Source organism: Battus philenor, unplaced genomic scaffold (genome assembly GCF_028537555.1).
Source record: "Battus philenor isolate CCGP_79_NKW_IND1 unplaced genomic scaffold, ilBatPhil1.0.hap1 SCAF_11, whole genome shotgun sequence".
In the NCBI taxonomy this organism is placed as follows: Eukaryota; Metazoa; Arthropoda; class Insecta; order Lepidoptera; family Papilionidae; genus Battus; species Battus philenor.
In genome coordinates, this window is record NW_027181673.1 from 15,060,179 (window position 1) to 15,204,357 (window position 144,179).

Consider the following 144,179-nt stretch of genomic DNA (forward strand, 5'->3'; position numbering starts at 1 on the left):
AGACCAGTCGTCGCTGCTCCTATTGGCTGACATCATGTTGATGATGAATTATAATGTATCCATTTATTTAATGGAATCAGGCGTTATTTTGCAGAAGTCAATCCTAAGTTAGAAAAGGACCAATATTTAGCCACTTTCGCACATGCAGTGGTAGTCGTGCAACAAAGCGTAGACTCTGTGTTTGGTACTAATCGGTGTAACATAACTCCTGAAAAAGCCCCGTGGAGGGGTGAAACACGTGTTCAGTGATTTAACGGTGGTAGTTGTGTAATTCGCATTGTTGACTCTGTATTTGGTACGAATCGGTCTAACATAACTCCTAAAGATGCCCCGTGAAGGGTGAAACACGTGTTGAGTGATTTGGCGGTGGCAGTTGTGTGATTCGCATTGTTTGCCGCATGCGCATTTATTAGCGTGCTGGCGGGCGGTGCACTTTGTTTCAAGACTACCGCTGCATGTGCGAAAGTGGCTAAATATTGGTCATTTTCTATACTTATCATGTATCCGTCGCTATTTTTTTAAAACAAGAATATAAATGTTGTAGTGTAAATAATATGTTATTAAAAATATAATCTAATCTATTAACTGTGACGTCACTATGATTAAAAATATTTTTCAAATCTACATATTTAGGTCGGGCCAGTTGATTAGGCCCAGTGTTAACACTAATGATTTAAGAACCTAGAATTTAAGTAAGTAATTAGTTTAAGAGATTTAGTAAGTCAGTGATGACATGCAGAAACGCGAGCAAAAAAAGATTAAATGTAATTGTTAAAACAAAAGAAGGAACTAATGTCTGTAGAGTATAGAATACAATATATATACATAATTAATTAAAACATATATAGGTCACTGGATTTCTGTAAGAAACATTGAGCTTCAACCACCGTCTGTTTGTTTTTGCAAGACTTTAAAAGTTCTTGTGGTAATTAAGTAACAACATTCGTTAGTGGCGGAGGCCAAAATGCTAATTTAGGTTCAGTAACATTAGCATTATCTGTGTCTTGAAACTATTTTAATAATTTTAAAAGTGATAACTTAAAAATATAACATACTTAGCGTGTAGAAGAATTGCCATGAGATGCTCTAAATCGCCGTCAGCTCTTAAAAAGACGGTAAAGAGCACATCCTTGATCTCTAAAACGTGATGTAGCTTTTGTTATTTATTCGTATTTATAAAAAAGTAATATTTACATTTAATCTATTTTTCATTTCGAGGATTTTCCATATTTCTGATATTGATTTCCTGTAAATTTCTAACTGTAGTGAAGTTAAGTGTTAAAAACTTAAAGTAAAAACACATGTTAATTTATACATCTATTAATTGAATTTAAATTAAAACTTCTCAAAATAAAATTATGTATCTGTTATGTAAAATATATGTAACATTAAATAAACATGAAATAAACTATAAATTATTATTTATTATTTTCTTAGCATTTCCTTTTCAAGATTCAGGAGACGAATAAACGTATTTGTCCCACATTCGTATTTATAGAGTGACGAATTGAACAAGTCAGTGCAAGGTGGCGAAGCTCTGAGACTGCGACTCTCAGGTTTTTACAAGTTTAAAATGTGTTGCGACCACAAAGTGAACCAACATCCTACAACTTACACAATATATAATAATTTTTTTACTTCATAGGTACTTTTATAAATAATGTAAATGTTTTGATATTATAAGATAGTATATTATGATTTAAGTAAATAGGTACTACCAGTGTATGTGTTGAGATCCATTATCGTGGACCCCCATTTGCATTTCATGGACCCCTAAATTATTTTTCGCTGACGTAGACCCCTTTCAGGTTGTCATAGACCCCTAGGGGTCGATATAGACCACTTTGGGAATCACTGATCTAGGCAATAACTTTGTCCAGCTGTGAACGTCCTGGATAATGTTAAAATAAAAAAGTAATTTTTACAATTAATCTACCATTCATTTCGAGGATTTGCTATGTTCCTCTAGAGGCTTTTATTTGTTAATAAAGATGTTTGAACTAAGAATGCATTGGCATATCCTGCTCATAGCTCACTGGTAGATCTCCTCCAAAGATATCTATGGGTGGTATATATCAAAGATATCTGTACACAATCTGCCATGCCTGGCAAGGGGATTGACGATAGCGATGTCGTGTAACAGCACGCAGAGGACGCTGGTGCCTATCCTCTGTAAATTTATTTGTGAGCAGTGGCAACCCTATATAATTAATAAACAAAGTAGGAATTATATATTACTATCCCGGGAATCGAACGTGCGACCTAAGATCGCAAGTCTCATCTCTCTACTGCTGTGATACCGCTGTTCGGTTTCTTATACACCTATCCCCCGATTTACACGGTAGATACGTTCCTGAGAAAAACGTGTAAATCGAAAATTAAAAATTTCAAGTCAAAACGGTGTAAATCGAAAAACTTGCAGAAAATGCATGATTTTGCTATTTAACATTTTTTTGATTTTTTTCAATATTTTTAGGTGTACACAGAAATAAAAAAATGCATTCACAAGTTAAAATATTTAATATATTACGGAAACACTGTTTTTTTATATAATTACAACACATAAAACAGAAGAACAAAAAAGAAATTACTCTCATTCTTTTTTCGGAATCGAAGGTCCGAATTCACTTTCATCACTCGAAGTTATTTGTGCTGTCGATTCGATGTTTGAAGCAGAAATATTTACATTATGAGAGGTGATAATAAAATCGGTTATTAAAACAAAAAAAAACTTATTTGGAAAACCGTGTAAAAGAGAAAACGTTTAAAACAAGTACCGTGTAAATCGGGGGATAGGTGTATATAATAAACTGGTTATGTTGTATATTGTAGTACGAAGTTTTTCATACTTGATAGTGAAGGCGTTCAGATTGCTGTGAATTCGATAGATGGCACTGTTAGACGATTACGTCGATCTTAGATTAGGTTCGATTGAGTAGGTAATTAATATAGAGGGAAGGGAACTACCTGGAGCCTTTATCAGAGTGATCACTTCATTTAGAGTGATCACTTTATTGGAAATAGGTGTAAAAGCCTTAAAATTGTTTGCTTACAAATGTGATATTCATTACCTCCTTTATAGTTCTTTCATCTATAACCAATCATCTTGTATATTTAAATAAAGTATGACCAAGTTAAGAGTAGGCTTATGATATATTTATATATATATATGTTCGTTGTCTATTTTCTTTGTGTATCAAAAATAAATTATTTTTAAGTTGACAACTCTGAACAAATGTCACGTGACTCTTTCGGATCATCTTTGAAATGAAATAACCATTTAAAATGTATACTTTATTACATATTTACAAATAGCGCGGCAGATTCGTTGTACAGAAATTTTATATATCAATCAAACTGACACATCTTTTTCAAACAGCCTCATTAAAACGGTACTAGATTACTTAAGAACACATGTAAGTAAAAGGTTAGATGGATTGTTGTTTAGTGATGTCCGTAATATCCGAGCCCACCGTATCCGCCGTATCCACCGAGACCGCTATATCCGTGACCTCCGTATCCGTATCCGCTGTAGACGGGGGCGCTGTAGTATCCAGAGTGACCGCCATAGCCTTAAAACAATTATTACATTTTTAATAAAACATATCAACAAGTTACATACCCTATTATTACTCGACAGAGTACTTTTAACCTACAGTTCTAATGGACATAAAACAGCTTGAATATTGTTAAAATTTATTAAGAATAGATTTCATTAAACACAATAATAAAAGGCAGTCCGAACCATGCAAAAAGAGCATAGCTAGAAATATGTATTATTATCTTTAAACAGATGAACGTTTGGAAGCACATCGTGTTCTCCACTTTGGGATATTTAATAAAGCTTACCACTTCAGGATAGAACCCTGATATGATATCCCAAAATGACGCCGAGGATATTTCAACATGAAACCTTCTGATGTTAGGTTATAAATGATGCTACCAAGTTAAAAAGTATCATAACTTTCATACACTCACCGAGACCAGAGTATCCACCAAGACCGGAGTATCCACCGAGACCGGAATATCCGTATCCGCCATAGCCTCCATAGCCTCCATAGCCGCCGTGGGTGGATGTGTACGCTACCTTACTCACAGCAACCGGAGCAACTGTCGACAATATTCAACATTACAAATTATTTATAAAGTGTGTTACATATATTACAATGCTCATATTTTTCTAAAAACTTTTCTTGAACTGGTCAATGTAGACACAACTTTCTAATTCAAACGACGTGTAACTTCATAGACAAACTCACAGTTATTAAACAAGACATGAAAAAAACTATTATGGATATTTATCTAAGAGATTGATTTAGAAATGAGATCCGTATAAACAAAAGCAACTAACTTGACCACGCGGATTTGCATGTTGATGCGGCAATGATCATAGTACGCAGAACGGAGCAGATTTAAAAGATAAATAAGCTATTTTATTTAAGACATAGGTAGTTTTAATTATAATAATGAAAATAATGAAAACAAAAACTAACTGCTTGCAATATAAATTATATAACCATTTACATTTTTAAGATAAACGAACGGAACCAAGGCTGAAACGAAACAAATCTGAAATGAAACTAAATTTTTAATTTAGGTTTCAGAGATAATTATAAAAATTACATTAATTAGTACTCTTTTAAACAATTTGCAATGGCCTAAATGGACTTAAACCCAAGGTGAGTAGCAATTTTACTGTAGTATTTTAAAAAGACATTAATTATTAGCATCAACATAGGATCTTTTAAAGTGATATCTTATGTATGATACATATTGTCAATAGAACACAGTTTGATGCTATCCTTCAACAAGCTAAGAGAGTTCCAAAAGCGCCCGTATGAAATGAGTCGGACAAAGTCAAAAGGCATTTTTCATGTTTTGTTTTTTAGTTCAAATTGAATTCGTACACAAATTTATAGATATTTATATATATTTTACACTGTAGTTTGGATATTTTTGCTTAGTAAACTTTTATAAATGTTTTGATTTTAATCGATTATATTTATAAAAAAAAAAATAAATGTAATAATTCAGAATAGCCGGGATTGTATAATAAAAGCTTACACAATTATTAACAAAAGAGTTATTAAATTTTTGAAGCCTAGAGAAAGGCATAACAAGTCTACACTACAAGGTCTTTTCCAAAGATATCTATGGAGGGATACCCCACAATCGCCATCCTTGACAGGCAAGTTGGCGATTTTAGTGAGATATGATACACAGAAGACGCTGCTGTCTCTTAAAGCTTGTTTATGAGCAGTGACAATCCTATATAACGCACAATGTGAATTAGATTGTATCCCGGGAATCGAATCCGTGACTCTACTGCTAGAGTACCACTACACTAATAGACAAGATTTAAGTATGTATGTATATATGTATGTAGTTGTCAAGTCTACTTTATTACCGTCGATTCTAGCTATATTCGATTGGTACAGGATGCTGTTAGCCATTCTGACTAATATAGACTCTACCGCGCGGTGTCCTATACGCTTACGAACAACTAGCGCCATCTGTCGACACCGGTCGAAACTACGGAGTTCCAACATGTATATCTACTAATATTTTTCTTGACGAAACTTTTCTCGTAGAGTCTCTAAGTATATAATTAGAGACATTGACAAAGCGAGATAGTACGCGCAAAATTTATCTAAAGACGTGTCCTAAATGTAACAAGATAAATTGAAAGGGAAATGAAAAAGGAAAATGGTGAAAGTGTTGTGTAACAACAAATATAGTGTGTGTTCAAAGTATACAATTTTGATTATATGCACTATGTATCATTTTACTCTAGACTTATATAAATAGAGATTAAGCTTAAAGATAGTTGGATTCAAGCTTGGCTCAAGATAATAAAGAAGTTTAAAAATAATATAACAGCTTTTTAATACACCCAACTCTTTCTTTACACGGTAGATATGTTCTTTAAAAAATCGTACGACATACAGTAAATTTGAAAACATGTTCGGCCACTAAAAAAAATCGTGTAATATAAAAAAAAACTATATATTTTTATTTTCTCAAAAGACGTGCCAAAGAGTATATAAAGAAATTATTTGTTTTAGAAAAAAATTCAGGCCACAAATAAAAAATATAAATATTCAAATTCAAATTAGGAATAAAACTAAATTTTACAACTATTCATTGCTACTTGATAAATGGCTACGCATTTATACTGACTGTACCAAAAGATACTTCAGACATGTCCGGCACAACTATAGTTGATTCAAATTAAGAATTTCGTTCGTTATTAACAGCCTATGTGGGTTTTTTTTTTCGTCACTAACATCTTTGGACATTTACTCATTTTGTTGCTGATATGTTTTTTGTAACACATTGGCAAAATTAGAAGTTAAAAAAAATTCACCGCTCGTGCTAATAGAAAAAAATTCATGTAAAAAAAGTATAATCATTTTCATTGGTGAACCGCGTCATTTCAAAATCATATAAAAACAGAGTTAAGTGTATTACAGTATGTAATACAAATTATAAATTATAGAACTTGATTGAATAAGGCTTAATTACATGAAAGTACTTACGTAACCTGAATTTTATAAACTGGGCTGTAAAATCAAGTTGGACGTGTATTTATGTTCAAAATAACATGACTCAACTCTTGTTGTTGTTAAAACAAGTCCATTATATTTTTCCATTACTTTTTTATTGAACGCATTACTCGGTTTTTGCGTTGAAGCTAGTCGTCTGTGACTACATATTTTAACTGAATGAGCCAAAAGGATAGCCTTCCACCGATCGTATCGGCCGTGCACGAGGCGTGACTAATCGGGGATCCAATAGTCAATGTGAAGGTTGATGTTGTAATTTGGTCGACAATAATAATAAATAAACGTGGCTAAGTGTAATGCAATTGGCAGGAACATAATTTATATAAATTACTAGCTGATCCCAAACGTTGTTTTGCATAAAAAATTAAAGTTTTTAATTAACAAATAAAAAATAAGGGTTGATCGTAGAGGGGTTATCACTTAGGGATATGGAAAATAGATAGTGGCCGATTCTCAGACCTACTGAATATGCGAATGAAATTTGGTAAAAATCGGTCAAGCCATTTCAGAGGAGTTCAAGTTCGAACACCGTGACACTAGAATTTTATATATTAGATAAAATATAATCATTGCTTGGCAATGAAAACTTCAGAGGAATGGCAGGCCACATAGCTCGCTGTACTGCTGGCTGTTGGTTCAAGAGACATCTTGATAAGTTTGAAGACGATGGATACAGGCATCTTTCAAGCAGTCTTATGGAAACCTACGGGAGAGATCTATGTACCTTTGTATCAATAACAATGTAATGTGTATTGATAAAGGAGACCAGCTATCATAGACCGCAGCGCTCTATGAGATAGAATACGTAAGGGTATAGTATATTTGAAGACGAACTCAAATAGCAAATAATACGATAAGTAAATTGACCAGAATATGGCAGAGTAGAAGTTTTACCAACACCACGAATATGAGACTGGTAGAACTCTGATAAGCTCAATTTTCTCATAGGTAATTGTAATCTGAACAATCTGCACGGTAGATAGAAGAAAGATCGATGCTTTTAAAATAATGTGCCGGAGATGGATGCTATGCGTACCTTGGATTGTCTGGAGAAACAACGGATTTATTATCAATTAAATCCATGGCTCTTTACCATCTACTTTATGCGAATTTTTTGCTACTTCGGTTACGTAGTTCGAAGGCAACCAAGGAGACAACATAAGCTAAGAAAGGTAGGGGGAAAGAGAACAAGAAAGCGATCATCAACCTGATGGGCGGACTCTATGTCCGATGGGCCTCATAGTGATGCACTCAGAAAGGCAGGTCAAAGATAGCTGTCGACCCTCCTTGAAACCTTGAAGGAATCAGCAATGAAGAAGAAAGACAAAGAAGAAGAGATTTCGGTTGAAATGATGATGATCATGCAGAAGATCGTAAAACGATGAACAACTCTTACCTTCTCCTTTAACTTAAACGACTTTAGAACGTTTATTTGTTTTTTTTTCTTTGCGCCACTGCGACTTTTTTAAAGGTTTTATAAATACATTTGAATTAAATTATTAAGTACAATTTGGGTAAAAAAACCACATGAGTTCGCAAATTTCTTATCAAACACCGAACTTTAAGATACTACACTTATTTAATTGATAATGACATATGTTAAAGTTATTGTGCTCTGATTAAATAAAATGTATCTTGTATCTATAAAATCGTTTTGACATACTTCTGTCTTATAAAGTTAAACCATGATACTTATTTATAACTTAAGTATAGTCTACATATTTACTTATTCTGCTAATTTTGACTTACATATTCAACAACTAGTAAAACATTATGTAATATATTAATAATAATAGATTATGCTGTTTGTTATTTGGTAATCTAGTCTTCGATGTCTCCAGACGTCACAGATAAAATTCATCTTTACTTATCTTTGCACTTTAAAATTGGCAAACAAAGTGAAAATTTAAATCACGTTGCAAAGTACACAAAGAAGTTAATTTTAATACGGCGTCTATAATTCTTCGCTTCGTTAATTTTTATGAAATCACGCGATTTCGAAAAAAAAATCTAGACAAAAAAATGAAGCACATGTAACGAGAACAAAGCGAGACGCGATTCGGTGGACAAGTACAAAAAAAAAACAAAATAAAATGGCGTCCGACACTGCACGTTATTGTGTAACCAATTTTTCAAATGTTACCAGGCTAGCATAAATTATTGAAGGTAAGCTCGCTCGGAATCCGCAGCGACGTCCGGTAGATAAGCAAAAATCGAGTTAAACCAACCAAGTATACAGCCTTCGGGAATATTGAAGTTGTTTTAACCAAAAACTTGGAAACAACAAATAAGTTAAGACGAAGTTTTTGAAATGTCCCGTAATTCGGTTGGAAATTTTTTAAAGAATTATTATAACATGATTTTTACTTTCACGGTACATCTTTCTAATTTAATCTTTCATATCAGCCGATGGTCGCCAATCGAGAATCTTTCTACCATCCGCTGCACGAGCGATGGGCCCCGTCCACACCCCATAAGGAACAGAATTATCTACTTCAAATTATTAATTAATATATATGTTAAATAATATATATTACTACATCTAATATTACATTTACAAAGCATGTAGTTGGTGATTAGTTGATATATTATTTACTGTCTGATGTCATTTGAGTATGTACCAACTATGTGCGTATTTCTGCAGAATAGTTCAGATATTACAATACTTCAGAGCAGTGATAGGTCAATAGCAGAGTGCTGAGATTGCGATCATAAGTCGCGGGTTCAATTCCCGTGTTACAATTTTACATAATTTACTCTTTATCCATTAATTATATAGGATTGCCACAGCTTACATACGAACTACCAGAGGATGGGCAGCAGCGTCCACTGCGTACCATAATACCACACATCGCCAACCTGGTGTGGTGATTAGTGTATATCCTCGCTGCAATAAGCCTTGTACTGGGCGTCTTAGAGTTAAAACGACAAATATCTGAGATCGTAAAATTACTAGAACATTGAAAAACATAAATTCTAATTGTTGATTAAATCAAAAAAATAAAAAAGGATACTCTGATAATAAATTAAAATTATAAACAGACAATAGTTCACAAATAAAAGGTTAACTGAGCCAAAACGAAGAGTTAAAATTTATAAAATGATATAAGACCTTTTTATATGAGATTAAAAATCTACAACGACAGCCTTCCTAAAACATATACATCTATGTATACGCTTATTAGTCTAAGACAACTAACCGAACTTAAACATATTCAAATATCAAATTTCAATGACAAAAAAAATTGTAATTACGTATGATTACTGTATTAGTGAACAACACACAATTTTAATCTTACCAAATGGCTACAAACATGTAATTATGTTTAAAAAAAGATTTTTAATTATTCACAAACCTCTCATGTTGAGGTAATTAATAAACGTGTCCGAAGTGGGGCGTGTGAGAACAATGCTGGTCATTGGGGAACGTGGGATTGTTTGATCCTTGGCATGCAAACTCACATAATTATCACTTAGTCACCGTTGTACGCAATTCCACTTACACAGGGTCTATTATAAACCAATAAGTAAAGTTTAATCTCGTCGGTAAATTGATATTGCAAACTAATGGATTGTAAGTCGATTTAGTTTTTGTCCGGTACTAATTGACAAATATTTTATTAATTGCAACCATATGATAAAGGACATTCAGACATAATCCCTTTCTAAGTCGTCAAAGCCCTAGAGATATCATTGGGAACCTCAAAGTCGCTCAACGAACTATGGACAGTGTTATGGATCGAATTAGAGGTTGAAATGTGCAAAGTGGCAGCTGACCACATAGCGCCTCAAAATAGATGGTCACTAGAACTTTTAATGTTTTGGAATTGTAACCACGAACTGGCAAGCGCAGTGAAAGACATCCAATCACAAGGTGGTAACGACCTTGTATAGGTCTCCGGAAGACATTACACGAAGCTTCCGACAGTTTCTATTATATATGCAGAAAGACTGTGTCCAGCTGTGGACGTGGGCAATTCTAAATATAATAATAAATTTATAACAACAATTAAACATAGAAGTTTTAAATAAACAACAAACATTAGTGAAGATAGTAAGACGAACCTATGGCATTTACCAAACTTAATTACATGAATATACGACTGGAGAACGAATGGAAAAATAATTTCACTTAATTACATAACCTTTGGGTAATGAAAGAAGGTATATTTTAAAAATTTCCTTTTAAAATTCTCAGCGAGGTAGGTGTTTTTCTTGAGCAATCTGCAAGGATATAATTTCCACTCAACGTTCACTTTTTAAAATTCATAACTCTATTACGAAAACTTTATGCGATCTAATTGAGAGTTTTTTTAAAAGATATTCCATGTTATGTTATTTACAAGATAAAAGTTATTTTCACTGAATGCTAAACTAGCAATTGACAAGTCGGTAACATTGGCTTGCAAATTGAAAGAGAATAAAACATAACATTACATGATATCCGCGAGGGACTTCGAGAGGATTCTTTAAATGTATCCAAGAGAATCGACAATGAGTCAAAGGAAGAAAACTTCGGTACGAATTTTATTTCGAACTATTACGCAAAAGGGAATCAACACTTTGAATACAAACCAGACAGGGTTAGTTCTGCCATGTAGAATTTGGACGCTTTTAGAAAATTTAGATTCTTGAATTTTTGATGACAGCATCTATAAAGTTTTTACTTCATAGAATAGAACTAAAATTATATATTTGATAATTTTCAATTCTAGAGAAGGAAGATCACGGATCCGCCCACAAAATAGGAAACGTTCATAGTGTATTTACAAGGCGCTATTAAAAACTGACTGTACCAAAGTTTCGACTGCCAAATATCTCTAATTCATTTACTATAAACGTAATAAATTCTTTTTAATAAAATGTTGCTAATCATTATTAAAAAACTATTTACAAAATTCAAAAGGCATATAAAAGAATGTTTAAATGAAAAGAATCAATGGCGATTATGTCGCTTGATCATTTTGTTATCATTTAGGTTATATTTACCAGTGAACATGCAATATATTTATTGTTAAACTATTTAAAAGATTTGTTTTAATGTGGGAATTTCAACCTGCTTCTTCATTAAAAGTATAACACCTTGCGAAGCAGAAGTAAAAAAAAAAGTTGACGATCACTAATAGTTCTATTAAATGTTCAAATTTGAATAAATGAATATCTTGTCTTATTACAAGAACAGATGTTTGATGCAGGCCGCTTCCAACCAGACCCTGTGTCCCACAGTGGACATCCTATGATCGATATAATGATGATGAATATTCTCTGAACTTAGATTATCATGTTATCCAAGGGAAACCATCATAATCATCTACTATTTAAAGGACTTTATTTATTCCTTACATCTATACAATGCCCCAATGACGTTAGAAAATACGTGATCGAGGCTACAGGGCGCAGAGAGCACTTAGTTTAAAACCTCTTTTAATAAAGCAAGGTTATTTACTGTTATTTTACTGAATTGAGGTCTAAACAGTGTAATTCCTTATTGTACAGTCAGCATCGCATGGTAAATAACAAATATAAGATAAAAGATAAACGTATGGTAAGGTTGTTAAATTTAAGAAAAATGTAAAAATTAAGATAAAGTACAAATATGAAGGAGATAAATAAAAATAAAAACTGTTATAGATTTAAGAATATCTTGTTGTAAAGTTTTAGGAGCGAAGGAAGTAAGCTAAGAGAAAGATACATTGTGATGAAAGACAGAAGACGAATGAATGATAATGTGACAAATGGAAGGAGAGAAATAAAATTAAAAATAAGAATATAAAAAATATAATAAGAAATAAAAAGACCCTGTCCCGCGCTAGATAGGGGGAACGAGAGATCCCGAATAAAGGGGGCCATAAAAAAATATACAAAGTATTTTTGCTCACCATATCCACCGTATCCGAGACCACCGTATCCCGCGCTGTATCCACCGTGACCGCCGTATCCGAGACCACCGTATCCGAGACCGCCATATCCGAGACCGGAGAGACCACGCTTCTCTACCTTAGCTTCATCGGCGCACGCGGCGGCGATAGCGATAGCAGCAACAATCTGTTGAATGTCGTTCATAAATTTAGCACAATAATTTCATATTAACATTTTTTAACTTTTTTATCTGTATATATATTAAAATTCCAGTTTTCCGAATAAAAGCGTCTATAATTTTTATTTACTTAACATACACAACGTTCGGTACACGAAATAAAATAACCGACATTGCCTAACAAATTTGCAAGTGGTAATGGCAGGGTCTAGACAAAACAGAGCGCAAGGTATGCCACTGGGGCATTAAATTCTCTTCGTCTTTTGGTTTATTTCACATCAAAGATATCCTACTTATTATGCCGTTTTTAAATAGTTTATTTAAGATCTTTATTGCAACTCTCTTATGCATATGCGTTAAATAGTGACACATCACTATTACTCAGCTCAGCTATGCTACATTAATCCGGGGAATCCCATGTTAGAGCGCTCTATATTTATATCGGACGAAAGAGAGCTCTCTACAATACTTCTAGCCATATGATTGTCTGAGTATAAAAAAATTCATAAATTTACAAAAACAAGTCACTATTTTCTTAACGCGAATGCTCTATAATCTGTATATCTCCTGCTATGATATCTAACTTATTAGCGACTAGCTAACTATATCTTGACCACCTGGTCTGCTATACGGCGCACAAATTGACCGTTGTCAATCGTTAATGAAAGGCCTGAGCAATTTGGATTTGTTTATAACTACTTAATGTCAGGTGTTATAAGAGGCTAGGTCAGGCGCTTAGGCAATGCATTTCCTACAGTTTCGCTTCGATGCAATTCAAAAACGCTGTCCGATTGTTTTGGTTGTATCGCAATTTCCTTGCATTTTTGAAGTTAATTGAAACAATGCTTGTATTTTTTTTTAAATTTCCAATTTCCTGGCATTGATTTTTTAATTGGAAATCTATCTATCTATATCTGCCTATCTATTAGCCGATTGTCTCTTTCCAAATCGATGTGCAATATCTATCGCCGGATACTGTAAGTATAATTTTAACCATATCAATAATTTTAAGTTTTATCATATGCAGTTCAAATAACAATATTATGTAAAATAAAGAAAGTTTCAATGACGATTTTAAATGTAAAACTTGATTTTAATTATAATATATTTCTAGTTAAAGAATTTAAAAAAATATATTTTTTTGATTATAGCAAAAGCTGATGTTAAAACTGACAAAGATAGTAAATATAATACAAAGAGAAACTTATTTTAAAACTAAATTTAAATGACTACAATACAATATAGTGAATACATGTATACAGTGATACCAACACAATAATACATCACCAATGTTAACTTATTGTCAAGGAAAGCAAATATTTTTTGGACACAAAGGGATAGAAAGACAAAAATACTATTTACGAAACCTTGATTCGTATGGTCTAATACGCTCCATATTCTTTCATACAATAGGACATGTTTATAGCAATATTTAAGAGCGTTTTGCAAATATTAATAATATTTTATAATTTATATCTTGATCTTTAAAAAATATCACGTGCATTATCGTAACGCGAAGAAATGTCTTGGGTAACTTAAATTCTTTACTTTACTTATTTAAGTTTTATATATACTTAATAAATTATATCAGGATTTAAAAATTATATTTACATTCCTTAATACCTTTTTTCAAATTTTTGCTTTAGTTGGGATTAATAGAGATTTCCTAAGCTTGGATAGCTTATCTTGAAGGCTCTCTCGGATACTTAGGCATTTTACATCACTTGCCGTTAGCTGTTAGATCGCTAAGGCGGGCGGTACATAGAATTTATGAGTGGACCTCAGCTTCTGTTGTTACGTGTTTATTATTTAACTCTAAGGCGCCAGAAAGAGCTCAACCTCGACTACGTCGTTTGCTAGTAACTGACTGACTCACTGCATATCGAGTGTTAATTATAATTCATGTTAAGTTAATAAAAATTAAGTAAACTGTTGCAAGTGCGATTTATTAGTAGGCAACATTGTATTATTAGAAAGCCATAGAAACAATCTATAATTAAAATACAAGAATAACCAATTATTAACACACGGTCTATTTCTTCGATAGGTTTCACTTCCTATAATTCTATCGTTGTGCGACTAAAATGTTGAGAATCGAAGTGAATCCAACCATGGTTTCAGAACGAACCCACAAGCGTAGCTATACAGGATGAGAGGCTTTAAAGTTTTTACTCCTATAACCAATCACCCTGTAGAGTTCAAGACTGTGCACTTTTAGGAATATATCTCAAATTATATATAGCTGTAATTCCATTTGAACGGTATATTAATGACAAAATATGACTATCCTAGTATATAATTAAAAACCTCCAAGGAACCTTCGCATATATGACAGTGTTAATACAAATATATGTATGTGTATATATATTAATACATATAGTCGTCTTTTCTAAGTTATGTTTACTTCTGTTCTCTGGTGATTTTATCCATTTTTAGATAAATTTATCTCCATTTTGAAACAATTTTACAAAGATTTAAATATATTTGTAATACTATAATAAAACATATTATTTTAAATGGTTTTTTTTTTACTTTTTATTAACAATCATTTTAAATTTATTTTATTATAATTCGAAGGCATGGAATTTTATTGTACAATCACACGGAGTTATCTACAGAAAGTTTCTATTGTTTAAATAAGTTAATCAAATAAATATTTATTCTTTTGAAAAGGCTTTACTATGCACCTTGTAAACGTCAATACATTATTATAATGTATATTTAAATATGTATTTACACATATTAATGGCTCCAAATTTCTCCAGACACTACTAATAGATTCGGAAAGTCTATTTTAACTATAAGAAACACTGTAGTTGTAAAAACTAAAAATGTAAATATTGAATAGTTAAATATATATGTTGCAAAAGTTTATGAACTAATGGATTGCGTATAAATGAATATCTTACCAGGAATTTCATGATGAATATGTGGTTATGTTTCAGCGGTCGGTGAGAGACTGATGGTCTGCAAGCAACGCTGTACGTTTATATACCGGTTCGTCGGTACGGGCGGTCGAGTAGTTTTTTCCGTCCTCCAAGGATATTTCGGAACTTTATGCGTGCGCGCATTTGTTTGATTTAAATTACGCCTTATATTCCGTGGCGATGGTGAACATTATTACCTGTGATGTAGAACTTAACAAAACGAAAAGAAAAATGTGTAATATTTTAATAGACAAAAGTACATAAATAAATAATATAAAGGTAAAACTGCAGAGGTGAAGGTGAAGTAAGAAAGGTGACGTAAGTAAGGAAATGAATGGAAGAGAATGTGACAGGTTAAAAAAGGTACGTGAAAGGAAATATGAAGCAATAAAGAAAGATGTGTGGAAGAAAATGTGTGAAGACGAGGATAAAAATAAAAGAGTCATAGAAAAATTTATTGAGAACATATTATCTCCGCGTGCCTAAGACAAGGGAACACACGAAAGGTTCCTTATAAAAAGAACCAAAAAAAAAACTCTATTACCTGGGTGGTCTATATCAGAAGATCATGAACCTGCATCGAATTATCACGGTCTTATTGGTTGTCTGTTATAATGCTATACATGGTGTTTAATCATAGTTGTAGAACATTTAAAATGGTGAATATATAGCTGATTCATCAGCAACTTTTACACCTATTTCCAAACATTCCGTATAAAGTAATAAATCTAAAATATGTTACCTCTATTAATATATAATATCATCATCATCGTCATCATCTAAGCCGAAAGACACCACCTGCAAGCCATAGGCCTTTTAAAGATCGCCACGATGATTAGTCTCCTGTCAACCTGCCTGTGTGGTTGGTATCTAGTGGGCATGACCACATCTACTAGCTCGTCGTCGCCACTCGTGAATCTTTCGGACCTAACGGCAATCGTCTGCGCGAGCGATGTTCCCTGCCTTCGGTAACCATAATTATTCAGCGGATCTCTTCATTTCTGGTTCGATATCGCATCAAACCGACCGCTTATTATGTCGACTTGTTACTACCACTTAGGGATATTTATATATATATACTAGCTGATCCTGCAAACGTTGTTTTGCAAAAAAAAATTAAAGCTTTTAATTAACAAATGTAAGATAAGGGTTGATCGTAGAGGGGTAAAAATTTAGGTTTGTATGTATTTTTGTATGCTGTATCATAATAAAATAAAAACCAAAAAAATGTCTAAAAAATTAAAAATAAAATTTAGGGGTGGACCACCCTTAACACTTAGGGGTATGGAAAATAGATAGTAGCCGATTCTCAGACATACTGAATACGTATGTAAAATTTCGTAAAAATCGGTCAAGCCGTTTCGGAGGAGTTCAAGTTCGAACACCGTGACACGAGAATTTTATAAATATATTAGATATGGGATGCTCAATAGAAAATCACTCGAATATACTTCTAAAACTTTAATTAATACAACTACTTAAAAGTCGTTCTCCTAACCTCACAAAAATCGTCGTCTGTCAATGTCAATCCTTCCATCTTTCTATCCTAATGTTGCCACACGGCTGTCCTGCTATCATTATATATACACACTTTATATATATATATATTAACGACGAACGTATATACAAAAACGAGGGCCAATAAAAATATTGATAAGCGTATATATCAGCTTCAAATATTTTGGGTAATAGGGCATAATGAGACTTCCTGAGAGATGGAATAAGGTTATATAACAAAACGATTCATATATAACATAATAAATGTAACTTAAATAAAAAAATTCGCACCAAAAAAGGGAATAAACATCTATATAAATATATATATATTTATATAGATGTTTATTACCTTATATATATATATATATATATCAAATACCTTTTTTGTGTTAACAAGGTTTGAAGCATTCAAAGCTTATACAGGTCAACGTATGTATACAGTAGATGGGGCAAAGAGCGACTCGCGAATCACTGCGACTCCATGAAGAACTGTTTCGCTCCGATTACTTGCCGAATTATTTCATAAACGGAGCAACGTACTCACTTCAATTATTTTACTCTACTTTAAAAATAGTGAAATAGATATTAACTAACCAGTAAAGATTTGCTGAGTACTGCTGACGACAATTATATATCAAATTCTAAAGAATTATCAAGAGAAATAAAGTAAATATAGATAAAATAAAATTGTAAACTAGAATTAGCATGTAGTGGCTGAGGATGGACGTAAGGATAACGGAATGGAAGTGAAATACTGGGAAAACTGTAAAAAGAATGAAGAAGAAAGAGAGATAATAAGAAATATGCTAGAAGAGAATGAAAATAAATAGAAGTGTGTGAATATATTAATAAAAAATTAAAATTCCCTGTCCCACACAAGATAGTGGAACGAAAGGTCCACAATATCGGGGGCCATTTTTAAAAAAAATATAAATAATTATACAGAATATGTGTTATTACACATATAGTTTTAGCCAATTTTTAGGCATAGGCCTTTTCCAAGAATATCTATAGGGGATATATTACAATCGCCACGCTTGGCAGGAGAGTTGGCGATCATAGTGTTGTATTATGGTACACAGAGGACGCTGCTGCCCATCCTCTGGAAACTTGTTTATATGCAGAGGTAGTCCTATAATTAATGCACAAATTGTAATAAAATATAAGATTTTATTTCTGGAATCGAACACGCACACGATCGCAACTACTGCTACATTATAATATTAATTTTAAATGCGTAGATATGATATTGTGATTTTAAATTTAGTTTTTTTATTAATGGCTCGGACTGTCAAGAAGTTTTGTGATCTATGGTATTTATATATTAATACGTAAATGCGAAGACCATATCTCTTAGAGTATGAACCTGAAACTTTAGACTGTGACAACGAAGTGTTAAACCATTGAGCCAATTCGTACATTTGTTCTCGTTTCATTGAATTTACAATGAAATGAAAACCATCGAACTGCTAACTACTTGAAGGCTGATAATATTGTAGTGAAATATTTACATTGAATTATTAAACAAATCTAAATAGCATTGTACAAATGAATCTTAACAAAATAAACCATTTTTCAGTACCAAACTTTAAAAATATTCTCTCTTAATATTATTTATTAAATAATACTCCTTGAAATACGTTACATAGCAAATGCTGTAAATATTAGTAAGCAAACTAACTGCTCCTATCATACTTAGGTTTTTGCAGACAGGTAGTGCAATAAGCAATAAATAAAAACAAGACTCAAATGTAGTAAAGTCGAGTAAGACCTTAGGCAAGTAAATTAAGTAAAGTAGTAAGTACTATAAGAGAGAAAAATAAAATGACGCTAAACTACTAAAACTGGATATAAATGTAAATTAATTAAATTAAAGTGAGTCAATACTGCGATATCAAAATTTACCTGCGATTTAAACTGTGATCAAAGAGCAAAGAGGAGATATAGAAGGCGATGAAAGGCAGGTACGCAAGCGATGGAAAGATAGATATTGTTAAGGTCGAAAAGAAAGCACTAAATAATTTGTAAATAGTAGAAAGAGAGTGAGAATTAAAATTTTTACTAAATAAACTATTTACCTGAATATATAACGTCCCTGCTCCACACGGGGCAAGAAAAACGAGTAGTTTCCAAAAACGAGGGCCATAAAAAATATTGATAAGCATATATATGTTAATAAATAAAGAAATTTTTTCTGGACCATTGATTACTCTAACAATGTTTCTTTATTCTTTCAGAGACAAGTGCGATCCGAATTAGTTTGATTTTTGTATTTATAATTATGTAACATACTGTATTTACTATAAGTATATATAAATACATGTATGTAGATATATGTAGAGTAGTAGATATATGTAGTGTATATATTTGGATATATGTACACGCTAACTACCCGCTACTAACCCACTTTAAGACCGCCCATTGTACTTTGTCTTTACTATTATGTAGTTGCATATATTTTCTAGCGTGTATAGTAAAAAGTTTTAAATTAAATTTTAATTAAATTCAAACCATGGGTTACAGTAGAAATAAACTATTCTTTGTAATAATAAATAAAATTTCTAGAAACAATATATTCCTTACGGATGATAATTTAGTTGACAACGTAAATATTAGCAGACTTGCAAATTAAAATACCTTGTATAATATGTTTATGATATAGAAAAATAATAAAATTAAACGGTAAAACTGCATTTATTTTTTTGTTCAGAATCGAACCTATTTCACCTGGTGAGAAGTCTACATCGCCAACAATGAACCAATGAAAATGAAATAACAACCAATAATGAAGCTAAGATTTTTTCCAGTCAAAATACTTAGTTAGATTTCACGTATACAGGATGATTGATGCAAATGCTTTAAAGGAGTGAACGCATAAAACATTTTTAGCAAAAAAAATTAAAGATTTTACATCTTATTCCAATTACTAAATCTGTTACATTATTTTATTTTTATTTAGGAACCTAATAGATCATTTTTAGCACAAAATCTACAGGGACATATAGTAAACAATAAATAATTTTATTATATATTAATCTGAATTTCAGAAATGCATTTTTACTATATTATCATTACATTATTTATTTCTGAAATCATTGGGAGTACCACACATTCACTTTTATATCCATGACTAATCACGCTTTATTACAAATTGTATCGATATAGTAGATTACGGTAGAGTACGGTTTCGACTTTTTCTTATATCTTGTTATTCCCACAGAGGGAAATTTGCAAGGACATCAACTAGTAAATTATAAAGCCAATTCCAAGATACGGTTAGACACCGAATAGTTCTTTGCGACATTTCCTGTTCACCTTTCAGTTTCTCGTGATTAAGTAATTAGTTTGTGAATAAGTTCAATTATCTAGACAAATGGTTGGTTATTATATACTGCTACTATCAGTAAGTTAAAGAACCTTCCACACTTCCTTCTGATGCAAATTCATCATCTCATCTATTAAGTAGTTCGTTCAATGATAGATCCGAAATTCGCTAAATTTTACGATACGCTCTTTCTATAGCATTACTCTCTGCGCAGATCAATCAAATCAAAGGATCAATCCTTGGACGTCATTTTTCTCTCTTCAAGGCATTTTGCACGCATAGAGACTCTTTCCTAAGGGTCTTTAACAGATCTGTCAATAGAACGTTTACTTTTACATCTACTTTGTTTTATATACAAACTTAATCTTTCTTTATGCAGTACAATTTACTTATTTCATTACTATTATTCATTTATTTATACTATTTGTGTCATATATTCTCAAAATGTGCAGTATTTGGCATACTATTATATTTATTTTTAGTGGTCCATATCTTCCTTATTCCTTTTTCAATTCTTTGTCGTTCCTTGACTTATTGAATCCTTTCGAATTCGGCGCGAATTTTTCTTTTATTAATCCTGTCTCCTGCATTTCAGCTTCAGGTAGGTACCACAGGTGCCAAATGTCTTTAACAACAATAATTAGAAAAGTTCATATCATAATAGCGATTGAGAAATATTTAAGGTCACAGGAAGTTGCTGGTTACGGACAGCATAGGGACGGTCCTCGTGGAAGCCTGTGCTTGGACTGGGCGTACATCGGCTGAAAAGAAGAAGCTATCAAAACTGCCTTGTCACTGAAAAAAAATCTATTACACTGTAATAGGTATTGCACTGTTTTGTATTATATCATTTATTAGTTTTTCTTTGATAAACTTTTTAAATTTATTACGTGTCAATTGTTGTATTGCAAGGTAGTTTATTGTAAAAACGTAAAAACTCGCATAGTTATTTATACTACTGTAGTTTAGATAATGGTTTTGAATAGATTTGTTATTACGATGTTTCATTCAAAAAAGTAAACTGGAATTCCTGGTGTGCGAATTTTTAAGCTTACGTGACCAACAATATTCACATGGCTTTAAGCACCTTGTGCCTGAAATGGATCACGAGCAACGCTCACGGCAGCCGCGCGGCCGATGAGTTTGAATACAAATGGAGCAAAAATTTAAATATCATTACGTGGATTCCATTAATGGGTCACGTTCCGCCTCAGTTTGCGCGTAAATATTGCCAACGTCGCAAATTGAATAACCGGATTAAAAAAGCTTTACTTACAATCAGCGTTATATACTTACAGCGGTGATTGTAGCAAAAGGTTTATTTTGTCAGTGGGAGTCACCCTTAAATCTAGAGTAGACGCAATAACATGAAGAGTACATAGTTTTTATTATAATTAGGATATATGTTCCACAGACATAAGCACCCGGATTCTTATTTTTTTTTCTTACGTTTTGCATGTTACAGTTTTTAAGTGATAGTGTCCAGTTTTTAACATTACGTTTCGTACGACGACTTCCTCATCCCTACTCCGAGTACACTAAAAGTTTCTTATACAGGTTGGTTAGATGTTTAAAGTTGTATAAGCTTTTTCAAAGTGATTATTCTGAAATATGTTACATATGTATATTTTTATATTAAAAAGCGATAGGCCAATAACTTCTGGCAGTACAAAATCTGCAAGAACAGACGGTAAAAAATTAGGTTTGGTAGATTTAATTTTGGAGGACCAGCTCTCATAGAAAACAATCTCTTATCTCAACAGCAACAATATTAAAAGTCGACTTAATTAATGTGTTGCAGTATCAGCGAAACCTCTGTACCGCGCCTTAGGTATGCGTGCGGTGAGACGGGGGAGTATTAGCTAAACCACTTAATCAGTCCGCCGTTAACGCTCGATGCGGCATTCTTCAGTCCCCAATTAACAGCACTTTTATAAGGCACGTTACAGCGATTTCTATAGCACTATAGCTCAATAATTTATCATTTTTTGAGTCATAGTTATCTGCCAATAAACGCCCATAGCAAGGCTTAAGTCTCGCTGTAGTTCGAGGCGACTTTCACGACCTTGACTATATCGTCGATCCGCCTAATAAGGGACCTGACCACGTCGTGTCTACTGGTTGGCCGCCGTAAGAAAGCCTTTCGGAACCAAGGATCATCGGCTGCACGAACGGTGCCAATACAGATGAGCAATTCTTCGAGCTAGTTCAAAGACTTTGTTTCTTTAAGTTTGAGCTTTCTCATAAAGCCCATCGTAAATAAATATTTTAGATATAGAAATAAATTTTTAAGTTATTATTTTGCTACAATTAAAAACATAAAAAATATTCAGTGAAAACACACCTTAATCCCACACGTATCATAACAATTGTAGAGATCGAGTTAAAATTTAATAATTAAGTTTTAATTTGAATATAATGCGCTTATAAATATTATGAAGGATTACATTTTAATAAACACGATCTTATCGGGGTCATCTCGTACGGGAGCACCGTAATTAATAACAGCCTTTACGTAACGTAACGTTTTCGGAACTACTGAACAAGGAGTTACGAATGTGTAGAGTTCTTCATATTTATTAAAACAGGGCGATGTAGTTTAGTGTGTGACATTTAATACAAGTACTACGTTGAATTTTAGTATGCAATATAAACATCTCTAGGTGTCCAACCGTATTCTCCGAGATCAAAGGTGAAAAGGAACGTACTTCAAGATATATTTTGTCCTTTTTTAACCTTTGTTAATGTATTTTCGTACCTTTTAAGGGTCACTATTTGACAGATCGATTTGGAACATTTAAAGTCACCACTTACGTGCATATGAAGAATGAAGAAAAGCCCAATTTGTTTATACAAATAATTAGAATTCAAGTGTCTTTTTGTAATATTAAAATAACAGCTTTTTACTACATGCTTACGAATATATATAAGGTACGTATACCAGAATTACATTGTTTTAAATTTGTATCTGTCTGTATGTCAGTTTGTTCTGTCTAATCTCTGAAATGGCCAGACCGTTTTGGATGTGATTTATACTGGAAGGTAACTAATTTAATAAGGAGTAACAAACGCTACTGCTATTTTAGAAAAAGTCCTAAACTAGGTAATAAAACTAAATAAACAATTTTTGTTTTGTTAAATTCCTTCCGGATATGGTAGCGGTGTAGCTTGTCTACACAAATAAATAAAATTAGAATGTGTTTGTAATATTAAAATAACCGCTTTTCACTACATCCATATGAAATTATATAAGGTACATATACCTTTTTTGTCTGTATGTCTGCTTGTTCCGAATAATCTCTAAAATAGCAAGTAGTTGATGCAATGAGATATAACTTGGATAACTACTTATACTTTAGAAAAAAATTTGAACAAAAAATTTTTTTTTCGTTAATACAAAATATAATTCAAATTTTATACATATCACTCCACATAGACGCAAAGTGTTAATAGCTCCGTGTTCTATTGTTAAGAAAATAGTTGTCAATTTTCGTCGCGTTTACGAAATCACATAGTATACAAATTTACGTTTTCCCACAAAAACAGTTTTAAAGAGAACGACCATTGGGGTCAGTCTAATTATGTTTTTTTATTAATACGTTGTTCTTACGTGATTTGAAACGTGAGGCGAATTGGAACCGGCCTCGCTGGCACAGGAAAATTTTTTAGGGTCTTCATTTTATTAAGCAAGATCAAAGGGCATTAGCCTTGTAATATACCCACGCTTGGGACAAAAGCCTCTCCCACGAAGGTATTGTTTAACTACTCAACTTATATATATATGTGAGTTTTGGTTATAAGATTTGCATTTTTTCGACTTCCTCATCATTTTTTGCCGAAGGACGTCAATTTAGAAACTTAGGAGTGTGTCTACCTTGTGGGTGGACCTCTTGGACTGGAATATTCTCTCAAAGGTTTTATCTGGTTACATGACGATCATCCAACATGTATATAATTAAGAATGAAAGCAGTGATCTTAGAAATTTGGTACTGTGGAAGAAAATTGTAGACCTAATGGTTCCTTTTTTTGGACCTCCGTTTTTATGAGTCACTCGTGCTTTCCTTGGATTGTTCTTGTCTTGGATACACGGGCTATCCCCTACAGCATCTACAGAAGAATTTTTTGATGAGTTGGCCCGGCACATTGTCCTAAATCTCGAGGCATTTAACGGTCTGTAGCGCTTGGGCAGCGACTTAACTAAAATAATGTAGCAACTAATATATAATTGAATATTCCAAATTGTATTGTTAATATGTATAAATTTTAGCTGTATTTACCCGTAAATGAAAATTGTGTAAAAAAAAATTGTTGAAAAAATTATAAAACGCTGTCGTGCCTCGAAGCTGGGAGAAGAAAGATCCGTATCAAATAGCGGCAACCCTCTCCCAACTGTCTGCGTTTATTTAAAGCGAAAGATAAATATTGAAAAATAAAACACTAGCGAAACAAATTAAAATAAATAAAAAAAAGACGGGTTTTCCCTTCACTAGTCATTTATTTTTTATAAATTCTTGCATTCATTACTTCACTTTCGACGCCTTTCTACCAGGATACTATAGGTTTATATTTCCACAGATTTAAGTATTTATCTTGACTAGTTTTATAAACTTTTTTTGCCTACTTGTTCCTTTTGATAGTCTCTCCTATGACCCTTCCGAAGTTAACTAGTAAGGTTCGGCGACTCTCCTCGTTGTCTATAAGTGATACGATGTTCTTTACCTCGGCCCGAAACTAGCTATCCGTTTTAAGAGCATCAAATACCAGACAGACCCAATGTAGTCAGTATTACACTGAAGTCGAATTTCCTAGAAGTTCATATTAAATCAACGCATCTTGGCATTCGTTCGTTTCGAGCTATGGCATACTTGGGACATTGTTTGCATAATAAATATGATGATGGAAAGAGACAAGTTGTCCAGCGTAAAATGAACGGCTCAAGATTCAGAGTGGCAGTATTGCAACAGACGGAAGTGAGGGTTCTCATGGTATCACTGAGTTTGCTAGAAGATAGAGATGGTACAGTGGGCTATAAGAAGGGCTGTGGAAACCTTGTCACCAGTCATCTCAAATCGGTCCACTGTTGGGCACATACACTTCCCACTAGTACATACGACACCTGCGGCCACGTGAAAGAGACGGTCTAGGTCAGCCCGCGTCGCTCCCGACCGCCGAGTAGTCCACACTTCACAAACCTACACTACACTAGTCACAGCATTATACACCTACACGGATATAGTCCCTCTTTGTGCAAACGTCTTCGTAGTAACTGGAGTAATCTAAAACTGTATAAAATAAGGTATTTAATAAACTCTGCACAAAATAAATTGTTAACTAATAATAGAAATAGAAAAAGAAATGTGCAATGAAGAATTAAGAAAGTAAAATAAATGTGTAAATAAAGATAAAATAAATGTAAGATAAAATTAAATAAAATGTACCTAGGCACCTTAGAGTAAGAAGATGATGGAAGAAAGGCGAGGAAAGAAAGAAGGTATAAAAGAGCAAAACAAAAGATATCGTGAAGGACAAAAGTAAAGAATGAAAGATATTGTAACGCGTGAAAGGGAGTGATAAATAAAGAAAAGACTGAAAAACTTATTGAACAATAAAGTCCCTGATCCCAAAAAGTTAGGGGTCAAAAAGCTCCCAATAGCGGGGGCCATACAGAAAAAAACTGGAGTAATCATACTCCAGTTACAACAAAGACGTTAATAAAAATTACGCAACGTATCTCTGTTTCCGGAAGGTCAAATTTGAAGATATACAAAGCCTTATTCGGCTGGCAGCTTAACTTTATTCACAAACAAAGGTGTCATCACATTTTGTCTAAAAGAAAGATAGAGTTAAAATAAAGATAATATTCATTTACTCAACATTGGGACATTTAACAGAACTCTTAATCATCAACTTACTTTTTTTGTCCATTTTAATTTCGATTCTACTCTGCTTCGTAAAGTGTTATAGTTGTAGAGAAGACATGAAGAAACTTTATAACAACACATATTTTAATAAAGTTTAACAACACAGATTTATATATATGCACTTTATCAGATATAGCCTAAATGAAATCAAAATAATCAGGCGACATCGCTGCCGAGGATTCTCACTATTTAAATATTTATTTATTTATTTATTAATTTATAAATGGTGGTCCGATAATATTTTACGACATTTCATTAAAATCCGATTCCGTTTATTACAAATGTATTAGAGACTTTTTGCAGTACTATAATATTAGTGCAGTCAGTTTTTCACGGTGCCTTGTAAATAAAAATACACTATGGACGTCCCCTATTTTTTTAATTTAAAATGATTATTGTAAACGTACAAAATAATACATTATTTTATTTGTGTAATAAGAATTATGATACTAACAAAAAGTATATAAACTTAACATTTATACAACCCACTAAATAATATTAAAAAAATACAGTACAATATGTAAAATATAAGGGTTACAAATACAGATACAGATACAAGGAAATTTAATTTTAATATACAACAAATATAAAACAAAATTATACTTAGTAAATAAACTACGTAAAATATGTCTTTAAATTTAAATTCGTTCTAGAATCTTTGATAATTTTAACATTATAATTAGTAAGCTACCACAGATAACGCAAATCTGCTGAGATGAGCCGGCATGAAACTCAAAAGTTATTGTTTTGTGTAAAAATTTACAATTTCTGATATATACACTATAATATTAAGTATGTAAATGATCACCCTTTCAAGTTTCAAATAATAACTATTGAATGCTATAATAATATTACTTAATAATATACTAAGTAAAGGAAGGTCTAAGATATCTTCTGCAACTTTATTTTATATGCGTACAGTCATAACCATAAAAACTTTTGAATGATATAAGATATGTTTATTTAAGGGTATATCAAATAAATTCATATCAAAGAGGTGATCAATGTAGGCTTTAATACTACGGCGTAAAGGAACACGTACTTCAACTTGTTTCAAACGTGTTCGTTAAATTTAAATGTAATTTTGTAAAAAAGATAACTAATAAGGTTTGAAAACCCCAAAGTAAATCTGGCGGCACTCAGACGGCTAATCAATTACAATTAAGTTTCAATTACTGTTGTATTTTTTTCAGCTCTGTTCGCAAAGGTTTTCCTCCTTTTTTATTCAAATTTTATGTCAGAGTAGGTTAGACTGGGAGTTGCCTTCGTCTGTACTAATTTGTTAATTAACGACCCTTCTAATTTGCTTTCTTAGATTGGCATACAATCTAAATTGTAAACGAAAGATAATCTTTTTTTTATATTCTTTGTAAATAAGTTTATTTAAATTGACTAGAATTAGTCGAGCAATTGTAGTCCAACGGTACAGGACTGCGACTTGCGATCATTGGTCACAGGTTCGATTATTGATACAATCTCATAATTCACGAGGATAGGCAGCGGCGTCCTTTGCGTATCACAATACCACACTGCGATCGCCAACTTTCATGCAATGTGGTGATTATGGTATATCACCCATAGATATCTTTGAAATGACGACTTTTTACGTACCGCTCTTTCTTAAAAAGAGCTTTCACGTGCATGCACCTCGATGCCCAGCGGTAAAGCACTGTGACTTGAAATCTAGGTTGCAGGTTCGATTCCTGGGATACAATTTTATTTACTTCACACTTTGTTTACATAGGGTTGTCACTGCTCATAAACAAGTTACCAGAGGAGAAGGAGCGGGATACTCTGCGTACCACATCATACTGAAATCGCTAACCCGCCGTGGCGATTTGGAATCTAAAGGTTTTCAAAAGACGACCACGAGCGTCTACCACGACGCGGCGTTGGTAGATCCCCCACTAGGTAGACCGACGCAGTTAAAGTCGTCGGAAGTCGCTGAACGCAAGACGTTTTTGAATTACAAAATTCAGTTTATTATTAATTTGTCACTTAATCCTTAATAGCCTAGAGTTTTAATTTTGATACCAATCTTTTAAACCGAATGTTCACTAACTATTAGTTTTTTTTTATAGGTTGGCTGTACGTATTTTACTGTTGTATAATATTCTTTTCAGCGAAATTAAAAAAAATATCTATTTCTCCCTTCATCTAGACCCTCAAGCAAACACAGTAATATTAAAAAAAATCACTATCGTAAATCAGGCTATTAAGAGTTAAATGAATATATTAATATTCACGTAAATTTATATTATACCAAAATTATCCTTCTTCGATGCTTTATCATAATTATATTAAATGTATTTTTTACGCAACAAATTTTAGCATACAATGATTGTCGGAGATATCTCGGTTCACTGATCCGGAGCGCACCGTCGGCCGCGGCCTGCAATGTATAGCGAACACTGTGGCAAGGTCGCGGGAACCTCCAGACAATTGGTGGTTTAATTCTTCATACGATGTTGAAATTCGGATTAGGTGTAATGATACCGTTCGCCAAGCCATTATTCTGTATTCGCGACATCTACTAGTTTATTTACAATCTGGTATTTTATTAGAAAGGTTAAAAGACTTGTATGAACATGATATCGAAAGAAATTAGCGAGTAACGAACCTGTCAATTTTTTTACAGGCTTAATTACGACTTCCCCATTTCTTTGTAGCACGAGGAGAAAGTCGGCCCACTACCACCTTTATACTGTGGAACACTTGAATGCGTAACAAGCGTTTCGATCCAACGCTTATGAGTTTTTTTATTTACAATCGCCATACCTCCCGTAAACGACAGAGATCTAATACTACATTATTCACTCTTTTTTTCTTTCTTATTTTCCTATTTACTATATCAAGTTACTTAAATCCATCTATCACCGCCGGTCGAATACTGGTGGCCCGCCGACAGCAAAAATAATAATCTCATACATTCGAAAAATAATGAATTCTATTCCAGAATAAAACTAAAAAAATTTAATTACCTATACTTCTGGCGGCCGGCCCGCCATCAGTTTATGATTTGCCCGAGTGGCCCCTAGTCTGTGTAACCATGGTCTAATAGATGGCATTTAGAATGATGGTATAGCTTGTTTGTTTTTACGTTAGCACACTTTTAGTATGGAACATTTTGCCGGATTTCTTATTCCTCGTGAATTATAACCCAAATATCTTATAGTCAAAGTGAATAAGTAACTACCGAGTCTGCGTGCATCATCTTCGACCACATTGTCACTTTCTTTCTTTTCAGCCCTTCAGCACAGGCCTCCCCCAAAGATCGCCACTATAACTGGATTTGCACTGCCGATATCCAGTAGTGGACCCCACGATCCCAACCATATCGTCGGTGTACCTAGTGAGGGTAGACCCCACACTAGGTAGACCCCACACTAGGTAGACCCCACACTAGGTAGACCCCACACTAGGTAGACCCCACACTAGGTAGACCCACACTTTGCTGGCGAATTTCTGGTTAATCGATGACAAGTAAGCGTTAAAAAAAATTTGCCCTGTAGACATTTGATCGAAAGACATATCACCGAAGTGACATTTTGACGCCTGCCAGCAAGTCAAATTTACGTTATGTAATGTAATATGTATGTAATAATGTAAGTAATATATATGTAATGTAATGTAATATGTAAAATGAAATATGTAATGTAATACCAAAAATGTTCACCGAACTTTAATAATTAATATTTTATTTAATGTTATATAGAAGTGTAAAAAATTATGTAACTAAAAGTAAATTATTGTTATCAAAACGTCGTCAAAATATTACGTCGGTTTGGTCTATGCTACTGCCAACTAATACGTAAGAAATGAGTAAAGTTCTTGTCATAACTCTTATTATTTTCAAAATAATTTTAAGCAACTATATTTTTGATAACGAAATTTAATTAGAACCATTCTTCATTTATATAATTAACCACTGTAATGCGACAGAGCAACGAACAGAGCTGTGATGTGTTTCGTAAATAGAATCAGAAATGTGAACATTCACAGAAGAACCTAAGTCACAGCTTGAAGAATCCAATCCGGATATGTTTGGGAAGCTCTTAAGTATATTCTTGTCAGAATCCAAAGTCTGCAGACAAAGGTCTTTGGCCAATTTATGTTGCCGGTGATGACATATAGATCCGAGACGTAGTCACTTACAATGGGCCACATAAGAAGGCTCGTGATCACAAAGAGAGCTATCGAAAGGGCTACACTCGAAGTTTCGTTGAGATCAAATTCCAAATGAAGAGATCCATAGAATAACTAAGTGGCAGCTGGTGCAGCATATATTGCAGTTGATGACCATTGGGTCCGAAAAGTTCTTAAGTGGCGACCACGAGATGATGAACGCAACGTGGGTCGTTTCCAACTAAGTGAAGATAGTGGTAAAGTATGAAAGTAGAAAGTGAAGTAAAAGAATAAAATGAAAAAATACCTTACCGAGTTTGTAACGTAACATCTCTCTCTGCTCCACAGATGGTAGAGGCAATGAGAGATCCACATAAAGGTGGAGCTAGAAAAACTAGGAGCACCGAAGGTATGGTTATGATCGTAGAAAATCGTTAGAAGGAAGAAACCCTTGAATTGCGACAAATGAAACTTTACTTCTGCAGTATTATAAATATACGGAGTGTTATTTCAAAACATGCTCATTGTAATTGATTTGTTAAGTTTATCTTGCTTGCATTACATGAAAGTAAATCGCGAGCAAACAAAAAGCAAACATTCTTGGTAAAGATTTCGTATTCATGAGGTAACTCATCATAAGGTAGCTGTCGCCAAGCGTCGTCCGAGTTCGACGAAGCGAATATTTCACCGCTCACTTCGTTTGAACTAAAAACCTTAATACGTTTCTTGTTCTGTCATTGAATATTTTTTTTTGGGTGTTAAATATTGAAATTGCCTCTGTAGGCTGTTTCTCTCACTGTGATCTGTCTTACTCCATCAACTGTCTGATAAAAATAACAGGTTTCGTAAATTATAACAATAAATGTCGTTGTTTCTGTCCATAGACGCCCACTGATAGGCAGAGGCCGCAGAGCTATTATGGTAAGCAGAGGACACTGTTGCCCATCATCTGGAATCTTTGTTTGTGATCAGTAGCAATACTATACAACACTGCACTTATATATAGAATGAAGATGTCATGTATATATTGACTACGTTTTAAAATTAAACAAGATCTATTAAAAGATGCTTTTCACAAATGTCTTTATATAGTATCATTCCCAGGCTTAATTAGCACTTAAAAAGCCTTCACACTCCATTAAGATTTTTCACAAGTTTTCGGTTAATGAAGTTCTATTACATCATAATTAAAAAAAAACCTTCGTATTTTCAGCCCATTGATGCCCAGTATGAAGCGTAGTCTCCCAAAGATATCTATGGGGGATATTTACCATAGTACATATACAAGCAACTGAAGTGTTTGAGGATGGATAAAAGGAATGGAATGATTGAGAAAGGAATATGGAATTTAGAAAGATAGAAGGAAGAAAAAAAGATATTGTGAACTATGGTAGACGAGGACGAAATTAAAAAATTCATGTGAAAAAATTGTTTAGAAATAAAAAACCCTGTCCCCGACCAAATAGGGGTGGAAGGAGAGGTCTCAATAGCGGAGGCCTCAAAAAAAAACCATAGTTGCCAACCTTGAGAGACGCGTTAGCCCTTGCATTCTGATATTATGTACGCAGAAGACGCTACTGGCAACTCGTTTGGGAACAGTGGCAATCCTATATAATTCATGCACAGAGATTTACATAAGATTGTATCTTTGAAATCGAACCGGCGACCTATGGTCTCAAATCTCAGTCCCGACCACTGCTCAATCTAAATTAAGAGACTCGCAAGTGTTTCTTAAAAGTATACAGATAGAGAGACCTATAAAATAGTTGTCTAATATTTTAAATATGTATTTATTTTATACATATGTGTATTATGTACCGAATAATGTTATCAATTGATTTGTGTATTAAAGTGCCTATTTCCTATCATCGTCATCATCAGTTCTGCAATAAGTCCACTGTTGGAAATAGGCCTTTCCCATAGATTTACAATTGGACGATTAGAAGCGGTCTGCATCTAGCAGCGCCTTCAGTCTTAAGAAGACCGTCGTAAAAACTCTTCGCTTCTATGGTCAGCCGATTCCGCTTCCTCCTCCGATATAGAACCTGCCACTCTTGATCGCTAAACGTTCCTCGCTTTCATCTCATATCACACACTGGTTTCACTTCTCTTACACTCACACGCATCTAGTCTACCTTCGTACGAATGTCTTCGTTTAACTGACCAAATGGGACAAATATCATTTTGGGGGTACGTGGACTCTTTAGTTCTGATGAATCTTCGAGCTAGGTGCATTATCATCAATAGATATAATATATATCGTCTGTCTCCTTATGGGTGGACATCCACGGCTACGCTTGCGGATCTATAGTCTTAACACATATATTGTATATCAACACATATACAACCTTTTCTTACGCCTAAAACAGAGTACCGTATAGTATATGTCTTAATAAGATTTCTCAAACATGTACCAATACGCTAAATACAGTTAAAAACAAACAATATCTCTCCGCGAATTTTGATTGCGTTAATTAAACCAAAGCATTGCATTTTAGCACGGTGTTAATAATTACATGCAATGTGCAACTCATATTACGATACGTCGAACAAACATTACGTAATTAAACTTATTTATTTTTGGTTCACTCAGGTTGTATTTTGAAAGCTTTACAGAGAAGTCGCTGTATAGGTGAAAGGAGTACTTACTCCAGATGGATCGAAACAAAATCAAAATATTTTTTATTCAAATAGGCTGTTAAGTAAAGTAAGAAATGAATCTCTGAAACTTTTGTTTGAAGTTATTAATTGATACTTTTTCTTTTTTACAAATTAAGGTTGTACAAATCTGTCGTTTAACTGAAGCCTTTGAAGGCTTTGAAATAAAAGAAGTATGTTTGAAATACATTTCCATTTTAAGAAATAATTAACGGTTTTCTTATATTATAAAACTAAATAAATTACAAAACACTTAAAAGACTATACAGTTGATTATTTTTATTTGTAAAAGCCTTAAAGAGGTAGTGATTACTCTAAAACTCTGATGAAATACGATAAGCCAATAACTCTCGGCAATTCAAAATCTGCAAGGACAGATATACAATAATTCAAAATATTCTTTATTCTAGTAGATAAATACTTTTGAACCAACACAAAATGTCGGCATTGTTGTCCCTACAGGAAGCTGCCGCCGGCTCGGAAGGTAGTTCTGCTAAAAAAAGCCGGCGAGAAACTCAACAGTTGCTCTTTTTAAATATAGTTTTACAATAATTCCATGACTATAATTAGCTTGTTAAGCAACAATATGAAATACGTTTACAATACCAGAGAATATGTCCACGTGTATAGCACTCGTATATACAGGTTGATTGGAAATAGATGTAAAAGCTTACTATGTACGCTACCAAAGAATCAATGGTTTCAGAAATAATAAATAAAGTAATGATAATGGAAAAGAAAAGGCGTTTTAAAATTTTGGAATATTATATATTAATATTAATCTTTGTTTACTATCTGTTCTTCCAGAATTGATAAAATTATCGGTTCGTCCAATACAAACATCAAAATCCATGGTGTAACACACACAAATACGTATGTGTGTCATAAATATCGCAGACATAATGGCTTCTTAGATCTACATGAATTTTACTTAAAGAAATTAAATATTTTTTTATGTATTATAATACTGTTTATTTTTAGTTTCCAGACATTTTGATTGCTTGACAGTGTTCATCACGTCGGGGCCATAAGGATCAGGAGTGGTTACCCCGAGCCCACAAGCCCCGCGTGGGACATCCAGCTACAAGGTAAAATGAAATATCTATGTGTAAAATCTAATATATAAAATTCTCGTGTCACGGTGAACTTGAACTCCTCCGAAACGGCTTGACCGATTTTTACCAAATTTTACATGCGTATTCAGTATATCTGAGAATCGGCTACTATCTATTTTCCATACACCTAAATGATAAGGGTGGTCCACCCCTAAATTTTATTTTTAATTTTTTAGACAATTTTTTTGTTTTTATTTTATTATGATACAGCATACAAAAATACATACATAACTAAATTTTCACCCCTCTACGATCAACCTTTATCTTACATTTGTTAATTAAAAACTTTAATTTTTTTTGCAAAACAACGTTTGCGGGATCAGCTAGTATAGTTATAAATCCAGCTGTGGACATCATACGGTTAAAATGATGGTGATAATTTTGTGTTAAAATCTAGGTTTCTCACTATGTACATACGTAAAACTTAATTACAATTCTTTAAAAAAAAAGTGTCTACTGAATTACTGAACACGGTAATCGAAATGTCGATTACATATTTCATTAGAAAGTAAACAATTCAACAAGACCATTCAAGTCGGAAATAATGTGTATCTCAAATAGTAACAGATAAGTTTTTGTTACATTAAAGTTACCTTGACTGTAGAGCTCAGCATTCTAAAAGCTTTCAAACACGTATTTCTTTTTATTATACGTTTATGTTAACAAAAAAATATTACTACAAAATAGTAGAGTTACTACACTACCGCATCACAATTTCGTATTATTCTGCTCTCCTTTCTTCTCCTGATGGACGCCCACTGCAAGGCATAGGCCTCTATAAAAGATCATCACGATGATCAATCCTGCGCTGTCTGCAATCAGCGACTTCCTGCAACCTTCACAATGTCGTCGGTACCCCTAAAGGGGGGCATATCCACGTCGCATCTTCCGCCTCGTGGTCGCAACTCGAGGACCTTTCGTCTTCTTTCGGCCACTGCCACTTGAGAAGAACAATTATTTGAGCTGAATCGTCGATCTTGGTTCATCTGCGTTCAATCATAGGACATAAATCAATATACATAGAAGTAAATTAATAAATAAATTAGAAGTAAAATAAATAAATAAATATATGGCACGCATACATAGTTATCACATTAAAATTAAATTCCAAACAAAATAATCATAAGAGCTGGAGTTGAATAATTTGATATAGTAAGAAATAAATAAAGAAAAAAACTGTAAATCAGGTTGTACAAGGTCTTTGCCGTTTTAGGGTAGAGATGTATGATGAAGATAAAACAATAAGAAAAAAAGAATCATTCTGTGTATGTGTTATTACACATGATATCTATATTCGACTGCCACTGGAATGATAGCCTTTCTAGTCGTTACGTGATATCTATGGGCTATCTAGACATGCTTTAGTTTATCTAGATGAATTATAAAAACTGTTTATAATTTAGTATATCAACGCTCATTATTAAACCTTATCGTAGTCAACTTAGCTTAGTTTTAAAACTTTGCTGCTTATAGCGCCATCTTTTGATAAAAATAATATTTTTTGGTAATAATTGTTATCAATATGCTTGTATGTTACGGTTTTGAACATGATAATTATTTTATATGTGCTTTTTGTTTTATCTATTTTAACTTTTGATGTATTTAACCTTTTTTGTTAATTTAGTTTCTAGTCTTATAATTTACGATATCATGGTTTGACTGGAATAGAATGTTCGGTGGGTAAAGTGGCTTTTTTATAGCATATAGATATTAATATATGTTTTTATGCCACGCCTAAAAACCTTTTCACAATTCGGAGGAGACGATTACATGCCTTTACATAATATTATTTAAATTTGAGCATAGCCTATCGTAATTTTAACATATTACTATTTTATGAATTTAGTTATAAATGTACATGCAGTATCAGTTAAAAATAGTGAATTGAGTGAAATAATCTTCTAGGAATCCATTCGTAATATACGACTGCAACGTGAGGTTACAGTTTCGACGGCATCGTTTTGCACCCGCGTGACCATGGTAAACATTAAACCATGTTAATTGACCGCTAACAAAGATACATTCATTATGTGTTTGTACTAACATCCACCGCTAGATGGCGTTAGAAGTACACCCAAATATTTTTATACGATTTAAATAACGCGCCTCACTGATATTTAATTTTGTTTTATTATTACTTCTTTGGTACGATTTATTGCTATAACAAAGCATAGTCATTCGTCTATAGGATGAAACATCGACGGCAAGACGCGACGTAGGTAGAACTCCCACAAGGTAGACGACATAGGTAAAGTCGCTAGAAGTGGACAGCGCGAGACAGGCAATCATGGTGATCTTGATGAAGGCTTATGCCCAATAGTGGGCGTCTGCCAGCTAATATGGTGTATAGAATCTACAATAATTCATATGTTAGTGATATTGATATATTCTCATGCTCTCTCGTATCTTTTAAAAAACAATTTCGTTCGAAATTATTGAGTACATACAATGCAATTTAAACCATAATATAAATATATAAACAAACATAATAAATAAACATATAAACCATAGTCTTTGATCCCTGTTTAGTAATGTTTTTATTTGTTTTTTCATTGTTTCACTATAAATCATTTTATGTTCTCAGTGAGATAGTTATAAAGTAACAACTGTAACTAATTTTATATTTCTAAGCTTCTAAGTTTGTACTTTCTTAATGCCTTTTGTTACTGTCTATCTCCAATAAAGTAAATAATAAATAAATTGTAAAACAATTATACATTTAATTTTTCTGTACACTTGTTTATTTTATAAATGAAACAAAATATAAATAAATAATTAAACGAAAGGGAAAGTATTGCGTTAATTTTGCCAACTGACCGACAGTAATCATTAAGATCTGCGTCGTTTCGTCACACCTTCACCCCATTATCCGCCACAAAGCCTAATAAGCTGTTATTTTGTAATATTTCCTTAAACACTCGCGCCGTTACGTTTGCACGCTATTTAAATATATATATTTCACGCGACTGTACGAGTACCGACGCGAAAGCTTTGAACTTGTGACAATGTTGCCATACAGTATGGACCAGAGTTCCCCAAACTTTTTGTGTCGCAGACCCCTTGCCATGTTTTTCCGTGTTGAGTAGACCCCCTACTTACCTGATATTGATTTCCTGTAAATTTTATAACTGTAGTGAAGTTTAGTGTTAAAAACTTAAAGTAAAAACATATGTTAATTTATACATTTATTAATTGGATTTAAATTAAAATTACTCAAAATAAAATTTTGTATCTCTTATGTAAAATATACGTAACATTAAATAAACATAAAATAAACTATAAATAAAATAACATAAGCAATAAGTCAATATTTTTAGTGAAAAGGATGAACCTGATGCTTTAATAATAAGTTATCAACATTTGGCGTCAATTTTGTAAGGGTTAATCTTAAATCTCCTCGGCTAATGATATCCAGTCTGTTTCTTTTTTTCGTTAGGAGATTGGTAACAGTGCTAAACCCCCTTTCCACTAGATATGACGATGGAAAGGAAATTAATTTTCCACTAGATATGACGATGGAAAGGAAATTAATGTATATGTTTTGATATTATAAGATAGTATGATGTAAGTAAATAGGTACTATCAGTGTACATGTTGAGATCCACTATCGTGGACCCCCATTTTCATTTTATGGCCTCCAAATATTTTTTCGCTTACGTAGACCCCTTGCAGGATGTCATAGACCCCCAAGGGGGGAAATATAGACCACTTTGGGAATCACTGGTATGGACCATAACACGAACCGTTGCACGGTTGAATAAGGCAGGTTTTATGTAACTTTGACTGAATCAGTTCCGCCTTTTTAATATATTACAAGAAGTTTATTTGAAGCAAAAGCTGATGTAATGTTAACCACATACTAACTGTCAAAAGTTTAAAGTTATTGACCGCGCGACAACCAACTGTGCCTATCGTTCTTAGGTTTTTGCAAAAAGGTAGTGCAGTATATAATAAATTAAAACAAGACTCCAGAGTAGTAGATTGGTCAGGCCAGACCCAAAGGCAAGTAAAATAAGTAAGGTAATAATATATATATATAGCAATAAACAAAAAAAAAATTGTGCAAGCCCTAAATTGTAAAAATAATAATTAAAAAAAAACTGTGATACCGAAATTTACCCGCTATTCAAACTGTGGTTTTTTAGTGAAGATTTGGGAATAAAGGTGATTAAAGGTAGATAATGTGTAAGTGATGGAAGGGTAGATATTGTCCAGAACGAAAGAAAAGAACGAAATAATTTATGAGGAATAGAAGTAAAATGAGAAACAATTTTAACTATATAAATTATTTACCCGAATATGTAACGTGGCGCATATGGCAGAGAGAGCGGGAGATCGTAAATATCTTGTGTCATAAAAAAATAATGATCCGTTGCAGTGATCAATGTGTTTATTAATTTATCAAATTGTAATACAAACACTTACACATTTACAAGATTATAACTTTGTATGTAAAAATTACACTTCAGTAGACAATAAGTATTGTTTTTTCTATCGTCTTCACATATTTTCGGATTATTCACTCATACAAGAATATGCTACTATAATATTTATATATTTAATCAAAAGTTTTAAATTACTACAAATATAAACTAAAAATACCACGTTTAACACTAATCATATCAACACTTAATAAATACCTATTTCTATCATAGCAGGCCAAACGACCCGACTTCATGTTTCCTTCTTGAATATATGAAATATGGTCGTAAGGAAGAAAATAAACATTAATCCTATTATAATTTAAAAAAAAAACAGTTTATTGGCAATTTCAATTACAAATGCAAAAAATATGAATTTTTAATCTAATGCTCACCGAATATTGTAAATTTTCAATGCAATAGTTCAAAATGTGTCATTTAACTCATCGTGGTATATTTATGGTAGTGTTAAACGATTTATATTTACAAATGTAATTAGCAATTCAGCCAATAGATGCCAATTGTAAGGCATATATCTCCAACAAAGTGCGCCACGGTGACTGTACCTGCGCTGCCTGGTTCCCACGACTTCCCGTAATCATAACTAAATTCTCAGTCCAACCCGAAGGGTGCTATCAAAGACCTCGTCAACCAGCGCGTGGTCGCCAATCGATGTGACCCGGCCACTGTCATTTCAGAGGAGCAATTCATCAAACTACTTCGGTGATCATGGTCATGGACCACCCTTGTAGAATTCCTTTAGAACCGTTTGAAAGCGGTTTCCACATTGCGTCTTTCAATGATATTAACAAGTTAGTTTTTCCACCTATAAAGGCAGTTTCCACTTCTGTTTTAAGGCTCATGACTTCAAGTGCCAATTCACTTGGCTATATCCGTTACTATCTCTAATTTGTTCGTAAAAGTTAATTAACTGATTAATTAAAAATATCATTAGTTCAACTGTCTTCTTTTTATTGTTAATCTGTGTGCATTCCCTAAATTAAAAAAATAATGTGTCACAAGTTCACAATACAGTGGTCGCATTTCATAATTTTTTCTCACGGAATCACTGCGACAGTGCCATGTGAAGTTTGCCCAATCCGTCACAAATATCCCTCGTGCAACCAAGGGCGCATGCTCTGCGCTGGTCAAAGAACTGTATATAAACAAGCCTTTATTGTTTAAACAGGCCCATTAACACAAGGTCGTTTTAATGTACATATACATTAATACATACACTTCAATATATATAGTAGTTATATTGTAATTTACAAGTTAAACACAGGGTGAATAGTTCCAGGTGGAAAAGCTTTAAAGAATTCATTGAATACTTCTGCTGTTAAGTATAGTGCAAGAGTTTGCTTCGTTATTAGTATGTTAATAAAGAAACACGTTTATATAACTTAATTAAGCTTACAAGTTAAGTGAATATCGATTTATAACGCGGCCCGCTTGTCGCCTGTCGCCTGTCGCCTTGATGGCCTGCATGCAAGATCGATTGTCTACCTAATGATGCGAAACTTGATTGATTGCACGTAAGATTTACGCACCTCTTTGTTTATATAATTTTATGTTAACATCACGTGTTTCAAATTTTATCTCGAATAGGCTTCACGGCGCCTTAACTTACTGGAGTATTTAAATAGACTTCGAAACGGCCACCACACACCGCCCATGAGGTCCACAGATGACCTCGTCAAGGTCATGTCAATGCAAGGCGGCTTTCTACTGGTATTTACAATCTATGATATAAGCCTATGTACAGCATTGGACGTCTTACAGCTGTAAGGAAACTGTTTCGAGTTAATGTAACACTAGTACAGAGAACAGACTGAATTTTAATTTATGATATTTATGAACAAGGCAATAGATGGCGCTGCGTGTAACATTATGAAAATAAAAATTTAACCCTTCCGTTACCAGCGCCCGAGTTAGCCGGCATCCACTGGACGCCTCGTGTGTACCAGCGCCGGGTTAAGAGTCATCAAAGCCAAATAAATTACTAAGAATTATACTAGCTTCTATTTTTAATTAATACATAGAGAAAATTCGAACACCAGCTTATCGCCATGCAATGTGCACACTTCGAAATGCACATGCCTAGTTCAGTAGCGTCACTTCAGCGGAAAGGACTACGGTAAGGAAAGGGTTAATACCACAGATTATAATAATTATAAATAATAGCGAAATTATAAGGAAATTCCAACCGTTCTTATGTTGTTCGTATAGCAACATGTTAAGCGATCATGTTTTTATCTATAGAGATACTAGCTGATCCCGCAAACGTTGTTTTGCAAAAAAAAACTGATATTTTAATTTACAAATAAAAAATAAGGGTTGATCGTAGAGAGGTGAAAATTTATGGTTGTATGTATTCTTGTATGCTGTTCATAAAAAAAAAAAAAACAAAAAATTTCGTTAAAAAAATAAAAAAAACTTTTTAAGTGTGAACAACCTTTGTCACTTAGGGGTATAGAAAATAGATAGTAGCCGATTCTCAGACCTACTGAATACGCATATTAAATTTGGTAAAAATCAGTCAAGCCGTTTCAGAGGAGTTCAAGTTCGAACACCTTAACACGAGAATTTTATATATTAGATCTAGTAAATTAAAATAACGCAAAAAAAACAAAGTTTATATATTAACTGACTCATTATGAACGTAATAATGACAAGATTATCAAACAGTGTGGCGGCCTTGTTGCAGTGGTTCAACTTAAGTAAACACTGTGACCTCCAAGTTACAGTTAAGTGAACGTAGCGCGTACTTAATTTGAAATTTAGGCTAGGAAGCCGAGAATAACTTAATGGGACAACACTTGCGTGCGATCTTGAACACCTGCCTAACATTATGTCAGTGTCTCTGTAAGTTCCACAAAAACCTATCAAAAGAATGAATAATAAGCTTGTAAGCAAAACTAACTTAAAAAAGAATAAGCTACTAATAATATAGCCTAACCTGTACTGTACTTTTGACTTTCAGTGAAGGACATATTGAGATACGTACACGAAACAAGTTATTGCCAATTTTGCTAAGTATATTGATCTTATTAAGTGTAAAAGGAACAGGAAAAGTAATTACATCAGATAGCTTAGTAAGTATAAAGGTTTTGGTGTGGCGACCACGGCACACGAAGCCACCCTGACCTAACTGACGGCATAATTAAGATGGCGAAAAATGCTAAATATGGTCATTGTCGTGATCTATAGCAGGGATGAGCAACCCGCGGCCCGCGAAGCATGTAAAAATTTAATTTATTTTTATTTAAAAAAAAAACGAGAAGCTTAGCTTAAAGGATAACAAAGTGTCTAATTAGTTTTGAATATCTTAAATACGAACATATACCACGCTAAAACATGTTTTGAACCTTGTACATATACTTTATTTTCTTCATGGCCGCTTGTTTTTGAAACTGCGGCCCTCCGAGCAAAAAAGGTTGCTCACCCCTGATCTATAGGAAGGCCTATGCCGTGTAATAGACGTATATCAGCTGGCATAATGATGAACCCACAGCAAGAAAATTGACGGTTTTTTTTAATCTCCCTTGAAGGTAAGGTTTCGCTATGTAGACCAACGTCATAATGAAGCCTGGGGGAGTATCCGGATGCGGGCAACGAAAGACTGCTTATTGTGGCGGTCTTCGGGAAAGGCGTATGCCCAGCGGTGGGCGTTTGTGATATGAAACGACAACGTCAAGATAAAGAATTATGAATGTTTATTTATATATTTATATGACTTATTTACTCTTTATGCGTAAAAAAAATGTAAAATGCGGACTTAACGCCAAAGGCTTTAATATTTAATGTAATCAGGCGTTACCTTGCTGAAGGAATTTAGCCACTACACTTATACTATAATTCGCATTGTTTGCCGCATACGCATTTATCAGCGGGCTGGCGGGCGGTGCACTTTGTTGCACGACTACTACTGCATGTGAAGTGGTTAAATATTGGTCCTTTTCTTACTTGCATTAGGCTTTCTCTACCAGTCTATCTTAGAGCAGAGCGGAAATAATCGAGGCAGGTGCTTAAACTATAATAAAATAGAACATACCTACTAATGATACAATAACACATGTAATATAATGCATATGCTTCGTGTAGATCAGAGTTCTCCGAACTTTTTAGTGCCGTAGACCCCTTGCCATGTTTTTCCGTGTTGGGTAGACTCCCTACTTACCTGATATTGATTTCCTGTAAATTTCTAACTGTAGTGAAATTTATGGTCTTAAAAACTTAAAGTAAAAACATATGTTAATTTATACATTTATTAATTGAATTTAAATTAATACTACTCAAAATAAAATTTTGTATTTGTTATGTAAAATATACGTAACATTAAATAAACATGTATTGCGACCACAAAGCGAATACCAACATCCTACAACTTACACAATTTTATAAACATATATAATAATTTTTTTACTTCACAGGTACTTTTATAAATAATGTAAATGTTTTGGTATTATAAGATAGTATGATGTAAGTAAATAGGTACTATCAGTGTATGTGTTGAGATCCACTATCGTGGACCCCCATTTTCATTTCATGGACCCCCAAATTATTTTTCGCTGACGTGACCCCTTGCAGGTTGTCATAGACCCCTAGGGATCGATATAGACCACTTTAGGAATCACTGGTGTAGATAAATATAAATAATAATAACTACGGTTGTGTAGATTCTGCTAAATATCTGACGAATATGTTCCTGAAGTTTCCATTTGAAACTGTAACGGCTTTTTGCTATCCTGACTTCCAAAGGCAGCGTATTCCATAGAAGAATAGATTTCACAAAAAAGAAGAGTGAAGAAAGTCATTACGGCGAGGAGAACAATGAAGAAGACGATTATTTGAAGAACGCAGGACGCGAGTATGTTGAGCACTTTCGAAATGAGTTATTAAATAAGAAGGCGAGGTAGCAGTAAAAAAATATGGAAAAGTTTATATCATTTGCAGATCTCGCGAGTTATTTTTTTAACCTACATTTAACCGCCGACGTTAAACACGGTGTCTTTGCTGATTACGTGACGCGGTGTTTACTTGTGTTGGTGCTAAATGACCCAAGTTCCTTATTAAACTGTTCCGTAACTAAATTCTTAAATTGTCTTTATACTAAATATTTTTTTCAGTACTGCCATTCATCACATAATCTATCATTCCGTTCTTTCTTTCCACAATTCATTCTCTCTATTTCTCTATTTTACAATTTTGTGTATATTATTTCACATTTTTATTTAGAGTTTTATGCTTACTCTATTAAGCTAAATAACTTGTTTATTTTAATCACATGTACAACTATTAATTTACAAAAATCTAGAATAGATTTCCTCCTGTTGCTATCTCCTAACAAAGAGGCGATGTTTCCCTCATTTATTTTTACGCCCAATCGGCAAATATTTTCATTAGTACTTTGTACCTTTTAACACTTACATCACATACACTGCGAAGTCTACTAAACCTAGATTGAATTAAAAGGATTAATGGTAATAATACAGGTAATAAGGCTTTAAAAGTTATTGAATAAAATAATCCTTCTAAGTACCGCGAAGTAAGCCAATAGATTGTAAAAACAACTGTCATAATATACAAATAAAGTAACAATCATTTTTCGGAAAAAAACCGGGACAAATGTTTAAACTTTTATTTACGATTTTAAACTTAAAAAGGAATACAGTTTTTAAAATAATTACATCTTGTAAATGAAATATAAAAAAAAGTTATTGTGCAAAAATAATATATTTGTGATATCATAGAATCATATTTTTTGTCATTATATTTGTAGCCTTCACGCTTCGTATTGATGGCCAGTACGGCCATAATATTTTTATGTAAAATCATTCATGCGCTCTCGAAATCAAATTCAAACGTCGATTTAAATTCGTACGCCATCAGTGATATGGTTGCCGTTCTGTTGTCTAAATTAGTTTTAGTGTATGTTTAAGTGATATTAAGAGAGTTTCTTTGCTTTACCGTCCTGCATTTCGTTTGAGTGCTAACGCCACGCGTCATGCTACAGTTAAATAAATATTACAGTGATAGCGCCTGTGTATAAGTGCAACAGCTTAGCTTACATCTGTCAATCGTGTAAATTTTGGAATCATAATTTAAACTTAGTACTGGGTGTTTAATGGAATCAGGCGTTACCTTGCGGAAGTCCGTCCTAAGTAAGAAAAGGACCAATATTTACCACGTAGAATAATTTGGCGGTGGCGGTTGTGTGATTCGCATTGTTTGCCGCATACGCATTTATCAGCGGGCTGGCGGGCGGTGCACTTTGTTGCACGACTACCACTGCATGTGCGGAAGTGGCTAAATATTGGTCCTTTTCTTACTTAGCACTGGGTGGATACCAAATAATTCAGGACTGTATCAGTAATAGATCGAGCGTGGGCACTATAGCATAGCTACGGCTGCATAACAAAAGCATGCAGCCGGCGCTGAACTTGACAATTGGTCCACAAGCCGCCGCCCGCGACGCTTTGTATCAAACGTGCTTATACAACATACGCTCAATGATGGTGCAACTGTTTTTATAACCATTTATTTCTAACGAAACGGTTTCGGTCGCAGTAACATATATTTTTTTTAGTATATAAGCAACATAAAATAACAGTCAAAGATACATAAGTAAGTTAAAAACAAAAACCAGAAAAGTTTTCATCTAAAAGTTATACAATTCATAAAGATAATGAAAATTTAATTACATAAACAAGTAAATTCGGTTTGTTTTCGTTTGACGAAGTAAAACAATTGAGAAAAAGTATTACATATGTGATTACGAGTAGATTAATTTAATATTATATAATTACGTTTTTTTATCTGGACTGAACTATTGCCTAAATGTAATTAGATCTGGCATAATTAGGTTGAATTTTTTTTTATTATTTTGTGGTTATATTTATAAGTGACGAAAAGGATTTACAAAATCATTTCCCATTCATTGTAATATTTTTTATCTATATTGACATTTTAAATTACACAAATATTACTCATTGAAATTCAATAATTTTTTAAGTACTACAAAACTTCAGAAATTTTAACTAATGAAAGTTTTAATTAAATGAGTTTATTTAAGTTCTTTTTAATATTACCAAGTAAAATAGAAATACATTAGCAATATCTTATATTTGTGTAATTTAAAAAATAATTAGATTAAAAATTTTAACTTCTGCAAGCCATTAGCCAATCCAGTCGTTATATTACTTCAGTCATCAATATATAATATTATATCAATGGTAATACTATAAATTTATCAGCACAAATAAAAAGACTTATAATTGAAAACGTATCTTTTTCTTTTATTTACAAATTGCTAAAAATAATTACTACAGTCTGGAAGAAATATATAAGATATGTTGTAGCAAGTAGCTTGAAATTTAGCGTAAATAATTCCTATTTTATATACCATGTTAATGACTGTAAAAACTATCAAAAGTCGTATAGGCGTTACCTATACTAATAAAAAATATCAACTTATCTCATTTTAATAATAAATAAACAAATAAAAAGCTTTTTATTTCTAGACAGAATGTAGACATAACATAGTACAAATAAATAATAGTAACTTAAATAATAAAATATGTAAAGATTAAAAATAAAAAATGACTACAATCTACGGTATGATTTTTTAATCTTCTGGTAGAAGCTCTCTGCGGGTGATGACCTCCTCCAAGGATGCCCAATTTTCCCTAGATTTCGCTTTTTGGAACCAATCTGCACCGACGACTTTAATGACGTCGTCTTCACATCTTGCACAGGATCTTCCTCTTTCTTTTGCCAAGTGGGCCTTTCCACTTTTTATATTAATAATAGTAACTTGAAAAATGTGATAAACAGAAATTGAGTGCAGATAAATGAATGAATTTATAAAGTTGCACCATAGTTGATCGCGTGCAGTGTAATGTCATATCACGTACAAATTGGAGCCAGCGTTACGCTATTGGCCCGAGTCTCGGCAGCGACGTGAGTCATCGTTACTCTTGCTGTCCGCCGCTAGACTTAGTTTTGATCTCTATTTATTTATTGATTGGCCAATATAATATATAAAATAATGGCCAAACCAACGACTTATTAGGCTAGCTTACTCCTGTATGATTTTACTAACGATAAGAAATTTTGGCAATACGAAAATAATACTCTAAATGATTTAATACACGGATGCACAGACCGCGGTCCGCTGGTCGAATGGTGGCCCGCCAACAGCAAAAATAATACTCTCGTACATTCGAAAATATTGAATTCTAATTATTATCATTTATTTATTGTCTTTAATTACCTATACTTCTGGCGGCCGGCCCGCCTTCAGTTCATGATTTGCCCGAGTGGCCCCTAGTGTTAATAAGTCTGTGCAACCATGATTTAATGTCTCAAGCGTTTAATATAATAAAATATGGAGATTGCACACGATGGTAGGCTGCTCTGCATGATCGAAGAAGACATAAACAAGTTTATATTACAAAACAAGTTTTGTTATGTAAACACGCCGTACAATGTGATTTTAAGAGAGTTTGTGCTCTTTTACGCTGGTATCACTATTGCTTCTATGAGGCTTTCTGACATGTGCGTTTGATACGTTTTTTGAAAAAATATGATGATATGAAATAGATGTATATATGTCCCATAAATCAACGTCAATTCGAAAAAGAGAGTATGGCACGTCTTTATAAAATGATTGCTTTTCAAAAAGGTAAATAAATTTTATGCACTAAAACATTATTTCTGGGCATTGGTAGCCTAGCAGCAGAGGACACTGACTTGCGATCTTAGGTCGCGAGTTCGTTTCCCGGGATATAATCCACAGTTTGAGCATTAATTATACAAGATTGCCACTCCTTACCAGTTTCCAGAGGATCGGCAGCAGCGTCCTGCGCATATCTTAATACCACACTCCAATCGTTATGCCCTCATGGATATCTTTGAGGGTGGGTTATATCTAGCAGTTGTTATCTATTGGTCGAAAACAGAAGAGAGAAAAGATGAATTCTATTACGAAGATTGTAAATTCTTACTATCGTGTTTCTTTGGTAAACAAAATAACATTTTTGTCAAAGAATGTGCACAAAATGATTGGAAAGTTAAATTACGTTTAACTTTTAAAAAAATAATAATAAGTAATACTGTTTTTTTGCTACTACATTTCTACAGGCGCTTTATAAAAAAACTACAATGAAATGTCAAGGTCACGTGTTTCAGTTACGTACAGGTTCGTTTTCGTATTGCGAATAATAAATGTACTAATAAATTACATGTAGTAATAAAGTTAATTGAATATTTTATTGTAATTTACTATACGTAATTATACGTGAAAATAATTGAGCTTGTATACTTTTCAACTGCTCCAATATAATTGAGGTTAACTTTCCGTATGTATTATTTATCGATATAAATTAAAACATTATTATTTAACATAATTAATGCTAAATATTATTAATTGTGGACGTTAAATAAATGTTATTGGTTATTTAATACATACAAACCTCAAATTTTAAATATTATTTTTTAATAACTGTTATTAAATTCAATAAAGACCTATAAAAGTTAATGAACAAATTTAATTAAAACTTTTTAATGTAAATCAAAAGTGAATATTAAATTACGAAAATGATATGTATTTTAAAAATGAATAACCTTAAATTAAATACTTGATTTATTGTTAAATTTATTCCCTTTTTAATTGTAAAAAAACCAATAAGAAAAAAAAGTTTGTTTTAAGATTTTTTTCGGTAGTCATTTCTGTAAGAGGCTATAGCAGTAGACATGTTTAAAAATAGCGATCGAATGATCAGGGAATTTATGTTACCTTAATGCAAAAAAGCAAATATTTATTTATTTTTCAAATTAAAACTGAATTTTATTGACTATTGTTTTGCAGTGTTGTATTATTTTATCGCAACTAATTAATTGTATGCAATAAAAAACTATTTTTAACAATGCCTAAGAAGTTTAACTTACATAAGTGCACGCGACCATTTTTTTTTTCTTGTTATAAACACTACTCGTGCCTTCATCCGGTTTCACGTCGACTTTGGTTTACGGAACAGCCTGTATTAATATTTTAGACACAAAATATGCCCAAAGGAATTGTTTTTGAAATTTGAATAAAAATGTATCTCTATCTATCTTTTTTTATGCAAAAGCCGTTCATACGTAAGTAAGAGCCGCTAAATACGTAATTTTTTATTAAATTTGATTTTTGTATAAAGTTTAGTTATTATATTTTAAATATATATTTAAAAAAATCTATAAAAATTGATGAATTATTTTGAAACCGAAAACTGAACATATTAAAACTTTTGTAATAAATAAAAATATGGAAAATTTCCCTTTTATTTACAAAGACGTCAAGACAGGGATTTAAAAAAAAATTAAATAATTTCCAACACGTTTGCTTTATTTCTTATTAATGTGTTAATAAATAAATATTACTTAATTTTTGATTGCATCGAAATATAGTTTTCGACATTTAAATGTTTCTCAAAAGAAATTTTGTTGCATTTTGAAAACATTAAAAGAATGTCGAAGTGATTGTGGCGCGCCCTACATATAAAGCAACACATTTGCCAATTTATTTTTAGATAGTAATATATGTTACGTTTGAATGCGAGCCCGGCCGGCCTTATTTAATAATCAAATAATTATTTCCACACCATAAACATACAATGGTGTCCCTTAACTACAGGCTTTTTTGTGTATTCATTACTTTTCGTATATATATATATATGTATGTATATATATATATATATATATATATATATATATATATATATATATATATATGTAAGTATTGTGTATGCAGGTAATGATATAATTTAATCATAGTTTATTATAAAGTGGCCAAAAACAGCGTCAGATCTTCGACGTCCGCCTCTGCGATAGTTGAGACGAACGCGAGCGGAGTGTAATCACAAAGATCATATCCCAGTTCATCACCCGCTGTACAGTCGAGTCAGTTAAGACCCTCCTGATGGCACCGATTGCACGGTCTCGAGCGCTCTAGTACCCTGCGCGCCAGACAAACCATAGCGTGATGTAACAGACCACTAGCGCCATCTAGTAACGTGCGACAAAATCTAAAATGAGATTATGTTTTTATTTTCTACTTATATCAATAGATGTCGGTAGTATACTCGGTATGTATACTCGGTCATAAAGGCATCCTGACATTATACCGAGAGATATCTGTATGTATGTATCATTAGAAGGTATATTCATTTTATATTTTATTACAGTTTATGCACCTGCCTTGATTATTTACCCTCTGCCTTAAGGTAGATTGGTAGAGAACGCCTATGGCGTTAAGTCCGCCATTTTACATATTTTTGTGTGCATAAAGAGTAAATAATTAAATAAAATAAAATAAATAATATATATAGACTGATAGAAAGTATTAAAATGACGACTCGATGTGAATAGTGTTTTAATTTTTACAGCCTTGATGTAAAATTATATTTTTAATAATTCTTTTAATATGATCAATTATTAAAATTAAAAGAAATATCATCTTAATTTGATTCATTTTATTGCATTCTTGTCAGAATATCCTCGCTGGTACCGCTATGCGTTGCCATGTAGCACGGCGTTTGGCGAAGTGACACCATTCATTTACTGGATTTTGAAAAGCGGTTTTAATGAAACCTGTCCATCTTGATACTGAGCGTCTACGAGATTGCTCGCCTTCATTCATCACCACACGTTCCTCATTACGGATGACAAGCCCAAAGAACTTGATTGGTATGTACGCAGATAACCCCTCTTTTATTTGAAAAACATTTTAAGCGTCTAATAGAGGAAGTTAAAGGCAGGATTTTATAAAAAAAATGTATGTTCACAATTCACTGAAGTTATTTCAAGTTGCTCAATTTGTTTTCATTTCGTACGGCCTCTGATGTTTGCAATAGACTACATAGGCGACTCCCTTCTAGCGTCTCCTAACGTCCTTAACTAAGTCGGTCTTATCGCGCTGCCCGGCCCGTTTACGCTCCCGAACCTTTGTTAACATGCGGCGCCTACACTTTACTAAACAGCAAATATTTAATCACGTGAACCAACAGTAACGGGTAGAGCAGTAGTGCAATCTTTGGGGAAAGCCATCGGTTCAAAAGAGGACGAAGAAGGCTAGACTAGAATAAATAATGAAAAACAATAAATGTTGAGGTGGACAGATTTGAAGGTCAAGGTACCTTCAAATATGTCCACGACTGTCATATCCAACGATGTGATAAAGACTGTTACAATAAATATAATCTATATTAAGCATCAGCAAACATTAATTTTGATAGCAGGTTGTGCAACTTTATACTAAACACAGAGAGACTCAAGTTTTACGACTTATGCGTACTTCTATACAGCGAATGACTCCAAGGGTACTCGATGTTTTATTGTTCGGTTTGATTTTATGTTTTATTTTTTGATTAGCAAATTGAAGTGGCAGAGGATACATGGCGTAGCAACAGATCGAGTGGAGATCACGGAGTGACAACCTCAGTGATATCGCCTGATTATTTTGATTTGCTTAAGATATACGTATGGTATAGGTAACAGAAAGGTAATATATGATAAAGTGTATATATATAAATTTGTATTAAACTTTACTAAAAGATGCGTTGTTGTGGAGTTTCTTTCTGCTTCTCCACAACTATAACACCTTGCGAAGCAGATTAGAGACGAAAATAAAATAGATAAAAAAAGTAATAATAAATTGATGATCAAAAAGAGTTCTGTTAAAAGTTCAAATGTTGAATAAATTAATTTTATCGTTATGTTTATCATATTGTAGATTGTTGGACTGTAGCGTACAAAGTTGTATCGATGTAGTCAACATTACCCCATATAAATATATCCAGTATGATTGAGGTTAAAATAATTTAAATAAACATATCGTCGTCTAATAAGCTATATCGATAAATATATTTTGCAGTATATAAATAAGTCTTCATTTTGGTATCGAAAGTAATGTCATAAGGGGGGTTTTCCGCCTCCCCTTTTTCTCTCTTATAGGCGGACAGGGTGTTTATTTGCAAAATATTTTTTTCACAAATTTTTTTTCTTTCGTTATTTCCTCTAATTTCCTTCATAGTATCTCTCGATTCTTTCCATACTTTCCGTATAAACTACAGCACCGGCTGGAAGCTGTCTGCATGCAATGTCTAACTGGGCGAAAGTCCTAACCTCTTCCTAACATTTCCGTTTAAAACACGATAATAAAACGTTTTTTTTTCTCACCTATCTGAATACACCGAGATAGAATTTCACTGTATCTATATAAAATGCACTGTTTATTTTATGTAATACTTGATAACTCTGTGAAGTGTACACTGAATTAAATCTTAGATAATTTAATTTTTAATTTTTCTGCGTACTTGTTTGTCTAACAAACAAAACGTATAAGAATAATTTTGATATTTAAAAAGTTAACAGTAGAAATAAAACCAATTATCTCGTTTTTAGATAACTTTTTACTTTTACAATAGCCCTATAATTTATAAATAATATAATGTACTCTACGAGATAGAATAAGAAACGAAGAAATATGTAAACTAACTGATGTAACTGATTGAAAAAACATTTTATACAATCAACCTCACCTTACTTTGCATTTTGTCTTACATTTATTTGAACATCTAATGACATTAAAATTGTAAAAATTACGTATTAATTCGAATATATATCGTAATCGAGCAGAAAATAAAATTTGTATTACTCAAATACAAACATCAATATATAAACGAATATTTAAATGACAAGAATTCCGGGTAGTGATGTCGCCTGATTATTTTGATTTCTTTCAGGCTATATCTGATATACTTTATTACAAGATATGTTGTTGTGGACTTTCTTCATGTTTCTTCTCGACAACTGTAACACCTTGCTGAGCAAAGTAGAGTCAAAAATAATAAAGTTTAAAAAACCAGTTGGCGATCAATAAGAAGAGCTCTGTTAAAATGTGTTCCAATGTTGAATAAACGAATTTTATCTTTTTTATCTATTACCAGAGTGTTCATGTGTATTAAATATAACATCACATTTACTTGAATTATGTGTTTGATACGTAAGCATGCAAATTACAAGTATCTGTACATTTATTAGTTGAGAGTAAGTTCTCAACATAAAGGATTTATTATCAGCCGAATAATTACATTACTTTTGCAATCTTTTTATTAAGTTAGAAACGGACCAATATTTAGCCACTTCCGCACATGCAGTGGTAGTCGTGCAATGAAATGCACTGAGTCTCTGTTTTTGGCACTAATCGGTGTAACATAGCTCCTGAAGATGCCCCGTGGAGGGGTGAAACACGTGTTGAGTAATTTGGTGGTGGCTGTTGTGTGATTCGCATTGTTTGCCGCATACGCATTTATCAACGGGCTGGCGGGCGGTGCACTTTATTGCACGACTACCACTGCATGTGCGGAAGTGGCTAAATATTGGTCCTTTTCTTACTTAGGGTGGACTTCCGCGAGGTAACGCCTGATTCCATTAAATATTTTATTAAGTTGGTAAATATTTACATTTTAATTGAATATCTTCTTCTAGTTTTCAGCCGATGGACACCAACTGTAAGGCATAGGCCTCACTCAAAGGCCGTTACAATGACCGATCCTGCACTGCCCGCATCAAGGAACTTCACGCGACCTTGACAATTCCGTTGGTGCACTTAGTTGCACGAGCATTATGCCCCGTCCACTGTCAATTTAGACGAGCAATCCTTCGGGCTACGTCGATGATCTTGGTTCTATTGCGGATCTCCTCATTTCTTAATGGAATCAGGCGTTACCTCGGGGAAGTCCATCCTAAGTAAGAAAAGGACCAATATTTAGCCACTTCCGCACATGCAGTGGTAGTCGTGCAATGAAATGCACCGCCCGCCAGCCCGCTGATAAATGCGATAAATGCAGAGTCTCTCTGTGTTTGGCACTAATCGGTTTAACATAACTCTTGAAGATGCCCCGTGGAGGGGTGAAACACGGGTTGAGTGATTTGGTGGTGGCGGTTGTGTGATTCGCATTGTTTGCCGCATACGCATTTGCGTTTGCATTTGCTACCACTGCATGTGCGGAAGTGGCTAAATATTGGTCCTTTTCTTACTCTTCATTTCTGAATCGACCTCGCAGCGACACTTACGCTTATCCCTCTCTCCAGGTGACCTCGAGCCTTCTGATAAGGTCCTTCGTAACTGTCCATGTCTCAGATCCGCGTGACATCAATTGACTTTATTATATAAAAATGTACCAACATGACGAAGACAGGAATCTGCTCGTAAATCTGTTCAAAATTTAATAATATACTTTACAACTCAGCGAAGGAAGTTCAGACACAAGGATAAGGACATTTTCTACCATCCCTTGCGGGAATCTAATGGTAGAGGCCTATATTTATCTGTAGTTACGGTACAGCTTAAACAATTATAATAAAAATATCTGTTGTCCTAATGTAAAGTTTAATCAACGTACCGTAAATGCCAATGACCAGACGGCATTTGGTAATCATAAAAAACTTACTCAAACTTATGAGTGACTCTAACCTTAAAAACTGAGATAGTACGGTCGGTTAATTTTAAATATAAATATAGATATAGATATATCGTAATACATAACGTCTGAATTTAATTTACCGTTAAGTCTATGCCGACAGGAAACAGCAATTAATAATAAGGTATGTAATGGAATCAGGCGTTACTTCGCGGAAGTCAATCCTAAGTAAGAAAAGGACCGATTAGTGCCAAATACAGAGACTCTGTGTTTGGCACTAATCGGTGTAACATAGCTGAGTGATTTGGTGGTGGCGGTTGTGTGATTCGCATTGTTTGCCGCATACGCATTTATCAGCGGGCTGGCGGGCGGTGCATTTCATTGCACGACTACCACTGAATGTGCGGAAGTGGCTAAATATTGGTCCTTTTCTTACTTAATAATAAGGTATTTAGGTACATAATTAAAATTAAATTACATTTCTTCTTTTTAAAATGTATTATAATATTTATTCTATTTTATAAAAGAAACCTACAAACATACACTCAACTTTGTTTTGTTAAGTTTGTAATTAATTATTTGAGTCACCATGGTGTTAGGCAAGAGACTGCTAGGAAGAGGTCTCCCCGATGATTGGTTGCCCTGACCTCGTCTCGGCTCCAACTGCCATCAGTTGCACGAGCATTGTGCTCCGTTTACTGCCACTTCAAACGTGAATTTTTTTAGGGTCTGCACACAGGTTGATTTGGTTGTAAATGTAAAAGCCTTAACCCTTAATAGCCTAGAGTTTCAATTTTGATACCAATCTTTTAAACCGAATGTTCACATTACTATTAGTTTTTTTATAGGTTGTCTGTACGAATTTTACTGTTGTATAATATTCTATCCAACAAAATTTAAAAAAAAATCTATTTTTCCCTTCATCTAGACCCCCAAGCAAACACATTAATATTTAAAAAAATCACTTTCGTAAATCAGGCTATTAAGGTTTAAAAGGGTTAGTGTATAACTCATATATCAACAAAAATCTATATAGCTTTTAAACCTATTACCAATCATTCTATATAAATTTATTACTCTGATATACAATACTGAATATTTGGAATACATATGATTGATAACTCCTTCGGAAGAGGAGGAGTTGAGATAAAGTTTATGCGTCTATGTATTTATCAAAGAAAATAAAATTAATTGTTTAATATACAATGTGATGTGGAAAAACATTTATTGAATAATTAACATAATTTGTGCCCGGAAAATGAATAATGCGCTTACGAGCGGTTGCGCATCGTTTCCAAATTCAAATCCGACTCCCCGAAAACTGCAACGGCCGCGGGCGCACGTGCAGCGCCTTGGCTGCCTGCCAAGGCGCAAGCAAGAGCGCGTATAGTGCACGCCGTGCGAGTGAGCGAGACGAGTGGGCGAGACGACAAACGGTTGAGCGTTGTGACGACGTCCGCGGGAACTTTCACATATGGCGGCGTTTTATGTAGCGATATTATTACAACAATTAAATAGCGAAAGGTTCACGAGTGTACCAGAGCCGGTGGATGCGGCGTGAGAGGCTAGGTGCAGCACAGGTCTGGTCAATGTGACGACCTTATGTGGAGGCCTATGTCTTGCAGCAGGCGTGAAAAGAAAAAGAAGTTAAGTAACGCGTTCTTCTATGCAGTCATAAACAACGTAGTCACTCCTGACTTTTTTTAATATGGTAATAAAAGCTTTCTATATATTATCCGTAATTATATTGTAAAAGTATGATCATAGAAAGATTTACTTACTCCATTATATAGTCTTGTTTTTGATTCTAGTGTTTACGTTGTATATACCATACTTCACTAATTCGGTAATGTTTTTTGTGAACATATAACGAATTTTGAAATAATTTAATTTCAACAGCGCAAATATAGAGGCGCACAAGATATGCTATCACAAAACACCGTAACACCGAATTATTATTTTATGCGTGTCTCACGTGGTATCATTAGATAAACAACTGGCTTATTATTTTTGTTTTTCTGAGAAAAAATTAAAGAAAGATATTAATTGCATCGGTCGATTCTAAATTTAAAAGTTTTTGTATAACTGACAGCAACATCATTCGTTGAGTTTTAAAAAAAGAATTAGACAAAAATAATAAATAAAAACTGTTGTAACTATAAAACATATTTATATAAAGTAACTTAAAATGATCATTACAAGGATATATATTTATTTTTATTTTTATTTAAATATCTGTATTAGAATACCAAATATAAAATGTCTATGAGTTTTTTCGAGTACCATATTGTATATACACTATAGGTCGTCGTTGCAGCATATGCCGACGATCCCACTTGTGGGGGCCTATCTACGCAACGTCAATGGGTGGTCGTCGTCACGTGGTCGCCAAACGAGAACCTTTCTGCTGTAAGAGCGATGTGCTCCATCCACTACCACTTTCGAGGATCAATATTTCAAGCCACGTCAGTGACCTAAGTTTTTCTGTAGATCTTATAAACTCTGGTCCGATGGCCCAGCGAAAGCCCATGCATAACCCTCTTTATTGCTGGGTGACATGGAACCTTCTTATAAGGCCCGTCGTAAGCTGCCACGTATGGGATCCGTAAGTCATCACCCATAACACACATTGGTCAATGACCTTCGTTTTCAAACATTGCGGTATTTTGTACGAGATGTTTCGGATAGATAAGTTATTGTGACTCATTTCAAGGTGATAACTTTAAAAAAGATGATTGAAAATAAGTGTGAAGTTTGAAAAGCTTTTTACTGACAAATGAGGTAAACATTCAACCCACGTTATGATGGGCGACGACAACCTTCGCCCATCATTCCTATCTTTCGCTCGTGGGGTGGCGAGTGATACGGTTAAAAGAAATAAAACCGTATAGAATAAGGTACTTAATAAACTCTGCACAAAAAAAATTGTTAACTAATAATAAGAAATAGAAAAAGAAATGTGTAATAAAGAATTAAGAAAGTAAAATAAATGTGTTAATAAAGATAAAATAAATGTAAGATAAAATTAAAATGTACCTAGCCACCTTAGAGTACGAGTAAGAAGATGATGGAAGAAAGGCGAGGAAAGAAAGAAGGTATAAAAGAGCAAAACGAAAGATATTGTGAAGGACGAAAGTAAAGAATGAAAGATATTGTGACGCGTGAAAGAGAGTGATAAATAAAGAAAAGACTGAAAAAATATTATTATAAAGTCCCTGATTCAAGTTAGGGGTACGAGAGGCCCCCAATAGCGGCAGCCATTAAAAAAAAAACATTAAACCCAATAAAAATGTTATATCTATAACCAATCATCCTGCATAAGGGAATATTAAATTAAGAGATGGCTCGAGTAAAGCGAGATCCTCTATTTCCGGAAGCAATTCCAATTAACAGTAGTTTCCTATCCAGCGTGTACCACGATCTCATTTTAAATAATATGAAGCGACTATTTTAACACAACAATTTAGATTGCGAGTACATTACTAGGTATTCAGATCCTAGTTACTTTAAAAGCAGCAAGCCATTGTGAACATAGTAAACTTAATTGTTACAGTCTTACATAAACATCAGTGACTCGCAATGGTAGTGTTTAGTTTTAATTAGCAGACTGTATTATTTTCAATGAATCTTAAAAAGTTCCAATAATTAAACTTTGTGTACTATTTATGCTGTTTTAAAAGGCTTTTTCAGTACTAATAGCTCAGCGGTAGAAGACTGTCACTAGTGATTATATGTCGCAGGTTCGGTTTCCGGGATATAGTCTTATACAATTCATACTTTGTTCATTAATTATATATATATTCCTATCCATACCTTAGCAGACTACACACCCTTGAGTATCGTCGTCGAGTTGCCAGCTTATCGGTTTTTAATAGGATGCACTTTGGAGAGTGCTCAAAGGCTCTTTTCGAACTGATTGAGCCATCTCCATTCCTTTATCGGACTACTAGGCGCATTCAAAAGTTTCATCCATAGGTTGTTGATATACACAAAAGTCGAACTAAACGACAGCTAGTTTTTGGTGAGAGTCGCCAAGATTTGGAACGACCTACCTGGGAATATTTTTACTGATAAGTTGGTCTCTGGAGCCTTCAAGAGGAGAGTGAATAGGTTACTTTTGGATGGGCGTGTACCACCTTCGTTTCTATCTACACTTTCCATCAGGTGAGATGGAAGACAATTGCTTATCCATTACAATTATATAAAAAAACTAATTTCCGGAGGATGGGTAACAGAGTTCTTTGCGCCTGCCAAGCGTGGTATAGTGTATCCCCTTATAGAAGCCTTTTGGGGAAGCCTATACCTTGCAGTGTAGCAATAGCATTTGCCCATAAAAACAGCGATGTAACAAAGTACATTACTTACTTAGGATGGACTTCCGCGAGGTAACGCCTGATTCCATTAAATATTAAAGTACATTACTTTATTACATTAATACGATTTAATGTTCATTTACTAGTCTGTATAGATTATTGTTTTTAATAAAAATACTCCGGTTGAATATTATCAATTCCCAATAAGAGATATTAATTAAAATATATATTGTCATTGTTATTATATGACATGTTAAAATAATACTTATATTTACACAGATTTTGATACATTGTCGTTACTGCTGGCTTAGGAAGTTATATTTTGTGATTGATTTAGAAAAAGTTTTAAAGGTATGAAACATACTTTACACCAGGGCTTCTTAAACTTTTGTCATTCACGACCCCATTTATTATTGCGAGTTTCTTGACGACCCCATACAAACATAAAAGAAAAATAAATTAATAATTTTGATGATTTATTTATTAGGTAACAAAATACTTATGAAAATATATAGTTTTAGAATTCGTTTTGGAAACATACAAAAATCTAAAATTAAAATTTGCACCAAAAATTATAAAATTGTATTTATATTAGTTTAAAAACTTCCACCAATTAGCGTGTCTAGACGCTGCAAGTCCACTGTATTCCGCCAACTCTAGTGATGTTATAAAATGGTATATATAAATATTTGACATAAAAATCTCTCGACGCCAGAATTTTGCCACGATTTTGCTTAAACTATGGGTCGCGACCCCATTTGGGGTTTAAGAAGCCCTGCTTTACACCTATTTCCAATCTTGAACTGATTCTTGACACCTACTGCGAGTCCTGGGTCTTCTCCGTGAACTACGATAAAAGAAATCTGCGCTGCTCGCATCCAGAAACTTCTCTCGAACTTAACAATGTCGTCGGCCTATCTAACGCCTCCCACGCCACGTCTGCTGACTCATGGTCTTCACTCCACCTTTCGGCTCAACGGTCATCAGTTGCACGATGTGCTGCGCTATCTCCCAATTCAGACGAGCAAGTCTTCGAGCTACGTCGGTGATCTTGGTTCTTCACCTAAGAAATTCCGAATATTATTCGAGTATTACCTTTAAGGCCTATTGGATTCAAATCTATTTATTGTAATTAATTATATTTAAAAATTGAACATAAGATCCTTATATATATCGTTTACTGATTAATTAAAGTAATTAGTTACAGGCCATTGACTGCGGCTTAAAATATTTTAAGTCCTTATCAGGTACGACTATCGAATAAAAGTATATATTTAGCGTGCACACGCGCTGTTCGCAATTACTTACTATTACATAAAACTTCGGCTTTGATCTAAATTACGTGAGTGTACAAGTCAATTTACACTTTGTTATCTGTTAGTTGTCACGTGATAGTAATGCTGGAATAGACAGAAAAGTAGTAAACGGTTGTATGTATATATGAGATTTTATTTAAAGAAGCATGTGCAAAAAGATAAAAATATGCAACAAGTTTAGGTTAGGTTAGGTTAGGTTAGTCCCACTAAGTGGACCAATGTGATGGTCAAGATCAATGGAAGTCGCTGGATGTGGGCAGTGCATTACCAGATATCGTGGTTATCTTTGGTCGAGACCTATGCCCACCCATCTATCACATGATGGTGGTGATGAAATATTATTACAAATATAAATTCTGATGCACCTGTTTATTTAAGGTATGTACAATATTCACAATATTTATATTGTTCAACAGAAAGAAGCCCGCATCGAACAGTGGTAGTCGAGCGGTAGAAATTAAATTACGACTTGCGTTCGACACATCGATGAATTGCGATCGCATCTTGAGTCTTGTCTGTGCTATACACGCACGTGTGTGACGTGATATTGCTACCACCGCATCATGGACACTGTTATACAGCCCGACGTTGTCTGTTGTTCGACGAACAAGATGACAGCCTTGAACTTACGCCACTGAGCCTTGTGGATGGTAACTTCGAGCCTTATTTAAAGCAGAGATTTATGGATCCATATTCAGCATTGTTGGTATACGAAATTTTGATCATAGTCTTATTCAGTCGATCAAGTTTGAAATAAATTCGATGTTCTAATAAAAGAAGTCACGTTTCTTCGCGCCTTTTACTAGTTAAAACATATTTCATTACTTTTGGGTATCGTCATGCAAGAACGTTTTTAATTATCGCGCTTATTTGTACAGATGCTATAATAAATTAAAAACGTTGATCAAAAATAAACATTTCTAGAGCACTTCATTGCCACTGCGTATCTTTTCTGACTCTAATTGTAAGAAGTTTTTGTTTCGTTAAGATTTAACATTAGTTTGAGTATCAACACTGTATGTGATTTTATTTGGGTCCCATTTTCGGGGGCCTCTTGAACTTACTCTGTCATTATTATATTGGAACAACATTTTACAATAATAATTTATTCACTGAACTTTGGTATTGTAGATGAAGGAAGGAAGGAGATGCAATAAAGGAGATATGAATGCGAGGGATGATAAATCACGTGAAGCGTAAAAGTAATGAATAGAAGTTATGGCGAAGTACGAAAGAGAATGTGGAATAAAAATTGAGAAACTGTTTTTACCCGAAATTGTAGCGTCCGTGGCCCACACAAGGCAGAGGGAACCAGACCCAAAATGGGAGCAACAAATTAAAAAAAAAACTTTTTTTACATACCAATCTTTCTTCCATTTTAAAGTCACTTATTTATTCTTCTTTTATTTCTCGCAAATTCCACCGTTTCACTTTGTAGTTCTTTTAATTTTCGCTTCTCTACGTAGTCTTCTCTTACCGAATAACTACACGTATTAATCTTTATTTATTTAATTCATTTTTATTTATCTTGCTTTATTATACATTTTAAATACGCTCTATATATTATGTACACTACACCCTATAGACATCATCACTTTTTAGTTGTAACAGTTTGAGTAATGTCAATGTCAGTGAAGCTGCTTCTAGGAGATCTTGGATGTAATAACAATACGAAGTCGAAAGTAGATGTTGTATATTCAGGCTATATTCGATTAATGCTGAACGTTGTTAGTCATTTTGGCTTGTACAGTGTCTTGAGTGTCAAATGTGTGGCTTGACATATCTTATTGACTAATTGTTATCTACTTAGTTTTCAGAGAAGGGTGTGATCCTTTCATATGAAGATATTTAGTTGAATACATATAGGAGCTAGGAGAGGATTAAAGTTAATTCGAGCATTTGAGCTGTGCTCAGTATTTACGCCGATTAATAACTGTGAAAACGATGTTAAACTAATAAAAACTGTCACCCAATTAATTTCCGAGAAGTGTTGTGAAGCGTCCTCTTTCACCCCGTGTATATAAAGTATTATATTTCCGTGGGATTCCCCTTTTCTACGCGACGCTGATGATGACGTAATGTAGCTCCTATACCGTCATCATTTCTACCTTTGGACCTCCACGGCTGGACATAGGCTTCTCCATAATACAATATAACTACATAAATATGTTTTAAAAATGGAAACAGATAATTTACTAACAGGTACACCAGCTGTACATTTAATTAAAATTCATTAAAAGTTGTCGTTTTAATAAAGGATCTATTATCTGTTCCTTTATAGGTGATACAACATATATGTTTATTACTTATAAAATTATAAAAAAAAACATCAAATACGAAGAAGAAAGTGATTGCACGGTAGAGTAAACATGCTAAAAAAGAATTCTTAATTTGAAAATGTTTCCTACCATGCGCAATATTCTTCAAGGAAAATGCTTAAAAATACTGAATTAAAATTATAAATCTCTTATGGATACAGTGAATAATTAAGATAGTTTCTAAAGATAAGACCTGCGAAATAAATAGAAAGACAATCTTTTAAGTATTCGTAAGATAGAAGAATGTAGCCCGACATTTATCCGATAATGGGACTCAGTCAGGATAGCTTTCATTGGGTACCGAGGCTAATGTCACAGAACCTGCAGCCAAGTAAACTCTATACAAATATGAAACAAAATAATTTATTCAAAAAATAACATAAATCCTATTATAACAACTTGATATTTATTAAAAATTTAATACAATGTAAACAAATTAAATACAATTCATAATCATTATTATCTCAGCCATAGAACATCTAGGCTGCACCAATATGAAGAACTGGGAGATATAGATGTATGATAACATCTATATCTCCCTCACTATACCTCACTACTGACGCCAACAACGTCCACCAGCTTTTGATGCACACAGCTTATATATGACATTGGTTATTGTCTCTGGTCTGAAGTATCTCAGCAGGAACAGATTAAATCTGTCAATAGAAACCAGGTTTTTGTCTTCGCCAAGAACAACTTCATTGATCCAAGACAATAACCCAGACCCGGAGAAAGATAAAACGAAATAAAAATAAGCGTAGGAATAACAATTTTTAAACAAGAACTGTGGTATCAAGAAATGTAGCAAGGAAGAGATTCGATGTATGTAAGTATTGTGAATAAAAGGAAAGAGAATGAAATATATTGCAAGGCTGGAAGAGATATTGTGATAGAAATTGTGAAGGACGAGAGAAGAGAATGCTTTAAGATAAAGGAACAAAAGGCCCCTAAAAATGAAGGCCATGTTGAAATAGCTCCGAAGATTTCCAAAATAACATGTTGTAAATGATCTATATCCTCCTCCTAAAACTTTAAGGCCCAAGCGGTTATCTATTCTACGCGATATCTTGTCTATTGGTACTTCAACTTGCCAGCACGCGACGGGAGAGTTACTATAATTCTATTTCTTACACATGGTAAATTTAAACAATGAAGGTTAACAAATTAAACTGTAGATTTGTAATTACGCTAACATTGCCATCATTAGCAATTATAAACGCAGTCAAGTGTTTGCTAAAAATAACATGTACATAATATTTGCATTAAAGATAGCTTATCTTTATAAAAAAACAAATTAAATTTTTCTCTGTTTCCAAATAATTACGTTGAAATATAAAAATATTATTTAACAAAAATTTACTATTGTGTAAAGGATGTTGTAAGCTATAAAATGTGAACTGAAGTGACAGTGGGATTGAACCGATATACACGGTTTGGGTAGGTACCCCACTGGTGGGATCGACGATATAGTTCAGGTCGCGGGATGTCGCTGCACAGGCCCGGACATCGTCGCGATCTTTAGAAAGCCTATTGCATTGCAGTGGGCTTCCATCGGTTAACACGTTCACTGCGGCTTGAGGTCGATTTAGCCTCATGGTAGACTTTGCACTGGTGCGGCGCGTAAAACTCGTTTTCTCTCTAGTGCGGCGGCTGTTTACACTCAACCGTATGAGGTATGACAAAAACAAATATAGCTTTCTTTATGTATGCCAAGCATTGACTCAATATTGTAAAAAAATGATTGAAACATGAGGCAGAAAAGGCCTCAACCGCACTACTAGGAAGTTCAGCTTGAGGCTGATTCGACCTCAGCCGCACCAGCTGAAAGTTCTTCAAAATTGGGCCCGCAGTGAACGTGTTAAAAAAATAATGATATAGAAATTATTAAAAATTCAGCCTTAGTTTGTTGTGGCGTCTTCTCGAAATAGAGCCGTTTTGTAATTTTGACTAATTAAAAACCATTACGTCTGATGAAATCCCAAAATCTGCAAGAATTTACGCCACATACAGAACCCTGGCGAGCGTAGATTTGGTTCGTCAGCGTCGGCGACGTCGCCCGAGCCGACAGTCCGTCACCTTCTGTCGTCTAACGCAGTAATGGATCGAGTTACGTTCAAAATTAACGGAGAAACGTTTTCAGGTGCGCTCGCATTCAATTACCTTTACATCTAGTTTATTAAAAATTGAACAAGCTAAATTATTTATTTCACTATCTAATCATTACAGGTTGTACAGTTGCAAAGAACATTTAATTACAATATATTAAGTATAAATGACAGACATTATATTTGATACTAAGTAATATATAAGCGGCCTGTGAGGACTCCGTCAAATAGAAAAATTTGAGAACCTTTTAGATTGGAATTTTTAACAGAGCTCTTATTGATCGTCAACTTATTATTATTTTTAATCTATTATTTTTAATCTCTTTACTCTCCTTCACGAGGAGTTATAGATGTGGAGGAGCAGGAAGAAACTCCACAACACGCCGTCTTTTAATAAAGTTTAATATAGATTTATACATATACACTTTATGAGATGTAGCCTAAATGAAAACAAAATAATCAGGCGACATCACTGCCATTCATGTCTTTTAATTATTCGTTTGTTGAATAATAAACCTTTACAATACAATTTACTTTTAATATGCGTTTTGAATTTTGTACAAAAGAAACAGGGACTTTTTGGAACAGAAACTTTGGTGGAGCCATTTTTTCAGAGCGTCATTTAAATACACTATGGATACCCCTATTGTTTAAATTTAATATAATTATTGTGAAAATATTTTTCGAAATGTCTTGACTTTTCGAAGGCACTCCGACAAGCCTATACGAAAGAATAAATGTCTGTTACAGTTATTTATATCAACGATCACGAAATCGAAACATAGTATGATGTTACGAATATTTCTTGTAACGAACGCAAGCAAATTTTTTAAGGCTTTATTCACATTGTTTTTCATTTCGTATATTATCACTTGTAAGTCAAAAAAATGTCACAAGACTATGAAAAAAAATTAGAATTAATTATCTATAATGTTAATTGATATAGAATATAGAAATTCAAAATTTATATTTAAAATATTCCTTATCAAATACCTATTTACATAACCTGTATTAGATTATTTCGATTTATTAGAATTAATACAGAGATGTTCGCAGATAAATAATATAAAGAAAAAAAACTACGATTAAATAAAAAAGTTTTGTACTTTATTACAGATCATATTCTAGACATTATCTATGTTATATATATTATATATCTAGACATAACTAATTTTTGACAGAGAACTATGTCTTACAATGGGCGTCCATCAGTTAAAAAAGAACACGAAGAAGAAATGTGCTATCTGCATTATTACTTAAAAATATTAAAGTCAATTATAAAAATCATACCAATCAATCATTCGACATCAATCAAAACAAACTGTATTGTAATGTAATAAAACAAAACATCGTGGACGATATGATGCAAAACGTGATCAAGCGAAACATAAATACAGACGGTAATTATTTCTTTAACAGTATTCACTGGTTTTTACAGTATGATCAAGATATATAATTTATTTGTTTGTTGTACAAAATAAATGATACGTAAAATTTTTCAAGAAGCGCTAAATGTTTATTTCCCTTAATAACATTTTTCATGTTTCTAGGATATATTTAAAAAAATTATGCAATGTGTCACGCTTGCTGATTGCGTGGTGAGTTGAGCAAGTAAACTTGTTAATTTTCTTTCGTACTCGCGTAACTGTTTACAATCATTTAAATAGAATTCATAATATAAGTCTTTTATGATTTTTTATAACAGAGTTCCCCTAAACTTTTTTGTGTCGTAGACCCCATGGCATGTTACCTGATATTGATTTCCTGTAAATATCTAACTGTAGTGAAGTTTAGTGTTAAAAACTTAAAGTAAACGTGTTAATTTAAACATTTATTAATTATATTTAAATTAACTCAAAATAAAATTTTGTATCTGTTATGTAAAATATACGTAACATTAAATAAACATAAAATAAACTATAAATAAAATAACATTAGCAATAAGTCAATATTTTTAGTGAGAAGGATGAACCTGATGTATATCTATCTATATAATAAATTATCAACATTTGGCGTCAATTTTGTAAGGGTTAAACTTAAATCTCCTCGGCTAATGATGTCCAGTCTGTTTCTTTTTTTCGTTAGGAGATTGGTAACAATGCTGAACCCCCTTTCCACTAGGTATGACGAGACTGGAGACTCTCAGGTTTTTACAAGTTCAAAATGTAATGCGACCACAAAGCGAATACCAACATCCTACAACTTACACAATTTTATAAACATATAATTTTTTAACTTCATAGGTATTTTTATAAATAATGTTAATGTTTTAATATTATAAGATAGTATGATGTAAGTAAATAGATACTATCAGTGTATGTGTTGAGATCCACTATCGTGGACCCCCATTTTCATTTCATGGACCCCCAAATTTTTTTTCGCTGACGTAGACCCCTTGCAGGTCGTCATAGACCCCTAGAGGTCGATATAGACCACTTTGGGAATCACTGGTTTATAATTACCACTTACAGAGAAAAGAGAGAGATCCGAGCTATTTATGGCTTAAGACCGCGAAGCTCCTTTGAAAATAGGTTTAAAGAGGTCAATATTCTTACAGTGGCCTCATAATATATTCATGATAATATTTTGTAGATTTAAAATAAAAATAAATAATTTAAAAAACTACGGAACGCTCATGGTGTATTTACAAGTCGCGAAAAACTGTCTGTACTAAAGTTTCGATTCCAAAAACTGTCTAATTCATTTGTAATAAACGAAAACAGATTTTTTAACAAAACTCAAAACGCGTATTAAAAATATGTTAAAGGATAAAGCTTATTATGCATTAAATGTATATTTAAATGACAAGAATCCTTAGCAGTGATGTCGCCGGATTATATTGGTTTCATTTAAGCATTATCTAATAAAGTGTATATGTATAAATCTGTGTTAAACTTTATTAAAAGATGTGTTGTTGTGGAGTTTCTTCCTGCTTTATTTCCACAACTATAACACTTTGTAAAGCAGAGTCAAAAATAAAATAGATAAAATATAAATAAATAATAAATTAGCGATCAGTAAGAGTTCTGTTAAAAGTTTCAAAGTTGAATAAACGAATTTTACTTTTTTATCTTTATGTACATCCATTATTAAAAAAATACAGGAAAAACCTAACGTGCCTTAAATAAGAATCAATTTAATCTTTCCTAAAACAACGTCCTTCAACTAAAAGCAACAAGGTTTTCAAAATCGTTTTTCTGAGAACTCACAACAAACTCGAATCGTTTTTCTTGTGATCAAATTCACAATATATAGCAAATTGTAATTGTGAATTATGGCAGGTGATGCAAGGATGGTTTATCAATAAATGTTTGGGATGAAATGTGAACTGGAAACAGTTAAATCACTAAAGAAATTAAACTCCCCATTTTAACTATGATAAGGGGGAATGAAATTAAAAACATACAATAGCGTAATATATTTCCAAGTTTAGCAATAAAAAATCATTGCACTATAATAGAGTTTTTTAAGAGTTTTCGTTTAACAAACTTCGTAATTTTTTATAAATCATATTTTAAAGATTTTATTCTCGTGTACTGTCACTAGAAAGCTGTGTAGAAGAAAGTAACTGTATTGAACTATTTAAACATTTTGTAGGAGATAGTGTTTCAATGACTATTACATACATTGTTTCTCTATCATCATTTGCCACGTTTTCCGTTGCAGTGGGATGTGAAGTGAGCGCAGATGTTACTCTATTGGACTACATACGGCAATGCGTTCGTCTGCCCGGCACCAAGTACATGTGCCGCGAAGCCGGCTGCGGTGCTTGCATCGTGGCTGCCTCCAAGACCCATGGTTGTCCACCTAGCGCAGTCAATTCCGTAAGTACCCGCCTCGCAACTAAAATAAAACATTTTCTAGTCCAAAATATCGCAAAAGAAGATCTTTGACCAGTGTTGTGGTTGTTTGGGCCTCCTTTGCTCCTCTCGTTACACCCTGCCATGAGTGGGGCAGGGACGTTACAACTCGGGGAAACAATTTTTTCAAATTTCTACCTTTAATTACTTTCTCCTTTCATCTCTTACAATCTCTTACATTACAATTGCCTTCTATCCTTTACAATCTCTATCTTTCTTCTAATTCAAATCGTCTCCCGTGCATCACCTTCCTTCCTTCGTCTTATTATCTTTTTTTCTTTACTAACTGTATGTGGCCGTCGATGACTTTTGGATCTTATGGCCCTAAGAAGGCTCAAAGTCACCAGAGAGCAACGGAGAGGTCTCCACTCGGAGATTCTGAAATGAGGAGATCACCATAAAAAAGATGCCGACGTAGCTCGAGGAATTACTTATCAGAAGGGGTAGTGGACGGGTTATATCGCTCGTGAAGATGACGGCCGTTGTGGCATAAAGGTTCTTGGGTGACAACCATGGGTCGATAAACACGGCTGAATAGCTCGGATCCCACTAGAAGAACCGACGACTTGTTCTAGGTCGCGGGAAGTCGTAGGATGGACGGGTGTAGTAGATCCATTATGACGATCTTTGGGACAGGACTATGCCATGCAGTGAGCATCGATCGGCTGGCATGATGATAATGATGATGATGACTTAAAGTATGCACTGTGACTAGTGGATATAGTACGACTAGTATAATTTTCCCCCACGTAAATACATGCTTAGGAGGATATTTGTCAATAGCCTAGCTACGATAAGCTCCCAGCATTAACAGTGTACGTTTTGACGCCGACATGCAGATTTAGTCCAGCCCGGATAAGTTCCCTCCATCTAAATATGTCACTCAACAAGGACATTTACAACGTCGTCAGTATGAGCTCCCACTACGCACTCTTGGTAAATTTGAAATGAATTTCTAGATTTAATCCAGGTTAGATAAGCACAGGACACGCAAATACATGATTAGTTGAATAAAGAAAATTAGAAAAACCGTGGCAAGAGTGTGGTGAAGAATAAAAGACGAAGCTTAAGTATGCCGCATCAGAATAATGAATGACATCGTGAAGGAGGAGAGACAAAGTATAAATGCCTAACCAAATAATAAGGTAGAGGAACCGAGAGATCCCTAAAAGAGAGGGCCATCAAAATACACGCTTGAACAGGTAACATATTACCAATTTTACGTACAGTGCATGGTGCTAGTGACGTCATGCCAGGACTGGGAGATCACGACGATTGAAGCCGTGGGAAACCGGCGGGCCGGGTACAGTGAGCTGCAGAAGACACTGGCGAACCATAACGGAACGCAGTGCGGCTATTGCACACCGGGATGGATCATGGCTATGTACAGGTATGATTTAGAATTCTATACTTATTCTACGTATAAATACTCATGTCTGGCGTCATGTCATGTCTTCATGATAAGGAAAAACTCTATCCCTAATGCCGCTACCGCTATCACGAGCTTTACTATTCTCGCTTCCTTCTTACACCCACCACCGTGACTTCCACTAACTTCACCTGCTCTGCCTTCACCACCGTCATCTTCTGTGTTACCCTTGCTCTGTCCCTTGTTCGTAAGGGAAAGATCGGATTGCGAAGTGGGGCTGGATGTTAAGATAGAAAGTGGCTATAGCCTTGACAACGAAAAATAAAGAACGCCGTTGTTAGGTTGAGTAAAAAAGAGTTATGAAAAAAAGAAAATTTGTGACATTAAAATAATGCGGTGAAGGAAAAGAAGCGATTGGGTAAAAACTTTGAATAAGATAAAAGAGTTATACAGAAAAATGTAAATAGTGAAAGAAGAAAAAACAAAAGTCCCTGTAATAGATTTAATATAAGGGTATCATAGAAGAAAATTGAAAATAAAAATACTTTTAAGTCACACTCCTATCAAGATTACCAACACCTTCATCACTGTGACCACAACTGATACAACCACCGCAACTCTAACTACCACCTCACTAGTACTTCCACCATCATAAACACGATCACCACAGTTTATTTTTTTTTAAACTCGATCTCTACTGCTATATTTTGTATACTTCCGACAAATCTCTTTGTATACATAAACACGTTAATGTATTTACATTTAAACATATATTGAATGTCACGTTGTCATATAAACTGATAGGTGGCCATTGCAAGGCTTCTCCAAATATCGCTACAGTGATTAGTCTTGCGCTGACTTCCACAGATTGCTTTGACTATTGTCGGTTAGAATAGTGGGGCTCACGCCACCCGAAAACGTTTTGGCACAGTAGGCGGTCTGTTGCAAACAATGTGCCCTATCCACTAGTACTACAGATCGATTTTTTTTTTTCAGATATTTTTCGAAATGAGATCATCCTCAATTTTTTATTACCATATTGTATTATTCCCCATTATATACTTATTACACTCATATACAAAGTTTCAATTTAAACAAAGAATTCTTCCAGCTTACAGCAGAGCAGGAAGGATCTGACCATGCTGGAGATAGAGCAGTCTTTCGGCAGCAACATCTGCAGGTGCACAGGATACAGGTCCATACTCGATGCGTTCAAGAGATTTGCAGTAGACGCACCAGAGTCCTGCAGGATACGGGATATAGAGGACCTGGGTACTTGCAGCCGAGGTAACAAAGAATGTAGGCAGACTGACTGCGAAGTATTCGATTGGTGCGTGGTCTCGAAGGAAGAAGTGTACGACTCTAGTATACACATTACACTGGCGGACGGTAGAGAATTTTATCGAGTGTACGACTTGAAGGATGTATTTAACATTTTACAAACAAAAGGATCTGATTCTTATATGCTGGTCGCTGGCAACACCGCGAAAGGTAATCGAATTTTGAAATATTTTTAATCAAACACCTTAGAAATGCTCTAGTATTCATTACGTGTCTACTACTCTTTTTTATCAATGTTTTGATCGGTGTATTACCACCTCACGACATAGACCTCCTTGCCTAGCCTTGTGGTTGCCACCTGGGAACCTTTAAACCTTAAAGGATGTCGGTTACTCAAGCGACACTGCCACTCCTGAAGAGCAAATCTTAGAGCTAAGCTATGTCGGTGATCGAGACTCTCTTGCGGATGCCCTTATTTCTAAACGTATCCCTCTACGTTCCTCTCTAGGTGACTAGTAGTGATTCTGATTCTGATTAAGACGATGCGAGAGACACCAATACCCTTGAAGTCGAGGATTACCTCTGAAATTGGATAGCAGAGAACATCTTGACCTTAAGGTGAGCACGTGGAGTGCTACCTAACACGGTCGTCGACCTCAGGCCAAGGCGCGTCACACCACGCCACATTTCGCAATAGTACCGAATTGGAAACTTTAAAGTAGTTAGCGGAATCCGCACAGCTTGTATTTTTACTGTACTCTCTTAGATTAAGTATAATTAAGCAATAAGTTAAGCATTATAATAAATTAAATAAAATTTAACTACACGGTTTGTGAAAGTGTCATTAAAAATGTAAAATAATATGAAAGAGGCTATTATATTAATATTAAGGCAACGCGTAGAGTCTCCAAGGGCGTAGCAATATCTACTTCCTCTGACGAAATACCAGCAACCCCCAAAATCACAAGGAATGTTGCCTCGCTCCGGGAGCAGGCCAACCGTTCCGCGTTAGTGGCTAAGTCGTCTATCATTTATAATCTATCGGAAAATCCGAAGGCGGTTACAAGGTGGGAACAAGCTGAGTTGTCTCCGCGCACCATTTGTCAAGACCATAGAGACTGACCAAGAGATGTCGGACACCTAGGTAGCAAGTACGATCGCTTCGGAAATACTAGTCACTTCGAGGCGGTTGAGTGTGCTTCCAACAACAGGAGATAAACGTCGAGGTATAGAAATGGATATGGCCATGAAAATGAGTTCCTCCGATGAGTGAAGGCGGCGCTGAAGCCAGCTGATACATGAAAAAGGAGTCAAATATGACTACTCTAGAGTATCTCCAGGATATATACGAAACTGCCCAATATAAACAAATTTAACCTAGAAAAAGAACGTACCAGATGCCATTGAGCTAGTGCAAACTAAAAGAGTCCACACACAGGCCATAGCGGATTTGAACGGTCGGTCAGCTACGGAGCTGGGTCTGGCACGGGAAACCTTTTTGACGACCCTCGACAAGGTAAAGGAAGTTCGAGGGTGACTGACGTTTGAAACGCAGAAGCCTTACCGCAGAATTTCCCAAATGGAGAGACAAGTCACGGATATGGGCAGTCTAATCGTCTCAGCAAGGGAGAACGTGAGGCTGCGCCTTTTATCTCTCTCCTAGCGGAGAAAAGGATGACTACAAAGGATGTCTGGATGTTTGGATGTCTTATCTTTTCAACTGGGCGATATACGGAAAATGTTTGGCTGATTAACAAAAAGAGCCTTGGGGGAAATGTAAACAAAGATCTGTGAAACTACAGAAAAGAGCCGCCTTGCAGTGGACACGGCCCCCTTAATAGTGAGTACGATCTGTGCCGTAGACGAACATTTGGATAAAATAGATGAATGCATGGTCAAGTGAAACATGGTCACGGCAACCACTAAATCATATTTTACGAAATTTTTTGTAGCTTCTCAGTATTACTCTTGAATGCCAGTTTACCTTGTCCTGTCTTGATTTTTTATTAATGTAATTATATGTTTTTTTGCAGGGGCTTACCCAATATTCGAGTACCCGCGGATACTGATTGACATCACCGGCATCTCACAATTAAAAGGTTTTATGATCGACCAGAATCTAGTCCTGGGTGCCGGAAATACTCTATCGGAGACTTTAGATATTTTCAAGTCGTTATCTAGTGAAAATTATGACTTTCGTTATTTGGAAAAATTATACAATCATATACGATTAATTGCACACATCGCAGTAAGGAACGTAAGTCATGTTGATTCTTGATTATTTACTTTATAATAAAAATATAAAATACATTTGACTACACTAGCCGATGTCAAAGGTGTCGTATATTGGCCCTGTATCTCAGACGACATATAAACGAGATAAACTTGATCACCAGAAAAGTGCATAGGTGGCGACCACGAGGCCACAGTAATATTCGCTGGTCTGATCAGGTCAGATCTACTCGATATCCCAGTTGCCGAAGCAATAGATACCGCCGACGATGGGCATATGCATGCATGACATAGTGCGCGGTAAATTTTCTGAACAGGATCACGATCCTCTGCAGTCAAGGATGTTACACAAGAAGACTAGTCTCAATTCGTGGTTACATCGATTAACAACCAATCGTTATTTAAAATGGAACATTAAATATTTTAGTTTTGCAATTTTTGTTTTTCAGATAGGCACAATTGCTGGTAATTTAATGATAAAACATCAACATGTCGAGTTTCCTTCAGACCTTTATCTTTTGTTTGAAACAGTTGGAGCGCAATTGACTATATGTAAGTAAAATGACAAAAATGCCATTCCACGCTTTAAATTATTATTAAGATAATTCTCTTCTATTGTTAGTTGCTTTTAGCTGGTCATGTCTAGTATAAACATTTATAACGTATGTCTTAAATGTAAAATCATTGCTCTAAGAAATAATATTCTTCTATCTTTGCTGCATAAAGCTTTCTGTTAAAACAATTGCGAGATTGTGCATGGGTGTGTAAACATTACTGGTATTATGTATGTGAACGTGCCATCAATCTCTATTAGATCTTGTGGTCGTAATTGTTAATATGTAAACAATAGATGGCGCTGTAAACATTTAAAGATTTGACAATGTTTTGATAATTATTTTTAGATTTGTTGAGAATATATGTAATGCAATACTGTTTTAGTGGATAATTTAAAAAGAAAAACGGTGACGATGCAGGAGTTCTTAGAAGAAAACATGACGGGAAAGGTCATTCTGAACGTTCTCTTACCGCCTCTCTCTACTGAGTTCAAACTTGTTACTTTCAAGGTAATCCTTCATTTTTTTCAATTATCATTATATTAGACTAAATATCATCGCATATTTTAATTTTAATGTATATTAAATAAAAAAGTAAGAATATAATTACCAGAATGTAAATGATATTATTGGCTTCATAACATTGATCAAATCAAGTGAACAGCGAGAAAGAGGCCCTAGCCTCATTTACGTTTGGAAAGCCATTTGGTTTTAAATAACATATCAAATAAAAAAGCTAACATGAAAATATCTTTTATGATAGAGATAAATAGTATTACCGCATTAGTTAACTAAGAGAGAGGACGCCAGATCTTTCTGGAGCACTGCGAGAGAACAATCGGGACAGTCATAAAGAGAAATAAGACGCAAGTCAATAGAAGAGAAGAGAACGAACTGTAAAGAACCGAGTGATAAAGAAATACGTAATAGTAAATAATAATAAAATAATGGATACACAATATAACTTCAAACAATAATATCAAAAACAAGAATTGTTACAGTATTGTGAAAGAAAGACGAAGAAAGAGGGGCGAAGTATGAGTTAACAAGGTATGGAATAAAATGAAAGAGAATTAGGAGGACAACAGAAGAATGAAGGAAAAATCTTAAGAAGGAAAAAGAGGAGCGTGAACAAAAAAAATTGTGAAAAATTTATTGTAAATAATGTCCCTGATTGCATATGGCAGGGAAGCACGAATGGTCCCTATAAACGTGGGCCATAAAGCAAGGAATAAGAAAGTATGTGATAGTAGAAAAAATGTGAAAGTAACATTATTTATTAAATGGAATGATATATAATTATATTTATTAAATTCTATAGTGAACCATGTTCTACACCGACAAGAAGCGAGTACACTCGTCTAGGAGACGAACAGACGAGTTTGTTTAGTTCAACGGAAGACGCTGAATACAGGCGGCTTCTGTGCAGTCCTATTGGAAATCTCTGTAGGAGGCCTATGTCCAGCAGTGGACGTTGTATGGTGAAGTGATGGTGATGACGATGATAAATAATTAGTATACGACTTTATTGCGTCACCTGTTCCAAATATTGATGAAGAATTGTACAAAGATGCTGTAATAAATAAGAAATGTAAAACTTGTCTAAAACTGATGGTAACGTTTCAGATAATGCCACGCTCTCAGACCGTCCACGCCATCGTCCACGCAGGGTTCCTCTACAAGCTTAATGGAAATAATCAAGTCATGCAATGTAGATTGGTTTTTGGCGGATTGTCGCCCAACTTCACACGGGCTTACAAAACAGAGAATCTTTTAGTGAACAAATTATTGTTTACCAATGATACTCTGCAAGCTGCAATTGCAGTTTTGGATAGCGAATTGATAATCACAAGGCAACGACCGGAACTTACGATCGAATACAGAAGGCGACTTGCAATTGGCTTGTTCTATAAGGTAGATTGAAGTAAGCTTTTAAATTTGGAACATTTTCCACCTGCCCTATTTTTTAATTTATTCTTTTCTACGTCGTTTAGTTTTTTAAAACAAATATTTATTTTATTTAATAATTCTCAAAGCACACGTTAAGAAAGAAACATATCAATGTATAATAACTTAAAAATGTGTAAAGTGACCACTGGTTGTCCAGCGATAGAGGACTGAGATTTGTGATTGTGGATCACCTGTTCGATTTCCGGGATACAATTTCATGTACCTCACAATTTGTGCATTATTTATATATAATTGCCTCTGCATATCATAAAAAAATTCCAGAGGATGGGCAGTATTCTCTGTTTCTCTCTATTATAGTATTATTACCACACTGTGATCGTCAACCTGCCTGTTAAGCGTAGTGGTTAAGGTTTATACCCCCTTGATATCTTTGGAGAGCCTTTGCTTAGCAGTGGGCGTCTATGTGCTGAAACAATGACGATAATCTAAAGAAGAACAATAGGTGAAAGCGCTGGAAAGGTGTCAGAGGTTAAGAGTTAAAAAATCTAATTTTGTTGAAGCACCAATTTGGTTTAATCGTAAATTGACAGCTATCATCAAATATACCTCTTTCTAAACACTTTATGAAAACGTATGAGTTATTTTCTTTATCTCTTATATTAGCACCTTAATATTTTTAACAGGGTCTTCTTCGTCTGTGCCCGGAGCACGTGATAGGTTCAAAATACCGTTCCGGAGCAACCATAGTCCATGACACTAGACCAGTCAGTTCTGGAAGCCAGACCATACAAACTGACCCGACCCTTTGGCCTCTCACTAAACCGATTCCAAAGCTCGAAGCACTGGTAAGGAGCATTTGGTACACATTCATGCCAGTTTTCACAAGATATTTATATATTTATTTATATTATTCCAGACACAAGCATAAATGACCGTGTTAACGCACGCCCCACAGTGAGGCAATTTTATTGTTGATTCTATTCGATAGGCTCGATACGAGTTTAACTTCTTTACTTTAATGTAAAAACTATATATGTTACATAGAGGGCATAAAACATTTTGGAAATCCTAAAGTATGGCGCTAAAAAGTTTGGGTAATACTGCCATAGATCTTTAAGGAAAATTAAAAAGGGGGAATGATGTTTATTTTAACTTTTAGCTTTGGTTAAATTCATATCAATTGAATGAGGACTAGGATCAAATGAGTTAACCTATAGTGATATCCTTCATCTTGAAATAATGCTGTAAGGATTCCAAACACTTCTTGATCTGAGAAGAATATCTTTGTTGTTAAAAATATCATTAATGCTAACATTCGCAGCGTGAGAATTTTCATAGAACTTACACTGCGTATGAAATGTGATGTCTCCAGTATTTTTTTTATTATGTCATCGTATCAAATTTAAAGGAGGAAGTAAACATGTGTTTTTGCTTATTTATACTCAATAAACTTGGCATCTTGTCCAAAGCGCGGCATGATTTTTTTCGTCGTATAAAACTAATTACATGAGGTCCTTTATATCTCCCAACGCAATTAATTCACACCATAACTGAATTTTTATCGAAAAATCTTTAGATCTGGTACAGTTACATAGCGAGTGTTTTTTGACGAATTTTTTTAATAGAAAATAATATTTTCTATACAGTTGCAATGCGCTGGGGAGACAGTTTATACGGACGATCTACCACCCATCAAGAACGAAGTATTCATAGCGATGGTTTTGTGTACGGTTGGGGCGGGTCATATTGACAAGATAGATCCTAGTAAAGCCCTGGTAAGACATAATTTTGTTCAATATCGTTTCAGCTAAAGGTACTCTGCTCCTAGATATACACCCCCCCCCCCATAGATTTCCGATGGACAGTTGATAAAATATCGATAGCCTTCCCAGTGTAAAAACAGGTCCCCAGACTTCAGGGAAACTGTTTCTCAGCCTGTTTATAAATTTGGTGTAGCTCTAAAATGTCCCAATGCAGCCAGTTCAGTTCCACTTTCAGCTCAACAATCTTCTCGTATATCGTCATTGTGCGTTGGTTGGGAGACAGTCGTCGTTGGCGTGGTTTGTGGGGCATTAGCCGGAGATACTTATTACCTCTTCCTGCGTCATTACCACGGCTACTACCTTTTCTAGGATCTTTTTGTTAATCAAATTGAGTTCATATCGATTCTCGCTATGCTTGTCATAGCGGTTTGGAGACCATAATTTTTTTATTTCAAATATATGCAGGAGATGCCACTACACATCTTCCATGAATATAAATATATAATTCCAACCATTGGAGAAAATGTTGATAACTATTCTATGGGCCGGTACCACCATAGCCACTTGATCTTAAGACATTAATTCTACCCTGAACAACAAGTGTATTGCTTTGTCATTCCGTCGTATAAAGTTGTCACTGTATTTTAAAATATGCGAATCTGCGACGGCTGATTGCTTGACCTTAAGCTCTTGAGAATAGAGACATTATTGCGATAGGCCATTCGTGATACCGTGATATTCTTCTCCAGCACTACATTTTAAGCCTCATCATGTCAGTGGATAGCCGCAACTGTATGCTTAAGTCTTCCCCAAAACTTCACCACGATGACCGGTCTTGCGCCATCCCCATTCGAAAGTAGCAGAATCAATGTCATCGATCTACTTAATGTAGGATCAACTCACGGTGCGTCTATAGGCTTGTGATCGCAACTCGTGCCACCAGATAAACGATTCTTCGAGCTACTTCAGTGACCTTGAATTATCATTTTTAAAGCTTAAACCGTGTTACTAACACGTGATTACGAGTACGTGAGATTAGAAAGGCTTTCAGACCAAGACTCCTTCAACTTTTACAGCTTTTTCTTGACTACGTCATCTTGATTGTACTCCAGAAAACAGGGATGGTTGCTATTTAGTTTTCTGCAGCGACGTCGGTTTCTTACCGAACTTGATTTATTTTTGACCTATTACAGATCATTTGAGTTAGATTATTAGTTCACAGTGGTATGGATACCACCAATACCGAAGCCATAATTTAATAAAAAGCAAAATCAGGGTTTGGTTTATTTTAAAATTCTATTTTGACACAAAACAATTTTCAGAAAGAGCCGGGAGTCATCGCGTTTTATTGCGCCAAAGATATCCCCGGAGTGAACTCCTTCACGCCGTCTGGTGAAGAATTCTACGTGGCCGACGAGGAGATCTTTTGCAGTGGCGAAGTTAAATATTACAATCAGGTGATTGGTATGGTCGTGGCTAAAACTCAGAAGATCGCAGAGCGGGCCGCTACGCTAGTCGTTGCGTCCTACAGCAATGTAAGAAGACCGATTATCGACGTTAAAGAAGCTAAGGATGACCCGAAAAGGAACACCCTGTTTGCAACAAAATTAGCAACAAATCGAGGCACGGATCAATCGAGGCGAGGATGTTATTAAAGTGATACATGGATCTTTCGCCGTATACCAACAATACGCATTTTGCATGGAGACACTGACAAGCATTTCTATACCGTTGGAAGATGTTCTGGAGGTACACGCGGCGACTCAGTATGTGGAGGGCACGCAAGTTGTGACATCACGTGCGCTGAATATCAACGAATGTAGGTACGCGATAAAATTTATGATTATTTTTTTATTTCCGCGTACTAAAAAATAAAGTCTATTGAAAATTGACAAAATTATTAAGAACTGTAAATATTTAGGGTTAATTTCATTATTGTATGTACGGAATTATCAATTAGTAAATGGCACACCTTTTCTAAAAAATAATATTTAAATAGATAATAAGTAAATTAATAATAATAGTAAAAAAATCATTTTCAAATTTCGGTTTACTATGTTAAAATGAATTATTGTTTACTATGTTCCCGGCAAAATTTTTTACCTATGTTTTGTGTTTTAAACACTCGTTGTACCTGCTTTGTTTCAGGCAGAGACATTACAATGCGGGTGTATATATTTATTTCAATTTTTATTTTTATCGCTCTCTCTTTTTTTCTTTCCGCAAAACTTTTTCCTCCCTTTTTCTCACATCCTTGACAAAATCTTTCATTCTTCACTTTCTGATCTTTTCACTGATAAATACGCGTGCGGTAAACATTGCGAATTACACAACTACCACCGCCAACTCACTCGATCTCGTGTTTCACTCCTCCACGGGAGGAATGTTCTCAGGAGTAATGTTACACTGACCAATGCCAAATACCGAGTCTACGACTCATTTATCAGCGAGCTGGCAGGCGGTGCACTTCATTGCACGACTACTGCTGCATAGCGGAAGTAGCTACATATTAGTCCCTTTCTTACTTAGGATGGACTTCTGCAAAATAACGCCTGAATCTATTAGATATGTCTACAGGGAGATATACCATAATCGCCACGCTTGGCAGGAGATTTGGCGATTGCAAAAGAAGGTTCTGCTTAACCTCTGAAAACTTGTTTGTGAGCAGTGGCAATGTTATACAATTGAAAAAACAAAGTATACTCGCGATGTACGGTCGCAAGTCTCATTCCTTACCTATATGCTACCATAACAGATGATGATACTAATGGACATATCATCGTGTGTTTACAGGGTGGAGGTGATGGTACGTCGCCTGGGCGGTGGCTATGGATATAAAATCACTCGAATAAATCAAGGATCTGTGTCCGCTAGCATGGCAGCGCTCGACTTGAATACGCCGTGTCGATTCATCCAAGCACTTACAACTAACACCAGGGCGCTCGGCAAAAGATTACCCTGCGCTACCAACTATGAGGTACATAAGGGTAAAATACAAAATAATGTTTTCAAAGTCCCAAATAAAGTCCACGAAATGCGCACACTCAGGTATAATCTTTAATTAAAGTATCGTTACTTTACACACCACGTACACCACAGGAAGTGAATAAAAATATTGATATGAATCGAGTAACAAAAAACTCAGAAATATATATATTATTATCCTTGATAGGCGAAGTGTTTGACCTCTGTCTCGCCTGGTGTTAAGAGATGTCGAGGTCTACGATACTACATACTCAGAAGAAACCTATTTCCTCTTGTCATGAAAAGTCCTAAGTTGTAGTTGGGTGGAAAAAATGACGCCAGTAGATTGTTCCACTCCTAAAAATGACACCAGTAGAGTTCGCTGTTCGCCAATAAAAGTATTAGCAAAACGCTTAGTGCTGGTGGAATTTCAACCGTGTACGGATATATGTCTTGAATCCGTGCTCCTTGTTGTATGATTGAAGAAAGGAGATGAGGAAATTATTCTGTGTAATTCCGCTGTACATTTTCCAAAATGCAGTTTGTAGAATTTATTCTGTCCACTTTTCACCGATTGCAAGCAATGAAGCTTAGCGCTCACCAAGGCATCGTTACCAACAAGCCTGTGCTCTCGTGCCCGTATGGAGTCCGAAGCATCGAGCTGGTGCAATACCGATCCATTCCATAGACATCTATAATATTCTACACATGACTGAACTTGCGCTACATACAGACTTAAGAGTTAAGCTGGTGTGAACTCCTGTGGAAGTTTCCCCAGAATACCCAGCCAAGAGCAGCTAATTTTGCTTTGGACTGAATAAATGTCTTAAAGTTGAGATTTGATTTTAAATTTGTTGTTGTAAACCCTGTAATATCTCTAAACACCATCTGTTTAGTTATAAGTGTAAAAGGTTTAAAAGGGTTATGTAAAGATGTGTATGTATGTACTCGTATACACATATTTCCATTCACCCCGTAAAAAGTGATTTCTCTGGAAAATTTCTTAAATTAATTATTTTTTATTGGAATGCAATAGGCCAATGATATCTGGCAGAACAATATCTACAAGGTTAGATAGTAAACAATAATTAATTTCACTATAAAGTATCTAATACAATTTTTTAAAATGCTACTACATTATCAATATGTTATTTAATATTTGTGTAACAATTTATACATTATAAAAATACCAGAACTATCAATTTCATTGAACCTAACATGACATATATGTCCTATGTATCTATTAAAATGCACTTAATACACCCTTTTAAAGGTTTTTAAAGCTTTTAAAGGTTTAAAAATAACATGTACACTCAGGTAGGGGTCAACGCTGGAGGGGTTGTTCAATACTTGAACTGCGACCTGTACAGCGACAATGGGTACGTGTTCGACGAACTTCTCATTATGGTCGGAGTATCCGTCTACAACAACTGTTACAACAAGACTACGTGGAACTTCAAATTCTACAACACCCTCACGGACACAGCGTCCAACTCCTGGCTTCGATCTCCAGGTAACCGCTTCTTGCACGCACATATCCCACTTAGGATAATTTCCTCACTGCTCGAATACAGACCGCAAATAAGTGAAAGCTCTCTGGCACTGTGTGGGATACACACTCGAAAAAGAATATACTGCAGAGACGAATGTTGTTTTTAAACTTGGCAATCGTCAACGGTTTATTGGCTTAATCGAGGCTTTTGAGGTACTAAGAAAAAAGTCCAGTGGTGTGACATCTAAGCTTCAGGTTTTGTTTTCTCGACGGAATACCATTTTTTTACTAAATATCTTTTACTATCACTGATGATTCATTTGATTTGTGGGGTATTGCGCCATCTTGTTAAAACCAAGTACAACTGTTATAGGCTTTGAAATTAGGCAGTCGTGGCAAAAAAAAGTAACGATTAGATTCTTAAACTCCTACGATTTTTTGGCTCATATAGAATCAGATTGAGTTCTTGTAATGACATCTATCAATAGCCCCTACCGGGATTCCTAGTGCACCCTATACGTATCCAAAATAATTTTATCCAAAAAATATCGCCCAGCGGTTGAGGATTGAGACTTGAGATCTTAGGTCGCGGATTCGATTCCCGGGATACAATCTTAAATAATTCACAATTTGTGCATTAATTATTTATGATTGCCACTGCTCATAAGTAAGTTTCCTGAGGATGGGCAGCGACGTTATCTGTGTTTTACAATATCACGCCGCAATCGCTAACTCACGGGCCAAGAGTGGCGATTATGGTATATCCCCCCATAGATATGTTTGGAGGAGGCCTATACCTCGCAGAGGGCTTCAATTGGCTGAAAAGATGATGACGACTTTTATTTATAAACTTTTTTCAGATGTCCAAAGCGTGAAACAAGCGCTGTTTTAAAACTTTTACATTCATTTTTTTTATGCAGGTACTTTAGAAAATATAGCAAACACGGAATTTATAATGGAAAGAATTTCATACCAGATGAATTTAGATCCGATAGACGTGCGTCTGGCTAACTTGGATCCCGACAGCAGAAGCGATATACAGGAAATGTGGGAGACTTTGAAAAGTAAGTCGCAGTACGACGAAAGGCGAATTGCTACAGCACGGTTTAACGCAGAGAATAGATGGTTGAAACGCGGATTGAGGGTAGCTTTCATGAGATGGACTGCCGAAAATCCTCAGTTCATCTCAGCAAATTTGTCCGTGTTTTTTGAAGATGGCAGCGTTGCTATATCCCATGGAGGCGTTGAAATGGGACAAGGGATCAATACGAAGGCAGTTCAAATATGCGCACATTTCCTGAATATACCATTGGAGAAGATTCATGTATTAGGTCAAACAGCTTTTATATCTGCCAACTCGAACGAAACCGGTGGAAGCGTTACTTCACAGAACATTGGATTGTGCGTCCAAAGATGTTGCGAAGAATTGCTAGCGAGGTTAGAACCGATCAGGAAACTTATGAACAACCCTACATGGGAGGAGCTGGTCCGGGAGGCATTCTCACAAGGCGTAGATTTACAGACTAGAGGAGTAGTCATACCGTCAGATGCGATTACTTACAACATATACGGTGTCCTAGTGGCTGAAGTAGAGACAGACGTAATCACAGGTCAGTGGGAAATTAAAAGAGTCGATTTGTTGGAAGACGTCGGACGGAGCGTAAGCCCTGAGATAGACATTGGCCAGGTATGACTTCTGACTGTTTACTTAAACGTCCTAATTCATCATCACCATTTCACATCACCTTTTCATTCATATGTATATGTAGTTTTCCAACATCACTGAGTGGAATCGGCCTGCATCCAGAGTGTTCCAACGACCTTGTCAAAGTCGAATGACACCTTACGAATTTTAATTTAAAAAAGCGAATCTATAGTTTATAAACAAGCAACGATTATTATTTAAACGTTGTTTTTATTTAAGGCTCCACTTTTTTGTGGACCTCAGGTTCGCCTATCTTAAAGCTAAGACAGGGACATTTATATTCCTGGGTTTCTCTTATCACTTTTTTTTCACATTATTCTTTCGTCCTTCACAATGTCTACCACTATATCGTATTTATTGTATTTATTTTAAGATGTTGGTAACAAGACAGTATGTTATATATTTTTACTACTTTGAAAGTTAAACTATCCAGCAGTCATCTTCAGAATTTAAAGACAATGTTTCACGGCAAACTTGAAATGAAATAATTTCTATTAAGTAAAAGTACACAGCAGACACCTTTGTTAAGTTCGTCGGAAGACGATTGATGAGAGTTGCTACCAACCGGTTTTGTTAGAACCCTGTGGGGAGGCCTGCGTCTAGCAGTAGATATGATGATGAATTTATTTTTCCTTGGACGAATATGCGTGACCAACTACAAATCCAGAGCATCTCCATCGAAATAATCGAATCATTATTGGAGCATCGACAATTCTCTCGTTAATATTTGACTACAGCTTGCATGATACCTAAAACGAAGTAATAAAAAATGATGAGAAATACATACACCACTTTTTGCTCAAATTAATAACAATTATGTATCATTATTAGAACAATTTATTTTATTTTTCTAAAAAAAATTGCAACGTTACTCGTAAAAAAATTATTGCCGCTTTTTAAATCGCAGGCGCTTAAAATCAGTTTTATCAAAATGTTTAATTTAATATAGTGTTTGTTTATAGATTGAAGGAGCATTCGTATTAGGTCTTGGTTATTGGACAACTGAAAGTATGGAATATGAACCCAGTACGGGAGAAGTGCTCTCCGATCGCACGTGGAATTATTGGGTGCCTCAAGCCAAAGACATACCGCAGGACTTTCGTATTGCTTTTAGAGAGAATTCACACAACTACGAAATATATTTAGGATCTAAAGGTACACCTATTATTTTTCTTATACATATTTGAAATTTCATATATATATCATATATATACGATTAAACTTTCATAAATTGGATCATATTAGTACAGGTAATAAGACCCAGATAACTGCCAAAAATGACCTGCATTATATATCCATGTGGTAACGTGAGTTATATGGCCATACGACCACAGAGAAGACATTTCATTTAGCGACTCTTTGAAACGCAGTCATACTTGACACTTTAGTAGTTTAGTTACTTTTAGAAGCATTAAAAGATTCTTAGCAACATTTAGTGACTCTTTCAAATGTAATAATGTATTCTAACAAGCTACTTGGTTTTAGCGTTTTATTATATTAACAAAGTAAGCCTATTTTTAGACTAGTTATGGTTCAAGTTATTGCTTAAAAACCTTTTAATTTTCGCCGTCGTTTCAGCCCATAGACACCCCTTGCAAAGCATATATGTCTCTCCTATAAATATCTATGAGGGGATATACCATTATCGCCACTTAACAAGCATTACATACATTCACAAGATTACGATCGTAGTGTGGTATTACAATGGACAGAGAACTCTACTTCCTATTCTCTGCAAATTTATTTCTGGGCAATGGCATTGCTATATAATTTATGCACAAAGTGTGAATTATAAAAGATATACCTGGAATCGAACTCGTGATCATAAATCGAAAATATCAGTCCTTCACCGCTGGGCTACCAAAGTTACAGAATTCTTAATGATTCTTCGTGACTCTCAATCGCATTTAGACATATTAAGTGATTCTTAGTTAGTTCTGACACTTTAGTGTATTTTAAAGATATGTTACGTTTAATGACAGTAAAATTAAGTTACCCAACCAAGAGTCAGAGAAAATTAATGAACTTTAATAGAATTTTGTCACTCTTAAACACATTGACAGAGTCTTGGAGACAGTTACCTTATAGCACCGCGTGATTCTCACGGTTTCTTATTTACATTCTGTGATCTTAAAATTTCAGCCACTGGAGAACCGGCTACAAGTTTAGCCGTTGGGATCCCTCTAGCGATAAGGGAAGCAATCGCCTCCGCGAGATGCGACTCCGGTATTCCAACCACCGAATGGTTTGAAATCGGTAAGCTTTCGTATCCTAAAATTATCTTCTTCTTTAATCATGTAGCGAAGCAATCATGATCTATGATCATTGCACTGTCATTTTTACAGTCTCCTATCTTTTTCATCCATCGAATATGATTTTCGAAGGGTGTCACTTGATCAATCCAAAATTATTAAATTACTTTTAAAACATTTACTCTCCCCCAACCAAACCGAACCCAGGCTTAATAAATAAAAATCGAGAAAATCTCATATCAATTCGAGTATATATCTAGAACGAAAAGAATATTAAATTTGCAAAATCCTCAATAGAAAACATAAAAATAGAAACAAATTGCATGTAATGGTCTCTTTACAAAAAAAAGCCTTACTAACTGGGCACACTTAAATACATTTCTTAACGAGTATCTGAAAGTTCATCTAGATTAAAACAATGAAAGAATCTAAATTTAAGTGATATCTTCATTACTTAAAGCATCATCTTTAAGTTGAAGTTACATAACTTAAGTGGGCCTATGACTTAAACAAAAGCAATACCGGAACCTAAAGGTATTTATGAAGCATTGAATTTGTCTTAGTCACTTTTTAATCTATAAAATGATTAGCCAGCTAGCAACTGTCTGGAAATAGGCACAGCCTTATTACTAACTTTAATTATATGTTTATATACAACATTACAGACGGTCCATATACTACCGAGAAGATTTGTTTAGCGGCTGCAACGAAATTTGAAGACTTCAAGTTTTATTGAAACAACTCAAACATTCACCATATGTATACGTAGTACATAGATTAATATAGTCACTCATAAGTAAAGTGTTTAAAATATATAAATATACAACAATGATTCTATATTTATTCATCTTTAAGCCTTTTAGAGATTTGTGCCAAAATTTTTAAGAAATTTGTTATCTGTTTTAAAATTATTTCTTCGATGTAGTATTGTTTCGAAATATTTCAATGTTAAAGCTTATATTTAAACAAAAACAATCCATATATTATTAATAAAAAGTCTTAATCGATTTGATATAGTCTCTGTACGTTTAACATGAAATCTGGAATCAAATTCAACTTCCTTATAATGCCATCCTTAACTTGATAAAAACGCAAAGTCTATTGCTAGCTCGGAAAGCAATATATCATATAAGTAATTTTAAGTGATCAAAACATAAACCACATACTATTAAGTAATACTCACTGTTATTATATACACTGCCATTGTGTACACTACTGTTAAATATATATATTAATATTTTATTTCTCGACTATGATAACAAAATTAGTTGAAGAAACAAGTTGTTCGTCTTGATTTATTTCATTTACAGCGTAATGAAATGAAGTAAAACTGCCGCATTATCTGAAGAAGGAGGTCATTGACCTGTGTGCGTTGCCAGTGATAGCACATATCACAGTCGTGGTCACTTACGTTGGACCTCATAACAGCGCTCACCCAGAGAGCAATGTAAAGGATTATGCCAGAAGTTTCGTTGCGAGATCGAATCATAAATGAGGAGATCCGCAGACGAGGCCAGGGCATCGAAGTAGTTTGAAGAATTGCTCGTTATTGTTAGCGGTGGGCGGGGTGCATCACAGGTTCTCAGGTGACTGCCACGATAGGTAGACGCGGAGTAGGTAGGCACCCCCACGAGGTAGACCGATGATATAATTAAGCTCGCGGGAAATTTCTGGATGCTGGCAGCGCAAGATCGTGACGATCTTTAAAAAGGCTTACGGCTTGCAGTGGGCATCTATCAGCTGATATGATGGAAAATCTAATATATAAAATTCTCGTGTCACGGTGTTCGAACTCCTCTGAAACGGCTTGACCGATTTTTACCAAATTTTATATGCGTATTTAGTAGGTCTGAGAATCGGCTACTATCTATTTTTCATACCCCTAAGTGATAAGGGTTGTTCACCCTTAAATTTTTTTTTTGACGAAATTTTTTGTTTTTATTTTTTTATGATACAACATACAAAAATACATACAACCCTAAATTTTCACCCCTCTACGATCAACCCTAATTTTTAAATTGAAAATTAAAAAAAAAAATATTTGCAAACATCGTTTGCGGGATCAGCTAGTAATAATATAAATTTAAAATTTACTACTCATACTTATGCAGGCATCTTTTGAATAGTTTAAAGTATAAGACATACCACGAGATATTCAACAAACAAAAGTTATCGTAACATTGATTTTTATATTTTATTATAATAAGTTGTAACAATTTTTAAACTAATAATAAAACATACCCGTAAAAGATTTCTTTTAGTTTCAAACTTTAGTGACAAATTTATTATACCAGTACTTTACACAATATAACAAAAAAGTAATATCCAAAATATTTTCTGGCTGGTGGAACATACATAATTCTTCAAGATTAGGAACTGATTCTCTGAACTTATGAAGTTGATCACTGATGAATGGTTTGGTTTTAAATTTCATAGATCTAATAAAAACTAAAAACGTAATGTGTCTTAGTTTGTACAAAAAATATTAAAAAAACGACAGTTCATTAATAATAAAAATGTTTAATGTCGTTGAAAGGAACAGATTTTGCCTCGTGCTGCAATTTCGTCAATTTGAAAAGTGCGCGTTTTACCAAAAGATTTTTCAAATTTTATTTGATTCGCTTTGCCTGATATATATAAGGTTTAATAAAATTTAAATTCTTCGATATTAGTAGCGGCTGCCATACAGATTTTTTCAACAGTATAAGGTCCATCTGAAATAATAAAACGAGGTATAATTTAAAAAGTTTCCCAACAGTTTCATCGTCGTCATTTTAATCGTAAGACATCCATTACTGTACTTCAACTTGCTAATCCCCTGTGTCATATTTCTTACTTTTACGGATGTTATAATTTGATTTTGCAGAGTAAATAATAAATAAACATTGTACTATGTACTAATGTAATTTAAATAAACACGCTTTAAGAATACATCGATGTTCAGCAGAAGTCACCGTATTCGTTATTCAAGTCACAAGTTACAAAACCTTTTGAACTACAGCAAATTATTGACACAGTATTGCAGTCGATATGATCGACATTTCACAGCTAGATACCTATCTAAATCTATTTATTTAACTCTTTGTTATGAGTAAGAAAAGGACCAATATTTAGCCACTTCCGCACATGCAGTGATAGTCGTGCAATAAAATGCACCGCCCGCCAGCCCGCTGATAAATGCGTATGCGGCAAACAATGCGAATCACACAACCGCCACCGCCAAATTACTCAACACGTGTTTCACCCCTCCACGGGGCATCTTCAGGAGTTATGTTACACCGATTAGTGCCAAACACAGAGCCTGATTTCATTAAACCGTTAAAACTTTTGTTATGAATCAATAAAGTGAAAGAAATTAAAACATATATATGTTTAGTATCTATAGTACGATATGCTTTTATATCCAATGATGAACAGAAGTACCTAGTCATAAATTCTGTTACTGGATGTTTACATATATTTAAAAAAAATATATTAATTTGAATTTCGAATTTCCATCGACGCATGGTCCCGCCGTTTAAAAGCGTGCGTTAAAGCTAAGAGTGGACCACTTTAAATAACTAGTAGTAGTACATAATCACATATGAAACTTAAAATTATAATTATTTTTTTTAGAAATTATCGGATATCTTCTTTGTAACAGAACTTATGGCTAGACTAGGTGTATAGATAAAACATTATAATGACAACAAAGTCTGCTTAAAATTATGTGAAGATTTTGTCATTTATTAATTCCGGTGAAAGAAACCATGTTAAGAAACTATTGTATACTGTGATTAAAAATCTAAACAAAACAAATCAAAACGATATATCGCCAATTAAACTACCAATGTAAGTAAATCTAAAAACTTACCCAAGTCAAACCATTGCGTTTTTGGTATTCCGCGTTCTTGTCTGGCCGATGCAATAGCCTCTCTTATCGCAAACGGTACAACGACACCCATACACGTGGCTGGCTCACCAGTGGCTACGGTTAATTCAAACATGAGCATGCTATTAACCCAAATTAAAAAAATCAACGTGACCACAATACTGGCCAAAAAATTAGAATTAAATTGCACTCAGACTGATACTAGTAGGGTGCACAATTCAGATTAGATAATCAATTATTACAAGAAAATTAAAATAAAATTATAAATTGATATCGTTTGTATTGGACCAGCGAGAAATCAAGACGGATCTTGGAGGCTCCGAAAGAATGAGTTGAGACTTTAGTACACACAGCCAAATATCATTGGCGAATATAAATCTCAACGAATACGCTGGCTTGGTCACTTGGAGCGAAAGGGATCGGATCGGAGCGTGAAGGTAGCGTACCTGGAAAAACCGAGGGGTCGAAGACCAGTGGGCAGACCCAGGTAACGCTGGATCGATCGCGTTGAGGCAGACTTGCGCGAATTGAATGTCAACCAATGGCAGACGATAGCGCAAGATAGAGGAAAGTGGAAGTCTCTCGCTTTGGAGGCCAAGACCTACTTTGGGTCACTGAGTCAGCGGAGTAAGTAAGTAAGTATCGTTTGTATTTGGATAAAATGTGCACGGAGAGATATTTTAAATGGTAACAGTTACGAATAAATGCTAAAGCATCTCTGTAGAATCTATAATGATAAGAATATTAGGAAATTTGTGAAGGTGACCTCCAAAACACTATTAAGTTTGTTATGGATTCTCAGATCAGTTTGAAACCGTCGTGACTTGCAATTGAAGGATGTTATCATAAAGCAGATTATTTCATTTTAATTGCCATAAAATCAGGCTCTTCTGGTATTCTTATGCTTTTATTTAGAGTCTCTGCATTAGTTTTTTTTTTACTTTAAAATCCCTATCGAAATTTCGTAATTAATTATCAAATAAATAAGCGTTGTGATAATCTAAAATGGTTACCTTTGGATCCAAGTATAGCATCAAGACTATAAGATCTTTTCCTAAAATATATTCTAAAGTCTTGCGGGATATCTCTTGCTTGCGGCACCCAATAATCCCAAGTGCGGTTCGTGAGTAGTTCTCCTGTGTCCGGATTGTACACTAGATTCTCAGTCGTCCAATATCCAAGACCCATAATGAAAGCTCCTTCGACCTGCATGATTTACATAACTCTTATAACATTCATAATTTAAAATTTACTCCCAAGAGTTTATGAAGGATACAGAGATTCAAATCTAACGTTACATGAAGAATTTAGCATACAATTATTGAAAAAAGATTTAATATATTTGTCGGGTAAGTATTTGGTAATAAAAACTTAAGATGAAACATTTAAGACATTTACTTGCTATGAAACTTATTAAATTAAAATAGAGAAATGAATGCGGACAGGTACTTGGCAACGAATTTATATTCTGCTTTGGAAACTACGCTTGACAATCTTTTTCATTAAAGACCTACACCTGGTGTATTAATATAGAAAATTTTAATTTATTTTATTCACGAAACCGTAAATAAAAAATATTCATCTATTTTCAATAATATGGAGAATGCACAAACAGGCGTCCAAAAAAAAAATTAAAAATTAAAAAAATGTATAGTTAAAGGTAAACTGCTAATAGCAATTGCAATTTTTAATCGATAACTTACCTGACCAATATCGATTTCCGGACTGACACTCTGTCCAACATCTTCAAGTAAATCAATTCTAAGAAGTTCCCACTGTCCAGTCAAAATATCCACTTCTACTTCAGCGACCGTAGCTCCATATATGTTGTACATTTGTAGGTCTGCTTTGTTAACTTGTACATGAGTCTGTAGATCGACATCCGCTGCAAATGCAGCTTGGATCAATGCTACCCACGTGGGATTATTCATTTGGGCTCTAATGGGTTCCAATTTTGCTAGGAATGCTTCACAACATTTTCGTACACCAAGACCGACATACTGCGATGTCAAACTACCGCCAGAAATGGTGGCATTTGGTGCGACAATAGTATTGTTAGCTTTTATCTGAATCATCGATATTGGTATTTTGAGCAAGTATGCACAGATCTGAACGGCTTTAGTATTGATCCCTTGACCCATTTCAATTCCACTATGGGTTAGTGAGACAGTGCCATCGTCGCGATACACCGTCATGTTGATGTCCAAGTAGAAAGTACCCACGGGAACCCACTTCATGAACGCGACTCTCAACCCACGTTTCATCCAGCGATTTTCTCTATTGAACTGCTCGACTGCCTTTTTGCGTTCCGTGTACTCAGAATTTTTTGTTAACGTATTCAATATCTCTGTCATATCAGTTTGTACTTCAGGATCTAAATTTGCTTGTCTAACCTGAATAGGATCTAAAGAAAGCTCGTAGCTTATACGCTCAATAATCCATTCCGTCATTGCTATAGATTCCAATGTACCTGTTTAAAAGAACTAAAGATATAGAAGAATTTAAAAGTGCAAATAAGACCTTACATTATAGCAACCGAATTTGCCAAGGTTCAACAATCTCACGTAACATAGATCGGAAGCAGTATCGAGGTGGACGCGGTCTCGGCCCAGCTCTTCACTGGGCACGGGGGGTTCTCTGAGTACCTTCATAGGTTTAAGCTCAAGGAGGACCCCTCGTGCTTCTGTGAACCGGGTGTGGACCAGACCGTGATCCACCTTGTGGCCCGGTGTCCCGCATTCGGGGGACTCCGGTTCGGATTCGAGTGCCGGTCTGGCGTTCAAGTCAGGGAGGAGGCAATACCCTCCCTGATAGGCGAAAAGGAAACAAGACATCAATTCCTCGCTTGTTGTAGGGAAATAGTCAAAAACGCCATACAAAAAAACAAAACCTAAACATGCAACAAGATACGTGATAAAATGTGGTAAAAAGAAAAAACTCAAATGTGATATATTATATTATAGATAATAAGTAAATAATGTAAAATAAAAATGCAAAATAAAATAATGTAATAAGAAATGAGGAATAAAAGTAGAACAGAGCAATAGAGAAAGATAGAAGAAATGTAGTATGAAAGAGAGATAATAGACTGAAAGAGAATGTAGTATGAAAGAAGAGTAAGAAAATAAAAATCTCATGTGAAAAATTAAATTGTTAACCAAGTCCTTGTTCCACAATAAATAGGGGTACGAGAGGCCCCCAATAGCGGGGGTCATAAAAAAAAAACATAGATCGGGATGTTAAACACGTTTCGAGTGTCTCTTAGCCTTGGCGACGATAAACTAGGAGATCACTCCATCTTCATTCAAGCCTTGTTCAAAAATTCCTGCTGGAGCACTCGAAATATTAGGAGTTTTAAGAAGAGTTTTTTCATCATGTCAGTAGACACCATTGCCAGGCTTCTCCCAGAAAATCGCCACGATGCTTGTCTTACTCTGATCGTACTCAGCATTCCCGAGATCACGCTTATGTCGACGGTCTATCTAGTGGTTAGAGTACTTTCTCCTTCTTCTTTTTAGCCGCTGGATGACCTCTGCAAGACATAGACTTTCCCCAAAGATCGCCACGATGACTGGTACTGCGCTACCCGCATCCAGGGACTTCCCGCGACTCTAGCTATGTCGTCGGTACACTTAGTGAAGGGTCTACCCTAGCCATGTCTATCGGCTCGTGGTCGCCACGCGAGAACCTTTCACAGTGCCTTATGAAGTTATAATTATCAATGTTACGAACAGCATCGCTGATGACACAAAATCTGATTCTATTCCCGCGACTATTGCACATTTTATTCTACCTTTTCCTTTCCAATTATACTTTTTTATCGTACGTTTCTCATCAAATTTTAAATATAGTGTTAAAACAGACTAAAGAAGAATGGATTTATATGTGAATCATGTCACGAAAATTCATGTAAAAATACCAAATCTTACCCGGGGACCGACACCAAGTGTTGGAGGCGGTATCCGTTGTTGTATTGTAACATCTGTAGTTGATTCGAGCTTTCCTGTAGCAATTGTTGTAGACGTCCGGTGTGAGTACTAACAAAGGTTCGTTGACAACGTACCCGTGGTCGTCGTACAGACCGTAGTCCAAGTATTGCACGACGCCTTGTTCGTTTACACCGACCTTTAATTATGAAGAGAACTTTCTAGAATAATTATTAATGGTTTGCTTTGCACAATGTGTTCAAATTTTTAAACATGAAGATAATTCAAAGACATTTCCGAAAGTATGCTTCGCTTAAACAAGGAGATATTTAAAAATACTTTATATTTAGTTGGTTTCTTTAGTTTTTTCGAAAATGTTCATATAAAAACTATTGATTGATATTGACAAATTCTGGGCATTGACATTGATATCAAAATTTTTTATAAAAAAATCTTTTTACTAATTATCTTTAACATACTTATACGTTGCTATATACGTTGTCTATTAGGTTTGTTGACGACGAGACGATACTAAAAGTCAGTGTTAAAAATAATAAAATGTTGTCAAGGACTAAAATTACCAACAAAGATATTTAAATCACTGTGTAAATCCCTGATCCGATATATTGGTCATATAAATTGCAAGTTATACACATTTCGGCGTAAACAGCTTTTGTTGAGAAAAATATGGTAGAAGTCAAATAGCATTATTGTGTTTTCAACTTCGGAATCAACTATGTACCGAAGACGAAGTAAACGATTTTGTAGATTTAAATGCATAAAACTGATTATTTGTCAAAGCCTATTTAATTCTGGAAAAACTACCTGCCGAAACACTTGCATACATTAAATTGTCATTTGTTATAAAGGAAGAAGAGCAACGAAGAATGTCCACCAAAAGGTAAAAAGAAGGCCTTCTTGAGATTGGCGGAAGACGCGCGGTGCCGGCCACTTCCAACCGGTTTGGAAATCTAATGGATTCAGGCATTATGCGGAACTCCATCCTAAGTAAGAAAACCAATATATAGTTACTTCCGTCGATGCAGTAGTAGTCGTGCAATAAAGTACATCGTCCGCCAGCCCGCACTAATCGGTGTAACATTACTCCTGAAGATGCCCCGTGGAGGAGTGAAACACGTGTTGAGTGGTTTAATGGTGATAATTGTGTAATTCGCATTGTTTGCCGCATACGCATTTATCAGCGGGCTGGCGGGCAGTGCACTTTATTGCACGACTACCACTGCATGTGCGGAAGTACCTATATATTGGTCCTTTTCTTACAGAGTACTTGAAACTTGAAATCTATAGCGGTGTACTTCCGGCTGAAGTGATGATGATAGGATTGTTGAGGTCAATTGTAAATACGATATATATGTTAACTTTCATTGGTACCTCTTTTTTAAACAGTTAAACAAACATTTTATGTATTGTTTAACTTATATGGGGTCTCTGTGACTCTAAGATAGTACTCTGGTGAGCAGCGATTCCCCCGGACCCTAACTCAGAACTTCCTATTACCATCCGATATCCCACGCGTTTTTCAGTTGTTTTTCTTGGAAAGCACATCGGATTTTTACACAGTCTTTCAGGCAGCTTACTCGTCAAAGAAAACTCTAATACAAACATATTATCTCTTACTTTGCTTGCTCATTAATTTGCTATAAGTCGTCTGCTGTGTTTATATGTTTAAATTCAAAACAATTAGTTTTAGAAAAAATGGAAATGTGTTACGTCTTCTGTCAGAGATTTCCAATTCATAAAATAAATAAATAAACGTACCTCAAATGTGCTAGAGCTCGGCAGCCTCTTTCCTACTGCTCTCATATTGGTGGTAAGGGACTGAATGAACCGGCAAGGGCGGTTCAGCTTATAGGCGACCAGATTGCAAGCAACACCGACTTGCAGCGCCCGAGTGATTTTGTACCCATAAGCACCGCCGATACGACGCACGTGGACATCTATTCTGTTAACAATTTCAATAAACATGGTAACTTTTTGATGGAACTCGGTGTCCACTGATTTTTCTACCGGATAAAATATATTTTTTGAATTTTTAAAGCACGAAGCTAGTAAAAGCTATGACAAATTGAAAGAACTTTTGATCACTGGAAAGATAGATGTACGATGACCATTATGCCGCAACTCCGTGTGTTGGTCTGATCAAGTCTGAACTACATTCGATATCACAGTAGCTGAAGCTATACACAACAAGACAAGGCGTACTGCGGTGCCTGGTCAACGTATATTTCAAGATCATTTCACAAAATGCGAAAAAAATCTGATGCAATTTATAGTCTAAATTATTTTAAGAATGGAACCTATATAATGCTCCCTCCCTGTCAGGGTCTTGGTAACTAAGGTCGAGGGCATATTTGAAAGCTTGTACATTTCTCTATACCGCCGGATTTGGTCGTAGTCGAGCTTGTGTCAATTGAACGGATATCGCCTCGATGAAGACACTGAAAAATTATCTGGGCTAAAGCCCACTCGATATACTTTCAAAATTCTGATTTGAATGTGTCCGAGAGGTTTGAAATTTGAGTGTGTGTGTTTTTGTTTGTGCGTATGATCTAATAATAGCGAGTGATTTTGATCACTTGATATTATTAGATCATATGATTGTATTAATCGACTCTAAAGTGTTTGTGACTGTTAAGTCTAAAACCTTTGTCGCTGTTACTTGAACCTGCATATTTTATCGCCCATATCCTCGCGAGTCCCGATCGACGACATGGTTTAAATGGGGAGTGAACGATCGTCTTGTTGACAGACGATGGCTTTGAATAATGCCTAAACGATTATGGATTTTTTTATATTATTTCCGAAGGTTAATATATAACTTTATCAATATCAGCATTCCGAAAAACCGTTCTGTATGGAACAGTCAGGTAGTTTAAGTCATACAACAGTATTTCATTTTAATTTCGATAAAGAACCTATCTACTCCTAATGTTATTGAATCCTGAACTATTTTTATATATTCTATTGTGATAATTTCAAGTAATTAAATATATGAACTCACTTATTCTGCTGTAAGTTCAAGGCACGTGAAGTCGCTACCTGTAGTCCGTCCATCCACTGGGTCGCCGAGTGCACCTCCAGACCCTCCTCCGTGGGTCGAGTAACACAAACAAGTGTCTCCATACAAAAGTGATATTGCCCATATATAGTGTTGGAACCTTTTATTACTTTTGTAACATCAACACCTCTGTCTGTCTGTGGTATGTCTAAAAACAGCGTGGTTCTACTGGCATCGTTTTTCGCTATTTTTATATCGAGAAGAGGTTTTCTCACGTTACGGTATTTGACTGTGACCAATTTGGCCGCTCTGTCGGCTATTTGTCTGGTTTTGGCGACGACTATTGCAATTGGTTGATTGTAATATTTAACTTTACCATTGCAGAGTAGCTCTTCAACGTTTGGACTCAGCAGAGCTCCAGCCGGAGTAAAAGAGTTTACGCCTGGTATATCTTTGGCCGTATAAAAAGCTACCACTCCTGGTTCTTTCTACAAAAAAAAATATATTATGATTACAACAAATTTTTATATACAGGGTGATTGATCAGAGATATGAAAGCTTTAAAATGTATAGCACATTTGCAGTCATTTAATGTATATTACACATTATCCAAAAATCAATAAATTCAGGAATAATATAGGAAGAAATGCGTTTTTAAAATTCCGATTTTTACATATTACAATTATTTAGTGTTTGTTGTCTCTCGCATTTCAATAGAAAAATCTTTCCGGTGATTACTTTATACAGGTAGAAGATACTGATTGTACTGGTGAAACTTTTACACCTATAACCTCTGATCCTGTATAAAAATGATACAATTAGAAATGTAAAAAGTGTAAATTTAAAAGAAACACTCAAATAGACGGGCTAGAAATTTCATATGAGCTTACTTCAGGTCCAGTTTTTTTAATGGAAAAATGGAATTTATCATACATATTCATGCACTCGTATTTATTGAAGAATTATTTGTGTAAAGGTAAACAGGTCGTATGGGAAATCTACGAGAGAAGCCCAACACAGAAGCATAGCAGGAGTCGTCGTCTTATGGTCGAAATAATACTGATGTTGACAAATACGTTTTCAATATCACTTAGTGAAACTGTAATTGGAACAGTCTACATTCTATAGCCATGAATTTAACTCGAGTCTTTTTACTGTCTTTTACTTCAGACTAAATACAAACTTATTAGAAAGAAAGCAACAGATCAAAGGAACTTACAATGGCTTTAGTAGAATCCACGACTTCAATATCTCCTACTGCAACAGTGCTCAGCACGAATGAAGCAAATACCTCGTGAGGTAGTGGAGGTATATCCTCTGCATATTCTGCCTCTCCAGCACATTGGATCTGCAAATCACAAACTATACGTAAACACTAACAAGCTAATTAGATAGTACGATATAGTAACCTTATATATAGATCTATCTAGAGCATAAGACAGAAGATTCTGGATGCAAGCTACTTCAAACTATACTCATAGAGAGACCTATATCCAACTATGAACTTCCTATAGCTGAAATGATGATGTGCATATGAGGGATGGCAGTAATTGGCAGTGAACACGCCAAATAGCTCGAAAAATAGATAGTCACTAAGATTTTATGATTCAGGAATGGAGACCACTAATCAGAAAATTCCGAGTAGAATGTCCACCTACAGGGGAGACAGACGACCTTGGTAACGTCGTCGGAAGACGCTTTTAGGAATGTCTGACGAAGGATGTCCAGCTGTGGATATATATTATGACCGAAAAGCTGATTAAATGCTTATAACCTAGAATAAAACTGTCACTTCTCGTATAATCAGTAAAGAATCTAACTAATTTTCCTTCTATTTATTACGCTTGCTGTCTTTTTTGTTTTTATTATCTAGGTTAGACTGATTTATTCTAAGTCATTTGGTCACACGGTTTGTCAATGATACAACTATGATTATAAAATTAACTTTTTCAAGTAGCTTTTCGTCTCGTTTTGTAACAAAACTTTTATAGATGAATTACGTTCGCAAAGAAGGATCGAACGAAACATTTTACCTATAATTATTTATCGTAAAAATTAATTTAAATTATATACTAACTAATATAACTATGAGTTAGCATATAAGTCCACTTCGAAGTATGAATGTGGAGTACCTTTCTTGATATCTATTTCTTATAACATTGCTTCTGGTTACAGATTGCATGGCAAATTGTTTCTACGTAACCAAATTCCCTACACGATATGCATGTAACAAATCTCTTGTAAGCTGGCGGACTATTATTCCAACAGACACGAAAAATTGCATTACATAATGCAGTTGAAACAACTTCGTAAAATGTTTTGCCAAAATTATAACGGATGAGTTAAAAAAAAGGGACTTATTATTGTGTATCTTACCAGTGCTTCCACTTTCTGAATGGGTTGATTAAGCGGCCATAAAGCAGGGTTTGTGTCGAATATCTGCCGCCCATCGGACACTGGCCGGGTTTCCTTCAGTCGTTTTGCACCAGAACGATATCGTGGTCGCAGAATGTTTTGAGGACATAGTATAAGGAGACCCTAAAATGTTAAAAACGGTGCTTTAAAGGGGTGAATGTATGAGTCATTGACTTCAGCGGAAAGTATAGGGCTTTTATTACAATAATCTCTTGGAAAGTTTTTTAAACAAGATCTACTAAGATAACCATACCTTGTAAAACAGCGCCAGGGCCAATTGTCGCCTGTATGCTGCCGATGGTTCAGGTGGATTTTCCTCCACTATCAACTCTGAGTTCAGCACTCGCAGCGCAGTCTGTAGTGTTTCGTTCGTAAACAGTGGCTTTCCGACCAAAAACCTTTCCGTCTTCGTTGCCCGGATAAAATTTGGCGACAACCCACCGTACACTATCCTGGTCTCGTGTACAATATTGTTTTCACCTTTGTAGAGGAACCCGGCGTTTACGATCGCGTGAACGTTTTGTGCCCTCGGCATTATCTAGTAAAGAAGTTCAAATTAACATAAGTTTTTAAAGCTTCTGTCATGAACTTGTGTAATGTTTTTTGTTGTTTTAGAGCAAATTATGAAAGATTTATGATACTCGAAGAGTTTGCTGGTTTGGAATGAAAGCAAAATATTATTTAAGTCATGGGCTACAAACCTTTAGCTTTACAAGAAAAAGAATATCAACAACATGTAGAACAAAATGACCAAAATGGACTTTATTTATGCTGATCTAGTTAAGTAGTCTAAAGAGGCTGAATGAAGGCTGTGGTGACAATAATGATGCTGATGATAATTAAAATTAATGTTTGAAATGCACATGCACATGCATATGCATGCAACAATCACGCATTGTAATACGATATTGTGACGTTACAAACACAGTTTAAAAGTAATAAAAATTTGGAATTAGAATCATAAATAAGTTCAAATAGTACAAATGTATGTAAAGTAAAATAATAAAAATATGTAAAACAAAAATTGTAACCAACCTTAAATGTAATGACTTTATAATGCTTAGACAGTGGTGGCAAAAGTACGTTCAAAATAACTTTCCCCTTCATGTTTTCGGTTAGAAATTGTTGCATGGTCACAATTTTTCTCTGGCCGACATTATTCACTGCAAAAACAACGATGTGTCTGAATCTATTTACATCCATTGCGGCTGTCCACATATTATAGGCCCAATTAAGATCAAGACTCGACTCTTGCTGAAACTATAAGAATTTATCGTCTGTGGCATTGGGCGGGCAGATAGTGCTATCGAAGGTTCTCGAGTGGCGACAAGAGGCGGTAGACACGAAGTGGATAGGGCCTCCATTATATGGACTGACGACATAGTTAAGATCGAGGGAAGTCGCTGAATACAGGCGGCGCAAGACCGACCATCGTGGCGATCTTTGATGGAGGTCTATGCCATGCAGCAGCCATCGATCGGCTAAAAGGAAAGAAAGAAAAACGTACCTGACTATGTAAAAAGTGTAAACGGAAGATTTCGACTTTTACAACCAACCTGTATTCAGATATAAACAGGTTGATTGTAAAAAGATGTATAAGCTAAATATATATGAGTGATCGTTTTAATATTTTACTTTAATTAATTCATTCTGTTAAATTACGATGGATCAATAATTTTTGATAGTACAAAGTCTACAGTGATAGATAGTAGAAAAAAATATTTGAATATGTGATTTTTCGATGGGATTTACCATATAAAGTATAATTTATTAATTGACAGCAAATGCGCTGTAAAGGTCCGGTAATAATGGTTCAGTATGAAACCATGAAATACCTCTCAAGGTGTGAAGGTATTTCTTCACCGATGAAATACCTTCATACCTTGAGAATTTATCGAAGCTGTACAGTTTATTACAAACGTACTCACAGATAGTCAACTGAGCACCAACCGTCACGAACAGTAGAAACACGTCCGAGGGGAATTCCCGGTGCTCGTGTTTGATCATTAGGTTACCAGCGATAGTCCCCAACTATAAAAAGCGAATTAGCAGATAATATCAATTTAGCAGATTTCTCATTTTCCCTGCTTTGTCTGGAGCACAGACGTTACTATTTTATTGCTCTTTCTCTTTTCTTTCATAAGTAAGAAAAGGACCAATATTTAGCCACTTTCACCCATGCAGTGGTAGTCGTACAACAAAGTGCACCGCCCGCCAGCCCACTGATAAATGCGTATGCGGCAAACAATGCGAATTACACAACTGCCACGGTCAAATCACTGTTTCACACCTCCAGGGGGCATCTTCAGGAGTTATGTTACACCGCACGCACCACTGCATGTGCGGAAGTGGCTAAATATTGGTCATTTTCTTACTTAGGATGGACTTCCGCAAGGTAACGCCTGATTCCGTTAAATACTTTTCTTTCCTCGCAAATTCTTTCCTCTTTTCCTCGCATCCTTCAAAAAATCTTCCATTCTTCACTTTCTGTTCCTCTTTCTCACGTCGCCTTTCTTTCCTCGTCTACATCCCTAATTACATCGGTTCTCGTTTCGCAGCATGTATATACTAGTTTTCTCTAATTACAATTTAAAAAATATAGCAGTATTAGAAAGATCACACACCACAAGTATTTCGTCCTTTTGCATGTTTACAAGTAGCATTTGTTAAGATTCTTAAAATATTATCTACCTATATAGCTAAACCTAAACCAATATTTTTAAACTTCATTATCGAAAGATAAATTTTTCTGGATCCCTGCTTACGAATTGCCAACCTTCATGTTTTGTCACACCAACATCCCGTCGATCCCAGAGGTTTACTTCAAAATACTTTGGTCAATAAATTCTATACTTACATTTCTTACAGGTATGTGTGCCACCAGCGTCAGGTGCTCATAAAGCTGCTGTAAATAACTGAAGTAATCCTGCTTAGCCTGTTCTTGGAATATTTCCATCACTTCCGTGATCGTAGTGCCCGCTCCAATGATCAAATTTTGATCGATGATCACTCCTTTCAGATCGTTTATCATGCTGACATCAATCAGCACTCTTGGATATTGATATATTGGATACGCTCCTGTGGGAAAAAAGTGTAAATGTAAATTGTTAAAGATTAATAATGAAAATACTTATTTTAACTTATTTGCTCTGGAACCATTTTTAATAGTTACAAGAAAATTACAATAAAAATTTATATTACAGAAAGGTTTTGTCTGTTAATGTTATTCAAGTATTATATTGTTGATGTTATTTAGTATTATTAATTTGTTAACAACAGACAAACTTTCTATTATTAACAGGCTATTAATATGTTTTATCTATTAAACACAGACAAAATAAATCTGCAGCGCGTGAACTGTCAAACACGAGAAGTTTATAGAGAACTGTCAAATGTGAGTTTCAATAGTCGTTATATGGTATCAAATTCTCAAAGTTTCTTCGCAATTTTCTAACTTAATAAGATACTTATATACAATATAAGGAAAGCTATGAAAAAAGTGACTAAAATTGTTAGTATCATTTAAAAGGGATTCATTTTTATTAATATAAATGTATAATATAATCATAATCTAAGAAAACAAACAACAATTATTACATCTAATTGTCTTAATAATTACAGACGACGAGAATTCAAAGCAATATACAAATGAAAATAATTAAATATTATAAAATTTTATGTACCTTTGGCGGTGTTACCCGCTACAAGCATGTACGAATCGTCTCCTGTTACATGTAATATGTTAAACACATCATTGAGCTCGTGCACTCTGTACCAATCCCGACCGTCCTCAAGCTTTATATGAATCACAGAAGTCTGAGCAACGTCGTCCTTCGAGACAACGCACCAGTCGAAATCCTCACAATCAGTTTTAGAACACTCCCCATTCTTCTTGCAAGCATCCAAATCTTCTATATCGTGTATCTTCTCCCAATGCGGCGCGTCCTTTGCAAATTTTTTAAACGCATGCAATATAGGTCTATAGCCAGTACATCTACATACATTGCTACCAAAAGACTTTTCTATTTCAAGCATAGTAAGGTTCTTTTTGCACTGCAACAAACTTTAAATATCAATGTTATATTATCAATTATATTGTTGTTATGATATTGGTAGCTCACCTGTTCATTGCCATGACCCATCCGGGAGTGCAGTGCCCGCATTGCGTGCCATGATTCTCGGCAAGGGTGGTTTGTATTACATGGTAGCCTTTCAACTTGTTACCCAGATGTTCAACTGTAGTTATGTCCCAGTCTTTGCAAGATGTCACCGACACCATGCACTGTGGAAATATATTTGTTGTTTATTAGCATATTAAGATTCAAATGAAGACTATATAATGACAAACCTAGCATAGGATGTTCACAAGAACAGATAACACTTTTAACATTAATCATACCAACACTTACCAGGTACCTATTTCTTCCATAACTGGTCAAACGACCTAACTTTATTTAATCTGTTTGAATGTATGAAATTTTTTTTAGGTAGGAAATAAAAGTAGATCTATTATAAATAATTTAAATAGTAAATTAAACATTTCTATTACAAACGCAAAAAATCAGAATTTTTGATCCATTGCTCATGTTTTTCATTTTCAATGCAAAAGTTCAAAAATTGCCCCGATATGTTTAGTGTTATGGCACCGCTTCCAGCTAGTCCTAGATTTTTACTATCTGAGTAAGAAAACTCTTTCTTGACTCTTTACTATCTGAGATCTTATATATTTAAAAATACTAGACTCCATATTTTTTACGCCTTCTTTACCTCTACCGGCACGTAGCAGAAACTTTTTGTATGTAAAATTGTAATTTTTTCAGTGTGATTTTTTTACATTTTGAATTATTCTATTCCTTACTTTTACCAGACTAACCGGCTCTTTAGCTCTACTGTATTATTTTACATTATATCCCCTCTTGCTCTAATTTTAATTTCTAATTAGTAAGTATTTTGTCAACCTATTTTATACCATATTTATTTTCATTTTCTTGCCTGCTTTTTACTCTGTTCTTCTGTGGAAAACAAAACGGCTTTTATATCTACATTATCTTATAAACTAACTTAATCTATCTTTATATACATATATATGGACTTGATATTTAGTTAAGTAAACTTAGGTTATATTTAATCAAGGTTTATTTAACAAACGTATTTATATTTACCACCCAAGCACGTTGGCGACCCAGTGATCGAGTAAGATTTATTCACATATGTAGAGAGTATTTATAATTTACACAAACCTAACGCGACGGCAGCGACCACATCAATGATAGTGTCCGAATTCAAATCGGCGTTCGAATTTGAATTTGAACGTTCGTTTTATTTCATTTAATTTCGTTTAATTTCACTTTTTTGTACACTATAAATAATAACTAAAAAAAAAAGAAACAATTCATGTGGTACAGGAGGCGGTCTTATCGCTCGAGGTGATCTCTACCAGATAACCTTTGGATGGAGATGAGAGACATGAAGGAGAGGTCAGTTTGGTATGTACATTCATACAAATATAAATATGTATACAAAAACATGAATAGAAATATATACATTACTATACACACTATCTTTAGTAATTATTAGCAAATGAATTCCTCTTTTAAACAATGTAAACAGTTCAAATTTATATATATATATACATATATATATATATATATATAAGGAAGGGATTTAAATGCGCTTTTAAATCGTCAGTTATTTTAAAGTTATGATTAGTTATGAAATTTAACAATTTTTCATGTGTACATTATAATATCAACTTTATAAATAAGTCAATAATCAAGCATTTACATCAACTAAAAGCTTCTGAATGCTATAATAAGATTTATTTAATAATATACTATGAATTTTAGATTTAAAATAAGAATAGAAACGTCTAAGGTATCACTTGGAACTTTATTATATTTTCAGTTTTTGAAGACGAAACAAGATGAAGAAATGTATACGGAGTTTATCAAAAGAAATAAAATAATAAAGGCAATGCTTACGAAGATAAAATGCACTTGAACAATTTCTTTCTTTGAGTTCACAAGATTCACAAAGAAATAAACTCATACTAACATACACTGCACTCAATGTATATTTATGACCGCTTAATGTCTAATATATAAAATTATCGTGTCACGGTGTTCGAACTTGAACTCCTCTGAAACGGCTTGACTGATTTTTACCAAATTTAATATGCGTATTCAGTAGGTCTGAGAATCGGCTACTATCTATTTTCTATACCCCTAAGTGATAAAGGTTGTTCACACTTAAAATTTTTTTTAATTTTTTAACGAAATTTTTTGTTTTTATTTTTTTATGATACAGCATACAAGAATACATACAACCATAAATTTTCACCCCTCTACGATCAACCCTTATTTTTTATTTGTAAATTAAAATATCATTTTTTTTGCAAAACAACGTTTGCGGGATCAGCTAGTATTTACATAAAAATTAAATAGTCATCTGCATCAAGATCTTCCTCCTACTCCGCATTATCTCTATTGTCTGTTACGTGAATTAGTTCATAATATCAATTCTTGGTGTATTTTATATATCAAGTAAAAATGGCCGAAATGATGACAATGTTTTAAAGATGAGAGAGGTGAGAGAAGGAGAGAAGGAGAGAGAGAGAGATAAAAGGAGAAAAAGGTGTTGAAATAACTCACGCTGTTCACAGAGGTGTTCGGTGCACCTGGACACCGCACAGCAGACACGATGCAGGCGCCGCAGCCCGCCTCGCGGCACATGTACTTGGTGCCGGGCAGCTTCAGAACATTCCTGATGTAGTCCAGCAATGTGGTTTCCGAACTCACTTCGGAGCCAACTGAAAACGACTATTTATTAGCATTAAAACCCTATATATATTTTTTTTTAATGGCCCCGCTATTGGAGGCCTCTCGTACCCCTATCTTTGGTGGGACAGAGACTTTACGGGCAATTTATTTTTTCACATAGTTATTTATTATTTCCATTCTCTCCTTTCGTTCTTCACATATTATTTCAATCTATTCTTTCATGCCACATTTCTGCTATCTTTCCCTTTTACTCTGTGACCTTTTGTTCCTCCCTCATTACATGTTACATTTTATCTTTATTTCTTTTCGTTTACATTTTTATCACATTTTATATCACATTTTGAGTTACATTTTATCACATACAACCTTATATTAGTGTCCGCTAAGAGAGGGAACTTTCTTATCTGCCATGTGCTGGTGCTAAAGCTATCCTGATCATGGAAATAGAGACATGAGCTAAGTTAAGCTAAGCTCTTTAAAAGGACTTAATTTAAACGTCGTCTTTTAAAAATTATTCGTTTAAATCAGTGATTCCCAAAGTGGTCTATATCGACCCCTAGGGGTCTACGTCAACGAAAAAAAATTTGGGTGTCCATGAAATGTAAATGGGAGTCCACGATATTAGATCTCAACGCATACACTGATAGTACCTATTTACTTACATCATACTATCTTATAATATCATAACATTTACATTATTTATAAAAGTACCTATGAAGTAAAAAAATTGTTTATTTAATGTTACGTATATTTAACATAACAGATACAAAATTTTATTTTGAGTAGTTTTAATTTAAATTCAATTAATAAATGTATAAATTAACATGTGTTTTTACTTTAAGCTTTTAACACTTAAAGAACTTCACTACAGTTAGAAATTTACAGGAAATCAATATCAGGTAAGTAGGGGGTCTACCCAATACGGAAAAACATGGCAAGGGATCTACGATACAAAAAAGTTTGGGGAACTCTGGTTTAAATGATTATTTATTAACTTAGGTTTATGGTATTATAACCTATTGTTTTGTTGAGTCTTCTTCTTAATAATATTAAACCGGTGAACGCCCACTGCAAGATATAGTACTCCCTCTAAGATCGCCCTACAAATTTTAGAACTTTCGGCTTCAACGGCCATCGTTTGCACGAACCAAGTGCGTCGATATCCTACAAGCATTAACATTCATGCCTTTCTTTGTTACGATCACAATTGAGGAATGACGGAATAAAATATATTACAGGTTACTACTTTTCCCTTGTGCAATTAAAAATATATATTACTTCTTATTAATATAAAACTGTAAAAGCTTATTACGTATATTTTTAATTACAATCTTGTATTTATTCTTATGTAAAGATAGTAAATATGTTATCATGTTCTGTTCGGATCTGATCAAAAATATTTGTACCAAACTATTTGTAAATTTCGTGTTTTGTCCCGATTGCGAAATTTAATATTTTTAATATGGAAATATCGTGATTTGCGTCAAACTTACAACTTCGTTGGCTATTTACTACAGAAAGGGGCACGGTTTGAACCACACCGGCTTAAAGGGCGACGTCATTTTATTGTATATTGTTAGAGAAAATATTATTCAATAAAGGAATAAGAAGAGGACCAATATTTAGCCACTTCCGCACATGCAGTGGTAGTCGTGCAATAAAATGCACCGCCAGCCAGCCAACTGACAAATGCGCATGCGGCAAACAATGCGAACTACACAACTGCCACCGTCAAATCACTCAACACGTGTTTCACCCCTCCACGGGGCATCTTCAAACACAGTCTTGACTTAGACTTTGTTGCACGACTACCACTACATGTTCGGAAGTGGCTAAATATTGGTCCTTTTCTTACTTAGGATGGACTTCTGCAAGGTAACGCCTGATTCCATTAAACAATAAACGACACTTGATTGTTTTGATTTCATTATTGAATAAAGGATGTATTGTCTTGAAGTTTCTTCTTTCTTCTTCACAACTATAACACCCTGCGAAGCAGAGTAGAATTAAAAATAAAATGGATTAAAAAAATATATAAATTGTCGATCAATACGAGTTAACAATTCGAATGTTGAACGAATGAATTTTATTTTTATCTTTATCTAACATACCGTGGATTAAATCTATTATTGGCGTCGATTCAACCATCTGCTTGGTTGATAATTGCCTCAGACCTAAGATGAACAGGCGAAAGGAAAACTGTATGTCTATACTTAGTAATATAGGAGATACCGCATCTTGGGAATGGAGTAATGTCAATTCACACGACGTCAAATCACACCTGGAACACTTAACGTAACTTTAAATTCTAAGTAAAGATATTATGGATAAAACGAAACATTGTTTGAATGGAAAGACAAAACAACAATAGAACGAACGTCCGTCATGCATCTCAAGTTCCGGCCTTTGAAAATTTTAACTCTCACTTAAAGTGTTTCCTGAAGCTATCGCACCTATAATGTCTGAGTCATACATTTTCAGAGCAATCTATAAATGCCTATAATCTTTTATTTAGGATTGTGTATGAAAGAAAAGAGTAAATAAGAAAATATGAAGAACGAAAGAAAATATAGTAAAAGAAATGTTGAGAGTGGGATGATAGAAGACAACGCTAATAAAAAATAAACTGTAGCTGACAGCGTAACGAGAAATCAGACATTTTTAAGGTCCCCTAAAAAGAGGCCATGAAAATGTCTGATTATTCTTTTGCAATTAGAAAGCATCTAAATCACAGAAATCATCTAAATACCAATAATAGTGCGTTCTATTATGTTCGTACGGGCTGAAGGTTCAGGATTGATAGAGAAAAAAGGGAGAAGGCGGCATTTTTACTTAGCTCTAGTTTGATGTTTAATTATTATTTCTAATATGTACTTATGTACTATTATTCTACATGTTATTAGCATTATACATATTATTATTATTGCACTAGTGCCTGTCCAAATATGACAGCAGAGGTATGAGAGGCTACCGAATAAGAGGCCATATTTATACATACATATATATATATATATATATACTACTACAATTAAAAGTATAGTTTTAAAATGCTATAATAATGTAGTATATGACGATGATATGTTATATAATATTTTGCGCATTGTCATTTTAGAGGTGGTTATCTTCCATTGCATAAAATTATAGCACGTTTTAATACTTAAATAAATTATACGCACTAATGCGCGCGGGCGCAATGCAAATAACACTGAAATACACATAAAATAGACATAAAAATAACATGTATAAAATAGACGGGCACTAATTTTCTATTTACTTTAACGTAACAATATATGAACTGAAAGGGTTTAAGTGTAAAAGCTAAGGTCGTTTTAGCCCATAGATGTCCACTGAAAAACATAGACCACCTTCAAAGATATCTATGGGGGGATATTCTATAATCCCCTCGCTTATCAGTAGGATTGGCGATCACAGTATGGTATTGTGGTACGCAGATGATGTTGCTGCCCATCCTCTGTAAACCTATTTGTGATTGGTAATCCTTTATAGTTAATGTACACAATGTGAATTATAAATACGACTGTTTAATGGAATCAGGCGTTACCTCGCGGAAGTCTATCCCAAGCAAGAAAAGGACCAATACTCAGCCACTTCCGCACATGCAATGGTAGTCGTGCAATGAAGTGCACCGCCCGCCAGCACGCTGATAAATGCGTATGCGGCAAACAATGCGAATCACCCATCCGCCACCGCCAAATTACTCAACAACACTCCGTGTTTGGCACTAATCGGTGTAACATTACTCCTGAAGATGCCCCGTAGAGTGGTGAAACACGTGATGAGCGTGTCGCATACGCATTTATCAGCGGGCTGGCGGGCGGTGCACTTCATTGCACGACTACCACTGCATGTGCGGAAGTGGCTGAGTATATACGACTGTATCCTGGGAATGGAACCCGCGACCTACGAATGCAATTGTCTGTCCGCTGTCGTTAGGTTGCCACTACTTAATTAAAAGCTTCTAGTGAGATATTAATATATGGCATACCCTGTCTAAAATGATTCCATATATAACAAATAAAGTAGTGCCATTTTATGTAGCAAAAAAATCGTTTTGCAATATTTGTTGTTAATTTGAAACAAATTATTTATGTTAAGCTAGTAGACACGGTGTGGGTAGGTTCTTTAGTAGTTGTGCCGACGACAGTATCATGGGCGCGGGAAGTGCAAGTTTTTGGGAAAGATCTACGCTTTTTTTATGGCCCTCGTTATTGGGGGCCTCTCGTACCCCTAACTTTTTGGGATCAGTGACTTTATTGTTCAGTAGTTTTTTTTTCAGTCTTTTCTTTATTTATCACTCTCTTTCACGCGTCACAATATCTTTCATTCTTTACTTTCGTCCTTCACAATATCTCTCGTTTTGCTCTTTTATACCTTCTTTCTTTCCTCGCCTTTCTTCCATCATCTTCTTACTCTAACGTGGCTAGGTACATTTTTTTTTATTCTTTAATTTTATCTTTATTCACACATTTATTTTAGTTTCTTGATTCTGTATAACACATTTCTTTTTCTATTTCTTATTAATAGTTAACAATTAATTTTGTGCAGAGTTTATGAAGTACCTTATTCTATACAGTTTTATTTCTTTCAACCGTATCACTCGCTACCCCACGAGCGAAAGACCTACGTCTTGCAGTGGGCGTCTATCGAATGATATGATAATGATAAGATTAGTCGATCCTTGCAGACTTCCCAAAGCTAGAAGCTGTTTGTCTATCGCATTCCTATTGAGAAAAACATGCACGAATTCCGTTAGAACGGCTTGTCACACGAAGAAACGAGGAATTTGAAATCCGCTGGGGATTGCAGTTGTAGTGGCAGGTCTTAAACCTGGGATTCCGCTGCTGGGATCTTAAGGTTTTGGAGTGGAGACCAAGGATAGGCAATTGCTTACGAGGTGATCAAAAGGCTATGTCATTAAGTTCGTCTGAAAATGCTGAAAACAGACTACTTTGAACTGATTCAATAAGAAATCTATGGGAAGGATTCAGTGTAGCAATATACATCCAATGGCTGAAAAGCAGATGATGATGAAACGCATATAACGGTATAAGCTTGACACATCAGGTTTTTGGATATAACAATATCAACCAACACTCACAGTTGAAGCCATCTGTTTTTGTGGGTGGGAGACTGTCGTTCCCCTTATCTTACAGCTATAACGGAAACTTTTTGTAATAATTTTTCAATTTCATTTTTATAAGCATTCTCTCCTCCGATGCCATCTATTGACAAATAGCGACAACTTAGTTGCCTACTAATAATTAAATCTAACACCAAGCATACTATATAATCTTGAAACACCGTGAGCTAATTCTACACAGACCCGAGCAATCCAATGACATATGGTTGTTCAACACCTTATTCCACGTAAAGCTCACGAAACATAATATAAACAAAATAAACCGCAGTATAATCCGCAAAAAATATTTATGTTAAAAATATATATTAACATTCAATTGATATAATGATTATGTAAGCGTATTTCTAATATATACATAGTTATATGTAAAAGTATGTTACCATGTATCTTAAATATCTAATAGATTCAGGCGTTACTTTGCGGAAGTCCATTCAAGTAAGAAAAGGACTAATATATAGCTACATCCGCTATGTAGCAGTAGTCGTGCAATGAAGTGCACCGTTAGATTAGAGTGGTAGTTGTGTGATTCGCATTGTTTGCCGCACGCGCATCTATCAGCGGGTTGGTGGGCTACATATTAGTCCTTTTCTTACTTACCATGTATCTGTAAAATTACGTGTCGCTAGTATGAAAATGTAAAATTTGAAATCAATTTTCCTATGTGAACAAATTATAAATAGATATCAATGTGTAAAATTTGCGCAAAACTGAGAAGTTATAACAGAAATAATCTACTTATAGTAACAAATAGTAGCATAGACACCGCGTATTGACACATTAACATAAGTTATTAAGAACTCACGCATTTAAATAAGTATTAACGTATTTAAATAAGTAAAAGGTACTATTACATGTTTTATAACAGTATACAAATTACTACATTGACCTACTTCTAAACACGTTTAAGAGTAAACAACGGAAACACGAAGAAAAACAATTTAACAAAAAATATCTACTAACAAAACAAATTTATTATATTCCCTATTAGTACATTTTATTAATAATAATTTATCTTGATCAGAGTTCCCCAAATTTTTTTGTGTCGTAGACCCCTTGCTATGTTTTTCCGTGTTGGGTAGACCCCTTTCTTATCTGATATTGATTTCCTGTAAATTTCTAACTGTAGTGAAGTTTAGTATATGTTCAAAATGTATTGCGACCACAAAGCGAATACCAACATCCTACAACTTACAGAATTTTATAAACATGTATAATTTTTTTTTTATTCATAGGTACTTTTATAAATAATGCAAATGTTTTGATACTATAAGATAGTATGATGTAAGTAAATAGGTACTATCAGTATATGTGTTGAGATCCACTATCGTGGACCCCCATTTTCATTTCATGGAACAAATTTTTTTTCGCTGACGTAGACCCTTTGCGGGTTGTCATAGACCCCTAGGGGTCGATATAGACCACTTTGGGAATCACTGATCTAGATTATACGTCTGCTGTGAAAGTCGTTGATGAAGATGTTGAAGGATACTGGCAGTTTCCAAACAGTCATGTTGGAGATGTATTTAGAAAGCCTATATCAAGCAATCGACCCCCTACAACTATCTCCTATAATTATATTTCCACTAAAACATCTATTTTTAGCAAATTCGTGTATGTACAGTAACTAGATGTCTCTTGCCTCTTATAATCTCCTCTCCTTCTCTTATATCATTACCTCTAATATATATATATATATATATATATATATATATATATATATATATATATGAGGTCTGGGTTTAAAAAAATCCTAAGATCCCGTTCAAAGATCGAAACAGTAAGAAATAGGAATACTCTGATTGTACCTAGGTAAGGGAATGGGTAAAACATTATTGTACAACGTAACAATGAACTGGATGTTATAATTTAAAATCGTATTTTGAGATCAATAAGGCTTAGTTAATTAGAATTACAATATCTCGTCAGATCAGAAAAGATTAATAATGCTACCGAAACCGCTGTACCACGCCTTAAGTATATGCGTGGCGAGAGGGGGGAGTATCGGCCACTGTGTTCTATTAATCCACCGTCAATGCTTACGGTGGCGTTGATCATCTATTTACTTCCGTCCCCACCACACCGCGCTTTACTAAGGCACGGTACAGCAGTTTCGGTAGCTCTTGTAGAACATATAAAAAATAGTGAACGATAACTAAAAACATTTTTAGACGAGATTTTTAATATTATGAAATCTAATTTCGAACGGATAGATTTCATTTTAAACTATGTTTAAATGTTTTAATTACGAAAATGAATCTATTGTGTTTTACTTATTTGGTAGAACTTTTTTTTCTAAAAGTAAAAACCATTTTCATAATTATAGTATTGTTTATTGTAAAGGCAATAAAAAGTATGAAAATTATTATTCATAAAAAAATAAATTCATAAACGATGTCCGCGACGATTGCGAAATATATTATTTTAAATAACATATCAGCGGCATAATTGACGCTATTTTCAAGATAAACTTTAACATATCTACGTCAATAACAAATCCAGTGATATTAAATCTGAGAAATTTAGGTAATTCCGCTCTAAATGGTCAGAATTTTCAGTATAATTGACTCTATTCAAACGCAGAAATTTGATTTACAATAATTTATTTCCATTGAGAACCATTTACAGTGTTCACTTATGTGTATCATGTGAAAAATTCCGGAAGAGCCCAATTTTATAGAAACTTAAATCAAATTGAATATCCCTATTTTAGCATCCTTCCATTTCAACAGGTAATGTTGAAAAGACACGTTATTTTTATTGTGATCACATTGCAATCATCATTAACACAATAGTCATTACCAAAAGTTACTATCACTTAAAACTCATTCCGTGAATTCGCCGGTCAAGTCAATTATAGTATACACGCCAATAGATATCTTTGAGGGAAGGCTTTTTCTTTCCAGTGAGCGTCTTTGATATGAAACGATCACGATGATGGAAACTCCTTTACTTTGTTATATAATATATTGAAATAAGTTTTTATATTACATAATAATTCAAAGACATAACAAGGGCAACCTTATTAAGAATTTGTACATCAGGGGTGTCAAACTCAAAAAGTTACTTGGATTAAATAAACAATGCAGAAAAAAAACTATATTTATTAGAACAAATATTCTTATTTAACTATTATATTGCAAACCTATATAAAGTTAACTTGAGATCTCTATCCAGGCACCATCCATATTTTTTTTGGTAGAATATTTATTGGCCAAGGCTACTTTTAAAATTAACTAGACAGGGCTGGATCGCGGCTAACAAATTTGACATCTATGTCTGTACATCGCTTCGTAATGCTTCGGTGGCTGCAACTTATAGTTTTGGTCTATCGAAATCAGATGTTCGTGATAACAAAGTTCATTGTTCGTATGTTACTTGATAAGCGCTAGATGGCGCTTATCTTTTACATCTAAGAGTAATGTACTGCTATACATATTTCATATTAGAAAGCCGGGGAGTCAAGTTACTGGACTAAGACGCAATGTGATATGCTTTCTCTGAATTAATATAGATAACCTGCCATCCACAAGACTCAGTGGCGTAAGTTCGAGGCGGTCAATTAGACTCAGAAAACATACACTGTGGCAATGAAGTGCTCTTCAAATGTTTATTTTTGTTCAACATTTTAATTTATTAGCATTTGTACAAATAAGCGCGATAATTAAAAACGTTCTTGCATGACGATACCTAAATGCAATAAAAAATATTTTAACTCGTAAAAGACGCGAAGAAACGTGACTACTTTAATTAGAACATCGACTTTATTACAAACTCGATCGACTGAATAAGACTATGATTAAAATATCTTATACCAACAACAACGCTGAATATGGATCCATAAATCTCTGGTATAAATAAGGATCCAAGTTACCATCCTCGAGGCTCAGTGGCGTAAGTTCGAGGCTGTCACCGTTGTTCGTCGAACAATAGACAACCTCAGGCCGTATAACAGTGTCCATCATGCGGTGGTAGCAATATCACGTCACACACGTGCGTGTATAGCACAGACAAGACTCAAGATGCGATTGCAAGGTTTATCGATGTGACGAAGACGGCAACCACCGTACAGATACTGGCGTAAAACCTGAGGATAGCAGTCGAACGAACTGTAATTTTAAATACTGAACATTGCTAGGACGTTGTGAAAAAAGAAGTGATAGATGAGTAAAAAATAAAAAAGCAAGCACACAAAGTAAATATTAAAAAATAAGTTTAATTCAATTTAGGTTTAAGTTAGGAAATCGTTTAAGTGACTAGAGTAACTTAGCTTGAACATGACCAAAGAAATACGGAATTATTAACAGTTATTGTAAAAACAAAGGCACAGACGTTAATGTCTGTGGTATATAGATTCAATCAATAAATTAAAAAATATGACCTAATAATATAAAGTAGCAAGATAGATATTGTGACGAATGAAAGAAGAGAATGGAAATAAAAAAAATTCGGAAAATGAAAAAAATATTAACAAAATAAGATCCCTTTCCCAACCAGATAGAGGTGGAAGGAGAGGTACCCAATAGCGGGGGCCAAAATAAAAACCTATACAAGAGGCCTATGTCCAGCGGTGGACCTGATGCTAATGATGATAATGATTGTATCCCACTTAAAGTCTCTTAAAAATAAAGCTTGGAAAGTTCAAAACGCGCCTGATCTTAGAACAGCCGGCGTTTAACACAATCGAGATATTTTATTATGGCTATTAGGTATGTTGCTAGAGATGATGGAATTTATTCAAGCTAGCTTATCAAAGCACCTAATAAAGTGTAATATGAAGTGTTTCAGAGGGTTATGAATGTTTTTTTTTTAAATTGCGATACGATTTATGTAACTTAAGATACCAGATTTCGACCAACTTGCATGTAAACTTCTTCAGAACAAACCGAAGAAACCACAACGGTAAATGTCGTCGTCGTATTGCTCATATAGAAAGTATTTACAAAAATCTCGTATAACTGGTTTGTATGCAACATTACGGTAAATAAACGTGCAACGGAATTTTAAATTTTTTTAATAATGTACATTCTTGCAACTAAAATAATAAAATATTTTTTTAATTTCAAGCTAGGTGGCAGCTCTGATTTTTTATTCTTTTAACGTTAATACTCAGACAATCCGGTTTCTTCACAATGTCTGTGTATCACCCTTTGCAAGCAAAGGTATCACCAGATAAAACTCACAACCTAAATATTACAGACATTACAAGTCTATCCTTGTTTATCTGTATACAGGGTGATTAATTATAGCTTAAGGCTTTAAAGTGATAAATGTATCATATATTTATCTTTAATGCACAACTATTTTCAATCACATTGTATAGCGTGATCACTTTGAAATATGTAACATTATTTTTTTTCTTTTGTAATGCGACAGGACATCACCTTCTGGCAGTACAAAGTCAGCAGGGATATTGTATTTATTATTTATAAAACTATTCAATTTTGGATAGGGTGTATAATACAATAATTTACAGTAAACGATACATTTACCTTTTTAAAGCATTTATAAATATAGCTATATACACCCTGTATATTAGATTAATATAAGATATTAATTAAAATAAGAGATAAGTTAGTTTTTTATTTATTTTATATATATTTAAGTTACGTAAACGCTTATTGGTAAAAATATTTACATCACAATATTGTTGTCAAAACAAAACTATTATATCAAATAATACTTGTAATAAATATATTTATATTGGACTATGTATATTTATTCGAAAATGGAGAAAAATAAAATCATCATCGAATGTCGAGGTGCTCTCGATTTGATATCTGTTGGTTTTATGACCGTTGCCTTTTGAGTAAAAAAAAATCTGTCAATACATACCGGAGCACTGGACTCCGTTGACGGTGAACGTGATGCGTTCCATGACCGCATGCGGCGGACAGTGAACGCGCACTGACTCAGTGCTGCTGAATTTACTCATTACTTTTTATAAAATTATCATATCTTCAAATCCTGATAATCTAATTTGCCAGGCGAGATACAACTCAACTGCTACAGCAATAAAAACGATTGTATATTGATACTCCGTCAAAAAAAAAGTTGATAAAGTTTTTACTAGTTTTTTTTTTTCATTACTTAAAAAAATTAATACCGTCTATATCATCTTTTACATGCTTAGTTAATTTTAGACATTAATAATAATTTCAGCCATTAAACGACTCCAAGACACGTCTTATAAAGTACCCTCAGAAATTTCTAGAAATACCAGTAGGTGGCATGACCCGCGTCCAGCGACTCGCGCCGATGGAACTGGCCAGAAATATTTAAATGAATTTTAAATTAGGAATATACATGAACTAATTAAAAGTAATCAAGTTTTTTGTTTATACAGTGAACGAACACCATAACGAATGGCGTATCGTTCTTGCATAATTAAAATTCTGACAAGCGTGAAGTATGAAAATAATATGCAATATATATTAATAAAAATTCATTGTCATGTATTGCAAAATCCAAAACTCAAAATGGCTAAACCAAGTCGTAAAGCTTATATTTTCATAAAGGGAAAGTTTTTTTTTATAAGGAGAAAAATTTAAAAAAATTGCTAAGTAAATCTCGTGAATAAAATACAAGATATTTTATTAATCAATACTGAAATTTTGTGAGGGCCTGGCTTCTAATAATTTTCACTGTAATAGAAGCCAGCGTTCGAGAATCTCCGAAACATCTACTCGTCCAAAATGGAGCATGTTTGAAGACATCATAAGACAAGCTTTGGACTCGATACAGAGACAGAGACAGAGAGATAGTGATTAGTGACAATGAATTGGGGAACTAAGCTTAAAGCTTGGTGTATCGGCGAAAATTTTCCAGTTTATCAGTATTCTACACCAAATAATGCCCCCATCTCCTTTCTTCCATCTGACAACAATACGCAAGGGTTGACGACTCCCGCACACGGTTAAAATTCCTTCCAACCGCACTAAGCGTTTTGCTAATACTTTTATCGTACGACCAGTTAGGACTGAAACAACTTATGTGTGGTTCTTCTGAGCATGTACCATCATAGACCTCTACACCGCTTAAGACTAGGCGAGGCAGAGGTCAAACACTTTTGATCCCAGATGTGGACACGAGGGTCTCATGAGAAGGCTCTAGGTCACCCAGAGAGCAATACCCCAGCAATATCCCTCTCGGCTATGCTCGCAGTTTCTTTACGAGATCGTATCTGAAATCCGCAGAAGAACCAAAGTCACTGACGTAGCTCGGCGAATTGCTCTTCGGAAGTGGCAGTGAAAGGTCCTATAGTACCGACCACGAGCCGGTAGACGCAGCGTAGGTAGACCCCCCCCCTCCCCCATTAGGTGGACTGATGACATAGTTAAGGTCGCGGGGAGTCGCTGAACGTGGGCAGCACAGGACCTGTCATCGCGGTGATCTTTGAAGGAGTCTTCTACCTTGAAGTGGTCACTTATCGGCTGAAAAGAAGGAGAACAATACTTTTATTTTCGCGTAAAAAAAATTGAATTTAAAATAAATTGACTAATTCTAAATGAATTTTGAATTTCCTTTATTGTACAAGTCATAGTAGAAATAAATAGAGACATAATATTTTAAAACAAAGTACAATAGGTTGTCTTATCACTAAATGCAAATGCTTTTAGATAGCCATGTGTAATAAACTAGAAAAAAGACATGCAGCGGTTAATCAACATGTTAAATATTTACATGTATTTATGTAATAAAACGAGACATATCAAGTACCGGTACAATGTAGAGTGATGAGCGGATTAAAAAACTTTATATATAATTAATTTTCGTCAATTATTAAGACATTGAATCAATAAATAAACCATTAACTTGAAATGGGTACTCTCTTTTATTTTGCTTATTGAACTCAGACAGTCCGAAAAATTTTGACGATACGAAGTAATTTAAAGCAACAAGTTATTTAAATTCTTAACAATAGTTTATTATGTAAAACGTTTAACTTTATAAGACAGTATAAGGAACAATGAACTTTACAGAGCAATGACACAAGCCGTAAACAAAACAGTGAAGCCGAATTAAAAAAAAATCGTGCGGTCAACATAATTTAATAGGAGATGCAGAGATTAATGAATTATTTTCTTTATTACGACAGTTATCATAAAAGACCTTGTATAATAATCATATCTTAAATTAGATCACCAAAGGTATCTTGTGTCGGCTCCAAGTCTTCGCTAACAACTGTCTTCGACATATTCTCGGTATATACAGACCTGAGAAAGTCTCCAACTTAGATTTCATTATCAACTCTATGATCTATGACTAATTATGATCTCATTAGTTTAGATAAATTGAAAACGCTGCGGTGTAACGCCGATCGACCAGCAGATCAAGCGCCGCAAGTGGAACTAGATAGGCCATGATCCTAAGGGACCCTGATCTCGTACCGAAGCAAGCCATAGAATGGAAATCTAAAGGAAAGCGAAGACGTGGCCGCCCAAAGCAAACCTGACGGCGGACGATCACTGCAGAAGTGAAGGCAGTTGGAATAATGTGGAGCGAAGTAAAGCGCAAAGAAATCGCTCCAGATGGCGACGTACTATGGACACCCTCTGTCACATCTTGAGTACAAAGGAATAAATGATGAAATTAGACAACAATGATCTTTTAGACGATAAATAGTTATAAAATGAAGTTAAGAGTTACAAAATTGTTATCTATACTTATAACTATACTATTAAAAAACATGCCACCCAAATATACGAATTCAAAACAGTCTGAGGTGTTTTTCTGTAAAGATATAAAAGCTTCGTGAATCGAAGAGATGTTTAAATAAAAATTGTAGCGCCATTTAGTAATATTAAATCAGATGTATATAAGTATTCCAATAAAATTCGTCATCATCATTATGATAGACGCCCGCTGCAAGTCATAGGCTACTGCTCATTCCAAAAATCGTCACCATTGCCAAGTTAGACTTGATCACAATGGCTTGAGCGCAGAGGGCGACCACCGGGGGGGGGGGTTAGTGGGTAGGAATCCCACATACCCCTGTCCTTCCCCCAGAGGCAGGGCATCTTGAATACCGGAAGATTTCCCCCACCGAAACAAAAAAAAATAATCACAATGGCTTACAAAATGTAACAACCCTCGCAATTATGTCTGTACTGAATCTAACTAGAATTTGCAGATTGTTTAAACATATCGCAGCATCATATGAAATAAACATGAATTCGCACACTATAAAGTGTAATAAGCCATATCAAATAGACTAAAGAAGATAAACAAACAAAAAGATAAAAAAGTGCGGGCGTTAAATATTTAAAATAGAATATACAGATATATCCGGTGATGAAACAGAAGACATTATCGTAATAATTATTTCAGGTGTAAAATTCGCTGCTGGGCAAAAGCCCCTTTCAAAATTTCCGATAAGACGCGATGGCCATGTTTATTTTCGCATCACCTTTTTCCATGACTCCGCATTTAGGAATCTCTCGTACGATGTCTCGGATTCACATGGACTGCTTTTTACTAAACAATTTGTCACTTTCTTTTCTTAATATTTCCGCACTCTGCTTTTGCCCGTCTCAATATCCTTCACTAGTTCACCATTTTTTCTTTACATAATCTTTTGTTCCTTTTCATTCCTTTACCATTCATGTATCACCTTTTTTACTCACCATTTCCGCCTGGATTTTTGCTATTTCATTTTGAATAATTTTGTTTACAGTTTTTTTTTTAATTTCCATTTTAGGAGCGGACGTCCTGGGTTGAGTTTTCCGGTCGGTGATTTCCGCTTCAGAACTTTAAGCAACAAAGGCCACCTGTTGCATATGTGACCTGCCCACTGTTACTGCTATTGGTTTAAAATTAAAATATTCTTTATTCGAATACTCTGTTAATATCACTTTCGTCATTCAACATTAAATGTCGGCATTGTTGTCCCTACAGGAAGCTACCGCCGGCTCGGAAAACAGTTCTGTTGAGAAGAGCCGGCGAGAAACTCAACAGTTGCTCTTTACAAATATACGTTTTATAAAGAGTACGCGACAATAATTAGCTTCCCGAGTGAGCATTAACATTTAATTACTCGCATTAACATCAGTATGGTATTCTTGGATAGAATTAATCATGGAATTTTATTGTACATATATAAACCTTCTGTCGTAAATGACTAAATTTTTCAAATTAAAACTAGGAGTGTGCAGCTTATTTTGAATCCTTTTATAAACACCGTGTCTATTATTGTTTTTATCAATAGTTATGTATATATATATATATATATATATATATATATATGTACATATATACATTGTTTTTTTTTGTCAAAATATCAACATCATATCTAAAATAGATATATATATTGCGAGTCAAACGTAAGAATATCAGTTTTATTAAAAACTTCTCACAAAGCATCCAAAGCTCTCGTGCAATAAATAGCTTGCATTATTTTTTTTTATTATAAATATTGACCCAATATATGCAACATTACACTAGAGTAATCTAATATATAAAATTCTCGTGTCACGGTGTTCGAATTTGAACTCCTCCGAAACGGCTTGACCGATTTTTACCAAATTTTACATACGTATTCAGTATGTCTGAAAATCGGCTACTATTTTCCATACCCCTAAGTGATAAGGGTGGTCCACCCCTAAATTTTATTTTTAATTTTTTAGACAATTTTTTTGGTTTTTATTTTATTATGATACAGCATACAAAAATAAATACAAACCTAAATTTTCACCCCTCTACGATCAACCGTATGCAGCAGATCACAGTCGACTGGCAAGAGATGACAGATGAATGTCCGACTAAAGTTTCGAATCAATATTTATTCCTAAAAAAACCGTGGAGTCCCTTCACATCCAACATTGTAAATTTAATTCATTTAGTTTTGATGGATTTCTGCTGTGAAACTCTACATTTCTGATCCGCAGTTATGTTATTCATCTTTTACCTATATATATATAAATATATATATATACATATATATATATATATATGTGTGTGTGTGTGTATGTATATACACCTATCCCCCGATTTACACGGTACTTGTTTTACACGTTTTCGCTTTTACACGGTTTTCCAAATAAGTTTTTTTTTTGTTTTTATCGCACTCTACTAAATGCTACTGTGATTGAACACGCGCGCTGTGTACACATTTCACGGGGAATCCCGAGCTTATGTGCTGACTTGCTGCACATGCACACTGTCTGTATTTCTTCGCATAAAATTAAAGTTTTATCTACGGAAAATTGTATTTGAGTGTTTCACAGTTTCAGAAAGATTTAATTTTACATATTCGTAAATTACAAATGAGTGCATAATTTAGATTATTATAAATAAATAAAAAAACTGTTTCCGTAATATATTAAATATTGTCAATGCATTTTATATTTATTTCTGTGTACACCTAAAAATATTGAAAAAAAATTCACAACAGTTAAATAGCAAAATTATGCAATTTTATGCAAGCTTTTCAATTTACAGGGTTTTGACTTGAAATTTTTAATTTTCGATATACACGTTTTTCTCAGGAACTTATCTACCGTGTAAATCGGGGGATAGGTGTATATATATATATACATATACATACATATATACGTATAAATATATATGTATATAGCAGTGTTGGCGGTGATTGCAGTAATTTATCATTGCCGCACTTACAAGCACGAATGCACAAACGCAACCACGCGAACATTATAAGGCGTGTCTGTTTTGTACGCAAGAATTTAATTGAGGGTGAAATTGAAGACGATGAAGTCATTCTTCACAGTCATAAATTTTAATTTGTTAGTTTCTAATCAAAAACGATTATATACATACAAACATATATAAGGAAAACATACTTTCAATAATAATTAGTTTTTTTATTATAATTATCTATAATTTCATAACTTCTTAACTGTCAATGTCAAAATGTCAATGTGTCAATGACTTGTGTGAAACATACTTTGTATTTTATCCTAACCTTTAATATTTAATCGCGATAGTTTCTTTGATTTGTTTTTTTTTTATTATTTCAGAAACAATTACTGTGTTTGACTCTACAAATATAATAAATCATTATACATTTACATAAATATCTACATTTATATATAAACACAAATGAATAAAAATTACATAATTTAAGGTTTTCTATATCATATATATATACATATACACATATATATATATATATATATATATATATACAGATTTGAGTAATATATTTGTCCAAAAAATTTCAACAATTTCTCGAGAAGGAAATCTCCACGAATCTTCACACTACATAGAAGCCTTGTTTCTTCCGCCACTTCTTTTCTAAGCTTCTTCTTCTCTGTGCTTTCCCAAGTATTATTAGCCTGGCGATAGTAGAAGACTAAATCGAAGTACGGACCTCTGGTCGCCGTTGTGTCAGAATGCTAAGCGGGTCTTTCAAAAAATCGCAGCCTAAGCCGAGGTCCACGCGTAAGAGCCCTTGACCCTAGTCACTCCATGAAGTATCTGCCGATGGTATCTTATAGCCTGGCAGCCTCTTAATTCCGTGAAATAGGCTTAGGTTCCACAGAGAGTCCCCCAATTTCAATGGTCAAAAAAAAAGAAAAGAAAACGGCTAACGTTTTAAGCTGAATAATCAATAACATTTGGCATTTGGGCAACGTACTTCCACGTCATAATTAGATAGTATTAAAAGTAATTGTTTCAGGATTAATGTATTTTACATTAATTACCTGTATGTACCACTTATTATTTAAGAATAATTATCTATTAATTAATTAGTGGTCTCCCTGTATTCCTTAACCGCATCATCGACACGAAAATAAAACAATAAATATTTTAACCTTCAATGTAGTAGCTTTCAAATCCTTATTTAAGTATTTACATCAATAAATACTAAACTGATATATCCGCCTAAAACAACATAAGCTACGCAATATACAGGATAATTGGTTATAAGTGTAATAACATAAATAGGGTACATCTATTACTAATTTCTCAGCAAAAGCATTACATCTATTTCCAATTACCCTGTTTAAAGTATCGATTTGAAATATGTTACAATAATCTATTTTTGTACTAAAATGCGATCAATATTAAACAATAGATTATTTAAATATGCAGTAATCCTAATTATAAAAACAATTTCCCTAACTATATTCATAATCATTATATAAACCGATAAACGCCTACTGCAAGGCGCGGGCCTCCCCTGAAGGTCACCACGATAACCAGCCTGGCGCTGTTCGCATCCAGCGACTTCCCGCGACCTTCAATATCTGTCGCAGCTGCCCCTTATACTTGACTATATGTAACTATTATAAGCTACGAATAATGCCACATGCCATAAACTGCCGTCAATGTATTACCGAATGCCACAAACTGCCATCAATGTTTTACCGAACGCCACAAACTGCCATCAATGTATTACCAAACGCCACAAATTGCCATCAATGTATTACCGAACGCCACAAACTGCCATCAATGTATTACCGAACGCCACAAACTGACATCAATGTATCACCGAACGCAACAAACTGACATCAATGTATCACCGAACGCAACAAACTGCTATCAATGTATCACCGAACGCCATAAACTACCACGAATGTATTACTGAACGCCACAAACTGCCATCAATGTATTATCAAATGCCACAAACGGCCGTCAATGTGTTACCGAACGCCACAAACTGCCACCAATGTATTACTGAACGCCACAGACTGCCCCGTACATAATATTTACTGACTTACGTGAGAAAAAAAGCCCATACTTATAGAAAGCTAATCACGCATCGAGAAGTATTGTGGAGCGCTCTCTTTTGCGCGATGTCTATAAAATATTGTATTTCTGTGAAATTCCTTTTTTCAACGCTGACGATGACGTGATGTAGATCTTGTAAATTAAATTGAAATATTATTAACGATTCGCACTAGCAGTTAGGATCAATACTTAATAAGTGTATTTGAAATGAAAATGGAAATATATATATATATAAATTCCAAAAAAGTACATTTATATTTGCCCGATGTTACTTACAGTGATTATTTTACTATACACTGCAATAAAAAACTAGGGCGCAGACCGGTACGGTACCGTTTGTAAATTATTATAAACATATGCTGATCGCGTAATTGATGATTTTCGTTTGCATTACGTTTAACAGACGGACGTGAACCAGAATAAATAATGGATGGAAAAATACGTGAATTCGTAGCAGTGTTTTTTTATATTCATTAGCGTAGGTCGTTACTTGTCGTCTGACGCCTGTCACCCATTTTCCTTTATTGTGCATACAAATATTAAAAAAGGGAAGAAATGGGAAACATTGTCTAATCTCAGTTGGGTGGTGAAAATTGCACATCAATCATTCGCCCGCGACCCGCGCCGGGAATATATCTGCCTACCCTCAATCCGGACCTCCTTGGTGCGACGTTCCAGAAATGTAATTTGTAAAGAATCTCATGTTTCTTTTAGTCATTCCAACAAGCATTCTGATGTCAAAGGGAAACTTCCAAATAATATGATGATTGGTGTAAAAATTTTAACGAGGTGAATGTATAGCTATCTGTCTATGTTAGTTATTATCCTATCGCGTACTAAATGAACAAATACACAAGGTTGTTCACTTTATACAAGGTGATTATTTGTAAAAATTGAGCTATTATCATCCCTTTGAAGCCAGGCGTATTATCAGAGGCCGCTTGTTTAAATTGAACTATGTAAATAAGAATGTACAGATAGTATAAAATAATTAAATAAGAAATTAGTGTATAAGATATAAAACTAATGTTAATTTTATATAAAATAGGGCATAAATCAGTTACAAGTAAATTAATTAGATATATACATCATTCTAAATGCCATATATTAGACTACTAGATGGCATATTTGCATAAATATGACATTAAAATTAAGATCCACATAAAATAATCACCAGAGCCAGAGTTAAGTAAATAGAAGATTAAGAAAAAAAACTTGTGTATAGCGACTAATAATAAAAGATCACCCTGTATAGATATTAATAAAAGTAAAAGTCTAGTAGCTAATGTTATAATTAAGGATGACGAGTTAAATTTGTGATAAGTGTCACACATTGTTTACCTCGCGTGACATGAGCCGATAACCGGCAATTCCAGAAACTTCCGTAACATAATACATGACATGTACTCATTAAAATTCATTAATTTAATGTTTCTTTCATTTTATTATCGAATTCGTCAAGTCGGTGGCCATGTGGTTGAGGAATAACACTTGCGATTGTAGGTCGCGATTTTGATTCTCGGAATACGATCTGATCTAATTAACATTTTATGCATTAATTATAAAGAATGGTCACTGCTCACAGATAAGTTTTTAGAGGATGGGCAGCAGCTGTCTCTGCGAAGCATAATATCTCACTGCGATCGCAAACCAAGCCGATTATATATTTAATGGAATCAGGCGTTACCTCGTCCATCCTAAGCAAGAAAAGGACCAATATTAAGCCACTTCCGCACATGCAGTGGTAGTCATGCAATAAAATGCACCAATTAGTGCCAAACACAGAGTCTTGGCACTAATCGGTGTAACATAACTCCTGAAGATGCCCCGTAGAGGGGTGAAACACGTGTTGAGTGATTTGGCGGTGGCGGTTGTGTGATTCGCATTGTTTGCCGCATACGCATTTATCAGCGGGCTGGCGGGCGGTGCACTTTGTTGCATGACTACCATTGCATGTGCGGAAGTGGCTAAATATTGGTCCTTTTCTTGCTCAAGCCGATTATAGTATATTCTCCAAATATATCTTTGGAGAGGCCTATGGCTTGCAGTGGGCGTCTATTAGCTGAACCGACTTTATCGACTTAGGAAGATTTATAGCGATCACTTATATTCGTCGCTAGAAGCAAGAAATTAAGTTCTTCTGTAATGTTGTCCTTCGACTTAAGCCTACAAGGGTTCCTAACGCGCCCTGTTCTGAGATGAGCTCACAATAAACTGAGACGGGTTTTATTGTGTTCACTTTCATCATATCCTCTCGCAGTAGTTAGAGAAATTCATTTCAAAGCTTTATGATCATTAAAAAATACTTTACACTGATTTAATTTTACAAGATTTTTTTTCCATAATCTTTTAAAAACAAACTCTGTAACTACGTTTTTAGTTCCGAAATCTGTTGATTAAAAGAGGTCATTTTTGTTACATCATCAATCATTCAAGTAAATATATCTTTCGTTATAATTTTTAAAATAATCACAAAATTTAGTGAATACCTCTTTTGCCTTGATTTCGTTAGTGAACATTATTTGGTTTTTATACAGTGTCTTATTTTTTTGAGGACAAAAACTAGAAATACAATGTCAGATAAAAGGTGTTACAATTTTTTATTCAGTAGTATAGAAAAATGACACCGCTTCGAGTCGTCTTCGTGATTTACTATAGCAATTTATCTGTATAATAAAATCACCGAATATTTATCATTCTTCCCAAATATTATTAGGTAATACACTTTAAATGGGACTCCATAATTTACTTTTCCACTTTCATTTTGGAGAGCTGGGAAAACAGTATTTTTCATCTTTTCACAATTTTCCCGATTGAAGCCAACAGGGTCTAAAACCTCGACTTCCGAAATTTTCAATCACAAAGACCTATCATCATCATCACAGCCTTAAGATATCTACAGAAGCCTTTCATACAGCTTTTCTGACGACCTTCACAATATCATATGTTCACTTTGAAGATCACATCCTTTGCTGCACTTGCATGTATAAAAATTAGTATTAAATAAATAAATAGGTACAAACAAAATGTGAAAATAAATAAAAAAATCAATACATCGGTAATGTATGTTCTTGTATTTATTCTTCGATTAAATTGTTCACCATATAAGCTATATCAAGATATTTAGCACCTTTAACATTTATTACATTAAATTTACGTCCAAATGTTTCGAGCGCCGCACTTGCTCCAATTGTTTTGACCGCGTCAATCAGTTCATGATCATTCACAGAATAACTTCTGTTAGAATACATAGTAATCAGATTTTGCAAATCTTTGGTTAAAATTTAAAATATACTTTGAGTTGTTGTTCCTGTGCATGCTCATATAGTAATTTTTCTCAAATCACTGTAGTATTCACCATATCTAAATCAAAGTTTTTTATCGACGGGTTGGTGGTAATTTCAACACCTTCAATCTTCCTTGCAACTTCCTCAATTTCCTTCAGCTGCCTTTCCTTGACATCGAATCTTTGTCTTTTATATCTGATCTGCTCGGCGTAATCCGATGACAGGTCTACGTTCTTCTTGCCATTAGTTCTTTTTCCTCCTACAAATAGATTCTGATAGAACTGCCTGCTGTTATGAACGATCTTGTCGGTCACGTGTCTGGTCTTAGGGACGGGTTTATGTTCCACGATATACTTTTTCTTACATATAGGGCACACGTTTTCGCTGTACGATCTCTTGTTTTTATTATTCACATGCGGATCGAAGCTATACAAATTATCAAGAGTCAACTCTTGCCCGTTCACTTTAATGCTGTGTTTCGATTTGCCGACTTTGGGACTTTTGAAGGTTTTCCTCTTTTTATCTTTCTTCGGCGACACGAAAACGGTGGTCTTGTTACGGAAAAAAAACGGAAATTTGAAATTTTTCAGGACACTGCAATGAATGTAAATTATAAATAATAAGATTTAATAATATTTCTGGATAAATTATGATTGAATTGGAAGTAAAGCGTTGGTGGTCATTTCGCTATTTCAGCCCATATACACCCACAGCAAGGCGTAAGCCTCTCCCAAAGATACAGGGGATATATGTGGTGCATTCAGTCATAAGTTTCAGGTTCAAACCAAGGCTAAAGCAGAAATTGTTGAAATTAGTTTACACAGAACAGGGAAAAGCAAATCCTGTCAGCCATGACATAGTGCTTCGTCATTCCCACTACCCTCAGCTCAGTCATACAAGACTGGAAAAAGAGGCAACCTACTCGAGTGTGAAGTAGGTTCACTCGAGTCCACTCAGACCGGCTGCCTTGTATCATCTCCACATCTTGGATTGGCCATGTAGGTTTCTCTTAGATTCAACGTGGGTTACCAAGCTACAGCTAACAAACCCACGTGTCTCAACACAAAAAAAAAACACTGAAAGGAAACTAAATTATCTAAATGCTCTCTCTAAATCGAGTGTCCTAACTGTGAGAAGCTATGAGGATCAAAAGAAATAAATTACCCTTTTTTCTCGTGATGATGTATTGCAGAATCATCTAGAATGTTATTTTTGTAGATGTTTTTTGGATATTCGTGATCGCGTCCAATTCTCTTGTCCTTAATCAAGTCGTCTAGATTCGCGAAATTATAATCAAGGTTCCTGCGGTACGGTGACTCTCTCGTAGACTTGACGGATTGCATCACTCGGCCGGGATCGGTTTCCTCCGCGTCAATATATTCCCTCCAGGCGTCACCTCTTTCATCGTTCGCATTGAGGTCGACAAGGTTGGCAAGGTTTTCATAATCATTGTAATCTTTGGTGTTTTGCCTTTGGTATCTGTGAATATAAAAGTTTTATTTTTATTTCACGTTTGTTGTCTGTTTATAATGTGCTTGTGGTCATCCAAAGAGCAAAAGAAGGTTCTAGAGTGGTGACTATCAGCCGGTTAGACGCAGCGCGGGTAGACGATACCGGGGGGAGCGATGACATATTCCAGATCGTTGGAAATCGCTGGATACGGACAGCGCCAGACCGGTAATCAAGGCGAACTTTGAGAGACTTATGCATCTATCGGCTGACATGGCGATGATAATTAGAATTTTGATATTTCACTGAGACACGAGAGTACTTTTAAATAGAAAACTACAGGATAAAGCTACTAAAATACCAGATGTTCACACGACTTCCCTAATAGTCGCGAGGAAAGAAGTGTCCCACCGTACTTGGCTGATCGTCTGGTTCATTCCGTGTACCACAAACGTCATTCATTTATTTTATATTATTATTATCTCATTATTGTAAACCAATACTCTTAATTAAAAATCGTAAAGGAAATGTTACAAAATAACATAGATAATAACTAAATAAAAGGAAAACGATTTATATACAGGTAGGCGATTTCTACCAGACAACCTTTGGATGGAGATGAGATGAATGAAGCAGAAGGTAGTTAAGGGTGTATATAATAAAAAAAATATTGACAAGACAAAACATCGCAGTCGAGTTTGCGTTAATTGTAAAAATTTCTGTGACGCGATACACACTCTCCGTAAACCATTATCTTGTGTAGTTTCATTGCATTTAGTACAAGTGAAAGGGAGCACCACGAAGTGACTTTTCAAAATCATCTATAGCAACGTTTTTTAATCTTTTTTGTGCCAAGCCCAACTCAGGCCTTTCTAAAATTCCTAAACCCTTATGTAATATACATAATTTTTATATTGAAGCAAAAGGGTTAAAAGCATGTCAAATCCATTTTAGAACTGCTCCAAGTACCCACGTTGGGAAACACTGATCTATTGTATTAACAGCCGTTCATTTCGATAACGATCTTCGCTGATGAGCCGCCTTCTATTTACTTTTTATTTCATATTTTCAAATATCTATACTAGTTTTTTTTTCTGTTTTTAATATTTCTAGAAAGTAAATTATTAAAGTGAAAGCAATTATAATTTTAACTGGTAAATGTAGGTGGATACATTGAGATTTAATCTAGGAAGTTAATAAACGGCTTAGAGTTTTATTTTTTATATTAGTTTTAATGATTGGAATACACTGGATATGTCTACATTTATTTACGCTTCACTGAATTAGGTTTTTCAGTTATTTGAAGATTGTCTATATCAGTCTTATTAGCTTCCCAAAATTGTTTATAATACAGGGATTCGTTATACAGGTCTTTTGATCGCAAAAAGCTTTATGGTTTTACATCTTTTCCTAGTTGTTCTGTTTAGTGATCGTTCTGAAACTCGTCTGAAACTTGAATATGTATTAATCTGAAATTTATATATCATCGTATTTTTTAGAGTTTTCCATACATTAATTGACAATGAACGAGCAATACATCCCACACCATTACAACTTTTACATCTTAACCAATCACCCTGTATAATGTTGAATATAATCAAATTCATTATAGTGTTCCTCAAATTACTTTACAATAAAAAAAAATTGTCACCAGTCAGGTGGGTTCCCGCCAAAAGTACAAAGCTTGTGTTTTCTCAGACACTTACACGAGAATTTTGAATGCCTTATTCTAGAAAGTTTTAAACACTTCTCCAAGGTGCCTTAAAAGATGTGAAAATAACTCTTACTAACTCTTTCCCAGGATCCCTGTATCTCATATTCTCCAATCTATTCTCGGAATTTTGAATGAAGCTTGCGACGTCGAACTGCGCGACTGGATCGTAACCCAAGTTGTCATCTCGTCTCCTGTGCGAATCCCTCTTGCGCTCCGAACTGTCCGACGGATCCTTGCTCTCTCGCCTGCGCACGGGACGCGGGCTGTGACACAGGTCACCGTCTAAATACTCATAGCAAAACGTTATGTGAACATTAAATAAGAAACTTAATATAAAATATCGTAGCATGTTTAAGATGACATGACATTGTCAAACCGTTGTGATATATTCTTATAAAACGTTCCGTGTCTATGGAAACTCTTTTCTTACAATCTTCTTCTTAGTTTGCGTCTCTGATCGAATCTTTGTCGATCGTGGCGTTCATTTATAAACATATTAATTAAAAAACAAACCTGTATGCGGACCACTACCAACCAATCTTATTGTAAATTTATAGGGTAGGCATATGTCCAATAGTAGACATGTTGCGGTTGTCTAAATGTACAAATACTGTACCGAATACAAAAATTCGGTTAGATATTAAAAGCATATCTACTTGAAATTATTTTACAATATACCACAGTGAAAAATATATTTGATAATCTATGTACTCCAAATATATTATAAATGAAAATAACTTGAGGAATTTCAGTACGGCCTCCGAATATTGGTAAGATAAAATTCCCGGTGCCGGGCGGACGGTTCAGGCCTCGCCGCATCGCATCGCCGACGCGCTACGAGACCGCAAGGTACACTCAACTATCAGAGCTCACTTTATCTCTATTCTCGCGTCACAAGAGATCAGATTCGCCTAATGGTGTGGTCACCGTAAATCTTGTTAATTTATTGTAACCATTTGCTGTCGCACCGTAGGATGTCCACGAATATAAATTTTATTGGATAGTCCGTAAATAAAAATCTATTTTTGAGGCTAAATTTAGTAGGAATATTCCCTTTACTACCATTACTCTACTACCATGTATGAGCAGGGATCCTTTTTACAATAATAATTCTTTTACGTAATCTTTTATTTTCATTCCTTTCTTGCATCTTTAATGTCCACCATTCATTCTCTTTTCTTCCCTACACATTGCCTTTTTTCCTTCCCATACTTTTCCATGCATACATCGCCTAACTTTCGTCGCCCTCTCTCCTGGATTCTACATTTACATTTATTTGTTTTATCACTTTATTTCTACGGTTTTACCATTTATTTTAATTATTTTTACTTAATTCCTAATCTTATTCTATTTCTTTCTGCCTATAGCACAGATTTTGTTACGATTTTAACACTCATTAAAATTTGCCAAGGAGAGATTATCTAGGAAGAGACTAAATGAAATTTCACCCACATGATGTATTCTTAATTTCATGTTTCTCTAAAGCGAACGGGATAGAGCTTGTAATGATATAAATTTCATTATAAAAAAATAAATTAAAGTTACAAATCAACGTTTGCTATGCAAATAACTGTAAAATAACTGAAACTAAATACTATTGACACAAAAATTAAATTATTTCCTATAACTGTATTCATTCTCTGTTCCGTTTAAGTGAGGGCACCATTGAATGACTAGATTTCAAGTGGACCTTGTCTAGGACGGCGCCGCAAATCAATTTTAGCATTCCTATTTAGATAGCCGAACATTAGTCCGATGGAACTTAAAAAGCTAACATTACTCTTACTTTGGAAATAACAATAAACAAGCGGATAAATATTACAATATCTTTTTTGTATGCATCTTTCTAATTAGTAATTTTTGTGGACTGAAACTCGGTATGGTCAGACTGTCACAATATATTTAAAAAAAAAAATTAAAAATATCTATTCATCATTTTGACTGTCTCAATTTTTAATTAGGACTGATGGTCATCCTAGCGGCCCGCCTGCTTAATGTAAATGCTAAGATATGCGAAAAGGGATTTGACAAAGTTTGTAGTTTGGAAAGGATCATGCCTTACACCGCTTAATTGGAATGTTATAGAGGTAAAGGCGAGGGCCGGTCGGAATTAATTTGAAAAGAAACTCTACTTCGGCTTGATTATGCTCCTATAATAAACAATGTATTGAAATTGTTAATGAATCTATTAAACGGAGATATTGAACTGTCTAGAGCAGTGTTTCTCAACGTCGGACCCACGCCCAACAGGGGAGCAATCTGTGGAATAGACAAGGGTTTGTCCCTATCGCTTAAGTATAAAAATTATGTGTGTTACATAGGGGGGCGTAAGAATCTTCGAAAGGCTAAAGTAGAGCATGGCACAAAAAGGGTTGCAAGATAGTAGACTAGAGCATTTTAGATTTTTCCACATGATTACAATTAGTCATGTCCTCATGGAGAATCCGTTTAAAGTCACACACAACATTCATGCAAGAGATACTTCCACAAACGATTAAGACCATTATATATTATATTATTAATATAATAAAGAAAAAATAATTAAAAATATATTTATTTTTATAACGTTTTTGCAATAACTGGTCTGTATGAGAAGACTGCAAAATAAAATATAAAGAAATTAATTAAATCGATATTAGGACATATTAACCATTTTATATTAAAAATTACTTTTGGTATGTTTGTAATGGTTAGTGTATGTGTGTATACAGTGATAAATAAATACATTTAAAAAACTTTTAAGTCAAACGGTTTTTTGATACCCATATTGTGGTGGTTGTGGAAAAATATGTACCTAGTCCGCCATATTGGAACGGCGTCCATCTTGAAATTTAAATTTTGACATAATCATCCCTTTCATTTGATACCCATATTGAGGGGGGTTAAGGAAAAATATGTAATCCGCCATTTTGTATCGGCGGCCATCTTAGATTTATAATGTTATTGATTTAATTATATTGTATTGTCATCTAAATTAAATGTGTGTACCAAATTTCAGAACAATCTGACAACGGGAAGGTGCTTAAATTTCAATTTCTAATTTTGACCCAAATAAATAAACAAATAAATTCCGTACGGGTCGAACTAAATAAAACCGTTTAAAAATACGGTGAATTTGTCGTTTAAAATTCCCAAACATTAGGAAGGCAGGTAACTTTTATTTCCTAGGTTGTTAGGACTGTCTATGACTTTTGCTAAGCATGTGATTGTCTAAAGTTGGTATGTGATCTGGCCCAGCACGAACTATTTTAAAGGATTTTTAGTGTTATCAGGATAATACACTGTTATACTGCATTGGCTCTTTGCGACTTTTTTGCCAGAAACTGGACTAATACCGTTCCGCAAACAACGTATTTGCCTGTTTTAGTTCCGTGCGACTTTGACTGCCAATTTTGACACGATTGAAGAGATAAAAACTGAATCGAAGGTCTTGAAGACTATACCGAAAAAAGACCATCTGTTTCGAGGACTGCAAAAAGCGTTGGCAATAGTGCGTGTATAGCTTTGAAGGGGATGAAATTGATTTTCAATAATAAATAAAGAATTTAAATTTTATAAACAAATTCTCTTTACTTTTTAATACAATATTACATATATGTACGTGTATAAATAGTGGTACGTGTGCGTTTGTGTTTAATGTAGTAAAGCTAGTTTCTAATACACGTTTACAATTAGTACATAATTATAATAATACATAATTACAACAGCTGACGGTTGTTGTTGTGAGTAAGCGAAAGATAGTTGCATTAATTAAAGTTTTAGAAGTAAATTCGAGTTGTTTTCCATGGAGAGTCCCACATAAATATTTATTGTTTGCGATAAGTCTCAAATTTAAAATATATTGTTACAAGTATCTCCGTGCCTCCTGTTTTGCAGTTATTCTCACCCTTTATCACTATGCTCGCGTATAAATCTTTACAATATTTTAGGGTAATATCCTAACACAACAGGTAGCGTATTTCATCCGGCGAGCTTAAGGTATCGGGCGGCGGCTGTTCGGGGATACACAAAATTTATGCGCGCACGGCTCTCGCGATACGTTTGATACTTATGACGATACAAATATCACGTGACGTGTTTCGATACAGCTTGCCTAAATATATAATTCTGGTATTTTCAGGCAGCTTACTTCAATGGTAAAAACTCTCTCCAAAAAATATGGACAAAATTACTTATTAAGGACTGGAAGTCGATGGCTGCCGAGTCATCGTGTCGAGGTCTCCCACATACCTATGCCTTGGATTAAGTGTCTATCAACTAATGTGAAGATGATGAAAATAAAAATGATGACCATGCCTCTTCCTACGTAGGGCGAATCTGTCAAGAGACAAATTGATTAAATGGTACCACGACCTCATGGATGTTTCCAATCGATTTTTTGAACTTTTAATGTACCATATTCACCACGCTTGGCAGGTGGATTGGCGATCGCACTGTGGTATTGTAATACGCAAAGACCGCTGCTGCCCATCCTTTGGAAACTATTTTATGCGCAGTGGCAATCCTATATAATTAATGCACAGATTGTCAATAAGATTGTACCTCGGGAATCGAACCCTTGATTACTTTGACTACTGCTCAAAGTCGCAATCCTCAACTGCTGGACTACTACTGCTCAAGTAGTAATACAGCTTTTAAATGAATCGCTTTAACGATTAAATTCAGAATGTTTGTCATATTGATTACAAAATGAAGCCTTAACCATGTGTTTGTTATGAACTCTTCTCAGAACGCGTTTGGAACACTAGAATCTTTATTTTAATTTGAAAGATGTCATTATCAAATTTGTCTCTTATTGCAGTCTTTTTTTATTGTATTTATTAACACCTTCGATAACTCAATTGGTAGAGCGGTGAACTGTAGATGTATTTATTATACCGCCAGTGTCACCTACCGCTCTAAGGATTCCTCACTGAAATTATATTCCCCGGTTCAGGAATTTGCAAGTTATGCCGAAAGGGCTCACGAATGCCGGCTCAGATACCCTTCAGGGTGACGCGCGTTCTTGAGAGTATTCAGCAATTTTAAAATTGTACTTAGCAATACTTTCTCGAAGATTCCATGGAAAATTTTAAAAAGGGATGATCAGTACTGAAGGTTCCTAGATGTGGAGCGTTGAGCGTCGAAATGTTACCATGTTCCAATATATACTTTCCAGTCGGCAGGCTACATGCGTGCATAAAAGCCGTTAGCACCTTAAGGTTCTATAGTGAAGACCGCGTACTGGCAAGCATAGAATAAGTTTAGCTTTTCTTTTTGGTCTCTTTATCTATTTATGCATTTTTTTAATTATTAGGATCTATGTTATACAAACATTAACGTCCATGCCTTTTTACATCAACGTTTAATATATCAGATTTTCTTCTACTCAGTTTTTACTACAGTGTTTAAGTAAAAAAGTAAGTCTCATAATCTATTTTATCAACAATGTTCAGTTTTTAAAATTACTCTCCGTGCATCCTCAGGTTGTGCGATAGTATCTGTGCGACGGTTGCCGTATTCGCCACATCGATGAATCTTTCGATCGCATCTCGAGTCTCGTTCGTGTAATGCACGAATTCTTGTGACATGATATTGCTACTACCATATGATGAACACTGTTATACAGCACGAGGGTGTCTGTTATTCGACGGACAAAGATAACCGCCTCGCTCTTAAGCCCCTAAGCCTTGTGGATAGTGAGCGTCCTTGAACTTGTCTGTGTATGAACATCTTGAGGCTAATGCACCCGTGTGGTCAAGTTGATGAGGAGTTCTCCTACCAGGAGGAAGATGTGGAGGCTGCTCGACTTGCCACCGCGAAAGCTGATCTGGCAATTTGCATCAACGGCATCTACATAGAGGTTAAGGTGGGTGCAGCATTTTATACCATACGGGACTTAGCGGCGGTTGGGTAGTTTCTGCACTGTATACCAGACAGAGCAGCTGGAATCGCGGTCCGCCCTCCAAACATTCGCAAGATCTGACAATCTCCATCACTTAGCGTAGAAAGTGAAAGAGAATATAGTGGGAGCACGAGTAAAAAGAAAGGATGCAAAGATGTACTGGGTGAAAGTTTACACGGGGACGTAGGACAACGACAGGGCGGATCAGTGCGCGGCGACCAGGCCAAGGACGCGGCTCTGAAGATAAAAAACCGGAATACGAAAGGTATCCCATTTCCTTCGTCAAGCGACTGCTTGTGATGAACATACTTGACGCGACGTGCTTTTCGTTACATACATTGTATACTCTCTTAATATTACTTATTTTATCGCTACCCAATATTGTACTTTAGGAGTAGAGAAAGAAATTGTTTATAGTCCTATTTCATCGCATGATTTATAGTCCTATTTCACTTTGGCCGTTACTCGAAGTCCGTCATCCGTCAACAAGACAATTATTCCGGTCGATTGAGACTCGCGGGCAGCCTATAAAATACAAACATTCAAGTGGCAACTACAATAGTAATGGTTTATAAATTGTGTAAGCATCATTATCTCAAATGTGTACACCATTTAGATAGCTGTGCATCGGAATCTAAATATTATTTAAAAATAGGTTCTTGACCCTTAGATCAGTAATTATCTTCACAGAGTTCCGGATCGAAACGCGCGTCGCTTTTATATTTTTATTATGTAGTTTCTAAATAACAATCAAGTATAGCGCTGCATTAGTTGCTGTTTAATGCGCCACGCAGGTGAATGAACTCGTGTCTCGTTTTTTAAGCAATAAATGTTTTTACACAAAAAAATTACTTTAAAATAATTACCGATTTTTTCGGGCCTTACTTTTGCAGGTTATTCTGCTCTAGTGGTATTTGTAGATTTCGCTGGATCGAGGCAACAGAATGCAAAGGGAGCCTAGCGTAAGATATCTTTTAACATAGCGAAGGTCGAGGAACCCTGGGATAGCCTCGACAAAGCGCTCAAGTACCCCACCAAAAGGTCACAGCTTGGACTGTCACTTGGCGAATACACCCGTTTAAAAATTTAACACAAGAGAGCCCGAGAGATCCGAACTATGACAATTTCGGAACAGTCTAAAACATTGGTAGAAGCAGCCTAAAACTTTGATCTTATCCGACTGTGTGAATTAACGTATGTAAAGAAAAAAATATGTAGCATTGGATCGTGTCTCAGATTAAAAATCAAAGGCATTTAGAGTACGACATCATATTTTATTTATTTACTGACAATAACCGAAATAACTCAGTCTTGTCCTCTCTATTACTATAGTTCTAAAGATACAATATTAAGGTTCTGGATTAGACAAGGGCTCTGTTTTTATCTGAATAGTCTTAATCATCCGAGAGCACAGGGCTGGTGAACTAGTTACACGCTGACCTTTCGACGCTCACTCAAAGAGTACCTCGAGGCAGACTAGCTTGACGCATTGAGATACCCCAAATGCTTTTGCTATTTTGAAAAGCTATATAGCTATTAGCAACCATCGGGAAAACGTGGTCTTCACTGACTGCGAATCTGACCCGGCCTTCGATTTAGAAGAATTGTTGTAGCAACGTGGCGCCAATGCCCGACGCGAGTTTGTGTTTATACATACATACATATATATATATATATATATATATGTATTGCATAGGAGGTCGTAAGAATTTTAGAATAGCTATGGTGTGTCATGGCATAATTATTTTAAAGTTCTCCGCATAATTACAAAGAAGGAGGGCAATTCGTAAAGGGACTCAGCCCGGGTTTAGTTCTATCGCTTTAATATAAAAAAAAACATATATATTGTTACACAGGTGGGGTATTTTAGAAAGACCAGATGACATGGCACATATAAGGTTGCAAAATACTTGTTTGTACCGTTATCTTTTCAGAGCTGTTTGAGAATCTTTATAATTTTTGAATATTATTACTACCTATTCTTGTAATTCTTCTGAAATCTTTCGTTATGTTTAAACTCATTTGACAAAGAATTTTCCAGAAATTTCAGTCAGCAAAAACTTCCGCGAATCGATTCCCGATCGAAAGTTTGCATTCATGAATAACTTATCTGCCATCCGCCTGGACTTCATTTAGGACGGACAGCCTCTCTCGACTCCTTTGGACATATTCAGACAGAACGCGATATTATTTATTTAATTCCATTATAATTGTAATGAATTCTTTCATAACGAGAAAACGTATACTTTATTAATATGTAGTTTGTATGTATAAAGAAATTTATATTCTAATATTTTCCTACTAGTCATAAATTTCTGCGACTAACATTAGAATTCTTTTTCTATTACGAGAATACACCCGTATAAAACTACTGTATTCTACCTTATTTATACAATGTAAGAATACACCAAATGTTAACTTATATACATAACTGTGCCAGCGACTTCGTCCGCGTGGTATTTAACAAAAAAAATATTTAGTTTATACAGTTTTCTTTCCTTCATGATTTTTTCTAAAATAAGATTAGCATAAGTTACTCCTTATTACATCAGCTACCCGCTAGTATAAGTCTTTTTTAAAATCGATTCAGCCATTTTAGAAATTAGCTGGAACAGACACAAAAATTTTAAAAATAGTATAATGCTGTTATCTTATTATTACAAACAGACGCTCTAATTTTGATTATTTGTATAGATATAAACTATATAATGTTCCATATTTTAGATACCTTTCACACTTTCCGTTTTGGACTTGTTTATGTCACTTTATGATTTACTATAGTCGCACATAAGTCGTGAATTAATGGTCAGGTAGTCACGTAAAATAAAAATCGGTAAAAAAACTTTTAAGTTATACGGTTTTTTAAACGGTTTTTTGATACCCATATTGTGGTGGTTGTGGAAAATATGTACCTAGTCCGCCATATTGGAATGGCGTCCATCTTGAATTTTAAATTTTGACATAATCATCGTGTTTTACTAATGTAGCCCTTTCATTTGATACCCATATTGAGGGGGTTAAGGAAAAATATGTAATCCGCCATTTTGTATCGGCGGCCATCTTAGATTTATAATGTTATTGATTTTATTATATTGTATTGTCATCTAAATTAAATGTGTGTACCAAATTTCAGATCAATCTGACAACGGGAAGGTGCTTAAATTTCAATTTCTAATTTTGACCCAAATAAATTCTGTACGGGTCGAACTAAATAATACCCTTTTAATAAATATGCCGAGGCAGTTAGCTGTGTCTGTCAAATCTAGAACACATTGCAGAAATATCCCGTCCCGCGATAACACATTAGTTTTACTTGATGGATAATATTTATGATGGTCTGGATTTTAGTCACAAACATTGCGGTGGTAGTTTTTGGTATTCCGCGACAAACACTCTAATATTAATTGATCAATGGCAGAGGCTTTCAGCGATGCTGTACACAAAGAGAAACGTTTGTACAGTCGCGCGCAACCGTAACGCGGCCATCAAAGCCTTTTTGAATATTCATCCGGCGACGGACGCGTGAGTATTATTCACGGGGGTGTACTGGACAGAGCGGGCCCCATCCATTAGCTCGCTTATTACGTCGGCTCCATATTTGATGCCGCGCGCGTCAGACGCCGCCAATAAGGTGCAGTCAAGTTAATAAAGTGAGGTACAGTCGCGAATAGAATGAATATATTTGATAATGATTTTGAATTAACGACCCATTTCCCTTATGTGACTTTTTAGAGTTCCATGGGTTCAACGAAATGGTCTATCTAGATCAGTGATTCCCAAAGTGGTCTATATCGACCACTAGGAGTCTATGACAACCTGCAAAGGATCTACGTCAGCGAAAAAAATTTGGGGGTCCATGAAATGAAAATGGGGGTCCACAGACTGGACATCATTAGCCGAGGAGACTTAAGATTAACCCTTACAAAATTGACGCCAAATGTTGTAATTTTATTATTAAAGCATCAGGTTCATCCTTCTCACTAAAAATATTGACTTATTGCTTAAGTTATTTTATTTATAATTTATTTTATGTTTATTTAATGTCACGTATATTTTACATAACAGATACAAAATTTTATTTTGAGTAGTTTTAATTTAAATTCAATTAATAAATGTATAAATTAACATGTGTTTTTACTTTAAGTTTTTAACACTAAACTTCACTATAGTTAGAAATTGACAGGAAATCAATATCAGGTAAGTAGGGGGGTCTACCCAACACGGAAAAACATGGCAAGGGGTCTACGACACAAAAAAGTTTGGGGAACTCTGATCTAGATGGACAGGACACGTTCCTTGAGACTGACGATTGGTATAGCAGGTTTTGCGGGCTCCTTCGTTCTATATTAGCATTCAATTACACAAACACAACTTTTATACTCTTCCTTCTTTTCAGCTTCTTTTTCATTTTTCATTTTTCTTCTTTCACATTTTTCTTCTTCATTCTTTTCAGCTGTTAGACGATCACTAGGAGGCATAGGCCTTTCCCAAAGATTGCTACAATGATCGATCTAGCGCTGCACGCATTCAGCAACTTACGACTAATCGAACCAAATTTCAAATAAACAGATTAAAGCCGACTTTTTCTCTTATCAGGCTTAAATCCTTCATCAGGCTGTAAATACATTTCGCTGTAACACTTCTTGAACCCCCACTAAACAATCACAATAATTCAAGTTATTTCTTGATTAAATCATATTCCAATAAATTGTTATTCCGTGTGAAAAAGTTATGTCTCTTTACTTCACACAACAGTGTTTTATTGAATTTACAATAGAAAAATTCTGTCGACTTCTGAAGATCTCTACTCCTAAAGCTTTATTTACGCCATATTTTTGGTAGGTTATATGTTATAATAATTGAAAAAAAAATAATGTCTGCACTATTTTTACTCGTAACTTTTTTCTAATCTTCCATAATTTCATTTAAAATGTACAAACTCTCTCGGCTCCTTTAGATCTCTACTTTTAAGTACGCGATATTTTTTGCTTGATTACATTATAATTAACGTGAAATCTTTCATAGCGGGAGACGAATGATTTAATAACTTGTAGTTAGTATAAAAATAAAATACATGCTTTTAATACTTAAATACTTTTGCAAGTAACAAATTTCTACGTCTAGTGTTATAATTTTTAATTTATTGCTTAAATATATCGGTATGAAACTACTGTATTCTGCCTCAGTTATACAAAAATATTTAGTTCACATAGTTTTACTTTTCGTTAGAAATATATCTAGAATAAAAGCAGCTTAATTTACTTCTTGTTACATCTGCTACCTCCCAGTATAAGTCCCGTTAAAATCGGTCTAACCTAACCTAACCTTTTATAAGTCATAAATTTCTGCATCGAAAATTACAATATTTAATCTCTATATTTAGGTTGTCAGTATATCACTACTGTTTTGTAGTTTAGTGATACAATGTGAGCACACATCATGTTAAGTTATATACATAATATAAACTTATTAAAGTTGCATAAGTTAGGTAACTTTCACACTTACCGCTTTGAGCGTGTATAAGTCACTTTATGACCTACAATGCAATATACTTGCGACCGGCACAAGTCAGTTACTCCGAGCCAATTTAATTTGAGTAAAAGTTAGAGACTCGGTTACAAAGAGACGAAAAGTTTATTCCTTCTACAAGCTTAGTTTGAAACGTTCATTACTCTTGTTGCTTCTTAAAAACACGCCTACAATAAAATTAGCAGGCAAGAGTTTTAGCAGATATAGCAGACATAGCATGAATAATAATTGAATATTACGTTTATTGGAAAAGAAAGGCGCAACCATGAAATGATTTCGTTCATTTCAGCTTTAGAACATCTACTGATCATTGGACTACCTCCATAGATTTTCAATAAGACCTGTTGGATGCGATCGATATTTTACTTTATCCCAAGACCTTAACTGTCGTCGTCGTCTGTCTGTCTGAAGTCTTATGCGGCGCTAGCCCGTTTGTAAATGACTTTTTGATTTCTTTTATAATGTCGTATATAATGTTTATTTGTACCATTTCAATTAATTTGTTTCTAGCGCATTTTTGTACAAAAATAAATAAATATTTGTACATGATGAATTTTGGTTTGTGAGAACATAAATATACCCCAATTGTATCCACAGAGATGAAATAAAAAAAGTAGAAATAACCGCCATGAGTTAAAAATTATATAACAAAAACGTAGTGTTCATTCAAAAAGTTTTTGTACAAATAAACTAGCGCCCGTATAATTTGCAGGCAATCCGGCGCGACAGTGTTTGTTTGCTATTCTTTTACGACAGGCGCTATCGCCCGCACACGCAGCGCGGTATCGCGAATTATTTTTCGCTCCGCCCTCACAAATTTAATCTTCCTTTGTACAGCCATCATTTTTAATTCAAATCAAACTGACTAAAATAATTTAAACGTCAAATTTCAATAAAACACATACTACAAATTTTAAAATTGGAACATGATGTTATTGTGACATTTATAACTTTTCAAATGACCAGTGTTATAATAAGACGGAGACGAAATGAAACCCCATTCACGACCTCGCCAAGTTCCACAGACTATTAAAGTTGACTAATTAATATGATACTGATCATAATATAATCATAATGCGTACTGACGCACAGAAAAGAACGTAACAAATTTATAAGTATTTTACGAAAAGAGAACAATTAGGAAAAGAGAGGTTCTCTATTATTTATGAAAAGAATTGATAGATCATGATAGATCACCAATAGGACTGGTATGGAGTGTCGTCTTTCAACTACCTTCACAAAGTCATCTGTCATACTGTGCCATCTGAATCCCGGTTTTCACTTTAGAAACTTAAGACCATAACAGCCATCTGTTGTTTGTATTATGTGGCGTGCACATTGCTGCTTGTCTTTATCTACATATCTCCTTATTTCTTGTGGAAAACTCCTGAACATAGGTCTAGGTCTCTCCGTGACTCATTGAGCGACTACGAGCTTAACAACGAAGCTCGGAGTGAGAGGCCATATATTAAACAGATTTCTTTTATAAATACGCCCATCAACGATACAACTAAAACATATTTATATATGGATATTTTATCTGTGATATAACAAAGAATTTTTTGTCAGCAACTTTATACTGTTTGCTGCGAAAGTTATAAATGGCCGAATTCATTTCAGATATAGTTCGTGCAAGTTGTCCCATAAATCGAGCATGGGGCGTGGCCGTGTGGGGAGCGAGAGTTTGTGTAATATCTTATTCTCTACGCTACTCTATGTCGGTGTTAGTATGTTGCCACTTGACCGGACACCGGTGGAATTCACAAGGGTAATAGGGGTTCTAAGTATTGATAAGACTATATGAACTAAACATGTATCCATATAATTGGAATTACTTTTATGAAATTCAAAATTTCATTGGGGCAGCACTATATCAAATTATATATGAAAAATATAGATGAAAAATGAAAGAAAAATTTTTACTTTAAAATTAAACTTTCCTTTGCGGAAAACATTCA

The 144,179-nt window shown here is 34.6% G+C and overlaps 2 protein-coding genes and 1 pseudogene across 2 annotated transcripts; 1 reads left to right on the plus strand and 2 right to left on the minus strand.

Annotated features, from left to right (window-relative positions):
* Positions 1-3,279: 3,279 nt before the first annotated feature.
* Positions 3,280-15,555, minus strand: LOC137931276 (keratin-associated protein 19-4-like). Its single transcript, XM_068774710.1, has 4 exons — positions 15,513-15,555; positions 12,446-12,611; positions 3,979-4,110; positions 3,280-3,572 (listed from the first exon to the last, which is right to left on the minus strand). The coding sequence occupies exons 1-4, from the start codon at positions 15,522-15,524 to the stop codon at positions 3,445-3,447; spliced, it is 438 nt and encodes a 145-aa protein (XP_068630811.1). The 5' UTR covers positions 15,525-15,555; the 3' UTR covers positions 3,280-3,444.
* A 48,549-nt stretch (positions 15,556-64,104) lies between these two features.
* Positions 64,105-86,231, plus strand: LOC137930999 (uncharacterized; annotated as a pseudogene).
* Positions 86,232-88,029: 1,798 nt separating this feature from the next.
* LOC137928618 (aldehyde oxidase 1-like) lies at positions 88,030-116,557 on the minus strand. The gene is made up of 17 exons (XM_068771525.1): positions 116,499-116,557; positions 105,377-105,534; positions 102,848-103,008; positions 102,410-102,789; positions 101,584-101,804; positions 100,655-100,757; positions 99,762-99,889; positions 98,980-99,264; positions 98,688-98,849; positions 97,531-97,659; positions 96,315-96,799; positions 95,072-95,255; positions 93,296-93,491; positions 91,070-91,836; positions 90,380-90,572; positions 89,349-89,462; positions 88,030-88,209 (listed from the first exon to the last, which is right to left on the minus strand). The coding sequence occupies exons 1-17, from the start codon at positions 116,539-116,541 to the stop codon at positions 88,139-88,141; spliced, it is 3,780 nt and encodes a 1,259-aa protein (XP_068627626.1). The 5' UTR covers positions 116,542-116,557; the 3' UTR covers positions 88,030-88,138.
* Positions 116,558-144,179: the final 27,622 nt, after the last annotated feature.

Bases quoted from the DNA above. Each gene is read 5' to 3' on its own strand.
- LOC137931276 (XM_068774710.1), bottom strand. The intron at 4,111-12,445 runs GTGAGCAAAAAT...TATTGTCGACAG, and splicing joins TCTCGGATACGGTGGATATG to TTGCTCCGGTTGCTGTGAGT. The intron at 3,573-3,978 runs GTGAGTGTATGA...AATTGTTTTAAG, and splicing joins TGGTGGATACTCTGGTCTCG to GCTATGGCGGTCACTCTGGA.
- LOC137928618 (XM_068771525.1), bottom strand. From the start codon at position 116,541: ATGGAACGCATCACGTTCACCGTCAACGGAGTCCAGTGCTCCG. The intron at 102,790-102,847 runs GTGAGCTACCAA...TGATATTTAAAG, and splicing joins TGGGTCATGGCAATGAACAG to TTTGTTGCAGTGCAAAAAGA. The intron at 101,805-102,409 runs GTACATAAAATT...TTTTTCCCACAG, and splicing joins AGCGGGTAACACCGCCAAAG to GAGCGTATCCAATATATCAA.